The 142,795-nt window shown below is 45.5% G+C and overlaps 5 protein-coding genes and 1 pseudogene across 6 annotated transcripts; 2 read left to right on the top strand and 4 right to left on the bottom strand.

The window, feature by feature from the left end:
* Positions 1 to 991: 991 nt before the first annotated feature.
* Positions 992 to 5,593, bottom strand: Gimap6 (GTPase, IMAP family member 6). Its single transcript, XM_076859550.2, has 3 exons — positions 5,362 to 5,593; positions 3,331 to 3,412; positions 992 to 2,044 (listed from the first exon to the last, which is right to left on the bottom strand). The coding sequence occupies exons 1-3, from the start codon at positions 5,533 to 5,535 to the stop codon at positions 1,395 to 1,397; spliced, it is 906 nt and encodes a 301-aa protein (XP_076715665.2). The 5' UTR covers positions 5,536 to 5,593; the 3' UTR covers positions 992 to 1,394.
* A 26,792-nt stretch (positions 5,594 to 32,385) lies between these two features.
* LOC143391297 (poly(rC)-binding protein 2 pseudogene) lies at positions 32,386 to 33,012 on the bottom strand (annotated as a pseudogene).
* A 147-nt stretch (positions 33,013 to 33,159) lies between these two features.
* Positions 33,160 to 58,221, top strand: LOC143391125 (GTPase IMAP family member 8-like). The gene is made up of 8 exons (XM_077105110.1): positions 33,160 to 33,175; positions 44,112 to 44,251; positions 46,542 to 46,590; positions 46,792 to 47,631; positions 51,906 to 52,031; positions 52,234 to 52,241; positions 56,048 to 56,096; positions 57,341 to 58,221. The coding sequence occupies exons 1-8, from the start codon at positions 33,160 to 33,162 to the stop codon at positions 58,219 to 58,221; spliced, it is 2,109 nt and encodes a 702-aa protein (XP_076961225.1).
* An 11,838-nt stretch (positions 58,222 to 70,059) lies between these two features.
* LOC143390942 (GTPase IMAP family member 5-like) lies at positions 70,060 to 80,956 on the bottom strand. The gene is made up of 4 exons (XM_076843433.2): positions 80,897 to 80,956; positions 73,768 to 73,860; positions 71,451 to 71,499; positions 70,060 to 70,907 (listed from the first exon to the last, which is right to left on the bottom strand). The coding sequence occupies exons 1-4, from the start codon at positions 80,954 to 80,956 to the stop codon at positions 70,060 to 70,062; spliced, it is 1,050 nt and encodes a 349-aa protein (XP_076699548.2).
* Positions 80,957 to 99,593: 18,637 nt separating this feature from the next.
* Tmem176b (transmembrane protein 176B) lies at positions 99,594 to 106,745 on the bottom strand. Of its 2 annotated transcripts, XM_076859541.2 has the most exons (8): positions 106,617 to 106,745; positions 104,207 to 104,226; positions 103,841 to 104,049; positions 102,051 to 102,167; positions 101,677 to 101,733; positions 101,208 to 101,432; positions 100,263 to 100,382; positions 99,594 to 99,866 (listed from the first exon to the last, which is right to left on the bottom strand). In XM_076859541.2, exons 3-8 carry the CDS (start codon positions 104,045 to 104,047, stop codon positions 99,783 to 99,785), a joined length of 810 nt encoding a protein of 269 aa, XP_076715656.2. In that variant the 5' UTR covers positions 104,048 to 104,049; positions 104,207 to 104,226; positions 106,617 to 106,745; the 3' UTR covers positions 99,594 to 99,782. The 2 variants fall into 2 exon arrangements, with proteins under 2 accessions (XP_076715656.2, XP_076715659.2); XM_076859544.2 differs by lacking the exon at positions 104,207 to 104,226.
* Positions 106,746 to 107,121: 376 nt separating this feature from the next.
* Positions 107,122 to 111,177, top strand: Tmem176a (transmembrane protein 176A). The gene is made up of 7 exons (XM_076859533.1): positions 107,122 to 107,196; positions 107,777 to 107,984; positions 108,330 to 108,440; positions 109,470 to 109,526; positions 109,696 to 109,911; positions 110,407 to 110,517; positions 110,866 to 111,177. Exons 2-7 carry the CDS (start codon positions 107,793 to 107,795, stop codon positions 110,905 to 110,907), a joined length of 729 nt encoding a protein of 242 aa, XP_076715648.1. The 5' UTR covers positions 107,122 to 107,196; positions 107,777 to 107,792; the 3' UTR covers positions 110,908 to 111,177.
* The last annotated feature ends 31,618 nt before the right edge of the window (positions 111,178 to 142,795 follow it).

Raw genomic sequence — 142,795 nt, 5'->3', positions numbered from 1 at the left:
GAGGAAGGCAGCCAGAGCCCTCTGCCTCAAGGCTTGAAGAATGGAGAAGGGGCTGTATTGGGAGATCTTTTCCCTGTGGCTTCCCATCAGTTGGTTAATCACAATTCCCAGGAATATCTTGAGCCTCAAAGAATTTGAGGTGCCTCTGAGACACCTCTGCTTGCTTAGGTGGTTGAACGGCTTCCTATCAGAAGCCAGAGGCAGGCTAACATCCTCCTCCCTTCTCAGCATGCCTACTGTCACTCCTGACAGCGTAGTGCAGGAACAGCCTCAAGGGGGCTCACCCAGGAAGACACCCGTGCATTGGGAGTTCTCCTATCAACCAGACGGTGCCCCCAAGATGTTTAGGGCACCCATCACCTTCCGTTGCAGGTTCCCTTTCTTTCCTGCCTCCCTCCAGTCAACCCACCACAGATACCTTGCTGGGGAGCCCGTTCACCTGCAGACCCCCCCCCCCCCCACTGTCAAGGGAGAAGCTGGGCACAGGGCTGAAAACTGCCTTCACCCTCCAGTACACAGGGCAGAGCTAATGACGGGCATGGAACCCGAGGGAAGACGGAAGTAACCTGTAACCCCCAGGCTAAGTCCCCCTTGGGGGAGTCGGGCTGCCCACTCTGCCCACCTGGCACCTCGAGGGCCACCACACCCTGCAGCCAGGGCTAGGGCCCACACACTTGCCCAAGGCCAGCTTCTCGAATACTCTGACCCTGACTTCACTTGTTAGAGCTCAAGAGAAACTTTCTCCCTCTCTGCTCCTGCTCACTCTCCTCCCTGGACCCAGGCCCATCCCTCCCCATGTGTCAGAGCCCCTGTTCCTTCCTCCCTCCACACAGCAGGTGCCTTAACAGCCATCTACCCACCCCTGCTGGACACCAGAGCAAAGCCCAAGAGATGGGAAGTCACCAGGCCAACAGCTACACTGGGTTGTGGCTATGCTAACCCACTCCAATGGCCAGGAAGCCCTGGGAAGGCAAAGAGCAGCAAGCCTGCCCTCAAGATGCTTTGGCTGTATTAGGGTGCAGACAAGGGCCCCCAGGAAATGCTAATGGGATGGAAGGTTCCATATGAGGACAGTGGGCTTTGGGATGGAGAGGAGGGAGGCTCTGAGCAGACACCCTGGAACAAGGCTCCACCACCTTGAACCACCAGATGCTGTGACCTGGGGACCAGGCGGTGCTCCATGAATAGAGCAAGTAGCCCTGCTGGACACAGGGGCACGGAGCGCTGAGCAAATCTCCTGCTCACGTCCAGCATTGCTCAAATGGGCCTGCTCTTCAGGAGGCACCTGTCAGTCTTCTCAATGCTTTCTGCACTTGGGAAGCACTTCTAGCCAGGATCCCTCACTGATCGCCTCCTCAGAACCCTGCTCTGGGGTCATTTGTCCTTCTGTGCTTCTAGAGCAGCGCTCTGCTGGTGGTATTGGGGAGCCTGTTGCTGTAAGGACAGCCATCGTTTTCCCACTGGATGCCTTCCACTTGCTGCATGAGCTCCTGCAGCTGGGCCTCCTGCTCCGGCCCCTCTGCCCTGTTGTTGAAGCCGCAGTGGCGCTGCTCACACAGCACAGCCAGCGTGGCGAGGCTCTGGTTGTCGGTCTCTCGCACATATTCTTTCAAGGAGCCCCCTGCGAGGTCTTCCTTCCGGGTGAACACCAGGATGGTGTAAGCCAGGACCCCCGCTCCGAAGACCTCCTGGAGGCGCCTGACAGCCTGCTGATCCTCCCTGGTGAACCTGCCCAGCTGTGTCACCAGGAGCACCGCGTGAGGCCTCAGGGAGGAGAAGGTGCAGGCCTGACAGACCTCTGCAGCCGCCGCTCCTGGCGGGACCCCAGGAGACAAAATGTCAGGGGTGTCGATCACCTCCAGTTCCATCCCTGCCCACTCTCGGCAGCCTCTCTGGAAGGTTGTGGTCACTGGTCTGCTGCTGAGTTTAGACTCAAATTCTCTCCTGCCAAGGATGCTGTTCCCTGTTGCACTCTTCCCACTTCCCGATTTCCCCACCAGGATGAGCCCCAGTTTCCTTGGAGTAGGTTCTTTATCCCTCAGACCTAGAAGCATTCAACAAATTCATAAAAACACAGGAAACAGGGTTAGGGTCCATCCTCCCCACTTATCAGGAGCTACGCCCGTAGGTGCACTCCATCCCAGAGGGCAGGTGGTCCCAGGTTGGGGTGGGAGAGACGCAGGCTGAGATCTCTCTCTGCGACCTGTCCTGGACTCTCATGCTTAACCCGTGTCCTTGAAGGTGGGGCTGAACTTTCTCCTCCAGTAGAATGTCAGGTCCATCGGTCAAGAGAGGAGACTTGGAGATGTGCACCTAACCCTGGGAATTTGTTTAGCTATGACTGCGGCTGGAGGCCAGGTGGGAATTCTCCTCTCCTGACTGCAAGGCACCAAGGTCAAATGCACATAAAGAAGTGGCAAATATTGGTTGGTTTCCAAGTCTGGTCCCCATGAAAGACACTGATGGATGGCAGATCACAGAGCTATGTGATAGACTTTTTCTTGATGGCCCAGGCTCTTCAAGTTCATAAAGTAAAAAAATCATTTTGGTTACAATACATTAAAAAATCATGAGGGATTTCCTCTGGAGTGTCCAGCATTCCTAAGACTCCCCAAGGCAGCTGGACACTGTCTTCTCCTGAATCTCCTCAGCACCCATGGGCTTTGCTCCTGCCTCTGCACCCTGGGATGACCCACCCTGACCAATTCTGGCTCCCTCCAGCTTCTCAAGAGGGCAGGACAGGCATTTGAGCAAGTGAGCAGTTTCCAGGAAGTGGGTGTGGGGTACTCATTCTGGCCTCTGGCCAACACAGGGCAGGGGAAGTGAGGGATTCCCTGCTGAGCAGTGGAGCTGGCTCCCATCACGGGACTCAGAGCCAGATACATCACCTGGGATCTGGGAGGAGTTTTGAGGTAACGTCGAACCTGGCTGATGTAAGAAGAGGTAAAAAGGGCCGAATACGAAATTTCCTATGGGATAGACTTTTTCTTGATGGCCCAGGCTCTTCAAGTTCATAAAGTAAAAAAATCATTTTGGTACAGTACATTAAATCACCATGAGGGATTTCCTCTGGAGTGTTCAGCATTCCTAAGTTCCGCCCTCCCAGGTGAGATGACAAGCTAAGCTTTGAGAGGGTTGAACCCTGTTATGGGCAGCAGCCACAGAGTCCATTCTGCTTGTTCCCAGGGTCACCTGATGGCAGCAGTCACTCACAGCCAGATAAGCACTGACATGAGGACCGAGGGCTTGCTGGCCTTAGCCAAGGCTAGGAAGGTGAGCATGTCCCACCTGCACACCCCACGCCCCCCTCTGCTGGGAAAGTGGCTTTACCTCCTGACAGCTCTGGTGTAGGTTCCCGGCACAGCTCTTTTGGAGAAGTCTCTCGGGGAATCTGGACATAGTCTTCCTCCACCTAGAGAAAGCAATGATCCATTTGACTGATTTTTCAATTGCATTTTAAGGGACGCTGCCTTTTGCCTTCCTTTGCCAGACAGAAGATGTCTGCGTTGGTTTAAGGTTGGGGAGGACTGCATGAGAAGAGGGCCTAGCCCCCTGCCCTGCCTGACTCATGGTGGTCTCCATCATGAGTTGAAGAGATTTCCTAGAGAAAAGGGCTGCTGGCCTGGAGCCCGAAGTGGGTGGGTGGACAGGGTCCAGGAGCTGTTGTGCAGGGAGAGAGGAGGGGTGGAAGAGACACCGAGGCAGGCGTGACCCTAACCCTTGTGTCTTGGAGTGGCAGGTAGGTTCCTATGGCTGAGTGGGCCTGCAGGACCTGAGCAGGAAGTTGTGGGGAGGGGCTGACCCTTGGGGACAGACAGAGCCATCTGGGCTTGATCTTTGGAGAAGGCGCAACAGTGAAGGCTGGGAGGGCTGAGAGCTGGCCCAGAAGACAGCTATGGGACCTTCACAATGCCCTGCTGTGAGCCAGATACCTCAGTGTCAGTGATGTGCCTCAATGTCCCTTCACGGTGAAGGTTGAGCCTGACATGGAAGATACCATGAAGGCCCCTCCCCACATGGTCCCAACATATTTATAACCTTTTTAACTCCTAGACCTCTTTGAAAATCAGAGTCACATTATCTCAACCAGGACTTCCATGAGCCACACAAGGAGAGCGCTGAGCACTTCTGCAGGGCTTAATGTGGTCCTGTGTGACAAGAGCCCATGTGCTGTGTCTGGGTCATTTTCTCTGGATTGAGGAGATTACAAGGCTCTTGACTGCTTTTCCAGAACATGGGAGGATAGGCACAGCCCCGTTAATCTAGGGGAACCGTGGAAGCCCAGATACACAGACCTTGACCGACACGGTTTTCTCTCCACACAGCACTGCGGGCTGTCTCTCCTGCTCTGTTCACCTGGCAGATTATTTAGTCCTCCAGGAAATCCCAAGGGCTAGCCAGTGGAGAAGCACTGTGGACTTGGCTTTGTAGCAGTGACTTCATTTAATGAACGCCAGCTCTCACAGGATAGGCTGGAATGGAGGTGGCCCAGGAAGATTTGGTGACTTCAAGGAGAAAGGAAGCTGGACAGGTGGACAGCCACACTGGGTCATGGCCAGCCCCACGCTGGCAAGAACACAGTCCTCCCCCAGTCAGCAGGCCCCAGGGGACAAGCAGGCCACTGCGTCCACCCCTGAGAACGTGGCTGGCTAACTGTAGACCCTCCCAGGCGCTTTGTCCCCAGGTTCCCTACGTCCAGTGGAAACTGAAGTACCTCTGTGCCATTGCAACCTCATTCCACTGTAAGGACACAGGCGGCTTAGCAGAGGCCTGTGGCCAGCAGGACAGGGCGGAGGGGGTGAGGAGCACCTGAGGCACTGCGAGCAGGACTTGTGGTTTGCACCGTGTCCAGCACAGCCCAAGGACGGGTCTGCACCCTCTGAACCAGGCAGCCTCCCCAGGGCCCTGCTCTGAGCAGCACCAACCCTGCTGGTCCCCCTGTGTTTATTGTCTCCAGAAGATGGAGCAGATGTCACCAGCTTGTTGTGCTGCTCTGGAAGAAAGAGAAACACACAGAAGCAGCTTGACACACACCAAGCAGGGAGCCGGTCACAGGGCACACAGTGCTCCTAACTTCTGAGTCACAGTTCTTCCTATAATACCTCAAACACACACAGAGCACACACAGAAACACAAAGGCACACACACAACACAGGAACCACTCCCACACACCTGCACACATACACACAGAGAAGGGTACACACAACCACAAACACAAAGATTCCTAACACACATACACAAACAGCTCTCACACACAACATACACAAATATGGAAATGGATACACACACCCGCCCACAACACACACATACACGCAAACAAAATACAGGCAGACACAAGAATGTACACACAAGCAGACTCACCACCAGGCCGGCCAACAGACAAGAGGAATGGCCTCCTTTCTGGTCTTCTGTGGCCACACAGCCCTGTGCACTCCTCTCTATCTCTTCTGCTGGGGTCCACACATGCTCATCTCCTTGGGAGAGTAAATCAAGGAAGCGGGAAAGTGCAAAGATGAGGGAATTCATGGAGAACATCTGCTGTTCACTTTTCAGCAAATGCTAGCCAACTCCAGGACACCCTCGAAAGGACTGCTTCAGCTGTGAGGCCCAGAGCAGGAAGTGGGCAGGAGCCCAGGGCAGGAAACCAGGCGCTTGTACTTGTAACCTCAGAAATGGAACAAACCAGAATTCCCCTGCTGGAGCCATTGAACCCTGACCCGGGATAAGGAGCACAGAGGCTGGAGGAGCAGTGGGTCGCTCAGAAAAGTCTGTGCCAGAGACACAATGGCTGGCCTCTCCTTCTGGAGGCTTGTCCACATCCAGGGCTCCTGCATTCAGGCCTGGGCAAACGTTCCCTGTTTCTTTTCTTTCCCAGGTCGCTTCTTTCTTAGATACCTTCTTGCAGGAAAGACCCGGTTCTCATTCTTTCTAAGGCTTAAGTGTCTGGGAAGAATTTTGATGTTGCTCTGACAAGAGGAAAACTGCAGTAGGCTTGTGGAGAACAATGTTATGAGGAAGGACAGTACTTTAGAGACAAACTAAGGAAGAAAAAACCTAGGAACTTCAAAGATATGTTTTTGTATGATTTTTTTCATTTATTTTTTATTAGTTTTAATCAGTTATACATGACAGTAGAAAGCTCTTTGATTCATTGTAAAGATGGAGCCGAATTTTTCACTTCTCTGGTTGTTCAGGAAGTAGAGTCACACCATTTGTGCAATCATACATGTACCTAGGGCAATGTTATCCATCTCATTCCACCATCTTTCCTACCCCTCTCCCCTTGCCCCATCCAAAGTTTCTACACTCATTCTATGCCCCCCCCCCCATTATGGATTAGAGAAAACATTCGGTCCTTGGTTTTTGGATTGGCTTATTTCACTTAGCATGATATTCTCCAATTCCATCCATTCTCCTGCAAATACCATAATTCTACTCTCTTTTAGTGCTGAGCAATATTCCATTGTGTATAGATACACCACAGCTTCTTTATCCATTCTTCTATTGAAGGGCTGGTTCATCTATCTAGGTTAGTTCCACAGTTTAGCTATTGTGAATTGTGCTGCTATAAACATTGATGTGGCTGTGTCCCTGCAGTATGCTATGTTTAAGTCGTTGGGGAATAAACCTAGGAGTGGGATACCTGGGTCCAATGGCGGTCCCATTTGCAGTTTCCCAAGGATTCTCCATGTTGCTTTCCAGATTGGTTGCACCCATTTGCACTCCCACCAGCAATGTATAAGTGTGCCTTTTCTCCCACATCCACGCCAACACTTATTGTTGTTTGTATCCTTAGTAGTTGCCATTCTGACTGGATTGAGATGAAATCTTAGAGTAGTTTTGATTTGTATTTCTCTAATTACTAGAGAAGTTGATCATTTTTTCATACATTTATTGATTGACTGTATATCTTCTTCTGAGAAGTATCTGTTCAGCTTCTTAACCCATTTGTTGACTGGGTTGTTTGTGGGGTTTTTTGGTGTTATTTTTTTGAGTTCTTTATATATCCTGGAGATTAGTTCTCTATTTGATGTGCATGTGGCAAAAATGAGCTCCCAAATTGTAAGCTCTCTTCACTCAATCATTGCTTCTTTTGCTGAGAAGAATTAGTATTGTAAAAAATGGCCATACTAACAAAAGTGTTATACAGATTCAATGAGATTCCAATTTCATTCCTTATAGAAGTAGAAAAAGCAGTCCCAAAATTCATTTGAAAAAATAAGAGACCCAGAATAGCCAAAGCAATCCTTAGCAAGAATAGTGAAGCAGGAGGCATGATAGTACCAGACTTTAAACTATACTACAGAGAAACAGTAACAAAAACAGCATGATATCAGCACCAAAATAGGCATGTAGACCAACAGTACAGGATAGAGGACACAGAGACAAATATAGTTAACAAATAGTTATCTCATACTAGACAAAGGCGCCAAAGCCATACATTGGAGAAAAGATAGCCTCTTCAACAAATGGTGCTGGGAAAACTGGACTCAAAGTGGCTCAAGGACCTAGGAATTAGACCAGAGACCCTATGCCCAATTGAAGAAAAAGTGGGCCCAAATCTTCATCATGTTGGATTAGGCTCTGACTTCCTTAACAAGACTCCTAAAGCACAGGAAATAAAATCAAGAATCAATAAATGGGATGGATTCAAACTAAAAAGTTTCTTCTCAGCAAAAGAAATAATCAAAAATATGTTTTCTAAGACATTCCCCACAGATCTGACCACAGTAATTAAAAGGAGGCCATTGCAGGAAAGACCTGAGACCCTCTGAGCATAGGTAGTGATATAGTTACCATGTAATTTAGGTTGTGAAGATTCTCCCCAAAATGTTAGTCTAAGACAGTGGTTCTAATTTTCTTTTTCTCTTCTGATTGAACAAAGTGTTTGCCACAATCATTACACAGTATATAAATCTTCTAATCATCTAATTTAAATTATTCTGTAAATGACTTCACTTGGTCAATTCTTAAAGGTATTATGTAGCTATTTACCATGTCTTCTATTGCCTAAGTAATGAAAATGTTGTTGCTTAGCCCATAATTGAAACAGTCATCTAATTTTAATTCCAATATTTGGCATTTTCTGCAAGCTGAACTTGGAGTTACCCAGACCTGCAGCAGAGCAGTGCAAAGATCAGGCTAGCATTCAGACACTGAGAGTTTGGAAGTGTTTATTACTGCAGCATAATTGGACCTAACCTGACTGATACAGAATGTAAATCTAATGTTGAATGTTTTTCCAGCTTGTCACTTTTTTTTCTTTCTTTTCTTTGGCACCGGGGATTGAACCCAGGGGCACTCAACCACTAAGGCACATACCCAGATGTGTTTTGGGGTATTTTATTTAAAGACAGGGTCTCACTGAGTTGTTTAGCGCCTTTCTAAGTTGCTGAGGCTGGCTTTGAACTCACATCCTCCTGCCTCAATCTCCCAGGTACAGGAGTGAACCACCAGGCCCAGCTCAGACTCTCTCTTTTGATGATTTCTTTTCTGGAAGAACTTATTGTAAATTCAATATGGAAATTCCAGGGACTGAAATCAAATGACTTTACTCCGGGGAGGGTTTGCATAAGTAAGAGGCGGGTGCTGGTGCTATTGTAGGAGGCCACATTAGCCCCATCCTGGGATCTCTGGCTCCATCTGCAACTTAGGTCCCAGAGGGCATGGCAGACATCTTCATTTGCAACTAGCCTTCACTTCGAGTTTATAGCTCACAGGTCCCATTTCACTTTACGTTCTGTTGTGTTATTGATTACGTTTTGTATTTGGCCCTCATTTCCTGCCATCCAAGTCACGTTGTTTTGTTGAGGAAGCACCCCTGTGTGCTAAGCTCTTAAACAGAACACATCTACACAGAACCTGAGCTGTGGCCTTTCTCATTGCCTGTTTCTTAATCCACATCTCTTGACCAGAACCTGGATACCTGGCCCAACTAACTGCAAGAGCAGTGAGGACTGGAGGAACACATGGTTTTTGGTGAACACCCACAGCTTTGGATTCACCATCCAACCTGGGGTTTTTGCAAGAAAAGGTCAGTCCCAGTTACAGAGAAATAGCTACAGAAAAACAAAAATGTGGTTTACAGAAAGAATGACCAATAATGACTAATATGCAAAGAGCACTTTCTGTGTACCAGGCACTGCTTTAAGAACTTTACATAAGTTAACTCATTTAAACCACATAGGAGTCCTGGGATGGGAAGCGTACCCTATCCTTGGTTTTTGAAGTGGAGGACTGGAGGTAGTGGACTGTCACACTTCTTAGCCAAGGCAGAGCTGCAGGCCGTCCTCCTGGGATTTGAACCCACAGCCCAAATCTGAACAGTCTGAAGTGCTGAACACAGTGCACGGGTCCCACCAGGAGCACCCTGTGGTTCAGAAAGAATGACCCCAAGTTCACAGCACCCGATGTTACTACTCTCTGTCCAAAGCAATAGTAAGAGCTGAGCAGCAGCAAGGAGCAGTTTTTAATTTGCAATGCTATAAAAACCCTTCACCCAGACATTTCCTACAGGCCCTTGCTTACTGGACAAGATTCTCTGTTCTTTTTTCACATGCGTGTTACTTCTGTAGGAGTGGGAGCAGTCTGCTGGTTCAGGAAAAGGACAAATGAGACAGAGCAGAGGGACCCCAGACAGCCCACATGTGATGTGATGGTTGGCTTAGTGTGCCAACTTGTCTAGGCTGCTGTACTCAGGTATTGGGTCAAATATTCCCCAGATGCTTGTATGAAGGTACTGTTAGCTGCAATCGACAAGAAGCCAGGAGGCTTTGGGTAAAGCAGGTCACCCTCCATGATGTGGGTGAGCATCATCCAATCCGTTGAAAGTCTTAAGATCAGAGACTGAAGTTTCCCAAAGAACAAGGAATTCAGCCTCAAGACTGCAAAGTAGAAGCCTTGCCTGAGATTAAGACTGCTGGCTTGCCCTGTGGATTGTGGACTCAAGACCTTAACTCTGAGCTGCTTTCCAGCCTGACACTTGACAACTTGTGGGTTGGACCTTGTACTTGCCAGTCCCCACCATTGTGTGAGCTAATTCCTTTAAATAAGTGTCTCTCTTTCTCTCCCTTCTTTCTCTTCATCTTCCTGTCTCTCTCTCTTTCAATACAGATAAGAATAAAAATAAATAAATGAGAAAAAAATTGTTCCTTGGTATCTGCCGAAAATTTTCTGTAGGTGTTCAGTCCTTTATATAAAATGGCATTGCATTAAAAAATGACAAAATCATAGAATTTGGAGGGAAACAGATGGCATTAGAGTAGATTATGCTAAGTGAAGCCAGCCAATCCCTAAAAAACAAATGCCAAATGTCTTCTTTGACATAAGGAGAGTAACTAAGAACAGAGTAGGGACAAAGAGCATGAGAAGAAGATTAACATTAAACAGGGATGAGAGGTGGGAGGGAAAGGGAGAGAGAAGGGAAATTGCATGGAAATGGAAGGAGACCCTCGGGGTTATACAAAATTACATACAAGAGGAAGCGAGGGGAAAGGGAAAAATAATACAAGGGGGAGATATGAACTACAGTAGAGAGGGTAGAGAGAGAAGAGGGGAGGGGAGGGGAGGGGAGGGGAGGGGGGATAGTAAAGGATAGGAAAGGCAGCAGAATACAACAGACACTAGTATGGCAATATATAAATCAATGGAAGTGTAACTGATGTGATTCTGCAATCTGTATATGGGGTAAAAATGGGAGTTCATAACCCACTTGAATCAAAGTGTGAAATATGATATATCAAGAACTATGTAATGTTTTGAACAACCAACAATAAATAAATAAATAAATAAATAAATAAAATGGCATTGCATTTCAGTATAACCTGCACACATGATCCCTTCACTTTAAGAATTCTTTTCATTACTTATGATACCTAATACAATTGTAACTGTGTGTCCATTGCTGTTTTGTAGAGAAAAAGCACAAGGAAAAATCTCAGAGGCAACGATGTGTGCCTATTGCGTTTCTGATCTGAATCCGTGGCTGTGGAATCTGCGGACACAGAGGGAAGGCTCTATGTATCTAAATGTAGACACAGATTCAGAGAAAATATAGATGGATGCAATTGATTCTGTTTCTCTAACTCTGACTAATACCCCAGAGAGCCACAGAGAGGTCCAGAGCTGCTGAGCTGAGCCAGCTTCAGTCCACTGAAACCCAACCAAACACAAACATGCAAGTGACAGACAGGGAGCCAGTCATTGGTTAGGAAGCATTATTGTGGCTAAAGATAATAAATATACCACTAACCCCTATTTAATTATCTTCACATAAAACACTGTTTGAATTTTGTTTGATGTCTTTCATCAATGAAAGATAATCAAATGATTTTGTCCTTATATTTATTAATACAGTGAACTGTATAGGTTCCCCAATAGTAATCCATGTTTTCATTACAAGAAACTTTATTAGTCCTGATATATCACGTTTTATTACATTGTTGAATTTCATTTCTGATATTTGCTCATTTTCCGTTCACACTTAGAAGTGAAATCAGATGTATTTTCTTTTTCTTTCTTTTTTTTTTTTTGGTACCAGGGATTGAATTCAGGGGTGCCATACCACTGACTTACACACCCAGTCCTTTTTATATTTTATTAAAGACAGGGTCTCAGGAGTTGCTTAGGGTCTTGCTAAGTTGCTGAGGCTGGTTTTGAACTTGTGATCCTCCTGCCTCAGCCTCCCAAGCTGCTGGGATTACAGATGTACACCACCCTACCCAGCTGCATTTTCTTTTGTGTGTATGTGTGTGTGCAATAGTTATCTAGTTTATGTGTCAAAGTTATAAGCTATACAGAAGACAGTGACCTGCATCTTAAAAATTAGAAGTAGCATACCCATATTTGGGGGACTATCTGTGCAGTTAACCACTGCTATAGTCTATTGGCCACATACCAAATAGATTTAGAAATGTAATGAGGTTTTACTCTCTCACCTGCCTCTTCTCCCTGTAAAATCTCAGCAATATACTATCTTGAGGGATCACAGTGTCATGGACCCACTGCTGACACATCCATCTACATTGTATCAGACTGAGGGACTGTCAGGAACAGTGAAGGGTATGACTTATGCCACTTGTAAGCCCACAAGTTGGCCTGCTGACAGTTCCATGGATTCTGGTAGAAGACATCAGACTTCTGGATCAGAGACAAAAAATAGTTCATTATTCATACAACAGCAGTGGTCACGTGTGCCAAGGTGGGCTTTTACAGGCACAGACTCACTCAGTAGCTTCAAAACTCATCAGAAAGCCTGAATTATTCATGCCCATCAAACACACTCATGAAAGTTAATAAATATCCATGATGAAAATGGATTGTACTTAAATATTGTTATGATTTGGATCTGATATGGCCCCCAAAGTAGGACACTTACACCATGGTGGAGACCCATCCTCCTGACCTCAACTAATACTAACTGTCTCCCAAAAGCCTTCCTTCAGAACCCTTCCAAACATTCTGTGAATTTAGTATGACCCTGACACCAAAAGCAGACAAAGACACATCAAGGAATGAAAATTTCAGACCAATATCCCTGATGAACATAGATGCAAAAATTTTTAATAAAATGCTGGCAAATCATATCCAAATGCTGGCAAATCATATCCAAAAACATATTAAAAAGATAGTTCACCATGACCAAGTGGGGCTCATCCCAAGGATGCAAAATTGGTTCAACATATGGAAATAAATAAATATAATTCACCACTCAACAGACTTAAAATCAAGGATCACATGATTATCTCCACAGATGCAGGAAAAGCACTAGACAAAATACAGCATGCATTCATGTTGAAAACACTAGAAAAATTAGGGACAGTAGCAGTAAACCTCAACACTGCAAAAGTAATGTATGCTAAACTCAAGGCCAACATCATTCTAAATGGAGAAAAATGGAAAGCATTCCCTCTAAAAATTAGAACAATATAGGGATGCCCTCTTTCATTAGTCCTACTAAATATAGGCCTTGAAACTATATCCAGAGCATTAGGCAAAAGAACGAAATTAAAAGGATACGAATAGGAAAAGAAGAACTCAAGCTATACCTATTTGCCAATGCCATGATTCTATATTTAGAAGACCCAAAACACTCTACCAGAAAACTTCTGGAACTCAAAAATGAATTCAGCAAAGTAGCAGGATATAAAATTAACACACATAAATAATCATGTTCCTCTACACCAATGATAAATGAGCTGAAAGAGAAGTTAAGAAAGCTATCCCATTCACAACCACCTCAAAAAAAAATCTTGAGAATCAAGACCTCTACAATGAAAACTACAGAAGGCTAAAGAAAGAAACTGAAGAAGACATTAGAAGATTGGAACAGGGAATGGGGGGAATGAAGGAGGGATGGGAATGGGAAAGGCAGTAGAATGAATCAGACATCCCTTTCCTATGTTCATGTATGAATACACAACCAGTAACTCCATGCCATGTACAACCACAAGAATGGCAAGTTACACTCCATGTCTGTATGACATGTCAAAATACAGTCTACTGCCATGTCTATCATTTTTCATGAAGGTGGGACTCTGAGAACATGGGTCAGCAGAGGCTAGGGCAAACAAACCAATTTTTGAAGTGCTGTTAACTAGCAAAGGTGGGTTCACTTATGAATATTTATAAAAATGATAAACAAATATCAAAAAACAGTCATTTAAAAGACTAACCCTGCATTACTAAGTAAAATTGCAAAAAATAGTTGGATATTAGGACATTTATAAATACAATTCATGGTGATAATATATCCAAAAGGAGCACAGCTTGAACATCTGCTTGGAACTGCCATGGTTGAGTTTAAATGTGTCCCCCCAAGGTTCATGCAGTAGAATGAATCAGACATCTCTTTCCTATATGGAAATTGGTTCTCCGCATGGTGATGTTAAGAGATGTGGGACAGGTAAGAGGTGGGGTCTAGTGGGGGTTCCTCAGCTAAGGGGGGACATGTCCTAGAAGAGACTAAGGTGGGTCACCTGCAACCCTGAGATGGGTCTCCCAAATTGACTTGTTATAAGGAGTAGGACTGAATCCTCATGTAGTCTTATCTTGCCACCCAATCTCTCCCTCTCCTGCACTCCCATCACTGTGATGGCCTGCTCTCAGGCCCTCATTAAAACTCTGAAAGAAAGAAATGGAAGAAGACACAAGAAGATGAAAAGACCTCCTATGTTCACAGATGGGCAGAATTAATATTGTTACAGTGGCCATACCACCAAACGCAATATACAGATTCAATGCAGTCTCCATCAAAATACCAATGACATTCTTCACAGAACTAGGAAAAACAGTCCTAAAATTCATTTGAATACTAAAAACTAACTGGGCTCAGTGGTGCATGCCTGAATCCCAGCAGCTAAGGAGGCTGAGGCAGGAGGATCATGAGTTCAAAGCCATGACCTGCAACTTAGCAAGGCCCTAACAACTCAGAAAGACCCTGTCTCTAAAATAAAATATAAAAAAGGGCTAGGGCTATGGATGGTGGTTAAGCACCCCTGGGTTCAATCCTGGAATAATAATAATAATAATAATAACAAATAAAAAATGCAGAATAGCCAAAGCAATTGTAAGCCAAAAGAGCAATGCTAGAGGCATTCCAATACCTGATTTCAAATTATACCCCAGAGTTATTGTAACAAAAATTGCATGGTACTGGCATAAAAAGATACACAGATAAAAGGTATAGAAAAGAAGACAGACAAACTCACCACATCTACATTCATCTGATCCTTGACAAAGGTGCCAAAAACATACATTGGAGACCAATGGTGCTGGGACAACTTGTTATGCACATGTAGAATAATGAGACTCGACCTTTATTGCTCTTGCTACACAAAGATCAATTCAGAATGGTCCAAAGACCTCAGAATTAGAAAAGAACCTATGCAACTTGCAGAAGAAAACAGAACATCAACAATCCTTTATGTAGACACAGGCAACGTCGCTCTCAATAGGATGCTAAAGCTCAGGAAGTAATGCCAGGAGTTAATAAATGAGTGAAATAAAATTTAAATGCTTCTTGGTGGCTTGTTTGTGGAACGCCTGAAGCTTGGGGGTAAGTGAAATTGCTCGCCCCTGGGGGAAGGCGAGAGAATGGGTGACCATTTCAAAAAACAATGTGTTCTTCTTTTGATTTATTTTGTTTTTCTTTCAAGCTGCCTATCCCTAGAAATTTCTCAGGCAAACTGGAAAAAATGGTTGTCTAAAGGTTTGAAGTTTGTCAGCCCTGAGGAAGAGAAAATTGATACAATGATTTTTTATTCCGTTTTTGTTTCATTCAGTTTCGGTTTTGTTTTGTGTTATCTTATTGGGTTGCGTTATCTTTATAGTAGATTAAAACAAACTGAAAAGATGTTAAGTAAATTGTTAGAGGTTCAGAACATGGAGAAAGACATTTTAGATCAAGCAAAAGAGAAGGTCTCTCGAGCTAGTCAGACAGAGGAAGAAAATTTAAAGGAAAAGGGGTTATTAGGAAAAAGGCCACAACAGGAGGCTGTTACTAACTCCGTTTTATCACAAGAGGGTTTAGTTCAACCAACATCCCCACCGATAGAGACAGCTGAGTGGCCCTCAAACCCCGTAGTTGATAATTGGGATCCTGAGACAGGATCTCGAAGATTAGCATGCCCTGTACTTGAGCAGGCAGGAGGGCAGCGAATTCACCGTGCTTTAGATTTTAAAAAAGTGAAGCAGTTAAAGGAGGCTGTAACAACCTATGGTCCCCAAGCTCCCTTCATGGTAAGCATGGTCGAGTCCATTACTAACTTGGACATGACGCCAGCAGATTGGGCTAGCATGTGTAAATCTGTGCTAAATGGAGGACAATATTTATTATGGAAGGTTGCCAATGAGGAATTTTGCACAGAGACAGCTAGGCGAAATGCAACAGCTGGTTACCCTCAAAGAAATCTAGAAATATTGCTAGGGAAAGGACCTTATGAGGGTCAGCGGCAACAAATTGAATATGATCCTGCTATATATGCACAAATTGCTGCAGACGCAGTTAGGGCATGGAAGACTTTACAAGGACATGGAGATTTACAAGGTCAGCTATCTAAGGTAATACAGAGAGCTAATGAACCTTACGCTGACTTTGTAGATAGGCTAACTCAAATGGCTGCCAAAATATTTGGGGATACGGAACAAGCAATGCCATTAATAAAACAACTGGCTTATGACCAAGCAAATCGTTGCTGCAGAGAGGTTATTAGAACATGGAGACATGAAGATTTAAACACATATATTAAATTATGTAGAGATATTAATGAACAAGGGCAAGTCTTGGCAGCTGCAGTACAACAGGCTTTAGATGCCAGGTCAAAAACATGCTATGATTGTGAACAAACAGGACATTTTAAAAGGAGTTGCCCCATAGGAGGAGGATTTAACAAAACTAGGTATCAAAGAAATAGAATACTGGGTATTTGCCCACGATGCCGTAGAGGGAGACATTGGGCTAATGAATGCCGTTCTCAAACCACCATAGAGGGTACTCCCTTATCAAAAAACGGACAAGGACCAGGTATTTACCCACGATATCGTGGAGAAAGGCACAGGCTCCATTGCCAAAAAACGGACAAGGGGGCCCAATGCTCCGGGGCCCACAACCACAAATATACGGGGCAGTGGAGGAACCCAGCAACACCATCAGAATAGTGCCCAGGACACATTGTCCATTAAATCCCTCATCAGACAAACCCGAGGGAGCGCAGGGTTGGACATCTGTGTCTCTGCCAGAGCAGTACTAACTCCAGAGATGGGAGTTCAAATCATTCCCACAGGAATAAAAGGACCTCTTCCCCAAGGGGCAGTAGGCTTATTATTGGGACGTAGTTCATCTACATTAAAAGGACTTATGATAAGTCCTGGGGTAATTGATCCCGATTATGTAGGTGAAATAAAAATTATAGCTAGTTCTCCAAGAGGTATATCAGTAATTTCACCTGGAGATAGAATAGCACAGTTGTTAATAATACCCAGCCTACATAATAAATTTCCTAGTCATAGTGTAAAAAGAGGTTCCAGGGGATTAGGCTCCACAGGTGTAGATTGGGCTATGTTGTCTTTAAATTTAGATTCTCGCCCAATGTTAAAACTAAATATTCAAGGACACGACTTTAATGGGCTACTGGACACAGGTGCAGACCTTAGCATCATATCTAGTCAGGAATGGCCAAAACATTAGCCATTACAACAAGCCACTCAAATGCTTCGAGGCCTAGGAGTGGCTACTAATCCCCATAGAAGTGCAATGGTATTAGATTGGAAGGATCCTGAAGGATGTGAGGAAACTATACAGACATATGTATTGGATCATCTTCCTATAAATTTATGGGGACGAGATGTCCTAGATCAATTAGGTTTGACGTTAACAAATAACATCAATCCTAATGCGCCCACTACTAGGGCTAGACAAGGTTTTAGGAAAGAAAAAAGATTAGGAAAACAAGGACAAGGTATAGCAGCACCAATTCAAATAGATCAAGAAACAGACAGACATGGGTTGGATTTTCAGAAAGGGCCACTGAGATAATAAAAATTACTTGGAAATCAGAAAGACCAGTGTGGGTTCCTCAGTGGCCCCTGACTAAAGAAAAGATACAAGTAGCCCATGATCTGGTCAAACAACAATTAGCGGAAGGACATATACAACCTTCCATATCTCCCCATAATACTCCCATTTTTGTCATTAAAAAGAAATCTGGTAAATGGAGATTATTGCAAGATTTAAGAGCCATTAATAATGAAATGGTTATTATGGGACCTGCTCAATCAGGGATTCCTCAATTGTCTGCTTTGCCAAAAACCTGGCATGTTTTAGCCATAGATATTAAAGATTGTTTTTTTTTCAATTCCAATTCATCCCGAGGATAGTCCACGTTTTGCATTTACTATCCCTGCATTAAATCATGAAGGTCCTGATCAGAGATATGAATGGAAAGTACTCCCTCAAGGGATGGCTAACAGTCCAACTATGTGTCAAATATATGTTAATAAAGCAATCCAGCCACTTAGAAATCAAAATCCTGAAGTACAAATATTTCACTATATGGATGATGTATTATTGGCACATAAAGATAAAAACATATTGCTGGAATGTTATGCCACACTTAAAAACTTATTAAAAAATTATAATCTAGAGATAGCAATAGATAAAGTACAATTAAATTTTCCAATTAATTATTTAGGAGTTCTATTATCCTCAACCATGGTCCGTCCACCAAAAATTCAAATACGAGTAGATCAACTCAAATCACTTAACGACTTTCAAAAGTTATTGGGAGACATAAATTGGATAAGGCCTTATCTAGGCATACCAACAGGAGAGTTGGGACCTTTATTTGATATTCTAAAAGGTCCATCAGATCCAAACTCACCTCACATGTTAACTCCTAAAGCAAGAAAGGCATTGAAAATTATTGAAACATATATGGAAAATATACATTTGGATAGAATTGATAAGTTTGCCTTTATTATTTATTGTACTACCAACAAAAAATATTCCTACAGGAGTATTTTGGCAAGAAGGTCCATTATTATGGATACATTTATCTTATTCTCCTAACACTATTCTTACTAGGTATCCTGAGGCTGTAGGACAATTAATACTCAAAGGAATAAAAGCAGCAAAGGGAGTGTTTGGAATTTCTCCCAATAAAATTATTACTCCATATACTATGGATCAAATTGATGAGTTAGCTAATGAGTTAAATACTTGGGCAATAATCATGTGTAAATCTAATGTTTCATTTGATAATCACTTACCATCTAATCCTTTGTTGTCTTTTTGGTCTAAGCATCCTGTAGTTTTTCCAAAAATGACAAGAAAAACCCCTATCATGAATGCTCCAAATATATTCACTGATGGGTCAAATAATGGTACAGCAGCAGTAGTTACCCCTGATCAAACTTTTACATTTTTAGTACCCAAACAATCAGCTCAAAAGGTAGAGCTTAATGCAGTATTACAAGCCTTTTTAATGTTTAAAGATTCTGTATTTAATTTATTTTCTGATAGTCAGTATGTAGTTAATGCTATAGTATCTCTTGAAGATGCTGGTAGGATTTCCCCTTCTTCTACTGTTTTCTCTTTGTTTTCCACTATACAAAGTCTAATCTGGGACAGAAAAGATCCATTCTTTATAGGACATATTAGAGCACATACAGGATTGCCTGGAGCCCTTAGTTTGGGCAATGATTTAGCAGATAAAACTACACATGACATACATATTTTCTCTACACTAGAAGAAGCTACGAATTTTCATAAAAAATTCCATGTTAATGCTAATACTTTACAAAAGCATTTTAAAATAACTAAGGAACAAGCCAGACATATAATAAAACAATGTCAAAATTGTGTGACCTTTTTACCACAAGTTAATCTTGGAGTCAATCCTAGAGGACTGATACCTAACCATATTTGGCAGATGGACGTCACACACTTGCCAGAATTTGGAAAATTAAAATATTTACATGTTACAGTTGATACTTCTTCCAGATTTTTGATGGGCTCCCTTCATGCCGGAGAAAAAACTAAAGATGTTATAGCTCATTGCTTACAAAATTTTGCCACTGTGGATATTCCTAAACAGTTAAAAACTGATAACGGTCCTGGCTATACCTCTACCTCTTTTAAACAATTTTGCTCATCATTTGGTATTACTCATATAACAGGAATTCCATACAATCCACAGGGACAAGGCATAGTTGAAAGAGCTCATCAAACTATTAAAACGTACTTATTAAACAAAAAGAGGGAATTGGAAAGGGGTATGTATCCCCCAAAGATAAACTTAAAATAACGCTTTTTACTCTAAACTTTTAAAATTTGGATTCATCAGGACTTAGTGCTGCGGAAAGGCATATGTATCCAAAAAATGTACATAAGCCTAAAGTTCTTTGGAAAGATATTCTAACAGGACAATGGAAAGGTCCTGACCCAGTGATTGTCTGGAGTCGGGGCTCTGTCTGTGTGTTTCCACAGGGAGAACAGCAACCAATTTGGATTCCAGAAAGACTAACTAAAACGATTTCTACAGATCGAAAAGAAGATGATTTGACTCAAATCCATAACAGCTGATATCCAGAACTCCAGCTTGGCCATTCTTACATCTGCAGCAGTGATTAACCAGGATGCTTTTTTCAATATCTATTTTATTATTGCAATTGCATTTTTCCACATCATAAGGTTCTATTTTTATTTTTTGAGCTCATACAAACCTAGGTTAATGTTTTTTTTTGATCAGTTTTATTTTTTGACTGTGGAGTTTTTAAACATTGCAATGGAGATTTCACCTAGGTAAAGCTACAAGGCCTTTATTATTATCTTATGTGTTGTACGTTTGTTTGCACATTTGTGTTTTGTGTTGTATGTCTGTGTGTGCGTATGTCCATATTTCATATATGAGGAGCGCTCATTAGAAAATGGATTCGAATTATTATTTTTTTTTATTCACATGATTTAAATGGCTTAATTTAAATTAGGTAAACAGCTGCTAAGGATTGTTTTTAAAGGTGGTTAACAGATCTGCTTGTTTACTAATTTAAATTAGGTAAACAGCTGTTAAGGATTGTTTTTAAAGGTGGTTAACAGATCTGCTTGTTTACTAATTTAAATCAGGTAAACAGCTGTTAAGGATTGTTTTTTAAGGAGGTTAACAGATCTGTTTGTTTACTTTCACCTTTCCTTTTCATTATATTTAATAATTCTTTTCAGGATAATGTCTTTTTAGCATCATTGCCAGAATTCCTATCTTCATCCCAATGAATATAACTCAACAAGTATGCTCAATCAAGGAGTCAACTTACTTTGGGAGGAAAACGGACTTTGGGAGGAGACGAACATATTGATAGATTCCTCCACTTTGAACTGCTTACAGAACTTGCCTGGACTATGTAACTACGTTTAGTGCAGCAAATTGTGGTAATGCTGGCATATCTTTGCTGATGGTGTCACCAGTGATGCAATTTTTATTTCCTTGCCAGCGCACCACATGTTAATTGTGGTAATGCTGGCATATCTTTGCTGAAGGTGTTCACCAATGATGCAATTTTTCCAAAGAAACTGTCAATTGGCTTGGTGTCGTGGCATTTCTGTATCCTCCTCCCTTCTGCTAGTGATGGTCTAAATTTGGGGGCCAATGGCTATATGCTGGACCGGTAGTCAGTGACGGGTATGATCCAATTGCAGTGGTATCAACCTAAGACGGGAGGCTGACGCCTAAAGGTCAGTTGCCTAAAGGTCAGTTTTCCAATGACGGGTAAGAACCATATGTTGAATTGGACAACCTACCAGGCAAGGTCCTTAAGCCACATTAACCTCACTCCCCCAATGGCACCAAGGCCAAATTTGGGGGCCAACAGAGGTGAAGCAAAGAACCTCACCCCCCCACTGGTGCATAGACCTATCCACAAGTATGGCTGTATGCTGGACCGGTAGTCAGTGATGGGTATGATCCAGTTGCAGTGGTATCAACCTAAGACAGGAGGCTGACGCCTAAAGGTCAGTTTTCCAATGACGGGTAAGAACCATATGTTGAACTGGACAACCTACCAGGCACGGTCCTTAAGCCACATTACTTGTTGTTTAATTAATCAGAAGGGGGGAGATGCTGGGAGCCATCAGCCAAGTAGGTATGACAATTTCCTTGCCAGCGTACCCCCATGTTTCTTTAGTGGAAGGACTCATGGAAATAGGACATTTTGCAGGACATTGCATGTAAGGTGACCTTGCTCAAGGACCAGGGCGGATCCGTGTTTAGGGTGTTCCCCCTTTAGAATAGGGCGGTTTAGCATAATAGGAGATTAGGGTGTTCCCCCTTTAGAATAGGGCGGTTTAGCATAATAGGAGATTAGGGTGTTCCCCCTTTAGAATAGGGCGTATCCTGCTGCGTGGTTTCCTCTTGAGTTCTGAGGGTCAGACAATATATTTGGGCAGTAGTGGATTTGGGCAGAGTGTGGATTTGGGCAGAGAACGTAAATTTCCCCAGAACGTGTTTGTAGAAGGCCGGTGTGAGTTCGGGAATAAAGAATTGCTGTTTGCATCTACAAGCTGTGTGGAGACTCATGATTTGTGCCCAGCCAGAGACTGCGGCACTTCTTCACAACAAAGGAAAGAAGAATATAAAATGAGAACCTCCAGAATAGGAGAAGATCTTTGCTAGCTACTCTCCTGACAGAGAATTAATATCTAGTATATATATACATAGAATTCAAAACACTTAACACCTAAAAACCACATAACCTGATTAATAAGTGGGCAAATGAACGAAATAGATATTTCTCAAAAGAAGAAATACAAATGGCTAACAAATACATGAAAAAATGTTCAACATCATTAGCATTTAGGGAGATGCAAATCAAAACTATACTGAGATTTCATCTCATACCAGTGAGAATGGCAGTCATTAGAATACCAACAATAATAAATGCTGGAAAAGATGGGGAGGAAAAAGAACACTGTACACTGTGGGCGGGATTGTAATTAGTATAACCACTATGAATCAGTATAGAGTCTCCCCAAAAGACTATGCTTATGACCCAGCTCTATCACTCCTCGGCATTTGTCCTAAAGAATTAAAGTCATCTTACTACTGTGATACATGCATACCCATGTTTATAGCAGCATAATTTACAATAGCCAAACTATGAAACCAGCCCAAGTGTCTGTCAATGGATGAACAGAAAAAGAAAGTGTGCTATATGTACCTAATGGAATTGTATTCAGCCATAAAGAAGAATGAAATTATATCAATTGCAGCAAAATAAATGGAACTTGAGAACATTGTATTAAGTGAAATAAGCCAAACTCAGAAAGTCAAGGGGCATATGTTTTCCTCATATGTGGAAGCCAAAAGGAAAGGCAAGGAAAGGTGAGAATATCTCATGAAAATCGGTAGAGGAAAGATACCAATGGGAGGGAGGGCGGGTTGGAGGGGAGAGATACTGGGGAATGGTACTGGCTAAACTATATTGTTACATTGTGTGCATGTATTAATATGCAACCACAAATTCCATCATTATGTGCAACTGTATCTCCCCAACAAAAATTACAGAAAAAAAAAAATTCGAAGCAGTACACTATACCTAAAGGAAAACTCTATAGCATAAAAATGTCCATAAATTCTCATAAGTACATCTTTGAATTTAATTCAGAGTCTGCACTTTCAAAGCCTCTGGAATGTGTTTTAAACTGGAGAAGTTTGAATCCCCTGCCGGTGAAAGCAGCTCCTTATGAGGGAAATCACTGACCACACAACACAGCCACTGGAGAGCACCCCCAGGCTCTCTCCACCTCCTCAGCCCCAGAGATGCCCGTCTGAACCCCTCCTCCCCAGCTGACCCCACAGTTTCCCGCTAGCTCAGGGAGGACAATTAGGCACTTTCTGGGTGTCTCAGGCTGAGTGCAGCAGGGGGCAGATTCTGCAATGATATACAAGTATAAAATCATAAGGATCACCGAAGGAAGTGAAGGAAGCAGGGGGCACCAGGCTGTGATGATTCACAGGCCCCTGAACCAGCTCACTAAGACCCAGGAGCCAAGGTGGCCCTTGGAGAATCCCACACCAGGACCAGGGCAGGCCTCTGTACCTCTATACTGAGCAGACATGGGATTTGAGCTGTCCTGAGCATCGGCATGACCTTGGATGATGAGACCCTGTCCATCTGAAGGCAACCTTCAGGGATGGCCAAGGGAGGGGACAGGGTCAGCTGAAAGCTGTTGGCCATCAGCACTCCCGCCAGCCTAGAAACTGGGGCTTAGGTTCTGATAAATGGATCTCGGGATTATTCATGTTGTATTCAGTTTATTCTGTTTGAATCAGGATGCAGCGAAACTCCAATAAGATGGTCCCACGTCATGAGAGGCATTTTCCCCCAAAACTCTGAGTTGGTCATTACCCCAGGAATCCTTGACTTCTTTTGTAGGAAGCAGTTCTGATGACCACACTGAGCACAGGAGCTAGTTAGGCAACTGGGTGTGGCTTGCTTTGCCCTTGGCCTTTTCAGTGTGTGTGTGTGTGTGTGTGTGTGTGTGTGTGTGTGTATCCAACACAGACAATACATGATGCTTTGAGGATAGTGAGACCAATATCATTGCCAACATTATGACAATGAAGAATTTAAAGGCATTGTTTAGTTCTTTTTCATCTCTGGGTATTGTGCTAGGGATGGTCAGTGAAATGAGTGTGTTTTAAATACACATGGGTACACAGTTATGGCCACTTGCTCTTTTTATTTTGGAGAATTAATTTCAATATAGTTTTCCATGAAATCATATACAACACTTGTATCGTTCTAAAATCAAATCTATAAAAGTCAATTGGAAGAAGTTCGGCTTCTGTCCTTGTGATTGTCACCTTGTCCCCTTCCTCCAGACACAGTAAGAACTTTTCTTGTACCCCTTATTAGCTGGGTGGTGGCATCCGAGGCATGACTTTATTTGCCTCACAGGCTTTGCTCCACAATGTAACCTGGAGATGTTCCAGTCGTGTGCAGCATTGCTCCTGGTCACAGCCTGTGATCAGCTCGCGCGACTCATGAGCCTGTGATGAGCTTATTCTACCCATCTTTGAGGATGGTGATTAGGATCCTCCTCTCCTTTGGCTTTTATAAATAATAGCCTTGGAAATAGACTTTTATACTCTATTTTTAAATTTTTGTCAGTATCTTTAGGCCCCCTCCATTCCCATCAATCCCCTCTACCTTATCCAAAGTAAATCCATTCTTCCCTAGCACCCCCCCACACACCTTATTGTGAATTAGTAACTACATATTAGAGAAAACATTCAGCTTTTGGTTTTGGGGAATTGGCTGTTTCACTTAGCATGATATTCTCCAGCTCCATCCATTTACTGGCAAATGTCATAATTTCATTCATACCTCATTCCTTTTAAAGAAAAAAAATATTGAAATGTAAGACTGTGAAAGATTTATTTTGAAACTGTGCTTTGTCTTTTTTTTTTTTTTTTTTTTTTTTGTATAGTCAATGCGACATAACATGTCTTTTTAAACAGTCCAATCTTGGTAGCCACTAATCTGGACTGGTATAGCATGAAGGTCAAAACGGGCATGGAAGTTTAAAGCAGGCTCATATTGGGGCCTAGCACAAATTGGCTACATATGAAGTTTGTAGGTTTTCATCTTCAGTTGTCTCAGATGTAGCTTATATAAAATTATGTTACTAAATGAATCCAACTCTAATTGCAAAGAAACAAAAGCAAAACAGAAAATAAGCTACAATCATCTTATTGATATTCTGAGTGCTTCTAAGTAAATATGATTTTTAATTAAAAAATAGAAGGCAAAAAAAGAAGAAAACTACAGATGAATCTCATGTATGATACCAGTGCCAAGTTTAATATAAAATTATATAAAAAATGGATCCTACAACATTTTTTTAAATGATACATCATGACCAAATGGGATTTATTTTAGAAAACTAGAGTAGGAAGGGAGGAGGTTCACCAAGAGGAAAATTATTAATATAATCCACCAACAACTGCCCAAGTGAGGAATATTCAATAAAATATGAAATGAAACATGTTTTTCCATCTATTTCCTCCTCCTTCTCCCTCTCTCTGTCTCTTTGTCTCTCTCTTTCTTTCATCTATTAAGCACCAAAGCCAGCAACTTATGTAATGGGGAAAGAGTTTTCTACTAAAATCCTAATATCTCCACGTCACTTACTAAGGGCATTTGAGAAATTTGTCAATGCAGGTAACAACAACAAAAAGAAATTAGAAGCAAAGACATAATGTGTTTTCAAAAGCTGTAGAACAAACTGTACAAATATTGTGCTCTGTTTGGCAAATTTGTTTCTCATGTATATATGGATTAATAATATGTTTAAGAATTGAACAAATGTGTAAATATATCACAAATAACACTGGACAAACAAGTTACACATGAGGAAATAGGGAAGGTAGAATAAATCCTGAGTGTGGATTGGTGGAGATATCAAGGGAATTTAACATTTTTTATTTTTTGCTTATCGTGGAAGATTTTTATTTCATCTTCAATCCTGAAGCTTAATTTCGCTGGATACATGATTCTTGGTTGGAACCCTTTTTCTGTCAGCGTTTGAAATATGTTGTTCCAGGATCTTCTAGCTTTCAGAGTCTGTGTTGAAAGATCAGCAGTTATCCTGATTAGGTTACCCCTAAATGTAATCTGCTTCCTCTCTCTTGTGGCTTTTAAGATTCTCTCCTTATTCTGTATGTTGGGCATCTTCATTATTATGTGTCTTGGTGTGGATCTCTTATGATTTTGTATATTCGGTGTCCTGTAGGCTTCTAGTATTTGGATTTCTTTTTCATTCTTTAAGTCTGGGAAGTTTTCTAGTATTATTTCATTGAATAAATTGCTCATTCCCTTGGAAGACAGAACTTCAGACAACGAAGACAAAGTTTTTCAACTTGAAAAAAACATAGACAGCTCAGCGAGAATGTTAAGAAATCATGAGCAGAACATCCAAGAATTATGGGATAACATCAAGAAACCAAACCTAAGAGTTATTGGGATACAAGAGGGTACAGAGGTCCAAACCAAGGGAATGAGCAATCTATTCAATGAAATAATACTAGAAAACTTCCAATTTTTTATTTTTTAAAAAAAGGTAGGTAGGTAAATTCTTAGAGTGAGAGAGTGTGGGGAGCGGTGAATGAATCATTGCTTTGAACTCTCCTGGACAGTGGGTCACCTCCCTTGGAAATTTCTGATGTGAAGGTGCCAAGAAAACTGCCCATGATCTGAGGATCATTCTGGGGGGGAACACTGGAAGTGGGTGATGGGCCACAGCAAGCACTGTCCTTGGAGAAAATAAACTTGTTTCCAAAATTGCCGCACACTGTTACCAAGACCTGCCAGAAGCATCCAGGCAATGGAAGGGGAGATTGCTTTCAATGCTGACACCCCAAGGCGGGAGGCTGGACACCACCTGCAGGAGGTCAGTTGGCGTGTCCTCCACTCCTGCCCAGGGCCCCACCCCATGGTCCTGATTCTGCAACTGGGCCTGCAGAGCTGACCTGCTGCCACTCTCAACCCAAGGCCAGCCACAGGCATCAGTGGTCCTCAGATCGGAAGCATTAAGGGGATGTCTGTGTCAAAAATTTTTATTGTTTTCAAGGATCACACTTTGCTCTGACATCCAATTTTATTTCTCTGTAGAGCCCCAATTTGGTCGTTAGGTAAACTGATAAATTATAAGATTTTGCCATAAGATACAGAGACTGGTTTTCCTTTGGGGCTCACAAGTCCCAGAGCAATGCCATGGGAAGAGTTGCCCGGATATTGAGAAGGGACAAGAGTGTGAGAGTGAGCACCTCAGATTGAGGGGAGGCAAGGTGAGCGATAGTAAAAACACCCCCCACCTGTCGAGACCTCCCACCCCTCCACCTCCCTCCTCCACTGTAACAGGGCCCCCTACCTGGTTCCTCCCACAACCCCCTTGGCCCTGACTTCTGTCCCATTCATTGTGGGCCCTAAAAGCCGGTCCTGACTCATTCTATCCCTCATTTAGGTCACAAGGGTAAGTCTCGTCCTTCCAACCAGATTGAGATCATTTCTTGTCAACACTTGACAGAGCTGAACACAGGCCATGCATCCCGAAGAGTGAGAGAAAATGGGGTAAGACGTGAAGGGATGGAGGACAGGCCCAGCCCATCCCTGAGAACAAAGGCCAGGTTTCCTGCTGACGGTGGAGGGAGCAACGTGCCGATGGGGTTGTTTCTACGCTTGGCACAGGATCCTCAGCTTCCTTCAGGAGTCACGAGTCACAGACAGAGGGCAAGAGCAGTCTGGGAGGAGCACTGCTCCCAAGCAGGGACTCTCATTTTCTGGCTACCCCCACTGCATCCACCCCAGGCCTCGCAGGCCGTCTGCTCAGCACCCATCCCTGGAAAACGTCACCTGAGTCCCCTGTGCTCATGGCCATCCCCCGGGACGCTCACCTCCCTCGGGTCCTGGATGCCCAGGGTTCCTGACTGAGAGCTCCACCTCAGGCCAAGCTCCTCCCCCTTCCTGTGCCACCTGCCTGCTCACAGACAAGCTCAGGTAGCTGAGCTAACGGCTGCCTGGTTCCCCCTTCCCCTTGGGGAGCCAGGATGAGAAAAGGGCTCTTGTGAGTCTTAGTGGAAAGATAAGCCGGGCGCTCCACACAGCTCTCCCAGGGCTGTTCCTGCACTCGGGGAAAATGTGGGCTTCTCAGCACACAGAGCCAGGGGAGAGTCTACAGTGCTGGTCCCCAAAAAAGGACTGGTTCCTAAAAATATGCTTATTATGTTAATGTTTTCCAAACTGGATTGCTTCTCTGGGGTTCTCTGGGGTTCGGAATCCACAAAGAACCACTTTGCAGATGCCGGTTGTGGTGAATGTCAGCAAGGTCATTGGCTGGACCTCTTCAACTTTTCTGCTTGTACAATTTACATTTTTTGAGAATTTTATCTCTATTGTTAAATTGTTCTTCCAGCATCACCAGAGCCTGACCCCAGCCCAGTGAACTGTGTCTCCACAGTAAGCTCCCTGTCCAAGCCTGCCCCCGACCCATCCTGAGCACCATCCCAAGAACAGAGGAGGGGAGAGTGGCCCCACTTTAACTCTGTCCTGTGGGGTGCCATAATATTCTGTGACTAGCTAGACTACAGATGAAGGAGGCAAGGCAGGCAGTGATGATAGGAAGTGTGGCCTCGCACACAAGTAAGTTAACAAGAAACAAGTTCTGTTTTCATGGTTTGAGGCAGTTGTGGGAGACGGGCTGATATCACCTGTAGACCACAGACTTCCTGAGACATGTTGAGACGCCCATGAACAAAACCCATATAACGTGTAACAAACGGGTAAATAGAAGGTGTGAAAGTACAAGAGAAAAATGGCGGAAGCCTTCTACAGCCTCAGGAGGAAGCCTGTGGTGTGGGAGCTGCAGTTGCTGCACTGCTTCTTATCCTGTCCCACCTCTGCTCCCTCCATGGTATCCAGGGCTAAATATGAAGCCAGGGGCTGTGAGAAGACATGGTGTGGTCTGGGTGGGGTGCAAAGATACTTGGCCCACCAGGAGGAAGGGGCTGAGGACCCATGTCTTCCAGCTCAACCTGCCTCCTTGGGTATTTTATGCTAAGTGGGGGCTGGGGGGCTGGGAAGGGGGTAGGGACAAAGCCGACTTAATGACTACAGAGGACTACAGAGCTGTTTCTAACACTGCTCTCCCGACAGTATTCTTGTCTCTCCCTGGCCTGGTCACTACCCTGGTCTCCATTGTGATCACCAGTTCTTGAGAGAAGGCCCGAGGAGCTGGGTTACACCAGCTCTCTGAGCATTGGGTCAGGATGATGGGTTGGTGGGCCCACTGTGTCATGAGTGAGCAGGAGTTTCATGCTCATCTGGGATGGCCAAAAATATTGGAAGACTTCAGATGTTGAAAGAGGAAGAGACCTTAGCTCAAATAGCATAATCCTCACTTCAACCATAAAACAAGTGAAGATCAGAGGCTGTACATGCCTTGCCCAAGGACATAATGTGAGGGCAGAATCAAGCCCACAACCTGTGTCTTCTTCTCTGCACTAAAGGCAAACAAAGTGCTGAGGTGCTGATGGGGGAAGTCAGAGCTGATGGGCCCACAGTGGAAAAAGAATCAACAACAGGAACCCAGTCATAATCACCACACACCCAGAGTCTATAAGGACTAATGCATTAGTAAGAAGGAGAGGAAATGACAATGTTAGAGGAAAGTCCCCGCTTGTGTTAATGCAGTAGAATGAAGACTTTTGGAGTTGATTCCTTCAATTATCATCAGTATTATCCTCTTGGTAGAAGTTCAAATCTCCATCACAGTGTGGAAATGGCTCAAGGCCAGTGGGTCATGCTTGCAGGCGAGGGGGCCTTTCACCCACCTCCACCTGTACCTGTAATCTCCATCTCTCCAAAAATGAGAGAATCCTTGCTATTCTTCAGATTAAATGAACTCCTAAAGCAAAGTCCTTATAAAGGTGCTAAACTCAGTAAGAACAAGACTTGTAACTAGGAGAAGCTGGGAATAAGCTTGGTATCTAGCCACCATGCTGTGTTTGTGTGTGCGTGAGTATGTGTGTGCATATGTATATACCCAAGTGTGGGTGTGCATGTGTATGTTCCTTGAATGAGGGGTGATTGGTCTCTAAGGAGCAGCTGGGCAGGATCCCAAGTGGCCTTTCAAGAAAGCTAGGTCTCTGTTCTACTGTGTGACCTTCATGACCATCAGTTCTGGGTGGAGGGGTCAGATTGAGGGAAGGATGTTCTAGTGGGGTTGGTTATTTCAGATTCCCTAATGTATTTGGTAGGGTAAGGAGCTGGGATCAGGGCTGTTAACCAGACATCATAAAAGAAAGAGAGGAAAAGACAAAGAAATTGAAGCAGGAGAGAGATGAACAGATAATTGGTGGGAAAGTAAAATACAGGGTCTGGGGGGAAAGAAAGCGGTAGGAAAAGGGAAAGAAAAGGGAGAGTTTCTACAGATAGACAGTAACTTTCCTCTTGTCCAGTTTTACTCCGTTACTTTCATCCACTAAGATGATGTGGCTCCTACTTGTCTCACGGCTGCTCTGTGAAGTTTGCCTGTTAATTTTTCCTTCTAGGCAATGCTTACTTCTACCTCAAGTCATCCTTCATGCCTTTCCTTCTAGTTGCCAGTTCCTCCTAGTTAGACAACTCTCCAAGTCTTCACATATGTAAGTGCTGACATTCTTTAGTGAAAACAGTCCAGGGAAACCTCCCCAGCAACGTGAGATCAGTGGTTGATCCCCCTCTGTCTGTCAATCAGATGACGCTTCTTGGACTCAGGTCTCATATGTGTTGGTTTTGTCTTCACAGAAACACATGAAGACAACTGAGGATAAGAAACCAGAATGGTTTCCTCTTTTACCTCCTTACAGTGTCCTCTGCTACATGACAGTCACTTCAGAGAATTTCAACTCTACTTGAACTTCACAGAAATGGCCCTTCCATCTTAGTAATTCCCAGAGGCACAGGAAGCAGTAATATGAGCTCCATGGCAGAGTGGCTGTGCAGCAGAACAAGCTGTCCCAACACGTGGGCTGTGGGTCAGCAGCAGCAGCATGAGCTGAGAACTTGCTAAAAAGCTCAGGCTCTGCCCCAAACCTACTGACAGAAACTCTGAGAATAGAGTCTGCCAATGTGTCTTCCAATAAATCCTCCTGGTGAGTCTGATGCATGTTAAGGTGTGAAAAGCACTGAGGATAAAACTTGTTTGTTTTTGCCAAAAACAAGAGACTGAAGTTTTAGTTTAAATGACGAATGAACAAGGGGACAGATATTCCCAAGAAGGGGAATCCCAGTCAAACATGGTCCAGCTGCTTCCACACGTATGCATGGGTGCACCTCCCACCACTATCCCACAGTTAAGTCCTAGGAGAGTCTAATCCTCAATATGACCAGGTACAGGGTCTTAGGAATAAACGTCGAGGGCCAATAAGAAACATGGGAGTGGTGAAACAGAAGAAAATATTTTAATTGCAATAAAGACTTTCATTCAAAACCCAATCAGGATCCTATAAGGGATAAAAGGTACAAAATAACAAGAAGACCACAGGAATAAAACCCAAATGAATCACTGTGGCATCCGGTTTCTTTTCACAAAGAAAAAGCTCTAGTTAATTCTTTTAATTTTTTTGAAAAATTCCCGACATTCCAGAACTAAACTGAAATGAATGAATAGTGTACTTTTACATATTATATCACAAACAGAAAAATTCATGAGCCATAAAAAATGGGGAAAAGCTTATAAAACTAAATATGGAACTCAGCCTTAATAGTTGAACAAAGAAAGGAATTAAAACACTTTCATTGAAAAATCATGAGTGGATGAAAAAAGTGTGTAGAAACTGAAAATTTGCAAAATATTTAAAACCTGGAATCACTGACTACTCAGAAACTACACAGATGAATCATGTGTGGTGGTGAACAGCAGAGAGGGATTAGGATGAATCTGCCTTGTTCTAGTGCTCCCCATGCCACTGTCTCCAAGGAAAGCCTGGCATTGATTAGATACTGAGCCAGGCTAGGGCTGGCAGCAGATCCAGTAACCTGCCTATCAGTAGATCCTTCCACTGGGCTGGCACTTTTGATCTGCACCCCAGACATCGGACGGATTTCATTAATTTTTGGCTCCTTGATGCCTGATTACGCAGCCAATCAAGTTGGAATGATGAATTCATGAGAAATAGTCTGAGCAGATACATCCCAACCTGCCCAAAGTTCTTACCTCTGGAGAGCTGGATTCATTGCCACTGAACACGGTATTGACGTGTCATAGGACAATGAGACTGTGCATTGCCAATTGGTGCAGCTTGGTCCAGTCTGGCTATGGAGTGGCAGACTGTCTTTGAATGGTATAGGCCTCTAGAGGTGTCCCTCCAGGTCAGGATTGATGCACAGGGACAGGGTAGTGTGGAGAAAGCTCATAGTGTCCCTGCCTATGCTGTACCTGCCCTGACTGTCTGCAAAGATGACTGAAGAACCTGACAGCTTGGGCAGGTACGGGATGGTCACGCCCTTCGGGGGGACTCCAAGATGACCACACAGGCCTGACTAACACACTCAGTGATGGATTGCTGAAGGCCAGCAGTAGTGACGGCATGCTCAGTTCATGGGGAGCTCACCCCTGCCACCTGAACTTGAGCCCTGGACTCCCTCTCATTTCCTTGATCTTGCAACCACCTTTTCCAATGAGAGAGCCACAATGACTAGTAGAGACCACCAGCCTCAGAGTGACCCAAGTCTACTGTACTAATGGTCATAGAGCTGCTGATGTCCTCTACCAATTTGTCCATAATCGTCACAAAGGTTTTGAAGATGGCATTAGTGGGTTCGGACCAAGTGATCATTCTCACAACAATTCTCTTCTGAGATGTTGACACGTGCACCACTCCCCGTGCATCTTCTTAACTGATTCTCCTTCCTTTCCACACATAAGTAGTTAAATGGTGACAGTGACATTTATTCACCTTCAGTCACACCTGTGTCCATGTCAAGCAGGGTTATGGGGAGCAGGACTTTGAGTGGTCAAGTCTTTGGTCACTGTTGTGGGTGGAAATCAAAAACCGCAGGGGTGAGGCAACTGAGGGGAGAGGGGAGCAGGGGGCGAGGGGTAGGATGGGAGTCAGGAAAGGAACAATGGGGCACACGGAAGGTGAGAGGGGCCTTTGGGCAGGTGGGAGAAGAGGGGTTGGAGGAGAAGGAGGAGGAGGAAGGGGAAAGAGCCCCGGGGCTCACTGCAACTGCTTCAGCTGCTGGCTCTGCTGGTCTGGGCTGCAGCTCTTTTATTTTGGCTCCTGTTTCAGAGCTTTCGGTCCATTGTCACCCCATGGCCCTGTGGCTTTGGGCTGTGATGGCACAGTACATTGTGGCAGGAACACATGGCAGAGAAGGCCTATTCACCTCTGGTGGCCAGGAAGCAGAGAGAGAAACAAGAAAGGGAGGGGGTCCCAACATCTCCTCATGCTCCCCATGACCTAACTTCCTCCTTCCAGTAGGCCCACCACCTCCCAGCAGCACCATAGGCTGGGGACCAGACCTTCAACACGTAAGTCTCTGGGGGACACTTTTCCAAACTATAGTATTCTTCCTCTGACCCTGAAAAATCTCATGCCCATTACATAATGCAAAATGCATTTAATCCATCTCCAAGAATCCCCAAAGTCTTAATAATTTTACCATTGCTCACACCTCCAATTTTAAGGTCTCCTCTGATTCTCAAGGCAAACTAGTTACAAGTCCCTGTAAAAACCAAAAGAACAGATTAAATATTTCCAAGATATATTTGCACAGGAAAAACAGTCCCCTCCCAAAAGAGAGCAATGCGTAATGGATCAAAACAAGACCAAAACCCAGCAGGGCATGTATTAACTCCTATAGCTTCATGTCTGGCACCCGGGGAACACAGTGCTGTGACATCTACTTCCACAGGCTTGGGCAGCCCCACCAGCCTGACTGCCTGAAGCTCATAAGGCCATTCTCTTGGGCTGGCTCTGCTGGCTGCCTGCAGCTTCCCTTGGCAGATCTTCCACATTCCTAACATCTCTAACCTCCTGAGGCCTCCATTGTAGCTTCAGTTTTACACATCACCCTGACTACGGGATTCTGACCCTAACATATATTACTGCCCTCCCAGTCTTTCCTTTAATCTTGGAGGCAGTCTCTACGACCCCATAACTCTTGATTCTGTATGCCTGCAAAACCAGCATCACACAGACAATGCTAAGTTTTGTCACCTGTGTGAACTGTCCCTGGATCTGCTCTCACTATGACTGCAGTGGCTTTTCTGAGTGCCCTGATGGCTGAGCATGGAGAAATAAACCTGGGGAAACAATGACTAGGCAGCCCTGTGCGAGCAGGGTTCCCTGGCACTCTCTTCTCACATAGTCTTTGAAATAATGTACACTTTTACATCCTTGGCCCTGTGATGAGGGGGGTAGTCTTGCTGATTCCTGAGATGCCCTCAAGATATATTTCCGATTGTCCTGGTACAAATTCATTGGCTTTTTATTCTTTCTCCTGCCTCTGGTTTATTTGTACAAATATTACAGGATGAAATCAGCCCCTGCAGATAGGGGGCTGGGGGTCACATCAGTCCTTCTGCCCTCTCATTCACAGACAGATGCCTTTACTATGGAGACTTTATGGGGATCTGGGCACCTTTGGGAACCTAGGTACCTTTGGGAGCCTGAGCTGGAGCCTAGGCCTTGATCTTTGAGTGGCAGAGCTTGCAGTCCTTAGTACTGTGGGCACAAGCATGCTTCCTGAGCTTGGGGTGGGCAGTGCATGCCAGTTTCTTGAATTACTTATATATTATGGATATTAATCCTTTATCAGATGAACCATTTGCAAATATTTTTTTCCCATTCTGTGGGCTTTCTCTTCATTCTGTCATTTGCTGTCAAAAGCTTTTTGGTTGGATGTTATCTCATTTGTCAAGTTTTGCTTTTGTTTGCTTTGCTTAGGAGTCATATCCAAAAAATCATATACTGTGCCAATGTCTTCAAGTGTTTCCCATAAGCTTTCTTCTAAGAGTTGTGGAATTTCATGTCTTTGATCCATTAGGTCTAACCACTGACTACTTAGGTCTTTGATCCATTTTGATTGGATTTTTGTACAGGGTGAGAGAAAGGGGTCAAGTTCAAATCTTCTCCAGGTAGAGACCTAGTTGTCCAACCAGGAAAGCTGTACTTTCCTCAATGTATGCTTTTCGTGTCTTTGTTGGAAACCAGTTGACTATAGGTTCTTGGGTTTATTTCTGGGGTTTCTATACTGTTCCACTAAACTGTGTGCCTGTTTAATCAAATACCATGCTGTTTGGATTACTATGATTTTATAGTATGTCTTAAAATTAGGTTTTGTGATACCTTCAGCTTTCTTCTTTCTGTTCAAGATTATTTTGGTTATTCAGGGCCTTTTGTGCTTCCATATGAATTTTAGGATTTTTTGTTAGTACTGTGAAGCATGTAATTGATGCTTTGATGGGAACTTATTGAATCATTAAATGGATTTGGGTGGTATGGACACTTTCACAATATTAATTCTTCCAATCCATGAACATGTTAGGCATTTCCATTTTTTGAGGGACCTTCATTTCCTTTCACATTCTTTCACTTCTATAGTTAAACTTATTTCTAGGTATTTTGGGTAGCTACTTGAGACACAATTTCTTTCATTTTAATGGATGATATAGTCAATCCCTAGACCTTGAATAGAGGTTACTCTAGCCAGGATCTGTAGTGTTAGGACTTCAGAGCTTATATCTTTTACAAAATACTGATCATTCAAGAATAATGGGCTGCAGATTGCAGCAGAAAACCTTCCAGAGGACACCCAGTATTTAAGGATTTGAATCGGTAACTCTTCTGCCCAGATACTTTGGTCTTTTTCAGTTCCTTTGACCTCTTGTATGTGTGCCGTTTCCTCTGCCTGACTACTATCTTGGTGGAAAATGTTTACTCATAAGAGAGGACTGATATTTCAGGGTGAGTGGGCAGCAGGCACATGTTTTGTCAGAGAGGAATTTCAGCATCATCAGATCATACAGGGTAAGATGGTTCTCTGCTCTCCCCGAGGACAGATATTGCCTCAGTAGCAGCCCTGGATCTTGTGGTTTACCTTTACATACTAAATTCAAAACAGTTATTTTTCACACTTGGCAAAACACCCCAAACCAAGTTCTTCTCAAGACATGGTTGAACTCAGAGAGAATAAAAATAAAAATGAAAGAAACTTTCTTGTAGAGTGGTTGGAGGGGAAAAAGGTTTTTTTGTTTGTTTGTTTGTTTTGTTTTTAATTACAGATCCAGAATTTATTTTATACCTTGTTTTTGTTTTTTTTTTTTATTTTTATGTGGTGCCAGGGATTGAACCCAGTGCCTCATGCATGCTAGGCAAGCACTCTACCACTGAGCCACAACCCTGGCCGGAAAAAGATTTTGACAAGGTTCTGAGCAGAAGAAAGAGAGTGGTTGAGAACCCAGTGAGATCACCTCAAAGGGTCAAGCCAGGGTTCCTCTCCAGCTCAGTTTGACCACAATTGCTCTGTTTGCATGCACTAAAAGGATGAGGTGGATGGAGAGGCAGAGGAAGCAGAGGGCCCCAATAAAGCAAGCAGAATTCACCTCATGTAAAGCACATGAGGGAGAAAGCTTTTTAATCCATAATTCACATAACACACATAACCCATCTCTGACTGCCGAGAGCCATAACCAAGTAAGAATGATGCATGGCATTTTTAGTTGAAAGGTGATGCCAGCAAGCCATTGAGATGATATGATTATGTTAAGATCTGCATTCAAATGGATATTAGACCCCTGCTGTCCGCCCAGACCTGCTACTTTGGAGCTCTAGTGGGACTCCCAGAGAGTTCCCCATGGTTGGGGAAGTGCGGTAGGAGGGATTTCTGGAGGAGGGATTTGGCTGCTGGTATAGTGTGGCCCCGGAAAACGCCGCATGTGTGGTTCATCATATTTCCCGGGAGAGTGGCATTGGCGGGAGTTTCAGAAATAAAGTTTGTTCCTGCTTGAGTGGCTCATGATTTTGTGCCCAGCCAGACTGCGGCATCTGACCATGACATAGCTCAGTCCAAACCTGCAGCAATTTTCCATTTTCAATAAGAAAAATTTCAGGATCCAAACATAAAAATAAGTCCCTGTACAAATCATCTACCTACATCTGCAACATTACTTCTGTACAATCAGACTTGTACAGAAGTCCAATTTAGGAGCTAGCCATCCTTGACTTCCTTTAGGATCCAGCCATCCTGGACCTCCTTTGGTTACCTGTGAGCTCCCTGCCATCACATTGTATATTCTGTTTCTTCTTCCTGGAAACACTTGTAATTCCACACAGAAGCTGGAACTGAACAACTAGAAACTGGCTGCTGTGGTTTATTTAAGGGGGTACATCAAAGGCAGGAATAAGGTTTCAGGGTGGAATCTTGCTTCATGGTGACTTGCCGTCAGCAGGCTGACTGGCATCTTGGCAGGTCACCCCCTTCTCAGAGGGGCTGTGCGGGACCTGGGGCAGAGCCTGAATAGGGTTCACAATGTCTCTGGGCAGTCCACCAGAGGAAATGTCCCCTGGAACTTCCCAGACACCAGATTCTCCTATTCGTTAGGCTGTGACGCCGATGTGATCCACACACGGGTGGCTCTCGACAGGGGTATATATTTTGTATCTGGCAAGTGAAGTCTCTCTCTCTCTCTCTCTCTCTCTCTCTCTCTCTCTCTGCTTCCTTATTATCATGAGAGCCACTTCCCTCCACCACTGTCTTCCACATGATGTTCTGCCTCACCTTGAGCCCCTAGGAATGGAGCCTGCTGCCTACGGATTGAGACCTCTGAAACTGTGACCCCCACGTAAACTTTTCCTCCTCTACAGCAGTTCTGGTTGGGTCTTTTAGTCACAGCAGTGAATAGGCTGACTAAAACAGTACATTTGAAAAAAGTCATGAAATTTTTATACATAAATTATAATGAATAAAAATCTTTAAAATCATGGTGAGAAGTGAACTGATTATATAAACTTTCCTGTGGGAGAATTATAAAAACTTGAAAAAAAATATATCTATATAAAGATACTGAAAGCATGTAAAAGTAGACAAATGACGAGAGTTTTTCTCAAAAAAAAAAAAAAAAAAAAGCCTGCAGGTATTTCTTTTAATATTGGGCAAAAAGGAGCCTTGCTTCTATTTAGCATTTAGTGAGCTCCTAACTAGCAAGGTAAGGAAAAAAATACAGGTTTGAGCATTAATAAGAAAGAAAAATAATTTTCAGACATATTATCAGAAGTAAAAGTAGAGCAATGGGTCTTAATACAAAAATCAACATTTTAAAAAGCTATGGCCCTTCTATAGTCTGACAACAAACAGAAAATTAAAATTAAAAAATAAATGCCAGAAAGCTTCCTTGTGAAATCAAAATGGCAAAACAAGGAGCAGAATTACACCCTCCTTGCCCCATGTGAAACAACCCAGAAAACAGGCAAGATGTGTAACATAATGGTGCTCAGTACACTGAACATCAGGTAACAAAAGAATCATCACTGAGAGTCAAAAACAAGGCAAGACCACAGCTGCCCAGGTTCCCCCTTGAGTTTCCCCAGCCACAGCACAGAGACAGAGAGTCTCAGTCCATGTGCGGACTGCCAAGGCCTCCTGACTCCTGGTGTTCCTGCTTTTATAGACACTCCTCACTTGAATGTGGAAGGGACCCACAGCCCACTTCTGACCTGCAGGCCGTGGCGGACCTGAAGGAATGCCACTCCAGTCCAAGTCCACCTGGCTTCAAGACCTGCTCCCTCTCCTGCTGGCAGGGGAAGCATCTCCACACTGAAAACTTCCTGTGGACAGGGCCAGTTGGCTAGGAACTGTAGGTGGTCTCTAAAACTTAAGTGTCACCTCCAGCGAAACAGCAGAGTCCTGCGTCCTAGAGCCACACAGAAGTGAATTCTGCCACTAACCGGAGGGTACAGGTCCTTTCCCAGCCATGCCATGCATAAGGCTTCAGCCTGGCAGCAGCCTGGAAAAACATGGAAGCAGGAAATGCAGCTAAGCTAAGCTAAACTGCTGACCCACAGAGATTGTGAGATAAAGCATGCTTGTTTGCGGTTGCTCTGTTTGTGGTGGTTTGTTCTGCGGTATTAAAAAACTAACGTGTAAAGGGGAGAGTCCAGCAGAATCCATGATTTGAGATGATGCTGCTGGGATTCTGGAAAGACAGAAGTGGCCAGAGTTTACAGAACAGAGTATGAAGAGAGGAGAGCACTGTACAGAAAGAGAACTCCAGACACCTGTGGAGAGGGCCCTGAGTCTTCAGTGCAGTACTGATCAGCATATGCATGTGATAAAACTCCCTGTGGTCAAGGAAAGAACACCCCAGGATGCTAAACCAATGAGAACAGACAGTACACCCCATCTTAACCAAAAGGCAGAAAGGTAAACACTCAAGAGTGTTAGAGGAAACAGTGTCCTGAACTTATGTGGGAGCAGGAAAGACTTCTGTCTTACCAAACGTAAAGGCTTATGGTTTATGGGGCATTGAGTAGAGTGCACAGAAGACCCAGGCCTCAGTGACAGGGAATAGTTAGTCCAAAATTGAAAATTTCTCAGATCTGCCTAAAAATCTTGAAAGCAAGGCCTAAAACATCAAACTATTTCCACATAACTCAATACATTCCAGGAAAAAAGTCCAAGAATATTTATAAAAGTACAAAAATATTTAGTACATATCAAGGTTGAAACCAGATGCCTGACATTAAATAAAATTACCAAACATGAAAAATAACACCGATTAATCAATAGAACGTGATATCAACCAAGATCTAAAAGTTAGCAGTCAAAGATATTGAAAAAAGTAATACAGGCGTGAAACATATGGTCAAACCATTAGTTAGGGAAACTAAAGACATTAAGAGACTCAAATTTAACTTCTGGAAATGAAAACATGATATAGATGTGAAAAGTACACTGCATAGAACTACTAGACTACTAGAAAAATAAAAACTTAGTGAATTTGAAGACAGAGCACTGCAAACATTTCAACAGAGAAAACATAGAGGAAAAAAACAGCCTCAATGGGTCAACCCTAAGTAGACCAATGTTCAAAAAAATGGACTCACTAAAAAGAAAATGTATTAATAGAAAAAATGTCCATTAAAAACAATGGCCAAAAATTATATAAATTAGAAAAGAACTATAAACGACATTCCCAAAAGGGTCAAAAAAATCAAGCAAATAAAACACAAAGAAATCTATGTAGAGGTACATTGTAATAGCTTGCTCAAAACTAGTGATAAAGGGAAAATCTTTAAAAAGCCAGGGATAATATATATCTTGCATTCAGAAGAAAAAGATAAAGTTGGCAGCATTTTTTTTTTCAGAATTAAAGTGAGAGAGCAGACCTGAAAAAACATCTTTAAAATATTGGAAGAAAATCTGTCAAAATTAAATGATCTTTCAAAATGATTTTTCAAAAATGAAAGCAGATATCTTTGCAGATTTACTAGAGATAAAAGAATCCATCACTAGCAAAGATGAGCTATTTAAAAAAACATTCAAGAAGGAGAATGATATCAGAGAGAACTTTGGATCTATACAAAGGAATTAAGATAATCAGAAATGGTAACAATGTGGATAAATATTTAGGATAGTTTTCTTATTAGTTAAATTCCTTTAAATATAATTGACTTGAAGCTATAATAATAATATAAAGTGAGATTTACAATATATGTAAATATATTATATGCAAGGATAGGACATAAATCAGAAAAGGAGAAATTATATTATTTAAATATGTATACCTCCACCAACTGGATTGCCTTGGGTAAAAAAAATCTATCTTCTCTGAATCTGTTTTCTCACCTGGAAAAGATAGACAATGAAATTATTATTTCAGAATTAAATGAGGTCATCAATGTAAAAGAAAATTATGCTCTATGTTCAGCAGTATATCACTTAAAAGTAGACTGAGGCCAGTTGAAAGTATTTTCCCTAAGCCCTAAGCCTACAGCTTCTCCCTGAAAGGAGTTTGTCCACACATCAAGCACCCCAACTTCTACAGCTCCTGTGTTTAATGGAATTCACTGGTAAAGCTCTGGGATCTGGAGTTTTATTTGTGGAATGCTCTTTCATTACAAATTCAATTTTTAAACAACACATATTAAAGCTGTTCTGATTTTTAGTATTTTCTCTTATGCTCATTTCGATAAGTTGTTCCTGTAAAGGAATTTGCCTTCTATATTAAAGTTATTCAATTTTTTGCATGAATTAATAAAATCTAATTATACTCTTAATAGATCCAAGAACTATAATATCTTTCCTCTTTGAATTCTGATATTGGTGATTTGTGCTTATCTATTTTTGGCTTGATCAGCCTAACTGGAGCTTTATCAATTTTTTAAAAACTTTACCGAGATCTAATTTTGATATTCCTGTATTGTATTTTCTGTATCCTATTTTTACTGTGTGTTCCTTTTTTAAAATAATATTTTAGTTGTTGATGGACATAATACCTTTATTTTATTTATTTATTTTTATGTGGTGCTGAGGATTGAACCCATGCATGCAAAGAAAGCACTCTGCCACTGAGCCACAATCCCAGCCCTACTGTGTGTTTTTAACAGTGTTTTTGCAGAAGTTTCTATTTTTATGAAATCCAGATTATCAATTTTAATCTCATGAACTTGCTGTTGGTGTTGTATTTTAAAAGTTATTGCAAAATCCAAGGTTACCTAGATTTTCCCCAGTATTATCCTCTGAGAAATTTGTAGTTTTGCATTTTACATGTACATCTATGATCCATTTTGAGTTAATAGTCTGGAATCACTTATTGCAAAGACCATCCTTTCTCCATTAAATTACCTTTGCTCCTTTGTCAAAAATCAGTTGTATATAACATAATTATAGTTACAGGTGGATTTAAGTCTATCATCTTGCTCCTCATTTTCATTACCTAGTCTTTTTTCTGTTCCTCTTTATCTCATTCTTTGGTATTGAGTTCTAAAAAATTATTTCCTTTTATCTCTTTTGGCTCTTTTTTTTAAAAAGTGGTTGCTGTAGCATCTGAAGTATTTATCTTTAACTTATTACTCTCTCCCTAGAATATAAAGCACACCACTTCAAATGAAACAGAATCTGATATCAATGTGCTTCCGTTGAACCCCTACCTTCTCATTTCATACTGACATTTTCACTTCTTCGTGTGTTAAAAACCTCACAATAACAGATGTCCGTATGTAGAATAATAAACTTGACCCCTATCTCTCACCCTGCACAAAAGTCAACTCAAAGTGAATCAAAGACCTAGGAATTAGACCAGAAACTCTGCAACTTTGAGATAAAAATATGGCCCAACACTCCAACATATTGGTACAGGAACCAACTCCCTTAACAAGACACTTAAAGCACAAGAAATAAAACCAAAAATCAATTAGTGGGATGGTATCAAATTAAAAAGGTTCTGCAAAGAACCTTTATTTATTCATAAATAACTAGAGCCTTCCTTCTATTTACTCATAGTTTTTTAAATTAGTGATATATATGCAAAATTCAATATGGTAACTTCATATATGTATATAGGATAGTTTGATCAATTTCATTCCCACCTCCCTGCCTCTTCCTATCCCTATTCCCTCCCTGTCTCTTCCTTTCTTCTACTCCTCTGATCTCTCCTTTATTTTCATGGAGTTACCTACCCCCAACCCCCATCTTATTTTGGCCTAGCTTCCACAAATAAGAGAAAACACTTGGCTCCTGACTTTCTAAGCCTGGTTTTTTTCATGTAGCATGATATTCCCCAGTTCCATCCATTTATCAGCAAATGCCACAATTTTATTCTTCCTTTTGGCTGAGTAAAACTCCATTATATATACATACCACATTGTCTTAATGTTTTATCTATTGATAGGCATCTGGTTCCATAACTTGCGCTATTGTGAATTACATTGCTATAAACATTGATGTGGCTGCACCCCTATAGTATGCAGATCGTAAAATGTCTTTTTTAAAATATTTTTTTAGATGTAGAGATCTTTTTAAAAATTATTTTTCAAGGTTAATTTTGCTGAATATAGAAATATTTGTGGATCCATTATTTTTCTCATCCCTTTAAACATATTTTAATATTTTTCTCGCTTGCATTTTTATTTCTTACAAAAAAAAGCAGCCATTATTTTTATGTTGTTCCCTTTTGTATAATGCGTCTTTTTTTCTGGTTGATTTTAAATTTTTATTTCTTTCATTCTTTTTTTGGTTTTCGGAAGTTTGACTGTAAAATGCCTGTGTTTATTTTTATTTGTTTGTTTTTCTACTTTAGATTCATGAAATTTTTTGAATTCATAATTGAGGATATTCATCAAATTTAAATATTTTTGTTCCTTTGATGTTCAAAATTTCTATCCCATCCATTCTTTTCCAGTGACTGCTTGATATTATTCCAGTGATTTTTGGTGCCATGTTAATTTTTTCAATTGTTTTCCTTTTTGTACTTCAGTTTGAATAATTTCCCTTGATCTGTCTTCAAATTTATGCATCCTTTCTTTGATGTCCAATGTGCTAGTAGGTCCATCCACTTAAGTTTATTTCAGATAGTATATTTCCTAGTTCAGAATTAATTCTTTGGGGTTTATATTCTGTCCCGAAATTCTTCATTTCTTAGCCCATTATATTTATTTTTCTGTGAATTTTTTATCATATTTATTATGATTTTTAAGTCCTTAACTGGTAATCCCACTGAATGGATCATCTGTGAATCTCATTGTACTACTTAATATTCTGATTCTTTTTTCCTGATTCTTCAGATGTCATATAAACTGTTCTTGTATTTCAGACAATAACACTGACCTCTGAAGTATGTGCTGCTCTCTTCAGTTTATGTCCTGGGGAAAGCAAGTTCATTTCTCTGATGATCAGAGTAATCACCCATTTGCTCTAAAATTTGAGTTAAAAACACTCAAGGCCATGCCTAGGTTAGGGCAAGATATTTGATATCCTTACCGTAGTCACAGCTGGAGGTAGATTTTGTAGAAGAAACATTGCAGACTCACCAGTGGATGGGAAATGCTTCTGTCTCTTTAAGTTTTCATCATCAGGCCCTCCCTACCTTCCTGAGCTCTGGGGTCTGAGTGACTTCTTCTGTGAGCTGGGCCAAAGGAGCTTCCTGTGCTCACATCAGAAGGGAAAGCAGGAGGTCCTGCTTCTCAGAGCCACTCCAGAGCCTGCACCAGGAAAGGTGAGCCTAAGTCTAGAGCTGGAGGGAGGAAGGAAGGACTGATCCCTGGGGAGGGTTCCTGCTGTGCTCCTGACTCTACTAAGCACTGTGCAGCCCACAAGGGCCATGTTTTGTCACTGTGCAGAGCACCCAAGGTCGTGCTCCCAGGTTTTAATAGATGCTCCGAATTCCAAATGGAGCAAGTTCAGAGAAGGTTGGGAGCATCTTCCCCAAGCACACACATTATGGGAATTATGGGAACTAAAACCTGTCTCTTCCCACGGTGAGTGCTGGATCTGCTTCCAAGAACAAAGCACAATTTAAAAGACATGAAACATCCCCAGGTTGTATATTCAGCAAAGGCAAAGGATATCCCTGTGGCCCGTGAGCAATCTAACCTTGGGGCAGCGCGTTACTATGTGGAAACCTGGGTACACCTGAACTCTCCACCTCACTGCCCACAGCAGGGGCCTTCAGGAGACATCTGAATCAGGACCTTGGTCTCCTAGCCCTCACCCTCAATGTCCCTTAAACATCTGTTCCCTAATTCAAGCTCTTCCCACTCCAGCTGCCGAGACACCTCAATTTCCTCATCTATACAATGAAAGGATTTGAAAAATAACTGATTTCCAAACTCTGAGTTATGGACTGACTACACCAGAAGGATCCCATTCTTTGAATCAGAATCTCTAATGGTGGGTGGGAGAAATGTGAATTTGGACAGAACACTAAAGTCATTTGAAAAACAAGTTTGGGAGGAAAGAAAATAATGAATTTTGAGGTCTCCTCAAGTGTTAAGAATATAGATTTGCACGTTTTATATTTGTGAATAATTAAGAACCACTTTCACCTCAGATGTCAGTGGGGCTTATTTCGCTCTTAAAAACTGTTTAAAATAATATCAACCCCATTTGAAACTCTGTGGAAGTCCCACTGGCCTGGGTCCCCTCCAACATGCTCTACCACTTTCAGCTTTATCAGAGACTTCATCATCAGCTAAATTCTTCATCTTGTTCTATAATCTTGTGGCTGTTTCTTCATTTCCTGTTGATTATAGGAGTTTGTGGATTTCTATATGCAATATAATTAGCCACACAAATCCTGTGGGCTGAACTTCAGTGGAGACCTTGGGAAGGTGGCCAGGGAGCTCCTGCAGCCTAGAACACCTTAGGGTTTGAACGCAGCAAATCCATTCTCATAGACCCTCAGCCAGAGGCAAGCTGTTCAGCCCTCTCTCTCTGCTCTCCTTTGTGTTGGTGCCCAGGGGACAGAACACACACCCTGCAATACCCAGGTTGGCAGGCATAAGGAGGCAGAATTTGAAACCATGGGGAAATGTAGATAGGAACTCTGAAAGAAACATGGGAGAGGATGGCTGGTCATAGGAGTGAGGGCACAGAGGGGGTTGAAACTGCCCTAAAGTCAGCTCTTTGTGGAGTAATTGAATGAGCAGGGATTAGCTGGAAATGAAGCTGGAGATACAGACTGAGGGAAGACCATGCATCTGTGCTCAGGGATTTGTGCGATCATGGAAACGTGACCAGAGTGTCCACTGTATGAAATAATGCTAGACTTGGGCATATCCCTTTACTTAGAAAACCTCACACTTAGTGATTGAGGGCAGGTCCCAGGCCCCCCAGCCACAGAACACAGGTAGTTGTGTTTGGACAAGGCAGGGCTTTGCCTGGAAGACAGCAGAAACTAACTCTGCAGGTAGGCTTGGGAGGTGACCGTCTTCCAGTTTCCAAAAGAAGGCTTCCCATTTTCTTCTTGCTCCTTCTCCAGTCCAACCACCCTAAAGTAGGTCAAAAGTCCCTTGGTAAACTTCCCAGTCCTCAGGATTTAACTAGGTGTCTTCTGGCTGCTGAATCCTCTGAGAATTTTTTATATCAGGAGCTCAAGACATTGACCTTGAATTATTATCTGGGAAAATTAATACCTGAGGCTTAGTATAAATTACAGAGTAAATGTGAAAACTTGCCTTTGGCTGTTTGCATTTGAGTCCCTGAAAAGAAAAACCCACCGAATGTTCTCATGGGTCTAAGCCACCCAGGTGCTGGCCCTTCTGTTGTTATTCTCCAAAAAGCATTAGCACAATTTACTATAACTCACAAAATGTACCTGCCTCCTCTCTGGACACCTGCCCCTCCCCAAAGCACACACCTGCATGTTCCCACCCTCACGAGCAAGGGCCATGTCTTGTAACAGTGACATCCTCAGTTCTTTGGACTTTACCTGGCACAACGAAAAGGTGGTCATGCTATTCAGAGGGATGACACGTGAATGAGCAATTCGTGTTTGGGACTTTCAGGGACACCTGAGAGGGTGGAAGATGGCAAGAGATGAAGAAGACCCCTACGGTAAGAACAGATCCCAGCAATGCATCCTGTGGTTCAGCTCAGGGTAAGAGGGGAGTGGGCTCACTCGTGATCAAATACACGTAAGCCCCAGAGGGGTCTCCAGCCTGGGCTGAACTGGCAAGGCCCTTGGCTGGAAAGCAGAGGAGCTGCCCAGTGGAAGTTGGTTGAACTGATGCCGGATTCTAACCCTTGGTGCTCCAGGTTCAGAAGACGACACCGGGTCCCGGCAGGAGCCTGAGCTGAGGCTCATCCTGGTGGGCAGGACGGGAGCCGGGAAGAGCGCCACTGGGAACAGCGTCCTGGGCCACAGGCACTTCCTGTCCAGGCTGGGAGCCACGTCGGTGACCAGAGCCTGTGCTGCTGCCAGCGGGAGATGGGACAGGTGGCGCGTGCACGTCATCGACACCCCCGACCTCTTCGGCTCCGACGTGCACAACACCGACCCCGAGTGCTTGCAGAGAGCGCGCTGCTACCTGCTGTCGGCGCCCGGGCCGCACGCGCTGCTGCTGGTCACCCAGCTGGGCCGCTTCACCGCCCAGGACCAGCAGGCGCTGCGCAAGGTGAAGGAGCTGTTCGGCCAGGCCGTGGTGGCGCGAGTCGTCCTCGTCTTCACCCACAAGGAGGACCTGGCCGGCGACTCTGTGCAGGACTACGTGCGCTGCACGGAGAACCGGGCCCTGCGGAAGCTGGTGGCCGAGTGCGAGGGCCGAGTCTGCGCCCTCAACAACCGCGCCACGGGCAGCGAGCGCCAGGCGCAGGTGGAGCAGCTGCTGGGACTGGTCGAGGACCTGGTACGCATGCGCGGGGGCGCGCACTACACCAACCAGGTGTATCACTTGGCGCAGGCGCTGCATGGCGCTGACCCAGAGGAGAGGCTCCGCAGGGTGGCCGCGATGCTGGCGGCTGGCGTGCAGAGGCCCCTGGGGATGAGGCTGCTGGAGGGGCTGTGGCAATGGAGGAAGTCCCAGAGGACCTGCTGGAGACTGGGCCTGGCCCTCCTGCTGGGGAGCGCTGTCCTGGTCTATGCACTGCTCTTCCGGAGTTCATGAATGACCTGAGAGACAGAGATTGCAAGCCTTAAAATTTGTGGTAACTTAGCAATAAAGGAACCGAATGCTTAAGAGTTCAAGGGGAATATTAAAACTTCATTCCAAAGGAATCCAGAATTTTAGTGACATGAAAACTTTGATCACTATCAACTTTGCAAAGGCTCAAATCTCACTTTTAAGTCTCCTTTTTAACTATATGTATGAAAATTTTAAAAATAAAGTTTTCTAACTGAAAATCTTCCTTAAGACATTTTCTTCATCTTGCTGAATTTTTCTTGTCTTACAAAATAGTGAAATGACCCATAGCTTGCACAGGGGACAAATGCATGGCCCTGGGAAAACAACATTTTTATTTGGGGATTTTGGTTTGTTCTCCCCCCCTCCCCCCCGCCCCCAGTGCTTTCGCCTTAGAGTTGGTCCGTTTTGACTTCTTTTCTTCCCAAAGAAATAACTTGCCTAAAACTGTGCTTCTTACATATTTTTTACCATAATGCATTTTAAAAGCTTTACCAACACTTCCACATACTCATATTTAATGTGGTTAATGTTGACAGCCTCTATTTCATTTTTTAATGCCAATAGCAAGGCAAATGAAATACCCTGGTCTAAAGAATGCATTTGGGGGCACTTACTCATTGTCTTTCATTTGCATATGCCTTGTCCCTCTAATGAGATTGTGGATGCCTTAAAGGAAAGGTTTTTGGTCTGCTTCTGGCAAGTTCTATCTGGACTTCCACTCACCAGGCCTCTTATGGTGTATAGCCTCAGAAGAAAATGGTAAGTTTAGGACACATCAGATATTTAGCATAGGATTTATGGCATCTCTAAGTCTCCCTCCACCCTTGGGTCTGCTATGGGCTCAAACAGCTGCCCAGTGTCTTGATCTGGGCATTTCTGAACCCTCACCTCCACCTCTTGGATTTGCCCTCAGAGGACCTCTGCTCCTGCTATGGAGCATCTTGGGCACGTTGGCCTCTTTGCTCACCCTCATCTGTCTCCTCTTAAACCTAAAAAGAGTAGCCAATGACCTTGCCCAGACACAAAGGAAACAAAGATACTGATAAAACAGAAATGCCTGTGTTTTATACTGGGCCTGCTCTTTAATTTTTAGAAGAGCACGCTGAGCTGGTCAGGGCATGGATTTCCTTCCCTTCCCAGTGTCCAAACTAGAACACCAAAGTGCATCTATTGATAGCAAAACTGACAGAAGAATGACGGCCCACCTAATACAGGATGTCTTCACCTGACCTCTTTGGGTTTAACTTATTTACCTGTAAGCCCAGGCATTTGATTTGCAGGACATCTATTTCTTTAAAAGGATTATTTATACCCCACACACTGGGCCCACTCAAGAACTTCTGCAAGGAAAAAAAAAACATTTAGAGTGAATGTAGACAAGGAAAAGAAACCAGACTTCAATATTTTGCTTCAGCCCCTCCTAACTCTGATTGGAAGTTCCATGTCCACATTTCCTGCTAGTCTTGTTCAGGGGGACTTCCTATCCCAGGGCCAGAAGAGGCACGAAGGGGCAGAGGGACATGATGGGGGAGAACACGCATGAACAAAGTGTTCAGGGACCACAAGTAACTCATTTGACTGGTCTAAGGGTTTTCCCAGGATGTTGGACTTTTAGTGGTAAATTCAGTCGTGTTCTGGGTAAGTTGGAAGGGTTGGTCCTCCTAGGACCCCAGCACAATGGCTCAGGAGAAAACATTAAATGCTGCACTTCCTCTCTGCCTGGCTTCACCTCTTCCTCTATCGGAAGAAAACCATTATCAATCATTTTCATCTTAATTTCTGTCTTGAATAGGAGATTCGAGGCATAAACCGAGGGCCCCTTGGATCACTCTAAGTGGTTAGGGAAGATGGATGCTCAAAATGTCCCAGAGATGTGGCTGTGACTCCCTGAGCTCAGGAAAGCTGATTCTCACCTGGCAAGCATTCATCCACCCTGAATGCCTACTGCACTCAGGCCTTCGGAACCTCAAGTGCCCAGAGCATGCTGACAACTGAGCATGTTCGGTGCTTTCCACCCAGAGAGTCACATGAGGAGCACTGGTGGCCAGCATGGGGTAAAGACCTTCTGCCATGACTGAAGGAGGCTTGGATAGAGGAGAACTTGGAACACAAAGAAGCAGGTGGAGAGTGATTTCTCTCTGTTCAGGCTGAAAGGGGATTGACTTTAGTGTCACACAGAACAATTGTTGGGAAAACGGTCATTTCTAGGTGTCCATGGTTTCCCATAGTTTGTTGCAGATCTGAGCAGATGAATGTCAGGAAGGTGTGGAAAAGAGCACAATGTCTCCTCCTGGAACCTTCATGTCTGGATAGCTGCATGCACCTGTCTAAATCTCTATCCTAAGAGTAGCCTGCTAAGATTGCTGTTCTAGAATTAACTACAGAAGGAAGTGAAGGAACTGTTGGAGCATTTACTAGTAGGTTTTATTCATTTATTCAATAAGTGTTTTTGAGCACTTTTTAGGGCTAAGCACCTTGACTTAAAGATAGTCACTGACCTCAAAGAACCCGTGGTTCATCTGGGAGACTGCTAGCAGTCAGTTAGTACATTTCCTCATTGGCTCTCTGGGGCTCTCTGAGTTAGGAGCCCAGGAAATGCTAGAAATGAACACTGAAGACTTCTAGAGAATAGGAAAACTAAACCAAAAAAAAAAAAAAAAAGAAACAATGATAATTCCTCCTGATGGAAAAGACAGCAGAGAAGAATTACCTCCTCCCTTCTTAGAGCATTGTTTAAAAATAAAACTTGTAATTAACTGTTGATTCTTCCTCTTTCTCTGCCCCTTTGATATTAAAAAAAAAAAGGTTTTTTTCCCCCTGTAGTAGGGATTGAATGTGGGGGTCTGTATCACTGCACTACATTCCCAGGCCTTGGTAGCTTTATCTTTTTAAATTTTGAAACATCTTGCTAAATTGCCTAGTCTGGCCTCAAACTTGCCATCCTCCCACTCAGCCTTCCTAATCACTAGTATTTGGGGTGCCTGTCACCAATCCTGGCCTTTTAAAAGTTTTTGCCAATTTGAAGAACTAGCACCTGGGAGGCGTCTCTGTGAAGGCAAGCGTTGAGGAAGATGGCATACCCCATCTCCCTATCTCCCTGGGAAAGCAGGAGCCTAACTTAACTTAGGTGGGGGGCTAAGTTGCTCAGTTTCCTCTCTCCAGCTTGTCATACGGGTAGAAATTTATTTTCCTCTGGATAAAGGCAATTAGCCAACACACAAGCTCACCAGGTGACCTTTATTAGTGTTAAAGGATGCTGCCACACTCTCACTTGAGGATTAATTACAGCTTATCTGGAGAACACACGTCTCATGGGTGGTATCTGCTTGGCTATGTGACCAGGTAACATCTGTGACCAATCTCTCAGTGGATTACCTGCGATGTGCATCACATTCTGGCTTAATGCTTATGTGTAATAAAGCTATTCTCTTTCTCGCCCACTTTCTTGGGGATGTTTTCTGGGTTGACAGGAAACTTTTATTTTCCCCATGAAATCTTGGATAATGATCATGATGTGACTTTAAACCTAATTTCAAAAGCCAACAGAAAGGAAAGAAGGTGGGGATTCTCTGTCGTATGACAGCCTCCACCTAAATCCATTTTGTATTCTCAACCCCACTGTGTGAGGTCATTGCTTTATGATGGTTGCTTAAACTTTAAACATGCAATCATTTGGAAAATAGACACTCTAGAGCCCTGCTACCAGCCCCGCCCAAATAAATGCCCAGACACACTGGAGCCTGTGCCTAGGGTTGGCTCTGTCACGTGGCAGAGAAGAGGCAGCCAGCCCACGTGGTTTGCTGCCAGGGGCTCACCCAGGTTCTCCAGAACTAGTAGGGTCTTTCTGCTCCTGGGTAGCAGGAAGATTCCAGAAATTAGAGCCAGTGAGAAGGGGCCCAGGGGTGTGAGGAGGCAGAGGCACAGGTGCTCACCATGGATGCTGGGGTGCTGGAGGTAGGGCTGTAGCTCCAGCACTTCCCAGACATTGGGGCGGGGGTGCTTTTCTGAACCTGGGGGAGGGGAAAGGCTGTGTCATTCCCTCCAAGACCTCTTTGCTCCAAATACTGTTCACTTTAAGAGTCACAAAGAGGAAATGGGAGGGGGTGGGCGGCGGGTGGCCCTCGGGCAGGAAGTGCGGGGTCAAGTCACTCATTGGCTGGTCCCAGAGACCTGCTTTCACTGGGTCTCCAACAACCCCAGCGAGTTCGCTGGGAGCCCGAGCGCGCCATCCTCCCGGTGTTCCTGCAGCTGGGCGGAGGGTTCCGCTCGCCCGGGCTGCTCCCTACCGCGTCTGGCTCAGCGCAGCAGGTGCCCTGGCTCTGCTGTCCTTCGCCTTCTGGAGAGGAACCTCGCGCTCGCTGACCGCCGCCCGCGGTAAGGAGGCAGGTTGACGCTCAGGGATGCTCTAGGGGCTGAAGGACCATGGATTAAGTTCTAACTTAGAACAAGAATTTGCAAAAGCTCTCGTCCTTCTGGGTCCCCTGGCCAACGAAGCAGTGCAATGGAGTGAGCATCGTGGACAACGGCAGCCGGAGAGCTGTGGGACACCAGCCTAAACCTTCCCCCTTGTCCACAGGCCGCCTTGTTCCGTGGCGTTTGCTCAGGCTTGCTGCCGGTTCCCTAGCCCACTCCTCCTGAAACCCGGGGAACAAAGCTGAGCCGTCCCCTCATCCTGCCTGACAAGTGACATAATGGAAGCTCCCAGAGGGCCCAGGGCTTCCCCAGGCTTCCTTAAGGGTGGAGGTTTAGTTCTGCAGTTCAGCCTCCCACTTCTCAGCCCACCCCGACCTGGCAGGCACCTCCTTCCAGGAGTCAGATGGCTTCTTAGGGCTCCGCGGAGCACACAAGACTCTTCAGTGGACTTGACCTTGCTCTTCTCAAAACCTTGACCTTGATCTTCTCAATACCACCTCATTGCCCTCCCCCATCCCAAGTCCCTACACCTTTGCTATGATACTGTAGTGTGTGAATCTAAGACAACGGTCCCAGATTCAGGGCACATGTGAAGAGTCCCTTGGTCAGCTAACCTGTGCGAGAAACGCCTCTTGGAATCACAGTGACAGACCTGTCAACCAGTGATTCTCATAGTGGAAACGTAAGGATCAGGCAAGTTCATACGAATGAAGCAGGCAGAAAATAACAATTGTTTTGAATCTTTCACAAAATAGCATTATTTGATAAATTATTTGCATTATTTGATAAATGGGTATCAAGGTGATAAAATCAGGACCATGCAATTTTCAATTCAGAATGACTTTATGATCATTTGCTTCAACCTCCTCCCTAAGCTGGACCCTCCTGCTGCCCCTTATCAGTTGCTGCTACTATTTTGCCCACATACTACCTGCCAATCTCCATGAGTCCTTGTCCATTGTTAGGGAAAAGTTGTGGGATTTTTATTGGGGGGAAGAAGTCTCTCTATTCTCAAACCCCCACACACATCCCACACACACACTCACTTTTGTCTGCTCTGCTGGCCAATAGGCTTCACATTCCTTCAGGTCTACCATGTGTCCACAGACTTCTCCTAAACTTGACTCGGTTCCTTTCCTTCTTCTCTATGTCTCCTTTAACATCTCCATCAGTATCCCTCCTGACTCACCTCTGGACACTTCGTCATTTGTTACTCTGTGCCAAAGACTATTCCCCCATGGGACATACATCTCCCCTAGCAACCTGAACCACTCAAAAGCAGGTACAGGAGAACCACTCAAAAGCAGGTACAGGAGAACCACTTTTGCTGCACTTTGAATGATGTAACATTTTATTGGATTTTGTGACAGCCTCAGGACACCATTTGGGTCACACTGAGAAATACATCTAGAAAAAATACCAGATTGTTTCAAACTAAAAAGTTTCAACGCAGAACAACTCCTGTCCCTGAATTTTTTTCTTTGAATTATTTTAATTCAAATTACTTTAATTATTAGTTTTGATTATTTTAATTATTTTTATTTAGTTAGCTTTGTAAAAACATACAATGAACATTCTGCAATACAATTCTGTGTTGGTTTTAGAACAGGCTGGAAGCCTGTCGATATCAATTTGTGTCCTGACCTTGCATGTTGGTATTACATCCAGGAGGCTGCTGACTCTTCTGGAATTTGTTCATCCTCTCCCTCTCCCTCCCCACCTCTGCTCCTGTCTCTCCACTAAGAAATCATAAAGAATACACAGGCAAAGGAGTCACTTTGAGGATTTAGTTTCATGACAAATATGCGGTCATTTGATGCTTTTTCCTAAGATTTTAATAGAAATTTTAATACGAACCTTAGTCACATCACAGGGAACATAGGAGAAGAGTTTTTACAGTGGACATGAAAGGAGTCTGAACATTATAAATGGCCACACAGAGATGAATCAGGATGATGAAGTTCATCATCAACATCACCTCCACAGTCAGTGTCCTCATTACATAGATAGGTAAAAATAGTGTCAGAGAATTGGGGCATTTTTAGCAAAAGCCAGGATATAACTTACCAGAGACGAGAACAGTATGTGTAGGAGAGGGTGATGAGGAAAAGGCTCTTCTCTGGGTGCAAGGAAAGAAAGGAAGGGAGGAGAGGGGAAGGGAGAATGTGGGGAAGGGATCAGAGTACGTTCAATGGCTCTAATGTATTTGATAACAGAAAAATGGGTGGTTTCCTCTAATGAGGGACAAGAAAATCCATTGAGTGAATAGTACAATATGTAAAAGATAAAATAATAGGAGTAACTTAAATATAAAATCAACTATGAAAACTGTTTTGAATTCAACAGTAATCAGTAAAAGACAAATTTCAACCAATTGAGACATCCTTATTTCTGCTCAGAAGGGTGATAAAAATTAAGTGTAACATCACTAATTGGGGAAAAATTGGGGAATTTTTCATGTGACTGATATAAACATGAATTAGCACAACCCACCCAGAGTCATATTTGGCAATATCTACCCAGTTGAAAAGGTATACCCCATATAAATTGTTAACACCCGTGTGCAAAGAGTGTCTATGCAAATTCTTTTGCAGCATCATTTGTGGTAGCAAGCAAATATTTCAGAACAGCCTAAGTGTTTGTTAACAAAGAATTGGATAAAATGTTACCAAAAATCTGTAAAAGTATAAAATACAAAACCAGTATTGTGAGTTCTGACAGATGCACATGTATACAGAAGTGTATATATACAAATAAGAAAGACTTATAAAGACCTTGGAGAGGTCTGATGGTATGACTCAGTGGTACAGCATTTGCCTAGCATGCCTGAGGCCCTGGGTTTGATTGCCAGCATTGAAAAAAAAATCCCAGAATATTGATTGCCTCTTAAAGACAGAAGGAGGAGGAAAGAATGATTAGAGATTAAAAAAAGAAAAAGAAATGGGAAATATATCTATGATGTTTTAATTTCTCAACCAAACAGAATAGCTGCGGTAAAAATTATTCATTGCAAATGGTGAATATTTGTTTTATTATTCTGTGTATTTCCCCACTCAAAAAGTTTGTTTCACAACTCAGCCATCTTTAAAACTGAGCAAATAAAACATAAGATAAGAGTTGATCCTCCTAGTAGCATCTCATCATCCATCCTTCTAATGTGTGCTCACTTTTCCCTAACATGAAAAATGTCAGTGTTATGCCTCATCTGAATGAAGAATTTATACCTGTGCTTATGCCAATTTCTGGTTAAGCCTATTGGGTTCCAAAATGGTAATTATTAGGAGACCAATCAGGAAAGACATTTGACTAAAAATTAAGTGGGAAATATTTTGAATTGGTCTCTAATGTTGATTCTTCCCCTTCAGCCACAGCCCCATCATCTTTCCACCTGTCGCTGGCGGGGAGCCCTCATGCTCCCTACCTTCGAATCCCTCATCTCTCATGGGTCCTTGGAGAAGTGCCCAGTCCCCAGGGCCACCCTCCCACTGGAAAGTGCCTTTCATGTGCCCCTTTCTCACGGGGATATTCATCTAATGGAGTTTCCAGGTTTGAAAATTCCCAGTATTCAAACACATCAGTGTTAGTTGCATTGTTTTGTCTAGTCTGCAAGTTTGCCTACATTGGTACCAGTAAAAAAAAAAAAAATGCCCCACTCCTCATTCACTGAAGAATGCTTTCTTCATTTTGTGGCTTTCGGTTTTGAGAGCGATAATCAACTGATTAGGTTTTAAAAACATTTCCTGTTTTGCTGCAAGCTAAGGAGAAAAGCAACAGAGCACCGTGTTAGAATAACCCAGCATTGTCTCCTGTGTGCAAAGCACTTATAGATGCTTTCGAATAAATATAAGTTAGAAAATTAGCAATGGAAAGCACTATCTAAGGATAATAACTCTTAAGTTAATAATTGTTCAGAATCGAGGTGCATACCAGCTCATATATGGACACCACCTTTTATTCCTTTCCTGTTTTTGTTCCAGAAAAGAATGGAAGAGTTTCAGAAAAGCAGATATGGGACTATGAATAAAGGTAAGAAAGTCTGGAAGCTCTAAAGAGCGTCAGTCTTTGGGAGAGTTGCTCTTGCCTCCCTACCTGTAGCCCATCCCCCAAACAGGGATGGAAACCCCGTTATTCTAGACTGAAGAAGAAAAGGGCAACTATCCTTTGTTCCCTACCTCTGTAGTCCTCTTGTGCCTGGCCCACCATTGTCACCAATCACACACTACATGGTGTGACACTGTCCCTGCACAGCCTGTGGAAGAAATGAAACTCAGGCCAGAGGTTAAAGGGTTGGGAATTGAAGAACATGGTTTCTCTTGCCCTGGTTCCTCTCACTGGAAAAAAGTTCCCCATAGAGACATAGTGATTGATTGATTGAAACACCCCCAGAATACATAACAAAAGGAAGACTCAACATGGCATAGAAAGAACGGAATAATCAATTTTAGGTGCCTAAAAAGGAGGTTGAGTTGATTTGGGTCTAAAGAACTCTAGACATCTCCAGATTCTCACCCCCTCCAATATTGAAGATTTAGCTCTTGGCTCAGAGCCATCATCTCCTACACCACTTTTGTTATAATTTCCTGCATTTCAATGAACCAAATAGATGGTCTTTCTAGCACTTGTGCTTCTGATGGTCTTATCTTCTTTAGCCACCCATTCAAGTGTCATCTCCTAGATTTTGAACTAACATTAACTGTGACCCAGGAGGTGGCAATTTGAGATGATGAATCATATCAAATTCAAGAACCTCACTTCCCCCAACAAATAGACACAGGGATGTTCATCTGGCAGTGGTGGTGGTCACTACAGCTCAGCCATCTTAAGGTCCAGGTGAGGGCACTGAGCTCATCTATGCTATATACCTGGGAACTTGTGCATGAGAGAAGTATACTTGGGCTTCTCATCTCTGCATCCTTCTAAACTCACATTTATTTAATAGCCAATGCCCTCTGGCCTGCCCTAAGCACCATTCAGATAAAAGCATAGGGACCACTCCCCCCTCCCCCCCCCCAAGAAAAATCATCCAGATGAAGTGCGTGGAGCAGCTCCTTAGTGTGGCACTTCTGGCCCCTGGCTATGGGTCAAGCCAGAGTCCCAGCTGGGCATCTTACAATTCAAGAACCGGTTAACATTGTAGGCACACATTTGGATGCATTTAAATATGCCTATGTGTCTGCGAAGGATGTCCTTAGCTTGTGAGAGACTCCCATGAGGGTCCATGGTCTGAAAATCACAACTTGGTAGAGCACAGCTCCCTATTTTTTTCACAGGTGAAATAGAAGAGATCTGCTTTGCAACGGCGGCCTCATTGAGGATCCTCCTGGTGGGCAGAACAGGCAGCGGGAAGAGCGCCACAGGAAACAGCATCCTCTGCCGGCCAGCCTTTGAGTCCAGGCTGGCCGCCCAGTCGGTGACCAAGGCCTGCCAGGGGGAGAGGGGCACGTGGAATGGGAGGGACATCCTGGTGGTCGACACGCCCTCCATCTTTGAGGCAAAGGCCCACAAGCAGGAGATGTACAAGGACATCGCAGACTGCTACCTGCTGTCTGCCCCAGGGCCCCACGTGCTGCTCCTGGTCACCCAGCTGGGGCGCTTCACGGCCCAGGATGCGGTGGCAGTGAGGAGGGTGAAGGAGGTGTTTGGGACCCAGGCCATGAGGCACACGATCGTGCTCTTCACCCACCGGGAAGACTTGGGCGACGAGTCTCTGGACCATTACGTGGTCAACACGGACAACCTCGGCCTGCGCCGGCTGCTGGCGGAGTGCGGCCGCAGGTACTGCGCCTTCAACAACCGCGCGGCGGGCGAGCAGCAGCGCGCGCAGCTGGCCGAGCTCATGGCGGTGGTGGAGCAGCTGGAGCGCGAGCGCTCCTACCAGGGCGACCACCTCTTCCTCCCCGGGCCGCGGCTGCAGCCAGGCGGGGGCGCCGGCGGCCCGGAAGCCTATACGCACTACCTGGCCGAGGTGAGGGCGCAGATGGACAGGCAGAAGCAGGCGCTGCGGAAGGAGGAGAGGAACTGCAAGGTCAAGGCGATCCGCAGAGCCGAAAACTGCATGATTCCTCGCTATGTAATATCTGCCCTTTTGATTTTATGCGGTGTGCTTATTCTTGTCATTTTAATGACCTTTTATATTAATCGCGAGAACTGAACATTTTCAAGTGATTTCCCCCAGAGCCACCATCATGGTGTGGCATTTTCTTGCATATGGTAATTAATGTTGGAGAACAGACAGCTGCAAATGGTGGGAACAGGAAATTAACAGAATAATTCTGTTAAATGGGCCCACTGTGCTGCCCCCGGCCCCCACCGCATGCTTTTCCAAGAAGCAATTTACCTGAAGCTCTGCCTGGCCTAAGTAGACAGGCTATGTCACATTTCTCAGCAAACTACCTGCCATCTGCGGAGAAATGCAGGTGATAAACCTAGCCTAATTCCCTCTTAAGATCAGGAGCCATCTTGTCCCAATTTATAAAGGATTCATTTCTGTTTTCTGTAAAACAGAATTTCTGCAAATAGGATTTCTGTATAGCCTGGCCATAATTTGATGTTGTAAAGCTGCTTGGAATGCCTGCCTGTGCCTTGAACTCACCCATTTAGGAGGCACCACTAAAGTTAACTAGCCTTTGTGTTATGCTTGTCAAAATTTTGTAATCTGTAAGTTCTCAAACCCCCTTTGTGTAACTTTCTGTGCTATAAAGCTGTACTCTTGGAGAGCTGGGGGGTTGTCTGTGGTTCCACGGTTTGGGGGAGAGACAGCCTGGCTGGTCAAAATAATAAGCTTGCTTTCATTTTATTTTAATTGGAGTTGGTGGTCTTTTCTTTGTGTCATGGTCTAACACAGGCCTGAAATAATGTCTATAACAGGAACACAAGTTAACCTGAAGGGGGAGACTTTTGTGATCTTTTTCACAGACCAGATCCCACAACTTAGGGAGATAGGATAATTTCTCCTAACCATAAAATCTGTGAGAATTTGTGGTTAAGAATCCAATTAGAACCCTAAGTATATGTATGAAAACACACATGGTGTAACTGTACTTTGTGTTCAACCAGAGACATGAAAAATTGTGCTGTATTTGTGAAATATCAATACAATTGCATTCTGCTGCCATATCTAGCAAATTAGAATAAATAAAATAAAATTTTTTTTAAAAAAAAGAATCTAATTAGAACCAGTCAGCAGGGCTCTAGCCATGACCTAGAGCTGTCATGGATGTGGGGACTTGAAAGTTTGATGTCATCCTGCTGTCTGTCAAAAGTGAAGAGGTGGGACTCTCTGAAAATGTCGCTGGGATCCTTAATAAAACTAGGGTGCAGGAGAGGCATGCTGTCCCTCTCCTCTCTAAGAGGATCCACTCTCTCCCTTGAGAGTGTTCCCTTCCCCTTTTCCTGTCCCTTCTATAAACCCATGCCTGTTTCTTTGAGCAATATGTCTGAAATCTTTCCAACTTGATCGCAAGAATCAGGGTTTCAAAGGTGGGGGTCTTTGCACTGCCTCAGTTTCCCAGAAGGTCCAGCAGTTTTAGGTAATTGAAACCCAAAGGAGTGTTGTTTTGTTTTGTTTGTTTGTTTGTTTGAGAGAGGAGTTGGTTAAAAATCATGAGGGTAAATGATGAACTATCCGGAAGCCACCATGAAATACCTGCAGGCTTGAAGGAAGAAAGGTGCCTGGAGTGTGAGCCTGTGGGAATGCCTTGTTCCTGGGCTCCAGTTTCTATATTGTGATGTCAGGAGGAGAAGCATGTTATTTCTTATTTTATTCACAATCATATCCCTACCACATTACCAGCTGCAAAAGTTGATGACTTGTCACCTCTCTGCACCCCTGAGTGAGGAGACGATGAGGGCAGTCTGCAGAACAAACCAGGGGGTTCTGGAGATGTGGAAGGGGCTGGAGAAAGGGGGCAGGAGCAGGGAGTAGAGTGAAGGATCACAGCAGCAGGATGGAGCTCACCAGGGAAAGTAGTTCACAGCAGGAAATACAGGCACTGGAATATCCCAGAGCAGGGGCTGTGATGGACCAGAGAGAAAGTATCTTGGGCTCAGTGGGCTATATGGTAGATATTACAACTACTCAACTGTCCTTGTATGAAAAATCCACTGTGAACAAGAGGCTGCATCCCATAAAACCAATGAACACTGAATTTTGAACTTCATGTAATTTTCATGTATGAAGAACAAGCAGTATTCTTCTGACTTCTTCAACCGTTTAAAAATGTAGTTGGATGTGATGTCACACACCTGTAATCCCAGCTACTCGGGAGACTGAGGCAGGAGAATTGTAAGTTCAAGGCCATCCTGGGCAATAGTGATACCTTGTCTCAAAAAAAGGGGGAAGGGGAGGGTTCTGGGGATGTAGCTGAGTGGTAGAGCACTTGCCTAGTATGCTCAAGGGCCTGCGTTAGATCCCCAGCAGATTAAAATGCCAAAGCACTTCTTATATTACAACTGCACAAAGAGGCAGTGGCCCTCATTTGGCCCAGGGCCTGCCTTGTCAAAGAGTATATTTCCCATTATTGCCTGGGATGCATGAGTGCATGGCATCTTTAACTTCAGATCAGTAAAATCCTGGACAACTGTGTGACGCCTGTGGGGATCTGGGGAAAGGGTGGGTCCACATTTCAGTGGTAGTAAGGAGCAGGCAGACACTGGGGTGCAATACAAGCAGAAGGTGGAATTCAGTGGAAACAGGGAAACCGATGAAACCATGTGGTCGGATATATAAGATGAGGACAGGGATTATATTTAGAGGAAAGGTTTCCCTAGAGGCAGTCAGGACCTGGGCTGTACCACTAGCAACAGGGATAGAGAGCAGGAGGTATGGGAGACACTGAGGCTGGGGTCAATGCAAGATGGTCACTGACAGTATTAGGGTGTAAGGGTCCGGCGAAGCGTCGGAGAAAGAGACCACAAGAGACCAGCCTCATGCAACACGCAGGGGGAAGTTTATTAGGATCCGGTTCAGCGCGCTGAGGCTCCAGGCAGGCTCGCACAAAAAGGGAGAGCAGCCCAGAGCCCAGAGCAGGGGTCAGGCAGAGCTTAAGTACACTTTTTGGAGAGGGCGGGGGGCTTTGCATACATCAGAACAAATCATCATGAGGCGCGGGAAAACTGAACAACAACTCTGAGACCTGATTAGTACATTCATTGGCGGGAACAGATTGGACAGGGGTGATTGGTCACTTCCAAGCGGGGTGCACGTTTAAACTGATTGGTTTTAGGTCCTGCGATGTCTACGTGCCATTCTACACAGAGTCCCAAGTTATTAGACAACCAGAGGAGCCAGTGAGAATGTTTACTGGGCAGTTCGGGTATTGTTCTAACAGCTACAGAGATTACAGGTTCCGGGGGTAGCAGAGGAATTTAACAATACTTGGTCTTTTACTCTTTAACCCAAGCCTTGCGGCTTAGAATCAGCTTAAAAATTTTACCTTTACATTCCCCACTCCTTTTTCTGACTACTTTTAATCTTAAAAATAATGAATCATAATTATTGAAGGGTCTCATTTTACATGAGTTGTTTCGCATTCCCTGGAATCATTTTCAGCATGGCCTCCATTTTAGATCCCACTCGATATTAGACCGAATCTAACTACACTGACTACCTTACTTTAAATCTGGCTTTGTTTTCCCCCTCTAATTTGGGAACTCCTTACTGCTGTAAGGAAGGGGGGCGAAGATGATCTTTCTGGCTTCTTCAGGCTGAAAAGGGACGGTGTGGGGCAAGCAGTTTGGAGTCCCCCTCTAAAAATCGGGTCTATCGAGTGGTCCATGATAAAAGTCCAATTGAGAAGTAACAGACTGGAGGGCCATTTGAGTGATGGGTGGTCTATAAGAGAAACAAGAATTCATTAGTACTGGAACCAGACTGATGCAGCAATAAATGCCATAGCACAGAATTATTGAGTATAATGACAAAGACAAAGACTAACAATGTTTTCTACCAGGAAGTACCAAGAACCAGGAGCTAAGATATGGTTTCCATGACAAAATTGCTGAGTACATGGCTTCTGTCTGAGCATGTAAATCTTTAAGGATATTTGTCACACAACATTTAACTTTTAGGGTTACAGATGTCCTTTCCCTTAAGATATAGTCTGTCTAATAATTTAATGCCATCTGATCTTGCAAAATCCTTTTACTTGTATGATCTCTGTGCGTAATAGAGAAACCTTTAATTCTGTTACTAGGGCTGGATAACCATACTAGCAAACATTAAGCCTACCTGCATTGGTTAGAAATCTTAACCTTAAGCTAAAACTACTCTGGCAGTTCCTTTTGATGGTTATCAGGCATTTCTACCTAAGAATCTCTTTTGTAGCCTCTAGTTTATGTATTTATGGAAGTTACATTTAACTATTACTATCATTTAAAATGTCCAGGAACAGCTATGCTTTGGCTTTGACTGTCTTTGCTAAGTGTTTAAGATGAAGCAAGTCAAACTGACCTTTGTTTCTATCTATTGTTAACAGTCAGCTGAGTTTCCTGGGAGTCCTCGGGGAACTTACAGCAGCTTTTCAGTTCTGCTAGTGCCATTTGCGCTGCTAGTGCTATTTGCGCTAGGATGGGTCCAGGCCTTGCTTGACCATATGGCTTCCCTCGGAAGCATCAAATATGTTTCCCTTCTCTGAAGACCCTCCTCTTCACAGCAAATGCACTGATTGGCTTTCTGTCCTCCACTGGTCTCATTAATCTCCCTGTTCAGGAGGTTATGTGGCCTAGAAATGCAGAGCCCTTTGGAGAAGTCCCCTATCCCCTGACTCAGACTGACTCAGAGGGCAAGAGCCAAATTTTTAATTTTAAAACTTAATCTTAAACATCCAGCAAATAAGTTCTAACAGCCTTATATTAAAAGTACTGGGCTTTAATGTCTATCTCTCTATCCTGTAGGTGGTAACTCCTTATCTTAAGTTGACCCAGGTTGTAAGTTCTTAAAGCAGTACCTCTTTAAAACATTAACAGGCAATCCTCAGACCATCTATAAGCAAACTATAAAACAAAACTAACTAGGGTAAAAACATATTTAGTTCATATATTAGCTACCTAGAATTTTGGCAGAGTACATCCCCTGTTTGAGATCCTGGCAGTCGTGACAAAAACCAACTTCTGGACACAACTTTACCTGTACTGAAATCTGGCCTACTTTTTCCATACTCACTTTCACATGCATCCAGATGGGACATAGAGCCTTATCTCAAGTAGGGCAGGGCTCTTTATAAATCTTAAATACTATAGTTCTAAAGCTGACCTTTGCTTTTTTTAGATATCATTTTATAAAGTTTACATAAACTGTTGTTCAAGTTTACATGAACATTAGCTATCACAACATAATATCACACCTAAAACATGAATTAAAGAAAGGCTTAAAGTTTCTAACCTTTTGTAGAAAAGTAGCAAAGTATTTTTGTGTTTTGCAATAAAACCTTTACACAGATTAGGCCCTCATTAACTTAAAAATATACTTAAATTGTATCTCAGTGTAAAAAGGTAACATAGAACTGTACATATCTTATTGATACCAAGTCCAGTTTCAGAACACAAATGATATAATTGAATCTCTAACATGTTTTTTTTAAGCCTAAAATTACCATACAACTTTAGGACACCAGTTTGATATAATGTTCTTTTGAAGCTTCTACCTTACAGACTTGTGTACCTGGAAGACATGAACACATTAAAATTAGATGGCAGGCAACCCGTCTATTGGCAAGTTTTTCCAGATATCGTCACCAGCACCTGAAGAAGATCAGGGGGAAAGGAACAGAATGAAGATAAAAATCAAGGCAAAGGTCAATTTTTGGCAGAAGTTCCATGTTGGGGGACTGACAGAGAAGAGACCAAGGGCCATGATGAGGTTTAGAAAGACATAAAGACTCATAAACCCAGGATGGTGGATTAAGAGGTTCTCCGAACTTGTTGTCTCCTACTGTCTGATGTCCGTTGTATTCCATCGTACCTTGTAGTGAGCTTCAGCACTGAGTGAACTGTTCTCTTGAAGATGTTGGGGGTCCATTGGTCATCAGAGGCTGGTAGTGCCTAAGCTTTCTGCAATTAGGTTTGAAGGAACTTCATTATGCAAAGCAAGAGAGTACAAAGGAGTATTGAAAGATAACGGTTGTTGTTTAACCATAGTTGTATAATTTTTTTAAGATTACTTGTTCAAAAACTTACACATATACCTAACTTATACAAACCTTCTTTATCACTTACTTAAACCCTCTTAATTACCTAATCACATAGACTTTTTTATCTAGAAACACATTTTTTTTATTAAATCCATATCTAGAACCTTTTAGTTTCTCTCTTTCCATCTGTTAACCTCCTTCTGTTCACATTTTGAAACAATACTTGTAAATTTTTTAATTTAAGCAGATTGTTTTATAGACATTAACATTTTATCTGTTTACCCAATTTAAATTGAACCGTTTGAATCACGTGAATCAAAGATATTTGGATCCATTTTTAAAAATTTTTTTATGAGCGCTCCTCATCTGTCAATTATCATATCACTGCAGGATATATGGACATACACACATACAGACATACCGACATACAACACATAACACAAGTTGTCTAAAAACTCCACAGCTGACCAAAAACAGAACTGATCAGAAAACATTAACTTGCCTGTACGATTAAAATCATGAGCTTAAAAAGATGACTGGCCAGTAATTAGTAAACACCATACAATTTACTTTTTGGTTTAGTCTAGTTTGAGTTCAGGTAAAAAGACACTTTTACACCCCCCCCTTTTTTTTTTTCCTTGGGCCTGAGCTTTAAGCTTCTTCTGTTTGCATATCAGCTTAAGCCCTGACTGAGGTCTGGAAGGAATTGGGAAAACCAGAACTCTGGGCAGAAACCTTATGTCTGAGGCATTTTAACCATAAGTTATAATTTCCAGGTTTGGATGTTGAAAATTATGATACAAGTTTAAGATGCAATTTTTAAAACTATTTTTATATCTTTTTACACTAGAAAAACTTGTTCACATAAAACTGAAAATAGGATCTTATTTAATAATATAAAGTTACTATCAGAAGAGATCCCTTCAGGATCATTAAGCCAATTTTTTTTTGTTCTGAAGTTTTTAAAGTAGTAGTAAGTTATATTAAATTACCTGAAAATTTTTAAAAAGAACCACACCCTGCCATGTATGTCTAAAATTAAGCTTTTAAAAATTTCCAAAACTGTTGCTATTTAATGTCATTTTAATAAACCAGACCAACGTTTTAATCTAACACTTATTTTTTTCAGAATCTTACATGTTGAGGGGAACAGATACCATATCATAATTTATTATTTTTGTCCAAGTCAATGTACTGGAATGCCTAGTGAAATTTTGTCAGGCTACCCAGTTTAAAATTGAAACAAGTTTTTTTTAGCATGAACTATCTGAAATCAAACTAAACAACTGTTTAAGCCCAATTATACTTATTTAGCCAAGATCATCTCTAAGAAACAATTTATAATATCAACACATTCCTGCATCTATTGTCCCCTTTTATGAAGTAAACAGAGGTGGAGTAATCCTTAAAGTGCAGGTAAGGAATAAGGAGTTTCCCAAAGCAAAATGGCTTTGGCAGCTGCTGGAAATTCCTTAGTTCCACCTTTTACTCATAGGATTAGTTCCTCTGGCTCGGTTTGACCCCAGGCACCAGGCATTTGTCTCATTTTTTTAACTTTTTAGCAGTCGGCTCCCAAAAAGTTTATCCTCTGCTTGCAGTTGTTTCGAGTGCTAGGCTTCCCCAAGAAAGCAGAGTGGAGACTCCTTAAAAGTCCCCTCGGGAGTGTCAAAATTTGTGACTGAAAATTTGGTTCTCATCTCCAAAGCCAATTAACGCCTAATTTGATAATGAGGACAGGGTTTCGAGCAGGCATTTCCAGCTCAAGCCGACTACGGGAAGAAAAGAAGACACTGCTTCCCTAGTCTCAGTATTCAGCCTTAGATGGAATTTACCACCCGCTTTGGGCTGCATTCCCAAGCAACCTAACTCCGGGAAGACCCGTTCGTTTCTTCGGCCCGGGATTTGGTGATCGCTGCAGCCGGGGAGGGCTGCCACACTTGGGGGTTCTGGGACCCGGTCCCTTTTACCCCCAGGAGGGAAGGAGAGGGCCCGGGTGCCCCCGAGCTGCTTTCCCTGCTCGCTGGCTGACGGAGGGGGGGGGCAGTCTCCTGCTGACTCCTCCTCCGACCCGCCCGCCCCGCTGTGGTGGAAACCTACCCAGTGGCAGCCGGTTGCCGGCAGAGGAGGGGGAGTGGGGAGAGGCGGTCCCCCGCCGACCTTACCCCCACCCTGCCCGCTCGTCCCTTGCGCCCGCAGGAGCACCCCCCTCTCCAGAGAGGGGAGACGGGAAGGGGCGCAGAGGACAGATGGGTGGAGGGGCCGGGAGGAACGGGAGGGGACAGATCCGCCATACTGCAGGTTGAATCCTCCTGGTGGACTGCGCGGACCCCACCCAAGCAGGAGGAGATTTGCAGAGGTCCTGAGAGGTTAAAAGTCATGATCTGGAGGGCCATGCGGCCCTGGCTGAAAGACAATATCTCTGACTTTGCGGATTAGAGAGAGATGGAGGGACCCTCCTGGGAGCCATTCAACTCCGAGGGTGGGCCATTCTAAAGCTCAGAGAGACAATACACACGTGACACAATGAGAAGCAATCACAGACGCACAGTAAAACTTTTAACACAAGTTCAGAAGCAAAAATTAAAGACAGACAGTGAATTTAACCTGAGAACAACAAAAAGAATTGCCGGCAAAAACCAGACGGGTTGGCAGCAGAATACATCTGACGGGGGCTCCTCCCTCTACCTGATGGGGGGCTCTTCCGTGCCCCCCCCAGTCCCCCAAGGCATCCCTCTGGGGAACGTGGCCCGTGGCTCCAAAGACACGTCTGTCCACCACAGCCAGGGAAAACTTACATTTTCCACTGGCAGCCACACGCTGCCAAACCCAAACCAAGGCTCTGAGAACTTACGCCCTCTGGGAGCTTATGCCCGCCATTGAACCACCAGAAACCAAACCCGAGCGATCGCGAAAGAAAAACAAGAAGGAGAAAAGGAGAAGAAGGAGGGGAAAGAGAGAGAGAGAGAGAGAGAGAGAGAAAAGGCGCCTTACTTACCCCTGAAGCAGTCCGTTGGGTCTCCCTGTCCGGAGATGCACAGTTCCCGGCCAACGCACCAAATGTAAGGGTCAGGCGAAGCGTCGGAGAAAGAGACCACAAGAGACCAGCCTCATGCAACACGCAGTGGGAAGTTTATTTGGATCCGGTTCAGCGGGCTGAGGCTCCAGGCAGGCTCGCACAAAAAGGGAGAGCAGCCCAGAGCCCAGAGCAGGGGTCAGGCAGAGCTTAAGTACACTTTTTGGAAAGGGTGGGGGGCTTTGCATACATCAGAACAAATCATCATGAGGCGCGGGAAAACTGAACAACAACTCTGAGACCTGATTAGTACATTCATTGGCGGGAACAGATTGGACAGGGGTGATTGGTCACTTCCAAGCGGGGTGCACGTTTAAACTGATTGGTTTTAGGTCCTGCGATGTCTACGTGCCATTCTACACAGAGTCCCAAGTTATTAGACAACCAGAGGAGCCAGTGAGAATGTTTACTGGGCAGTTCGGGTATTGTTCTAACAGCTACAGAGATTACAGGTTCCGGGGGTAGCAGAGGAATTTAACAATACTTGGTCTTTTACTCTTTAACCCAAGCCTTGTGGCTTAGAATCAGCTTAAAAATTTTACCTTTACGAGGGGATGAACCAGGATCTGTCTTGGCAACACCTGAAATGCAGCTCCATCTGCAGCAGTGCCCTTTGGAGTAACAATGGGTTGAGGAGAAGAAGGTGAAGACTTTGGATCTGGATATGCTGACCTTGAAGCCCTCTGAGGGCTTTGGTCCAATAGACAATGGATGGTCTCATCCTCCCTCCAGGGAAGGCAGTCTGGTTCCAAGAAAGTATCAGAGAGTGGGGCTTCAGGAGGTTGGCCCCCCTCCATGTGTGTGGATGGCTCATTCCCAGGCTTCCCAGTCAAAACTCAGCTCACCACTTTCCCCTGAGCAGTGTTGCCTGGTCCCCAGCTGACATGCCCCTTGTGAACTTCCAGGGGACCAGACTGAGCATTAACCCAGGGCATCTACAGGAGGAGTGAGGCTTTCCCTCGCCCTTCCTCCCACAGGAATGTTTGCTACACAGATTCCTTGGAGCAGACAGATGTGAGCTCTGTTCTCTCAGATTTCCCTCTAACTGGTGAAGAAGCACAGAGGAGCACTGCCTAGAAATAGTATTTCCTCTGCTCCCATTTGTCAAAATAATCCAACTAGAAGTGTTTTGCTAATTTCCTAATTCTAAGAACAAGAAAAAACAAACCTTTTCATTTACTCTGGATGCCACTTCCTCAAAGGAAGCAAGAGAACAGGGAAATTCTGACAGATTTCAAGGATAAAAAAGGAATGTGGAGAACTCTTCATCAGTCCAAATGCTTTTAAGTGCAGGTGAAAAAAGACCTGAAACCCAAATAGCTTGCCCTATTAGGAAATGTATCGGTTAACATATCTGGAAAAGCAGAGATAGAGTAGGCTTCCAGGGTGGAGGACCCAGGGTCTGGGTTTTATTCCATCTCTCTGTTCTACTTGGAAGCACTGTCTTCAAGTCTGAGTTAGCAGCAAGATGGCTATTGCAGTTCCAGGACCACAACCAGGTCAAAAGGAAGAAGAGAGGCTGGTTCTTTATGTGGTGCTGAGGATCGAACCTGGGCCGCACGCATGCCAGGCGAGCGCGCCACCGCTTGAGCCACATCCCCAGCAGAGAGGCTGGTTCTTGCTATGGTTCTCCCCTGGGAAGGAAAAACCTCTTGCTCCACCTACCAAGACTTTTATTCACTTTTCATTGATTGGCCTGGTGTCTCAAGAGCATTTCTGAACCAATCGTTTTCAAAGAGAATGGCATTGTATGTACCTATGTGTATATATCTATGTATTTAGTTGATGATAGTTTTTTTAAAACATTTTCCACATTTTATTGTTATATTATAGTTGTACATATTGAGGGGATTTGTTGTTACATATTCATATTGCACACAATATATCAACACTCAAAAAATAAATATTTGCCTAAATTTTTAAAAAACAGGACTCACGATGAAAACTACAAAACACTGGTGAAAGAAAGAAAGGAGATATTTCATAGACTGAAAGAATCTACTGGTTAAAGGTGTTGACTCTTGTCAAATTGATATAAAAATTTGGTAAACAATTCTTATCAAAATCCTAGCAAAATTTTTATAAATAAGATTACTTGGGAATTTATATGGAAACACACACACAAAAATTATTCCTTAAAATCCCCAGCATTTTCCCCCTTCTTCCCTTCCTCCTATCTCTAGGTCCCTTTTCTCTACTGATCTCCCCTTGATTTTTAGGACATCCATCCCTAACCTTTTTTTTTTCTCTTTCCTCTCTAATTTCCACATATGAGAGAAAATAAATGACCCTTGACCTTCTGAGTTTGACCTGTTATAGATGGTTTCTAGTTACATCTATTTTCCTACAAGTGCCATCATTTCGTTTTTCTTTATGGTGGAATAAAACTCTTTTATGTGCATATACCATATTTTATCTGCCCACTCATCCATTGATGGATACCTACCTAGGCAGTTTCCATAGTTTTGCTATTGTGACTTGTGCTGCAATAAACATAGGTATGCATGTGTCATTGTAATAAGATGACTTTAATTCTTCAGGATAAATACCAACCACCTGCAGGATAAACACCATACGACCACCTGGGTTGTATTTAGACAAAACATCCCTGGAACTGAGGACCCGGTTCTGAACCAAACCGGAAGTCTGTTAAGAAAGAAGGAGAAACGGAGCTGCCTAGACCTGCAGCCCTCCACAGACCAGGGGAGCGAGCCTCTTTCTGATGGAGGATACTTAGAGCAGTGGATGCAGTAATTGATATATTTTGAAATCCCTAAAACACAAAGCATCAGACCTGATAATATATGATCAGCGCAATAACAGTAAGAATTAAGCTGCACCAGATAATAATGGCACAAATTTCAAAAACAGTGCAGTTTTCGGCTCTGCGGGTCGCCTTGACCTGGCAGTTCCTCTCCTCCTTCCTCAGCGCCTGCTTCTGCCTGTCCACCTGCGCAATCACCTCGGCCAGGTAGTGCGCATAGGCTTCCGGGCCGCCGGCGCCCCCGCCTGGCTGCAGCTGCAGCCGCGGCCCGGGGAGGAAGAGGTGGTCGCCCTGGTAGGAGCGCTCGCGCTCCAGCTGCTCCACCACCGCCATGAGCTCGGCCAGCTGCGCGCGCTGCTGCTCGCCCGCCGCGCGGTTGTTGAAGGCGCAGTACCTGTGGCCGCACTCCGCCAGCAGCCGGCGCAGGCCGAGGTTGTCCGTGTTGACCACGTAATGGTCCAGGGACTCGTCGCCCAAGTCTTCCCGGTGGGTGAAGAGCACGATCGTGTGCCTCATGGCCTGGGTCCCAAACACCTCCTTCACCCTCCTCACTGCCACCGCGTCCTGGGCCGTGAAGCGCCCCAGCTGGGTGACCAGGAGCAGCACGTGGGGCCCTGGGGCAGACAGCAGGTAGCAGTCTGCGATGTCCTTGTACATCTCCTGCTTGTGGGCCTTTGCCTCAAAGATGGAGGGCGTGTCGACCACCAGGATGCCCCTCCCATTCCACGTGCCCCTCTCCCCCTGGCAGGCCTTGGTCACCGACTGGGCGGCCAGCCTGGACTCAAAGGCTGGCCGGCAGAGGATGCTGTTTCCTGTGGCGCTCTTCCCGCTGCCTGTTCTGCCCACCAGGAGGATCCTCAGCAGCAGTGCTTCTGGGAGGAAGCCATCACGAAAAGTTAATATGTAAGAAATACTTTGTCCAGAGGAGGAGGAAAACCAGAAGGGAAAGACCCAGAGGAACGCTCACCCTAGGCCAATTAGGAGGCCATCTGCTCCCATCACCTCACACCCACGTGTCGTGAAAAAAGGAGACTGGCACAAAAATCGTGGAATCAGTTAACCGAGCTGGTCGGAGGCCCAGACATTATCTCTTTGGGAACTGCTACATTTTGCCACCCTTTCCAGGGCCTTCCCTGTGCTCAGGCCTGAGGCCCCCCCAGACTCTCTCCGGAGGCCCTGAGCTATTCATCCTTCACTTCTGCTCCTCCCCTCCTGCCTGGGCTCTGTTTTACAAGACGCAGGGAAGCTTGCCCTTGCTAAGGAGAGTATGCAAGCTAATAGCCTAAGAGTTCAATTCCCTGGGGAATTGAACTCTTTGCTCCTGTTGGGGTGAACACAGTCTTGTGCCTGGGGAGGCTCGCCCCCAGCTCTGTTGAGAAAACCTCCACCCCGAGCTCCACCTGCTGCCTCCTTACCTGTGGGGGAGGCACCTTCTCGGTCCTTCCAGAGCCCTTCTGCTTTTTCCTAGAGAGGAAAACAGACAGGGATGGCTCATGCTGGAGTTGGATGTCACATCTGACAGAAAACATCACATTTTATTGATGAGGACGTGGAGGCAAAAAACAAAATCAAAACTTGCTGAGGTCACACACTATTTAACAGATGCTCTGACACTAAAACCTGCTGGCCCCAACAGGCAAGCACAGGCATGTCCTCTTCCTGTGGCCCATCTTTAGTGAGAGTGGCCAAAAAAAAAAAAAAAAAGACCAAACAAGTCAGTCAGTCGTTTTCTACTGAGCATGCAGCTGTCTGGGGTCCTGGTCTGCCTTTAGGGTCTCAGTGCTGCCACCCAAACTGAAGTTTTCTGGCTGTTGTCCCCACTCAAGAAACTCATAAAAACAATTCTTTTCTGTTTCCATGGTGATGTAGCACAGAGGGTGACTGCTTCCCTGATTTGCCCAGGACTGAGCAGAGTCCTCACCAAAGGTCTCCTTGTGCTGAAACTGGGGAAATTCCAGGCAAACCGGGAGGAGTTGTCCATCCAAGAAGTGGAGACTGCGGGGGTCCAAGTTGGGGGGGAGGAATAGGGGGCATGTTTAGCATCGGAGGGAAAAGCTGGTGTATCAGCTCAGATCAGTGCTCCTGCCCTCAGCACAGTCTTGGACCAGCAGCTGCCTCAGAGGTGTCTCTCCTCAAGCCCCCTGGCCTTCTTCACGGTCCCTCAGACCCTTTCTCTTGATGCTTCCTCTCCCACCCCCATCTCCTACTCCTGCACTCAGGAGGTCCATCCAGGCTGCATGGAAGAATGAGTTTTCGGGTTCACTGCACAACCTACCAAAGTGCTCTCAGGACCTTGTTGATGCAAAACTTTCAGGTGTTTCCTTGTAACAGGTTTAAGAAGTTATTGCTCAAAATGAGCACCTAATTGCAGAATCTCAGGCTCTGTCATGGGTCAATTGGGGGTGGGGGGGAAGACTTTTTGGAATAAATGAGTTTTCCTGGAGCTCTATGGGATCACACCATAGAAGATTCCATCGAGCCCCTCTACATAAGAAATTATTCAGCCATCACCTTGACAGGAAACAAAAATTAGTAAATCAATTTGGAATCATTTTAACTTAAATACTAAATGTCAAAATTTAGCTTCTATTAGACAATTCCCTCGCAACTTCTTTGTAACTCCTCTGAGGATAGAGAGTAGAGAAATGATAGCAACTTTCTGCCTCTTGGCCTCTCTGTTCTTCACTTAGTCCCATGGAAACTTCCAGTTGGGATACACAATTCAGGTCTGAGTTACCCAAGCTGAGGAGCCACAGTCTGATCACATGACTCAGGCCTGCTCTGACATCCAAGCATGTGCCAGGCTTTTGCGTGGAGTGTTTTCTGACCCCTGCGGTCCAGGAGACTTTGAAACTGAGCGTGAAGGTCATTCTGTGTTAGTTTGGCCCAGGCTGTTGCACAGGTGATCTAGTCATTCATGAATGTAGGTGTTGCTGTGAGGGTGTTGTACAGATGAGACATTCAGCCTCCAGGACAGGGTAGAAAACTTAGTTGGGAAACTGAGGTTTCCCAGGGAAGGAACTCTGTATCCAGACTGCAGTGCCAGTTCCTGCCTGGGTCCAGCCTGCCAGCCTACCTACAGCCTTAGACTTTGCCAACCCCCACAGTCACAGGAGCCAGTTCCTGGAACTAAATCTCTGAATACATGTATCTTGTTGGTTCTGTTTCCCTGGAGAAGCTGAAGGATAACCACAGCTAAATCTCTCTGGAAGCCCAGAGACAGAGCAAACCTGAACACAATTCTCAGCTTCCGCTGGTTCTTTTTGAGGACAGGAAAGGGTAATGTATTGTGAAGATGCAACTTCAGTGGGGGAGGGCAAGCAAAGAAAACAGTACTTTATAGGTGACAGCTCATCTGCAATGCTGATGGTAGGAAATCAAGACACTGCCCCACCACCACGCTGCCCCTGGATCCCCTTGAAGATGGTCTCCAGGGGAGCAGTCAGGCAGGCTCCAGAGCATCAGAGGAAAGAGAAGACCATGTGGAATGAGCTGCAGAAAGGGGGTGGAGGAAGGTTGGGGCTGAGAGTCCTAAACTCAGGAAGTTCTAAGGGACCTTGGTCTTGGGCTCTTCTCCACCCCTAACTGGGGAAACCAAGACTTCCCAGACTGCAGACAGCAGGACTCCAAAGAGTGTCAGTAGATTCTTCACTGTGGTTCCCAGGCTCAAGGAGGGGTAGCCCTGTGCCCACTGCTCCTGGGTCCCTCTGGGTGTCAAGCAGAGCTACTTACATAATTCACATGACATGTTTGGTCAAGTGACCGGTAGCAGGCCATTTCCTCCAAAGGTGAGAAACTTCTGTCACTGCTCTCCCAGAATCCAGCCTGTGCAGAAAGAGAAGTAAAAACAGGTGTGAAGACTTCCAAGTTTTTCTCCTTTCCTCATTTGTTTGTTTGTTTTTAAGGCTTCTCCGCCCCCCTCCGGTCACAGTGTTGCTTCTGGGATCGGAACTGCCACACCTCCAGCCAATGTGACTGTCACCATTTCCTCACTGGACCCTTCCCCAACTGTGTCCCCTACAGAGAATCATGCCCAGGACACTGCCAGCCTGGATATCCCTATCACCCACAGCAGCATTCTTGGCCAGTCATCAGCCTGTTCACTCATCTGCTCCTCAGTCCTTTGATTCATTCATTTGAAACTGTTGTTCTTAAACTCCGCTCCTGAGCAGACACTTCTTGCCCTGGGAGGATGGTCGGATCAGTTTGAAGGACAGCTCCCACCCCAGTCTGGGATAGAATCCCCTGAGCTAGCTGGGAGGAGGAATATCCCTGGGCCCCTCAGGAATCCGCTCCTCCTGCAGCTTCTCCAGTGCCCAGGCCTGGAAGAACCTTGGTGGGGATGGACATGGTGGGGATCGCCTTTAGGGGGAAAGGTAACATGGTCTTAAACTGGTGGATTGGATCTTTCTCTCATTTTTCAAAAGTAATAATAATAATACTCTCCCCCACTTCCCTCACTGGAGTCTCCTGAAGACAAACAGCACCCTGGTTAGGGAAACACAATGTGCAGACATGTGCAGGGCTGAGTCAGGGCAACTCTCAGGAACAAAGCCCTTGCTGCTTGCAACTTCATCCTGAAGAGTTGTTTTAACTAATTACCAATTTTATTTATTTATTTTTGGTACCTAGGATTGCACTCAGGGTCACTCAACCACTGAGTTACAACTCTAGCCCAGTCCTATTTTGTATTTTATCTAAAGACAGGGTCTCACTGAGTTACTTAGCACCTCACTTTTGCTGGGGCTGGCAGGGAATTCACAATCCTCCTGCCTCAGCCTCCAGAAGTGCTGGGATTACAGGCATGCACCATGGTGCCTGGCAAATTGTATTTTTTTATCAGAAAATAAAGCAAATGCTTCATGTGAGCAGGTCACTTGAATCATACTCTTTTAAAATGTTTCTCCCTCTTTAGAATGGAAATTATTTCTATGTATTTATCATTAACAAGAAAAATAATTAGAAAGAAGTAAGATTACAATCAAAAGATAAATTTCCAGCCTGTTCTTCAAAGACTGAAAAAGATATGTGTGGGCAGGTCGGATGAGGGGTCAATTCTTCCCTCACCCACATGTGCACCTAGATAGGGCCTCAGCAGCCACCGTGTGCACACATGAAAATGCTTTTGCACAAGAAGTAAGTTCATTAGTATTAAAATAGCACCACTGTATGAGATCACTCCCTTCAAAATTTTAGGTTCTGAAAAACATAACCTCAGTAATATTTGCAGCTTTCACCTATTTGGGATACTGGGCTATATAATTCTTTTTTTTTTAAACCGTGTATAATTCTTGATCCTTATTTGGAATAAAGAAAAGATTTAGAAAGATCAAGTGCCTTGTCCAGGTTGGCACGTATTGTTACTGGTAGGATGAAGGGAGAGAAAGAGAGGGGACACAACAAGTGAGATGGGCACTCAAGGAGATCAAAGCAAGCTCCTTACCTGGCCGATGTGACAAGTGCAGGTAGGGTCTTGCAAGGCCGGCAGAGTTCTTGGAGCAATCCCCTTCCTCTCCTAGGCAGCCTCTCTCATTGTTTTCTTGTCAATTCATAAAAACATAAGAGCAGTAAGAGATGAAATCTGGCTCACAAAGTCTTACTACCAGAGAGAGAAGGATCGTGTTAAAAAAAAAAAAAAAAAAAAAGTGATATATGGGTGTGACCACTGGAAGACAGCACTTTTTTTTTTTTTAAATAATAGTTTCATTTCCTTTCTCCACCACATCTCTGCAATGCTTTTCTCCAAACAGGTTCTCTGCAGAATTAAGCCAGGAGACAATGTGCCTCTCCCAGGATTACCTTTTTTTTTTTTTTTTTAAGTACTGAACTCAAGGCTTTGTGCATGCTAGGCAAGTGCTGTCCCACTGAGCTACATCCCCAGTCCTCAGTATTTTATTTTGAGACAGAGTGTCTCTGAGTTGTCCTGGCTGGCCCCAAACTTGCAATGCTTCCACCTTGGCCTGCTGAGTTTGTTTCTTACATGAAATTCTGGTTGGCAGAAAAGTTTCGACCCCAGGCAGCTCTTCAAGTAGCCTACATGAGGGTTAGACATTTAGCTTGAGACATTCTACGGCTCCCTCTTATTTCTCTGCCAAATGTCCTGCTCTCAGTTTACCCCCACTACAAGGCTCAACGGAGTTCCCTGCCCAGGCAGACTTCATTTCCACAAGCACCAGGGAGATAAACAGTCCCATCCATGATGTGCTAAGCAAAGTGACAGGCACCCAACCAGAGTGGCTGATACCACTGTCTTTGTACACTGTCTGCTGGGAGCTCTGTGTGTGGGCTGAGCTGAGGGACCTCTGGAGACTTTCTCAGGGGATTAGGGCAGAGCTTGACCAGTTAGATACCTGCATGTTTGAGTTCAGATTAATTTTTTCACAAACACACAAAAAAACTATAAGCAGGAAAATGGGATACACTTAACTCTTGGATCCCAGCTCAGTTCAGAGAGGAGGGCAGTTATAATGCAGATAACACACAAAACACATTTTGCAAAGAAAGCCAGGCTGGACTTCCTGGCCTTCCGTATCAGGTGGTTATTTAAACTTCTCAGATAATAACTATTTCACAGAATGAGCTGGATGCACACCCATCTGAGAGCAGAAAGAAAGTCAGGCATTTAACCTGCAGAAGATGTTATCTTCTTGCTATTTAAAATGCTCTTATATCTCATTTTTGCCAGGGTGGTGGGGTGAGGGGAACAGAAGGCCAAAGATGATCTCTGCTAAAACAAAAACAATGATTTTGGTAGACATTTATTAGCTCTAGACAGGCTTCACATAAATGATTTTATTCCTAAGGCCAACTCATTAGGCCTTCTTAGCATGTATTTTATGAATATTGATATACAAGAAGGGGACGTCGCTCAAAGGTGTCAAAACCACAGTGATTAAGTAATTAAGCCTCCATGGTGGAGGGAAATGTGGAGTTTTACCCACCTTTTGAAATGTAGGCTAATAATCCCAAGTCCAGAAAACAGGGATCTGGATGCGCCACTTCCCATGCAGTGGAGAAAATGCAAATTGACCGTGGAACAAAGAATCTGGATTCCACCTTCAGTCCTTGCCTTCAATGCTCTCTGGGCTGAGATGGGATGGCCATCCATTTAGGTCAATTGAGTGCCTTTCTTCTAATCTGCTTTTCATAAGCTTAGTTGATTTTTTATATTTAGTTATTTATATTTTTCTTGTTGATTCGAGAAAGCCCTGTGCATTAAAGATACAAATTATCTATACCATTACACACATGTATACCCCTTCTCTGCATCCTTTCCTTTTCCTATTCAGAGTTCCATGGCTATTTGGAGTTCTTCTTTTTCATTCGGTGTTAATTGGTGGAATTCTAATTCTGGCCATCAACTGGTTTTACAACAAAGGATTGTGGGATTGCTGGTGAAAGAACTGTCAGCAAAATAACCAAAGGAGTAAATTATCCTTTTCTCCTACAGCTACAGAGAAAAACAGCAAATATTATTCCTACAAGATCTGTGAAATATCTAGCATTCAAAAGTCAAAGCTCTGTCCTGTGAAAATAACTCTGCCTATCTAAAAGTCTATAGATTACGATTGTTTTGCACTTCATGATATGGTTTCTAATAATGAGTCACAAATCTAACTCTGGTCATCCTTAGCAGGTCTAAATACTTATAAGATTTCTTGGACTTTTGAGATTTTAATATTATGATCTTATAATACTTATAAGATTTGCAGAGAGATTTGCTGCTGTGTCCCTCTTCTACCACAGACATACCTGTAAAAAATAATACAAAATAGTCAAAGGACTTGTAAATCTATTTAAGTTCATAATATACTAAGTAAAATAGAACGGTCAACTATTGTAAAATGTCTTTGCAAATACCGCCCCCTGCTGTTTTGCTCATAAATGTTATGTTTTTTGTTTTTTCCCCCTCAGTCTGGAAATTTTAATACATGTTTTCTTTAGTGTTTCTGTTGTTCTTAGAAATCCCTCCTTTTCCATACCTTATTTAAAAAATATATTACTATGTCCAGACAAAAATCTATACATGAATGCTTATAGAAGCTTTATTCATTGTTGCAAAACCAATTGAAAGACCAAGGTGTCTTTGAATAGGTAAACAGAAAAGCTGTGGTCCATCCACACAACGGAACCATGTTCAATGCTACAAAGAAATGAGCTAATGAATCATGACAAACAGAGAGGAATTGAAATACATATTGCTAAGTGAAAGACACTAATCCAAAAGGGCTCTGTTCTGTGTGATTCCAGTTTATGACGTTCTAGAGAAGGTGATGCTATGGAAATAGTAAAATAGTCAGTGATTGCCAAGGGTTCTGGGAAGGGAAGGAGAAATGAACAGATAGAGCAAAAGTCATTTTTAGGGCAGTGAAATTATTGGGGATGATATTGTAATGGTGGGTACTGTCACTATACATATGTCAGAACCCATAGAATGTACATTACCAACAGTGACTCCTAATGTCAACTATGGGCTCTGATTAGTGATAGGTCAATATTAGTTCATCAATTGCAACAATCTACCCCACGAATGCGAGACATTACTAATAGCAGATACTGAGGGGGCAGAAGTAAGGTGTGTATGGAAACTCTCTGAACTTTCCAAAGTTTTCTGTAAGCCTAAAACTTAATAAAAACAGGCCTATTGATGTTTTTAAGAGGTGGGTGAAAGGAGGTATGGAGGGTGAAAAGAGGTGGCTAAGGAAAGAGGAGGTGAGAAGAGAAGAGAGGATGAGAGAACTGGGAAAAGGAGAAGAGAAAAATAGGAAAGGGAGGGGAAGAACAAGGGTAATTTGCATATGGTAAACTCCCTCCCCTTTAAGAACTCACAATTGGTTAGAGAGACAGCCAGTCATCAAATAAAAATGGTATGAGTGCTGTGAAGATATGAAGTAAGTCTTAGATCATTACAAGAGTCTTATTCTGATACAAGGTGCAGATGGCCCTTCCCCGGCTACCCTGAAAGACTTTTCTGGATCACAGTGAAGGCTTCTGCTCCCCCAGGATTCACCTAGCACTGTTCTCCTTATCTGATTGCTTGGGGTTTTGCTTTGTTTTAAACCTGCGTCTGACTTCTCTTCATCTTTCTGTTGATTCATTAATACATACACATATACATAGATATGAATACAAAGAGTAGAAGGAATACTGATATAATATATGGTAAAATGTAAAGATATTTTACATACAAATATATTATGATTAATAGATATATAATAGCAGAGAAGTAGAACTATGATATTTAAAAGTCAAACTACTTGTGAGTAGGTAAAATATTATATAATGATACACTAATCAAAAATTTAGATTCCTATACCAATGGTTAAAAATTGTTTAAAGAGGTACAAATGATAACTCAATAGAGGAGAGAAAAATATAATCATAAAAAAAATGTTCAACTAGAGGGCTGGGGTTGCAGCTCAGTGGTAGAGAGCCTGCCTAGCATGTGTGAGACACTGGGTTCAATTCTAAGTACCATATATAAATAAATGAATAAAATAAAGGTCCATCAATATCTAAAAAAATTGTTTTAAAAACAGTTCAATTAATGAAAAAGAAGGCAAAAAAATGAAAAAATAACAGAGTAGATAAAAAACAGCTACAAGTTGGAGATTTTAATTTAACCATATCAATAACTATGTTAAATCTGAATGACCAAATACATCAGTAAAAAGCCAGAAATAGTCAAGACCCATTTATATAAAGACTTTTAAAACCCATTTTGAAAATAAAGTCATAAATAGGTTAAAAATATGAGAATGCTAAAAATTATATACCATTGAACAATATCCAAAAGAAAACTGGGGTACTTATAATAATATTAGAAAAAGAAACTTCAGAACAAGGACTATTTCGAGGATAGAAGGGAATATTACTTAATGATAAAGATGCCAGTCCACCAAGGTGATTAACAATCCAGAATGTTCAGGCCCTTAACAAAACAGCACATCAAGAAACACTGGAGGTCAGACAGATGGATATCTACAATTACAGAGGGAGGTTTCAACCTTTCCCTGTCAGTCATGAATAGACAAGTAGGCAGAAAATCCTAAGCGCAAGGATGACTGGAACAGCACTATTAACTATTAGCCGACGGGAGTTTTAGGACAGGCCAACCAACAGCAGTGGGACACATGTTCTCAAGTGCGCGTGGGACATCTGCCAACCCAGACCCTATTCTGGGCCATAAATCAAACCTTAACAAATCTAAAAGAACATGTTTTCAGATCACAAGGCTAAGGGGTGGAATCTTACAGAGCGGGCAAACTTCAGGGAGAAACTCAGGTCAGTAGGGGTGTGCTCGTGAAGGGGTTGTAAGGTTCAACAGGTTTCCCGTGCACATGCTCCCACCATGATTATTTTTAAGTGGATTATTTCTAGTATTATGTTTCCGTCATGGAAACACAAATGAGAAAGTAAGTGGAATTCTCATTTACTGCCAGCGGGAATACAAAATAGTATAGGCACTTTGGAAGTAGTTTTGCAGTTTCCTTTAAAGTTAAACATACACTTTCCCTGTGAACCAACAATCCACTCCCGTTTGTTGATCCAAATAATTGAAAACTTATCCTGACAGAAAAACCTGTTGTGAATGTTTATAGAAAATTCATTCATAACCAAAAACTAAAAATGACTCAGATGTCTTTCAGCCAGGTGGTATAATGAATAAGTTGGTGTATAGTCACAAAATGGAACGCTACTCAGTAATGAAAGTTATCTTGATTCACACAATATGGATGAAACCGCTCAGTGAAAGAAATAAGACTCCCAATGTTATTGAATAATCCCATTTACACAACATCCTGGAAAAGGCAAACACTATGGAAACAAACCAGTGGTTTTCAGGAGTTGGGGGTCAGGCCTCAGAAATGATGTCCCACTGCAGGGCATCCTTGGGAAACTCTATGTCGTACTGCATCATGATTGCGTGCCCTGTCTGACCCACAGGCCTGAGCATCACAAAGTTCAAATTTCAGACTATGTGAATTTCTGAAAGATCAACCAGGGTATTGATTTTTTTCCACCCAAGATGGAAAGCAGACTGAGACAGACTGATTTAACTGTATTATAAACAAATAACAACCACACTGCAGTGGGCAGGGGAGGTTACTTAGCTGATCTCAGTAACTTTGCAAGGCCATGTTTTGACTGGAGATAGTAAGGCTAAAAACAAAAAGGGTGTGCGAATCGAACTCTATTCTCCAGTTGCTAAGGTGGTTCCTCACAAACCCTTATGAAACCATCACACACTGCAGTTCAACAAACAGGAAAGCCTGTGGTAGTTAATGGGATCCAGGTTTCTCACCGTCGGGGAAAGAGGTTAAAATAAACAAAGGGATCATGCTAGAATAAATCCTGGGGCTGGACAAGGGTCAGAAATATCAACATGAACCGATGGCTGGTTCCTTTTAGAGAGGGAAAGAAATATAAATAAGTGTGTGATGGTTAATTTTGGTTGTCAACTTAACTGGATTAAGACACGCCAAGAAAATCGCTAAAGCATGCTTCTGGATGTGTCTGGAGGTGTTTCCAGAGAGGACTAGAGTGTGGCCTGAGAACTGAGTGAACAAGACCTGCCCTGAGAGTGGGCAGCACCATCCGGGGGCCTGGATGGAGCACAGCGCACCAGTGGCAGGGGCTTGTGCACCCACGCTGGGTCTTCTTGCAGAATGGGGGTCACTTTCACTGCTGTTGTCACCTGTGGACATCAGATTCCAGGCTCCTCAGCCTTTAAACATGGACTTGGGCCAGCAGCTCTCCAGGGCCTTCCAGGCTGTCACTGTGGCCCAGGGCTGCGTCATTGGTCCGTCTTGTTCTGAGCCTCTGGCTTCTTAGAGTAGCTCGTGGTTCCCTCAGCTCTCCAGCCTGAAGACCACCGTCTGGCACTTTCCAGCCTCTCATCATATGAGGCAAACCAATAGATCCCCTCTTGTGGTGATACTGGTTCTGTGGTTCTGTTGCTCTCGAGAACTCTGACTAGCCACGTGGGTCAGCCGCACACACGGGGATTTCCTCGCTTCGTCCAACGAGAGAGACTACAAGGAGTGGCAGCTCGGGAGCAGCCAGCACAGCCAGCACTCCGATCCTGGGTTCCAAATTCCATTCTCCAGTGAAAGGAACCGGGACTCCTCGGGGGAGTATGGAAGTGGGGACTCCAGGGCTGAACAGGGAAAGTGAGCACAAGATGATCCCAGAGTATCTTATGGTGCCAGGAAATAAGAAAGTCAAAGCAAATCAGTGAAATCTTTGAAAAGGATGGGGCCTGTCAAACGGGCAGATGGTAGAGGCAGAACCTTACTTCTGTGCTCTTAAGGTTTCTTTCCCAGCTCCCTCTGAGAGTCAAGTTGACATGACGTAGGTCAATGGGAGAAAAAGATACCCCGTTCCTTAATCCACACTTCACAGGGTAGGAAAGCCTTCATGGGAAAGGACACCCACAGACGCAGAGTCCAAAGACACAGGACTGACTTGACCAAGAGCGGTAGGTTGTGCAAACGTGGTGAGGGAGGGCAAGGGGCTTGGGGGAGGGCTAAGAGGGTGGAGAAGTGACTGGAAGAGAAGGGCTGTGTGTTCGGATTTCCCCCAGCCCCAACCTTCTGAATAAGATGTTGCCTCCTTTTAGTAAGGAGAACATGTGCTACATGGGGAGTTCATCTCTGGCTTTTAGGAAACAGAGCAAAAGTCAGAGTGATCTTCTTCCACCTCCTGTTAAGTGCCTTCAGCTCAAAATAATTCTTAGCCCCATTGGCCTACCTTGGGGCAGAGTGTTCTGAACTCCAGGCAGCAGAGGGAACCTTAAAGCACTCCCAAGGGCCAAAGCTTCCTTTTTGTAGAAATGTTCCAGCTAGTGACCACAGGAGGGTTGATATGCAGCCCCTGATAAATTGGAGGCCCTAGATGATAGCTCTCAGTGATTACTAAACATAACTCTCCAAGGAAGTGCCTGCCCCACCTGCCGGGTGCAGTGTATGAACCTTATGAGGATCTGCATTCAAATAAACAAGATGTGAAGAAATTCATAAAGACAATTGGGGACCTGTGAACCTCACCTGGATGTTTCATGATATTAAAATCTTTACTGGATTTTTTATGTGGTAATAATAAAGGGCGAGTCCTACTATATTAGAGCTATGTGGTAAAATGCTTATGGAGGAAATTATATGGTATCTAGGACAGGCTTTCAAGTTATGTGTCCATCCGCCAAAACTCATGTGTGAGACAATACTAAAACATTCAGAGGCGAAATGATTGGGTTATGAGAGTCTTAACCTAACCATTGATAGGGATTAACTTGTTGGGAACCATAGGCAGATAGGGTGTGGCTGGAGGAGATGGGTGTGCCTTTAGGGTTTAACTGTCCCTGGTGAGTGGAAGTGGAGCTCTCTCTCTGCTTCCTGGTAGCCAGGTCCTGAGCCGCTTCTTCCTCCACACCCTTCTGCTGTGCCTGGGTCCAGAGCAAGAGAGTCGGCCATCTATGGACTGAGGCCTCTGAAACCAGGAATGCCAAATAAACTTTTCCTTCTCTAAGATTATTCTTGTCAGGTCTTCTGGCCCCAGAAGGAGCAGGAGTTCAGATGGAACAAGGTCGCCCATGCGGGATCACTGTTGACACTAGTGCTGGACACACTGAGTTCAGTACACTATTTCCAAAAGTTTTTAGGTATAGTGAGTTAAGTGGGGATCTGGGCACCTCACTTCTCAAGCTCTCTGAAAAGTAAGACACACCACTTAGGGTCATTTGCTAGGTCTTGATAAAGCCTTTTTGGTACACTTCCCAGGTATTGAGAAATCGAACGACTCTAATGACTGACTAATAAATATTTTTGCAAGTCAAGCGGTTTCCACTATTTGGCTTTCAACAAAAATGAAGGAAGACATATCCATTAGTGGATAATTAAAAATTAATGATAGATCACTATGTGGCTTTTAGCATTTCTCTTGTAAGGAGTATAAAGAATTGAGTAGCAATGCTATAACAAAATTGTTCCCATTTCTATTGATTTATTTATGTGAACAAGATTTCTTAGTGCTTGCACTGATCAGAACAAAATATTAGAATAGAGTTGACACTGTTTCATTCCAGATGAGAATGACATCATCTATGCACATATGAAATAAATGAAAAAAATCCTTCCATCCATTAGGAGATGCATTTCCAAAATTAAAGTTACAGATAAACTATTTTACAGAGGTGATGTATTCATGTTGCTTCAATCAGTTATGTACTAATATTACTTTAATAATAGGTAATCACAGAAAAAAATTTCACACTTAAAGCCTTGTGGTCATAAACATTTTTTGTTCAATTTTCATATATATCTTTGTGGTAGAAATGGATGTGAAGGTAATGAAGATTTTTCATGCATAAAAATCCATTACAAGAAGATGAAATTCTGTAGGGAGGTAAATGAACAGCCAAAGAGGCAAAGGAACAGAGTAAAATGTCTTAACTATTTAGAAAAAAAAACTTGCTCATGTCTTTCTAGAATAGCTGATGGTTGATATCAAATTACCATGTCATCTGTATTATATCAGAAATATTTTTTAAAAGAAGGATCAATCTTTCATTAAAAAATGTTTATATATACAATGTGCTATAAAGTACATTCTTTGCAAATAGTTATGATGAAGGGGCTGGGGATGTGGCTCAAGCGGTAGCGCGCTCGCCTGGCATGCGTGCGGCCCGGGTTCGATCCTCAGCACCACATACAAACAAAGATGTTGTGTCCGCTGATAACTAAAAAATAAATATTAAAAAAATGCTCTCTCTCTCTCTCTTTCTCCCTCCCCCACTCTCTCTCTCTCCCACTCTCTCTTTAAAAAAAAATAAAAAATAAAAATAAATAAATAAATAAATATTAAAATTCTCTCCCCCTCTCTCACTCTCTCTTTAAAAAAAAAATAGTTATGATGAAGAAATTTTAGATGTTCAGATTAAAATGCTCACAAGAGGATTTATATTTTTAAAAGTTGCTTTAGTGAAAAAAATAAGCAAAAGTTTGAAGAACATCAGAGAAACCTTTTTAGAACTGCATGAGGTTTTGTTTTGTTTTGTTTTGGGTACTGGGGATTGAAATCAGGTGCACTCAACCATCCCCAGCCCTATTTTGTATTAGATTGAGAAACAGGGTCTCACTGAAGTGTTTAGGGCCTCACTAAATTCCTGAGGCTGGCTTTGAACTCACAATCCTCCTGTCTCAGCCTCCTAAGTCGCTGAGATTACAGGCCTGTGCCACTGTGCCTCACTAGGATATTTTTATAAGAAGACTCAGACAGCAAAAAGCCAAACATGACCCAAATATTCACAAACAGTGGAATGGTTAAACAAATGGTAGGATACCCAGACAATAGAGTGATGTGCAGAAGTAAAATGAACAAATTGTAACTCTCTGCACTGACATGGATGAATCTGACCAAATAACCACTCTCTTCCCCAAAGAGAATAGTCTCATCTTGTTTTTTTCAAAGTTAACCATGAAAAATACTAAAAATAAATATTGTTCAGAGCAATCAATATAGGTGATGAAACTATAAAGAAACGAGGGCATAATCACCACAAGAGCAAGACAGTAAATCCCCCAGGTTAGAGGCAGGGAGACTGGGGAGCCATGGAGGTGAGGTGGAGGCGTCCAGGGCAATGCTCTGTGTTTACTCCTTTGACCGTCTTGATGGACCATCTTGACAGTGTACAGATAGTCTCAAGCAGGTATGATACACTAGCTATAAAATTGCAACTGTATTGGAAAACACAAAACAAGATCTGCACTAATGGAAAAGCACACAAGGTTCGTGTATGAAATACTACAATAAAACTATACTTCATCCAAAATCGATCTGTCCATGTACAATTCCAGTTGTAATCTCCACTTTCTGTGTGTGGAATTGGCTCACGCTTTCCTAAGGCTCCTCTGGGACCAAACAATGTCTAAACGCAGCCAGGTCAGCCTGACCCCGGGGCCTCAGAGCCGAAGAGCCAGGCAGCCCCAGCACAGGACAGAAGGAAGCCAGGTGATGAGCTGACCTCACACCTGGCAAAGGCAGCAAGTGTGGCTCAGGACTACGTGTTGTGAAGACCAAGCTGGGCTGCTTCCTCACACCGTGGAGATTCACGGATTCAGTTCACATCTGCGCAAACTGAGACGATGAGAGCCTTGGATGAACCGTAGGAAACTCTATGTACAGTTGGGTCAATTGTCTTCACCAAGATGCAGCCAGGCCAGGTGCAGGGGCTGCAAGCCTGCAATCCCAGAAATTTGTGAGGCTGAGGCAGGAGGATGAAGGTTCCAGACCTTCCTGGGCCACCTAGTGGTGAGACCCTGTCACCAAAAAAAAAAAGGATCTGGGAATGTAGCTCATGAGTAGAGCACTCCTGCATTACATACCAAGTATTGGGGGGGGGGGGATTATGAAGCCAGAAATCATAAAAGACAGCGTTAAAATTTTTCATATAGCACAGATGCTGTCAACAAAACAATAGATTTTTTAAAGAGAAAACTTTAAATCTGTTATAAATAGAGCTCACAAAAATAAACATATGCATCATCAGTGTAGACTGTTCATAGATGAACGATAAGTGTCCAAAACCCTACGAAAAAACCTCAACTTCCTAAATAGGTGAGGAAGTAAAAACTAAAATAACAATTTGAAAAAATATTTTAAAGTTATAACATTGGCTACTGGGGCAAATTAGTGGTGAGGTTGGGAAGAAAGAGCAACGGATACTCTCTGCACTCATTGCTACTGAAATGCAAGTTATTATAGCCTTTTTGGAAAGCTCTCAGATGAAATTTATTTTATTTTAAAATATTTATATCCTTCAATGCAGCAATCCTATTCCAAGAGCCCATCTCCTAGCAATTAAAGGTCCTGTTAGTACAGACCAGCACTGCAGCTTTGTTTCTAGAGACCAAAGTACAGGAAGGGAGGCTCATCAGTGGGGACGGCGCTGAGTAAATTCCAATACGCACGGAAACATTATGCATCCATTAAAAAGGACTATGAGATGGACGAAAATGAAGTAGGCTGAGCTCACCGAGTGTAGGTGGGGATGGCAGGGAAAGGTTGAGGTATAAAATGGTGCCCTCTGTGGAAACCAGGTAATCAGTTCCTAAAAAAGTAATTTCATGCCCACGATAGGATCCAGCGATTCCCCTCCTAGGTGCATTCCCAAGAGAGAAGAAAGTATGTGTCCATAAAAACCTGCTCTTGACCTTCATAGAAGCTGTAGTTGTAGCAGTCCAAGATTGGAAACAACCCAAATGTTCATCAGCAGAAGAATGGACACCTAAGAGTTGTGTATCCGCACAACAGAACATCATGCTTGGATAAAAGGGAAACAGCTACTGACAGCATGGATGACCTCAAAATTAGTATGCCGGGCGAAAAAAACGACACCCACCGGCAAAAGGAGTCTGCATTTAGGATCACACTTGTGTAACACTCCAGCAGATGCACCCCAGACTGAAAAGCAAGCTGGTGGCTGAGTGAGGGAGACGGTGGCCAAGGGCATGAGGGCACTTTGGGGGACAATGGATATGTGCCAGAGTATATCAAGTTGTATACTTTCTATGTCGTGCAGTTCACAGTCCACCAACCATACTTCAAAATGTACAACTGGGTTAATTATACACAAACACACACGTGTGTAATTAAATACAAAGAAAACTACCACAGGCTTCAGTTGCCATGAATATGGGTGTGAACATGAGTAAACGTCTTCCCTGCTTATCGTCCTTGCCACCGCAGCCTCCTTCCCTTCTGCACACTAAAGTCTTCCTTGACTTTATGGGAATTTCTTTTCATTCTTTCCTCCCTTTCTCTCTGTTCTCTCAGAGACTCCTTCTACCTCTGGGATTGTCCTCTGTGCTTCCTTTTGTCTCATATTTTATGCCTATTTCTCTTTTTCATTCTTTTATTTTCTAGCTTTCGTTTGGAATTGTTTTAACCTTCAACAATTATGGTTTTAATTCTTGGTGGAATCAAATTAAATGTCAATTACTGAACTGTTCTCTCTAACAGTCCCCCTATACAGCATATTCTTGCATTCACAGATCTGATACTGCAGCACAGTCCTATCCTAACATCACTGAATATGCTGTTTCCTCTGCTCCTCTTAGGGTCTGCCTTTCCATTGGCTCATCTACCTTCTGGGGCCCTCATGAATCTGGTGCCCCGGGGCTTTGTGTTCATGCTTTCAAATGAAGGAGTTCGAGACACAGGACCAGCACCCCCTCTGCCCTTGTGTGTCTCTGCAGTGGGCTTCTCCCTTCTGGGTGGACTGGCTCAGGCCTGAGACTGTCAGACAGGGAATTACAACCAAAAAACATCCAGAAAGGGTTCTCTTTTCTACAGGGTCCAGCCCCACCTGAACCCTGACCCCTCCCTGGATAGATCATCACTCACCTTAGAGAAGGCTCTTGCCTTAGCCTGGAGGTGCTCCACTGGGTGGATGCTGTATTGTTAAAGAATCAAAATGACCAAAGCAAGAGGTTTAATGACAAGGCCAGATTAGAGACAAGGGAAGGAAGGGAGAAGAGTCTTTCTTCAATTTAAAACATGTCTTGAATGATTTAGATCACCATCTTCATTAGGGAATATTCCAAACATACAAATAAGTATGCAGTGAGAAGTCCTGTCTATGGGCAGTCAAGGACACTAGCTTGGGAGTTTCCTTCTAAAATTATCTCATGCATATATAAACCCACAAATATACACAGTATTTAAATGTATGTGAATTTGCAGGCATTGCAAAGATTAGGCAATATACTATGCTACACGTATGTTTTTGTAACCCAAAGTCTCTCACAGGGGAGTGGCGACTTGGGGGAATGATGGTAGAGTATTGTGGAAGTCGCCTTGGAGCCCCTGTGGATCACTACACCGGTTTATGCCGCCTTGAAACTGCAAGCGAAAACGAAGCTCACTCTTCAGTCCTTACCAGCAGGTGGCGCACTCGGACAAAGTGTGCCGCCCTCTGCCTTGGAAGGGTTTTTCCACGGATCGTCGGGATCGTCCTGATTTTTGTGCGTTTTACCCTTGACGCCACAGCTCAGTAGACTTCGCTCTTCCTTACAGCACCTTCCATGAAGCTAACTTCAATTTATTTTTAAAAGTAAAGAGGTTTTTTTTTAACGATGTCTTTTCTGTTTATAAGGAATTGACTTGTCTTTTTTTTGTGCTAATATTTTTTAGCACAATTAAAAATTTTATTCTGTCCGTGTACAATTCCAATTGAAATCTCCACTTTCCGTGTGTGAAATTGGCTCACGCTTTCCTAAGGCTCCTGTGGAACCAAACAACATCTAAACGCAGCCAGGTCAGCCTGACCCCGGGGCCTCAGAGCCGAAGAGCCAGGCAGCCCCAGCACAGGACAGAAGGAAGCCAGGTGATGAGCTGACCTCACACCTGGCAAAGGCAGCAAGGGTGGCTCAGGACTACGTGTTGTGAAGACCAAGCTGGGCTGCTTCCTCACACCGTGGAGATTCAGGGATTCAATTCACATCTGCGCAAACTGAGACAATGAGAGCCTTGGATGAACCCTAGGAAACTCTATGTACTGTTGGGTCAACTGTCTTCAGCAGGATGCAGCCAGGCCAGGTGCAGGGGCTGCCAGCCTGCAATCCCAGGGACTTGTGAGGCTGAGGCAGGTTAGAGGCCAACCTAGTCCACATAGCAGTGATACCCTGTCCAAAATAAGTAAATAAATAAAATTAAATAAAGGGAGCTGGGTATGTGGTCCACTTAAAGGAGAGCAAATATCAAGAAGCTTTAAATAGCCAAAACAATATTAAAAAGGAAAAAAGTTGAAGGAAGCACATTTCCACATTTAAAACTTAATACAAAGTTATAGTAGTTGAACACGGTGATACTGACATAAAGACACACATATAGACCAGTTTTACCAACACATTTGATGAAGATTGTTGTTTTCCACTAGGTAGTTTGGGCACCCTGTTAAGGTCTGTAAACAAGTCAGATTGGCACCTGTTATTTTGCCAGAGAAATGTTAGAGTCTGTAAACAAGTCTGGATGGCGCCTGGCCAAATGCCAGAGGGAGTGGTTTGTGAAGTAACAAAAGCGAGCTATTAAGTGTGGAGATTCCTTATTGGTTGACTGCTGTCTCTAGTTTATGCTAATTAAGATAAGCTGTGTGGAATGTATAAATACCACTCCTGTCCTACAATAAACGGCTCCCATTCCTGCTGCATCAACGAACACAAGTCATTCGTCACCCCCCCGGTTATTTTGCTGCAGCCGGACTGCGGCAACCCTTGACTAGGCATTAAAGGACAGTGTTAATGTAGTGAAAATTTAACCCACAGAATAAAATGTTCACAAGTCATACATCTGATGAGGGATTGATAGCCAGATTATTTAAAGAACTAGTATAATTCAACAACAACAAAAAAATCAATTAAAAATGGTGATGGATTTGGATAAACATTCCCCAAAGAAGTTATATGAATTGCAAATAAGCATCATTAAGCACCAGGGAAATGTGAATCAAAGCTACAGTAGACACCTCTTCACATATATGAGTTTGACTCTTATGGTTTGGAGTTGTGGTGTCCCCCAAAATTCCATGTGCTAATGCAGAAGAGTTCAGAGGTGAAATGATTATATTATGAGATGTGTAACCTAATCGGTTCATCCTACTTTAGAGTGGATTATAACTGTGGGCAGGTGTGGCTTGGCTGAAGGAGGTGAGTACTGGGACCGCCTACAACCTCATCAGTGGATTGATCCATTGGATTAATTAAGAATTTGAATGGACTCCTGGGTGGTAACCGTAGGCAGGTGGAGCATGGCTGGAGGAGGTAGATCACTGGGGTTGTGTCCTTATAAATTGCATATCTTGTCCCTGGCTCCTTGCTCTGTTTCCTGCTGACATGAGCCGAGCAGCTTTCTTTGCCATGCTCATCTGCCGTGTTGCTCTGCCTCACCCTGGCCCAGAGCAATGGAGTCGGCTGACCGTGGACTGAATCACTGAAACCATGAACCAAAATAAACTTCTCCTCCTCTAAGCTATTCTTATCAGGTACTTTGGTCATAGGGGAAAAAAAACTGACCAACACAACTATTAACAACAACAACATGCACAGAGACACACAGAAGATAGCAAGTAACAGCAAGGACATAGAGAAATCGGAGCCCTCATCATGGCTAGGTAGAGTGAAACTGGTGGAGAGGAGCCTGGGATTCCCGTACCATCAGCAATTCCACTACAATGACACACCCAAAAGAAAGGTCTCCAACAGATTCCCGGGGTTTCACAGTAACCTTATTCACAATAGCCAGGAGGTAGAAACAATCCAAAAAAAGAATGGATGAACAAATGTGGGGCAGACATACAACGGAATGTTATTCAGACTCAAAACTAGATTCTGATCTATGCTACCTTTAAGACACTGTGCTAAGAAAACAGCCAATCACCAGAGGATGAATGTTCTGTGATTCCACTTGCATGAGTTACCTAGAATAGTAAAATCTAGAAAGCAGGATATAGCCGTTATCCAAGGGCTGGAGGGAAGGGGGAACAAGAATTTATTGCTTAATGTGGACAGAGTTCAGCAGGAGATAATGAAAAGGCTCTGGTGATGGACAGTGGTCAGGGCTGCCCCACAAAGTGAACGTACTTGATGCTACTGTGCAACCATTTTTGTACTTAGAAATCATTAAAATGGTGAATAACAAGATTAAAATAAAAACAAAGAAGTATAATATCATTAGTGAGAGTTGGTATAAAAATGCAAAGATGTCAAAATTGGAAGTTATTTCCTGCAGAAAATAGTTAAGTTTAAAGAAATGAGATAGATTTTCAGTGGAATCAGAGAACTATTTGCAAACCAGATATCTGACAAGGGATTTATATTCAGAGTGTAAAAAGAACCTCTACAATCCAACAGCAACAAGAAATAAGAAGGAATAAGATAATATAAAAACAGAAAGCTTTGAGAAAGAAGGAAATTCAATATTTAGAAAAATTTAATGGGATTTAAAGTACAATAGAATGTTTAAAAACAGGTTACACATAACTGAGGCAGAAATAAGATAATCTGCAAAATAATTATGGAGAATAAAACAAGAACATAGCAGGAAGAAATAAAGAGGTGGAAAAAAAATAAAGGTTTTTAGAAAGAAGGAAGCCAGAGTGAGAAAGTCTAACTTAGGACCAATCAGAATTTCCAGTGAGATAATAAAGTGAATGTAGAAAAGGAACTAGCAAGAAGATAACAGAGTTGTACAGAATGGAAAAAGAAAACTGTAAATTCTGAGACTAAGAGTTCTTTAATTCCTCCTAAATAATTTTCAGGGGAAAAGAATCCACAAATACCTACACATTTTGAAGTAAACCTTCAAAACCCAGAGACAAGGAAAAACTCTTAAAACCAGCCAGAGAGGGCTGGTGTTACAATGTTTGCCTGGCATATGCAAAGGCCCTGGGCTCAATTCTCAGCATCACAAAAATAAACAAATAAACAAATGTGACCTGAGAGATTAATTTCTTACCAAAGGAGTTGAATCACAGTAAAGTAACATCCTTACAATGTGCATGGAAAATACTGTGGAGCTAGAATTTTACATCAAATGCTACTATTATGAGCCAGACATAATAAGGAATAGTATACTAAATAAAACTGAGAAGGCTTCCCACCTAGCCCTCTATTTAAAAAAAAAAAAATTAACAAAGTTTGTACTTTAGGGAAGAAGAAAACCAACCTGAATGACAGGAGATAAAGTATTTTTTCTTAACATAATCATGGGTAATTCTTATTAAGCCTAAGGCCATGGTATCACTGAGCTACACCCTAAACTCTTTTTTTTATTATTATTTTGGAGCATGTTCTCACTAAAGGTTGGCCTCAAACTTGCCATCATCCTGCCTTAGCCTCCCAAGTAGCTGAAATTACAGGCATGTGCCACCGCACCCAGTTCAATCGTGGGTAAATCTAAATAAATGCTGAGTATATTAAAATATTTAATTTGTGGGATTAAAATAAATCAAGGTAGAATCAAAATTCAAAACAAGAATATCGTATTTTCTAATTGTATTGCATTTTCCAGACAGAGGAAAACCATATGAATTACCTGAAGAATTTATTTAACTAATGCACATATTTTTCAAATAAACATTTCAAAGAAAAACACTAAAAAATAGAAATCCTCCTGAATGGGGGGAGAGCGGACAGGAAGGGGAGAGGGAGACTGCTCCGTGGTGGGAAGGGGGAATGGAGAGGGATCACGTGGGGCAAGGCTGAGAAGCTCCCCGCAGCCCCTGGTGAAGACAGACAACTGCGATGTGTTCTTCCTACTCCCGAAGGGGCTGTTACAAAGCTGACAGTTTTCCTGAAACTTAGCTGCAATTTTTTTCTGCAAGCCCCTCTATGGGTCTGAGACTCGGCAGCCTTCTGTGCAGAACTGGAGGCAGCAGAGTTCCACACGTCACCTAGGGACACCTGCAAAGCCAGGAGAGCCCTCCCTGCCACTCCACCGTTCTCTCCTTTGGGAACACTATTCCAGCAGGTTTCCAGGCAGCTCGTGTACTAGAGGGCAGGGAAATTTCCAAGCACCTCCCAGACGAGGAGAGACCCGACCCACGGCCCCCAGGTCACATGAGCAGAAGCCGCAAACATCAGCTGGATGTAGGTTGAGGCAAGAAAGCTCACCCTGTCCCCGCAGCCTGCAGCCAGCTTAGGAAACCCTGCCCTTCTGTCTTCTCCCTGTTCTAGCTGGGAACGGAGAGGGAAGGTCTTGGGAAAGAAGTCTCGCCCCATGCCAGCATTCCTTCCCTGGCCCTCCCTGGCCAAGGGGCCTGGTCTACTTGTGGGGGTGCCAAGCGCTGATGGTTGCAGCTTTTGAAATGAGTGTGAGTGGGCCTGGAACACCGAGTGGGGTCCATTCTAATGACCAAGTTGTGGAATCTGGAATCTAGTCCTAATATTGAAGAACCCAAAGAGCAATGGGGAAATGTCAGGCTGCCAACACAGAGTTAAAAGCGGTGATTAAAAAAAAAAAAAAAAAAAATCCTGCTTATGCTCTGGGTGGTTTAAATTTGTCAACAAATGCATCATGCATAAACAGGCTGGAGAATACTTGCTCAACCCACATCAGGCCCTCCAAGTTATCCCCATTTGTATATATACAGTTTCATCACCAAGACTGAGTTGTGCAAACGGACAAATGGCTGTCGGCTTTTCCAAGTAAATAAAAGATGGGGGGTGACCTCTGATGTTCTACAGAAAAGAAAAACAAAACTTTAGGAGGAGCTTCTAGGCAATTCTGGAGGCGTGTGGGTGGACAAAGGAGACCATCTTCCCTCCGAGGTCTCCCCTTAGGAAACTTCGTGTCAGGGGAGACGTTGCCAAAGGACACACAGACCATTTCCTGCAACAATGACAATTAAAAAGCAAAACAAGAGAGGAGCTGACTTTCGTTTGCCAGAATGAAAAAGGAGATTTTCCCATCCCGTCCGACCATGAAAGGACTGGTGTCGACACGCTGAGCCGAGGAGGGAAGCACAGAGCCCTTTCTGACGTGTGTCCTCAGCTCAGCTCCGCCTGTATCTTATCAATCACTGAGATTCCTTTTTCAAACTCTGAGGTTAATGAATTTGTAAAATCATAAAATAAAATAAAACAAGAAGATTAGACTCAAGGAGCCTTGTTTCATATCTGGAATCTCCGCAGCAGGCCATCAAAAGTGATTCCTATGAACCAGACTTTCTTAAAATTTTCTGAGCACCCAAAGCACCTGAGCTCTTGGGGCAAATCAGATTCTGACCCCACCTGTCCGGGGCAGTGTGGACATTTTACCTTTTAGCAAGCCCCCCTTGTTGCCCAGGTTACGGGACAATGAATCACATTTTGAACAGCAAGAATTGGGACCACCAAAATGTTTATTCCACTAAATATAAAAGGTGAAAAAAAGAATTAGCTATTCCCTTGTCACCTCTCCCCCCAAATTCATATGTTCATTAAGTGAATATGTATTAATACCCACCCCCAGGATCCCCCCAACCTGCAGAAAAGCAGAGAATTGTGCGTCAAAAATCTTCCCTCCTCATGGTCCCTCTCCCAGGCATGCTCCCCGACCACCTGCTTCTGTGCTAAGGGTCAGGATCATGCCATCCCTTGGGTTGGTGTGACCCACCCAGAGAATCCTGTCCCCACAAGCAAAGGCGTCATGATTACAGAGGAAGGGTGGGGTTTTTATCTCCCCTTCGTCCTGCGCGGCCACAGTTCCCCCCTCCACCACCTCATCCTCTCCAGAGACACCCCAAGGATTGAAATTGCCCAATTTGAGACTGGGTAGCTCCCAAAGAGCTGCTACCCCTCAGGGGTCTCAGAGTTTTCTATTCTGAGTGGAATCAGAAAGGGTAGCGTCTTAGCGGGGAGAGGCAGGGCCCTGCTCAGGGGAGGGAGGATACTCCGGAGGAATGGGGACCCCAGCAACCCGACATCAGCGAGATAGAAAAACTGACCAAGACATTATGGAGTCCTGCTTCCCAAGTCCCCGCGGCCTTTCTGACCACACAGGACCCTTAATGGAAAGGCGTTTCAGAAGCCTGCCTTGGCTTCTGAGTGTGGCTGAAACTACTGAAGGCTGCTCTTCCTGCCCTGTTAGCATCTGTGTTCCCTGAAGAGATGATACAGAAATGTCGGAGATTTACTGGAAATCATATTAAAGGAGATTCACTGGAAATCCCAGTGGCTGTGGAGATTACGATGAAAGAGCTTATCCTGGAAAAGCCGGTGAGGGTGGGGGGGCCCCTAAGGCAGCACGGGGGGGATGGTGAAGGTCAGACGCAGAGAGAGAGCAAAGGGCAGCCGCATGAAACTGTGTGACAGTGGCCTAGGACCTGAGGAGACCTGACGGGGGGTGCTCTGTGGTGCCCCCAGGATCAGCAGCCCCAGCAGCTGTGGCTGGGAGACCAAGACAGGTGTGCGCACAGCCCTGCTGCATCAGAGGCTGTCCTTGGGAGGCCTGTGGAAGGATCCCCGAGAAGGGAGTGTTGGGTGCCCCTTGGCCCACTCCCCAACTGTCCCACGTGTCCCCCATCTCCAAGGGTCCTAGTCTGCTCAGACCCCTGAAACAAAATACCACATCCTGCGTGGCTTAAGCAATCGGAGTTCATTTTCTCACAGTTCTGGAGGCAGACGTCTAAGGTTTAGGTGTTGGCAGGTTTCTTCGGAGGCCTGCTGGGGCCTGTCTCTGTGCCCTCCCGTCTTCCCTCTGTATCCTAATCTCCTCTCCTTATAAGGAGGCCAGACATGTTGGATTAGGCCCATCCACTGACCTCATTTTAACCTGATTACCTCTGTAAAGGTCCTCTCTCCAAACACAGTCACATTCTGAGCCACTGGGGATTGAGAATTCAACATACAGATTTTGAGGGGGACATATCCAACCCACAGCATCCACTGCATTCCACTCTATTCCAGAAAGGGCTGGAATGGTGCCCTTTCTCCCCCCAAGGACTCTGGGTGCTTGTCAAGCCCCGAGGACACCCCTGCTGCAGTGCAGATTAGGATCGTTGTAGATGGAGTCCTGCGTGCCAACATCTGTGACGACTAATAGGCAGCACCTCATCCCCCCTCGGTCACTGTGTCTTGAGATCAAGCTGGTGAATGAGCAAATAATTCAGCCCCATCAGATACGCTCGTGAACACTGGGGTGTGAGAACCCTGACCATTCTGCACTGTCACGCCCGTTTACGCACCAACCTCGGAACCCCCTCCCCCTGAGTGCCTTCTCCTTTATATCCTCCCTTCTTCTGTTCCTCATCTCCCTTCACTGACTGCCTTCCTGCCTAATATGTCATTCATTTGACAGTAAAGTAATATTCATTCCTCGCAGCCTGGGATTCGCATCTTGTCTCCTAACAAAATTGCCAACTCCTTGATATCCACAAACCAAGTCTGTGTGTTATGGACCTTGCAGTCAGCAGCACACAAGAACAATGAAGTTCAACATGTGAACCCGCCACGGTGTCATGGATGCTGGTAGAAGCACAAAACCCCTGAGTCAAAAGATAAAGAACCACTTATTACTCACAGCAACGGCAGTAGCCATTGCTACCGGCATCCAGCCCTTCTGCACTGGACCCACAGCCCAATTCCCACAGCTAAGCCAAGAGGCATTGCAAGTGCCAGCTGCACATGTCATCAGCTGGGTTCCAGGAGAAGACCCCTGAGCTTAAGGAACCTGATTCTTTTATAACAGGCAATAAGCTTGCCTGTCCTTTGCTCCAGAAGGAGACACTACTTTCCAGGGCTACTCATGAAGAGGCACAGATATCTTTGGAAAGACAGACTGGAGCACAGCGGGTCAGGGCCACTGCTCCCAAGACATGCAGAAACACCACAGACTCACAGACAGGCAACAATAAACGTCTCTTTATGAATCTGCTTTTCTTGAAGGCTACCTATGTGAGTCTCTACTATGGTTTGGGCCATAAGTATCTCCCGAAGGTCCACATGGTAAAGGCCTGCTCCCCAGAGTGGTGCTATTGGAAGGTGCTGGAACCTTTGAGATGGGTCTGATGAGAGATCCTCCGGTCATTGGGGGTGTGCTCTTAAAAGAGTGCAACCCCAGCCCCCTCCTTTCCTTGTTTTTGTTTGTTGTTTGGTGGAGGGGACTTGTTTTTATTTTTCGCTCCCTGATCACGAGGTGAGTGGATCTGCTCCACCACCTGCTCCTGCCTTGATGAGCTGTCTTGCCACAGGCCCACAACCAATGGGGACAGTGTATCATGGCCTAAACTTCTAAAGCCATGAGCGGAAATGATCTTTTCTTTTGGTAAATTGATTATCTCTGGGATTTGTTATGGTGATGGGAAGCTGACCAATACTGTCTCTTTGCACAATATGCACCTCAACCCAGCTTGGCTTCTGGACCCCACTACGTCTGCATTTACTTATTTGGCAAAGAATGGGGGCTTCCCTTGCTCCGTAGCTGACATAAAGTAAATGCTGAGGTTCAGGCTCTAATTTCTTTCCTTGGGTTGGGGTTGCCAGTGATCCTGGGCTCAGGTTTTCCTGAGGGATGGTTTGTGGATTTCTGACCTTGGGAGAGGAGTAAACCAGTTAAGCTCTGTGAGTCCTGATTGCCTAAGCGTTCTAGCCTGTTAGGGCACTGGCGTGGCCTGTGGAGGGAATGACTATCTACCCACACTCAGAGTTCAGCTTCATGTGTCCTGTTCAGGTTTCCAGGCTGATGGATGTGGTTTGTAATCAGTAAGAGATGGAAATAAAAATCAGAGTATGTTTTCTGCCTAAATCGTTCAGTGGCTCAACACCGACTCTAGGACAGCGCCCGAGTCCTGTGGTGCAGCGTCTCAGGCCCCCGGCACTTGATCTCAGCCTCTTCCCTGGCATTCCTGCTCAGCTTCAATGGTCGCCCCTAAAACCCACCATCAGGGTTCACGGCTCCCTTTGACTCTAATGTCCTCTCACTAAGCCCCACCCATTGCCTTACACTTGCCGTCCATCTTCAGTTGGCTCCTGGCCGGAAGGATTCTGGAACACTCCACGCCCCTCAATCACTATGGAAAACCAACCCTTCCCTCCTACCCTAGGTCAGTAAAATGTAAAATGTTCTTGTCAAAAGCCTGATAGTGAATATTTTAGGTTTGGGGTCTTCAGTGTCAATTCGGCCACCCTAACCCAAAACAGCCAGAGACGAGGTGTAAGCAAGGGGCTGGCTATGTCTCAGCCTTTATTTATGAAATAGGTGGCCGCTGAATTACCCCTCAGGCTCTGACTGGCTGACCCCCCACCCAATGCTCGAACACACTCTAGTCTCACAGGCTTCTTTAACAAATCTCTTTCTGAGGAATAGCAGGAGAAGGGCCCTGGGGAGAGTAAGACCACCCTCTTCACAGGCCCCGCTCCTGGCTTTCATGCGTGAGAGCCACATCCCCTCACTTCAGCATTTCTGCACATCAGCAGAACAGCTCCTCCCCATGGGGCAGCAAAGGATCAGGACCCGCCTCGCGGAGACTGGAGCACCGTACCTTCAGAAATGATCACCTCTTTGTGGTTATTTTCATATATGTGTAAAGAAAATGAGAAACTTCAGAACAAACAACTTAATTCTATCATTTACAAAGAAAGTGAAGAACAGCAGGGGTGTGTGTGTGTGTGTGTGTGTGTGTGTGTGTGTAGCGAGGGAGAGAGGACCAACACTACCGCAAAGAGAGCAAGAAAAGGGAAGTGGGGAGTGAAGCAGGAGGGGAGGTCCTGCCCGTGCTCCCAGAGTTCTGTGAAGTCTGCAGGTCAAAGTTCTGAGGCTCACAGCCAATCCCAGAGGGTGAGAAGGTTCTGTGCCCATGACAGTCACCTCACCTTACACTGAATGGAAGCAGATGGCAAGGGGCCATTCAGCTCTGGGATCACGGAGCAGAGCCTAACTAAACGCAGCCTTGCTGGGCCTCGCCTCCGTGGGCTGAAAGCTCTCATAACACACGCAAAGTGTAAACACCGAGGAAGACCCAACTTTCTGTGCCAGTTCTTTTTCTGGTTGTTTTTTATTTCAATCAGCTTTCTCCAATGTGGCGAGACCTCTTCGTGGGACCAAGACACTGGAAGAGCATGGTGGAGGAAAGGCGGGGAGAGAGGGCTGGAGAAGGGCAGCACAGCAGCTGCAGCAGAGGCAAGAGGGACGCCTGTGGCCCAGGGTCAGTCACCATCTCCCTGTGGGCCCCGGGTGCTCCGGACAGGGACATGCAGAGCCCCAGGCCAGGCTGCTCAAAAGATGACCACAGTTGGGGTCTTCTCCTTGGAGACGGAGGGGACCTCCCCCAGGAGCTTCTTATGTGACCCTTGGTCCTCCTGGGGAAAAGACACGGAAAAAAATCAACCAAAGGGAGAAAAAAACACTGAGGGCAAAGTCAGCTCCAGTTGACCCCAGGAAAGAGGGGACAGAAAGGCTGACAGGAAGTGGCAAACAGGGCCAGGTGGCAGAGGAAGGGGAGATGGGCAGTGCCCAGGGCGGAGTGGAGGAGAGAGTGGGGAGCTGGAGTAGAGGAAGGGGCTGACAGGCACCGGGAGGCAGGAGTTAGCCCCCCGACACACAACAGGCCCCATTCCCAGACAGAGCAGTGGGGAGCCCGGCCTCTGAGATGGGGCCTGCCTTGGACAAGGGCTTCAGGCCCCGATGCTCCTCCCTCTCCCGCTCTTTTACTGCTCAGACCCACACCCCTCAGCAGCACCTCCCGGACACCTCACCAGGGGCCGGGAGCTCTGGACACACACACTCCGGAGACACAGTCCCAGGGAAGCCAAAGCCAAGAGGGTCTTCAGGATACAGACAGCTGCAAGCAGGGAACAGAACGCTAAGAACATTTTCTGGAGATAAAGGAAGAAAGAGATACGGTCAGGAGTCAGCCCCTTGGATCCCGTTCAGACCACCACCTTATCAACCCAAGCACGCACAGGACCTGCGCGAGCCACTTCCCACCAAGGTAGACTGCGTTTCCCGGCAGCAGGGACCACCATCCCTCCATCCCCCTGGCTTCTGCAGTGGCTCCTCGCCACCCTCTGGAGAAGTGGGGTCTCTTTCTCCACTCCCTTGAATCTGGAAGGACCTGGGTCTGCCTTGGCCGTGAAACCCAATGGGCATGGCCCACACAGTGACAAGCAGCCTCCAACCAGCCTGGCAGCTTCCATTTCCCCCTCTTGAGTCGCTCACAGCTCTACGCCCGGGACCTTGTTGCGTGCTAAGAGCTTCCTGGAGAAGTCATTGCAAACTCTGGCTGAAGCCCCAGCTGAGCTCGCAGCCAAGAGCTGTCCTCACGCCCTCAAATGACCACCCCCAAAAGGCATCTGCCTGCAACCACATGGGAAAACCCAAGTCTGAGCCCAGGGAACCTGCAAAACTCTCAGAAAGAACCAACTAGAGCTTTATGCCACTATGTTGTGGGATGGTTTGTAGATAGCAAGAGATAACCAGCAACACCCACAAAAAGCCAGGAGGGTGGCCCACAGCTCCTCTCTGCTCCTCATCCCCCAGATTCAGGGAATCTCCAGGTTGTGGGGGGTTGGGAAACATCTTTGGCTTAGTGAGACCCGGGTGAGGTCCAGGTGTAAAGCCTGCGCCTCAGCCCTCCATTGTCCCGGTTCCTCGGAGCCCAGGATCAGGGTGGGTCCCTGGAAGGCTGCACCCTTCCTCACCATCATCTTCTCCATGTAATTCCTGCACCTCTCCTCCTTCCACTTGTCGTTGTAGCTCCTCCACCTGTATCTGTAACTAGTGGTTGTGTTGAGACCATCACACAGAGAGTTGATCTCCGTGACGGAGGAGCCATTGGTTTGCCAGACTAAGCTAGTCACACAGAGGACAGTCGCAGCCACCGCTGTGGCAATACACGCAAGGATGAGCAGGCCTGATACACAGCCCTGGAAGGAGAAGGTCAAGATGCACATCCTATCCAGCAATGGCAGAGCCACGAGGCCCCCACCCTCCAACTTGTCTCTCCTACCCCAGCTCCTGTCACAGAAAACCCCGTCAACACCCCCAGGAGTACCCTCAGGACGTTGAGAACCAAAGGGTAGAAGACAGAAAACTGAGCAGGAAAACTAGACCCAGGAGGGAAGAGATGGAAAAGAGTAAGAGAGAAAGACGCGGATGACCACGACTCACGGAGAGTTTGCCTGGGTACTTCTCATGGGCAATGGCCCCAGCTCCGGCTATGATGGCCTGGAAGAGAAGACACCAGGAGAAGGCCTCCAGCCTACTCCCCTGAACTGACCCCACCCCTCCTCCAATGGTTCCCAGACATCCAGAGCGAAGCAGGGTTCAAGAGACAAGTGAGGAAACCTGGCCTGAACAGAACTTCAATTCCACTCTCCCCGCCTTCCCAACCTTGCCTTGAAGACAAAAAGGGCAAGACAGCTTCCTGGAAGCAAAGGCATTGGGACTCTGGTGGCTTCCGCAAGTCCCCCACCCAGAGCCAAAGGAACTTTCTCCGCCAACCCCTTGCCTCCCTCTGAGCTCCTGGCCACCTCCTTCCTCACCACACAGCCTGCCCAGAAGGCACTGCCAGAGGCCCGCAGCTCCGACCCGGTCCCAGGTCCAAAGTAGAGACACACTCCGAGAGTACAGCTCACAACCCCCAGCAATATCTGGGTCACCTGCAAGACGGGATAAAAAGTCAGGCTCTCCCCGTGGCCTGCACACCCCAGGGCAGCCTCCCCTCTCCTGCCCATGGGCTTCCTGCCTTTCCTCTGTCTGAGCTCTCCGCAGCTCCGACTCCAGAAGGTTCTGTTCCCTCAGCTTTCAAGGAGCTGCACTCCTCCCTCTCGTAGGTTTGACTGGTTTTCCTTCCTTGCTTCTTCTGAATATAAACACTTCCTCATCCACCTGGTGCGCCCCACTCTTTTCTCCTCCTTCTCCCTTGGGAGTCTCATTCTCTGGTCCAGATACTCTGTCTCACCTCAGCTTCTGGCCCCACGGGGCTCTGTGGTAGGCACAAAATTCTGTGACCCCATCCAGAAAGGAGTGTGGTTGCTGAGAGCCCACCCAGCTCAGCTCCTTTGGGGTCCCCCTCCTCTTTCAAGCTGAGGGCACATTCTTTGGGGACGGCGTCCCAGCCAGTGATTGAGCAAGATAATGGTTCCAGGCCATCACGCCCAATGTGGAATCTTGTGATGTGCCGTCTTGGCTAGGGAGCCCCCCAACAGAGACCTCGTCAGCACTGCACTGCAGGCCGAGAGCCCCCTGCCCGACCCTTCTCATCTCTTTTCATTTCATAGGTGTTACCCCTCAATAAACCATGCAACCCTCACTCCAACTTCCCAGGAAACCCAACAATCACAGGCTCCTGGGTACCACCAGCTGCATGTCCTGGGAACATCTCAACTCGGTCGCAGCTAAAATCCACTGTGCTCCTGCGCTCCAGGGTCCCTTGCTTGCCCTCCAGGACTCCTGTCTCCCAGTCAGCCACGCTCCAGACCTCAGGATCTTGAACCCACGTCTTCCCTCATATCCCAAAGCCAGTGACTCCCAAGTCACAGAGATCCAAACACAAGGGGTGGGGATGCCTTTATTTCCTCCCCACTTCTGCTACGACCAGTGAGAGCAGACGTTCCATACGTCTGACCTGGACCCCTCCTGCTCGGAGGCAGCCAGGGCCCAGGTTCCTGCTTGGAGCCCACCCACAGCCCTCCTGCCTCCGAGGCCGACTCACCAGGCCTCCCTGTCATTCAAGGCCCTCAGCTGGCCACGAGGCTCTCAGCCGAAAGTCCGATTCTCTCTGCTCTTTACGATTGCATAGGCTTTCTGGCCTCTTAACCTTTGTTCCTGCCATTTCCTTAACCTGGAATTCCTTTGCTTCTGCTGCTGCCACCACCTTTTCTAAACCCAGTCCTTCTGCGCTCAGGGTCTGGTGCAGACTCCACTCCTGCCTGCCCAGGACACAAGGTGTGATTCTTGTTTCTCACATCACCTGATCCACCTGGTCATCTGTGTTATGAACTCTCTGCAGGATGTGGAGCACGTTTAGATGACAGCCCAGGTGAAGGGCCCAGCAAATGGCCATGTACCTGCAGACCTCAGTCCCAATTGCACTAGCAGCTCCAGAGAGTCTTCTGCCTGCTGCCCCGCCCTAGGCTGGCACTGCCCGCTCTGCGCCCATTTCTTTCCATCCCATCCCTCAGTGGGGAACCCTCCAAGCCTTCTCCCAAACATGACGGCAAATGCACAGAGTTCATGTCCCTCCTGGTGGGACTCAACCCACTTTCCTTTTCACTTCCTATTCTCCATCCTCTGTGTCACCTTGGTGTCCCACCTAGCCCCCCACACTCACCCCCAGAGCCAGCTGAGCATTGTTTATCCTGGCCCCAGAAGGCCCAGTATCCCGAGGGCGTGAAATGAACTGCTTCAGGGAAGCCCCAGCTTTCAGCAGCTGTGTCAAGGCCGATTCCTGGTGGATGTGGATATCAATGTGGGTGGGCTGGGACAGCGTAGAGACCACATCAACTCCGTTCACGGTCACCTTGTTTTGGGTCATCATGCCTGGTAGGGAAAAGCCAGACAAGAGTGAATGGAGTCTGAGAATCAGGTGAGGTGAAAAGCCATACCTGACCTGGTTGAGTCCAGAGGTCCTCCTGGACCAATACCAATGTCCCAACAACCTTACCCTGGGATGCAAATCCAAAATTTCACCACATACCTTATTGGACCCAAAATGACCTGTGGGGTGTAGGATAGGACAAAGAAAAAAATCAGAATCATTTTAGTGACTCGGTATGTATGTTTGCACACAACACTTTCACGAGTTAAAAAGTTCAAGAGATAAGGGTGGGGATATGGCTCGGGGTACAGCATTGCCTGGCATGTGCGAGGCCCTGGGTTCTATCTCCATTATACCTTTAAAACCTCTCTTCTGTCTTTTTCTCCCTGACGTCTAGTTGACTCCCAAATGGAAACTAACATGATCCGTTTCCTACATATCCTCCAATGACAGTTTTTAAACACACACAAATGGTCTAAAAATAATCTTTCTCGCCCCTTTTCCTAGAAATGGCAGTATCCTGTACACACTGGTCAGCACAATGCTGCTTTCCTATTAGTATATGTTTGTAGAACAATCCTACATGTATCCATGAAAATCTTCTTTATTCATTTGCTTAGCTGCATAGCATCAGGTGTATGAATCTATCATGATTTATATAAGTGTTCCCTGATTGACAGCTTTTAGGTCATTTCCAACGCTTTTCTATTACAGCCAATCCTCTACAATTTCAGAGGATACGAACAGTCGCTCTCCACAGAGAGAGCAGCAGCCGACAGGAGTGGAGCTTCCCTCCCCACAGCACAAGAGGGTACAGCAAACTCTTCTATTTCAATATTAGATGGGAAATAACATTCCATTGCAAATGTTAGTAATTTTGCACAATGAAATGCTCCATTTTAAATGCAATAAGCATTTAAAGCATTGAGATCATCAATGAATTTTGACAAATTTATACCTTTGTGCAACCAGTATTACGATCAAGATATAGATATCTATGTTGAAAAAAAGATGATTCACTGATTCTCCCCAGTAAGCACCCCAACCACCAGCTGCAGGCAACTGCCTTTTGGAGCTATTCCACTATATTTTAAATTTTCATTCAAATATATTCCAGAATCTATTATATTTTAATTTGCATTCTTATCATAAATGAGGTCCATCATCTTTTCATGTGTTAAGAGCCATTGTCATTTATTTTGTGAGCTCTTCCTCTATATCCTATGTGCTTCCTGTTTTATTTTGTTTTGGTCTTTATTGAATTTCTTTGTATATTCAAAAAAGCTTACAATCTCTGCCACGAGTTGCAGTTATTTCTTTCCAAGTTGTTATTTATATTTTGACTTTGCTTGTATTTTCATAGTTTTCATTTTTAAACTCTAGTTTAAATTTATAAATGCTCTTCCTCCTTTTTATGCTTCCTAAGTCATATCACATACTTTAAAAGGTCATCCCAGTTCCAGATGTTAAAATAATTCTCCCATGATTTCTTCTAAGTGATTTTAGGCTTTTGGTTTTACTTTTCAATATTGATCCCTCTGGAATTTGTGTCCTAATTTGGAAGGCGTGGATCTGAGTTTTTGTAGTTGTTCCGATGCTTAACTTCTGAAGGATAGTGTCTGTTTGTGAAATATGTCATCTTTCAGCAACTCAAGATGCTCTCCTGAGCAAAAACAAAGTTCCCATAGGAAGGGAGGTCTACTCCAGTCTTCCTACTCTGCCCATTGGTGTGTCTGATGAGCTCTGCACCATTACTCCAATTTAATTAGTATAGAGTTTAATGTCTGATTATGCTGTTTTGTGATTCCCTATGCTATTTTCTCAAAATCATCATGCCCATTTTTGTGAAATTATTTCTCCATATATAATTTAAAATTGACTTCCCTAGCTCCAAGAGAAATCCTACACAGGTGACTCTAACAAGGCATGCAAGTGAAGTGTCACAGATTAAATCAAATAGTAATATCGACTCCGATACCACCTCCCACTGTATGCTGCCACTCTTGGAACATCTCACACCCCACCACCACCACCAGCAGCCTTCTTTGAAAAAGAACGGGTGTTTGATAGCTTGAAGGAGGCAAAAAAGAGATCCAGGCTCACTCATGGGCACACAGAAGGAAGACCAGCCCTGGATTTCAGATCTTCTGTTGGGGACCCAGAGTTGGCAACAGGTTGCAGTACTGAATGTGTCCTGTGCCCAGATACTTTACCAGCTCCCTGGGTACTCCTCCCACCCCACTCCAACCCTCTGAAGAGCAAGATCTGGACCCTCCAGCACCCGGAAGACTCCATCCCCACCTTCCACTGATTCCACGCAGTGGGCTCTGCCCTGCTGCCCTGGACACTTCCCGGTCCTTCCTCCCAGTGCTGGAGGGGTTGGGGACAGAGCACCCTGCTCCCTCCACCCACAGCCCTCAGGGCTCAGTCTTGAAGGAGCTCCAACCACCCAAGCCCAGGACAGAGACGAGGTGCTGGGGAAGGTGGGGCAGAGCAGGTGCCGGCCTCTCCTCCCCTCAGGCCGCTTCAGTCTTGAAGGGACCCTGGGCAGTGGAGGGCCCTGCCTCACCTGCTGTCCTCTGGGAGCTGGCAGAGCCGAGCAAGCAGGGAGGAGAAGACTTGGAGCTGAGGACCCTGCAGGATGGTTGGGAGGGAGGGGAGCAGGAGGCAGGGGTGGAGGGAGAGGGCCTGAGGCAGCCTGGAAACTTCCCAGCAAGTGGCTGAAACCAAGGGGCCCATCTTGGGGGGTTCCATCATACACACACACACACACACACACACACACACACACCTACTCAGACAGCATGCAGCAGAGGCACACACTTGCTCAGAAAGCCCTGGCCTGACAGGGCTGGAAGAGGGGACACCTTCATAGGATCCCCCAGGGCATGTCAGGTGTGTGCCTACCCTTCATGGCTCCAGCTCCCCAGTGCCCAGTGACACCGTAGTCTGGAAAGCCCCTGAGGACCCCCAGCCCCAGCTGTCTGCTGGGAAGTGCTAAAGTTTGGTCACTGCCCTCAGTCTCCATCCCTCTGGCTCCCCACCAACTTCCTCCTTCAGCCAGGGCAGGGTCCTCGGCCAACCGGCTCCTTCGCGGTCCTCACAGCTCTCCCTGCCACACACTCGCTCAGGGGCCCTGAGGAGAGCAGGTGAGGAGGCCAGCCCTGGCCCCCCAGCACCACCTCGCCCCCCACAGGCCTGGCTCCTTCAGAGCTGGCTGGGGAGGGAGGGACCACCCCACCGGGATGGCTCCAGCAGATGGGAAGGGAAGAGGCAAGGAGGGTTCTGGCCTTCGACCTCCACCCCACCACTAGTGGGGCAAGTGGCATGGTCAGTGCTGAGTGAGCTTCAGTGGAGAGGGAGGACCCCCACTGGGGACTGAGGGGTCCAGGGCCCACTGGGGAAGAGCCGCCAAAATGGAAGCTCAACAGAGGGACAGAGCTTGGGGGCCTCAGGATTTGAACAGTCAGAGGGCTCTGGAGAGGAGGGGCCAAAGGAGAGCCCAGCTAGGGGCAGGTGGTGGACAGGTGAGGCCCATGGAGAGCTTGACCCTGACGCCAGGATCTGACCGTGAGTGGCAGGAGCCCTGGCAGGGTCAGGCTGCCCTGAAGATAGCCTTCAAGAAGGGCCACATGTGTGGCTCTGTGACCAGGGCAGCCACCCAGAACTCCAGGGAACCTGCGAACATCTGCCAGCTGCTCTTCCTCGCTCTCCTGTCCTCCCTCACAGCCTGTTATCCAAGGACATGGGGACTGCAGACGATGGTGAGGTGGCTCCCGAGGCCCTGCAACCCACCCACATCAGTGTGCACGTCCACCAGGAGTCGGCTCTGGCCAAGCTCCTGTTGGCAGGATGCTCTCTGCTGCGGCTCCCAGCCCTCCCCGGAGGCACAGCCCCTCAGACCCTCGGCAACAGCCGGCTGCTGGTGGCCTCCTGGGTGAGTGTGGCTGCCCATCTCATGGGGCCCTGGTGGGACATCCCAGTCCCTCACATTAGGCCAAGGGAAGGCCCCTCTTCTTGCGGGTCACACACTCTCTGCCAGTCTCTCTCCAAATAGGTGCTGGGCCAGTTTTCTCTTCTTCCTAGAAATCAGTTTCTCCATCTTCTCATTACAAGCAGGGCATGGGGCAGGAGGCAGGGGAATGAGTTGAAAGAGTCCCCTCTCTGGGTTTTAACCACCAGTACCTGAAGTACGGGTCCACAAAGCCACCATAAGGCCTGGGGGCAGGGCTGCCTCTGTGCAGGCACCTAGGAGCTTGTCTTTAGGTCCTCTGTCTTCCAGGTGGTGCAGCTGGTGCTAGGTGTCCTGAGTGGCATCCTGGGGGGATTCCTCTATATCTACAGGCCCACCAAATTCTGCTACTTGGGAGCTGCCATCTGGACCGGGGCTGTGGTAAGTGAGGCAGCAGGTGACCAACCTCCCAACAGAAGGATTGGACTTCCCAGGACCACCCCAACATGGTGCAACAGAATGTTAGCCATCAAAAAGACCCTAATTATCTAGGTCAGTTTGTCATTGGTGCAGATAAGAAAATAACCAAAGGAAGTGGGGCGATGTCTGAAGTCACAGGGTCATCTCTCTGGTCCCCTGCCCAGTATCCTTCCCACCAGTCTAGGATCTCGTTCTCATTGTCCCAGTTATTGGCTAAGGCTCTAAGGACCTACTCACCTCCAGATGTCTGCCCTGAGATAGGGGAGGCAGATAGAGAGTCTGCAATCCCCAGAGGAAGCGTAGCCTCCTAGTTCCCTGTTGTGCTCTGCACATCAGTGGGAATCCAGGCACGAAGGTCAAGAGATGTGTGTGTGCAGTCTTCAAGGGGAGCTCAGTGGGCTGCTCATGGTGGACCTGGGGACTCTCCGACAGACTTGCACTCTTGGGATAGTAAAACACACTTAGAGAGAGAGAAAACAAAAGACATCATCCTGATCCATCCAGTGATAGAAACGCTTGGATTAGTTACAGAATAGCCAAACAGGATTTGGATCCATCTGTCCTCGGGGCTACACCAGACTTTCTGATTCTTTGAGCCTAACCAAATGAACTGTAGAGCTCTTGGGACAGGCCCTGGGACCTGGGGCTGACCAAAGACTCATCCTGCCTTGAGAGCTTCTCCAACAACCTGGACTTCCACCCCTAAGATTGTCCCAACCCTGGAACTCTCGTGAGGCACCTGGTGTGGCTCAAAAAGGAGGGTTTTGGAGAAGGGAGGAAAGGCTCACACCTGTCTTGACCACAAGCACTTCTAGATGTCACTAGAACAGAGCATTCTGTAGCCTCAGGGGTTTGACCCAACTCAGCATCCTCACCAGTTACATAACTACTGCTTAGCGCAAAACCTAGGAACATACATGGTGTGCTCATGGGGACACAGAGGCACTCACGTTTCCTATGCACATCACTGCTGGTTTAATCTCTCCCCAGGCCGTGCTGGCTGGAGTTGCTGGATTTCTTTACGAGAAACGGGGTGGAATCTGCTGGGTGAGTTCAGGTCAGGGCAGGGGAAGGAAGGAGGCTCAGGCCAGAGGCCAGTCCAAGCCTCCTACCCCATCATACTTGAATGTCACCAAGCATGGCCCTTTTGTCCCCAGTGCAGGCTCTGGGAGAGACTGCATTGCTGAAGTCTGCCCCTGCCTCCTCCCCTCCCCAGGCCCTGCTGAGGACCCTTCTCATACTGGCATCTTTCTGCACCGCCATTGCAGCCATCGTAATTGGGGCTAGTTACTTCCATGAATACCAGTACTTTGTAGATGAAGATGACTGTAAAATCTACTCAGAAAACTGGCCCACTAAATCCCCCATCACCCCAAGTCCCAAAGAAGTCAGAAGGCTAAACCTGTGCATCTCCCAGGTGAACATGCTGAAGGTAGGTGGCCAATGTGAAGGAGTGGGCAGGGAGGGCCAGGAAGGGGCGAGAATAAGGCCGTCCACAGAAACAGGTGCCCCTGCTCTTCACCTAATGATCGTCACCAAGCACCACAGGAAGAGCTCCTGCGACCGTGAGTGCTGCAGACGAGTGGCACAGACAAGCCCTAAAATACTGACCATGAGAAAACCGGGGCCGCAGGACTTCAAAGTGTTGCAAAGGCGTTAAAGGAACCTGCTCCCTTGGTTCTCTCAAGTCTTGGAGGTTGTCAGGGAATCAAGTCCTAGACCCAAGTCCATCTCCGTAGAGATGAGGACACTGAAACCCAGAGGGAAGGATTCTAGCTGCATCCTACACACAGGATGCACTGACTCACCTCCAGAAGCCACAAAATTGGGGATGAGGGGTGCAGAGTGACCCACGTTGGCAAAAAGCATGGGAAGGGAAGGAGAGCCACTAAATCTGGTGACCGTGGCTTTGGCCCTCTGTCCCCAGGCCCTGGTTATAAGCCTCCAGGCCATGCTCATGGGTGTCTGGGTTCTGTTGCTTCTGGCATCTCTGGCCCCCCTGAGCCTGTACTGCTGGAGAAGATTCCCCCCGAAGAAGGTGAGTCCCTGAATGTGTGTCTGTGTGTTGGGGGTAGTAGAGCTGTTCACAGGAGACAGCAGTGGAGAATGGGTGATTTAGGAAGGAAAAGGGCCCTCTATATAAGTTCCAAGTAGCATCGTGCCTTTCTACCCCAACTCAGAAATCCTGTTTTCAATCAAGTGTCTCCAGCCCAAGAGCCCAGGAAGCCAGGGAAGTTCATAGCTATGTTAGCCCTTTGGTGCTTTTTGAATCAGGTACCTTTCAGCCAAGGTTAGATCTGGCTGAGTCCAGAATCAAGCTGTCCTGGAAGAGAGAATTTGCCCTTTCTCTCCTGATTAGGGTTGTCTTGCTCTCTTCCTCCCTTAGAAAAGACCAGAGAAGAAACTACTGGGAGCAAATGGGATCTAGCCCTGAGCACTCATTCCTTCAGAAGCAGAAGGTGCTCCTTCTGCTCTACCTGTCCCAGTATCTGACTCTTGGAAGAAGCAGCAAACTGGAGGGAAGAGACTCCAATAACCTCACAACCATGGGGTTATGCTCGTCCCACAACCACGGCCGTGCCCTGCTCCACCGACCTTCAAACAGCTCTCCACTCTCCACTGCTCACTTCGTCATCCTGCACCCATCCCTGTCCCCTCCTTTGCAGTAATTTGAAAATAAATTGCTCCTGGATTCTTACTTTGCTCTTCCAGGGAAGTTCTCTTGGCTGGGAGGGCAGTGGAGTGTGAGCCAATCACAAACCCAAGACTCTCTTCCCACAGATCCAACCTTGTACCTGGGTCTAGAGTTGCTGGCCTTGAACCTAGACTCCCTTTGAGTCTGGTTCTATGGCTGCGAATTCTAATGCCTGGGTATGAAGGATGAAGGGTGCGGAGACTCTGAGTCCTGCTCCCTGTCATTCAGATTTAAAAAGGTAAGTGCTCGGCCATTTGATGATTGGATTTTTATTTTGACCATTTGACAATATTAAGAAGTAGACACATAACACCAAGATAAAATTATTTTAGAAATCATCTTTTTCAAGATAGGATGTCCAACAGTATGATGGAAAAAAAAAAAACCAGAATAATTGTCCCATGGAGGGGAAAGAACTAAAATGCAGGACACGAATCATTTACTTTTAAATTTATGGGTGAACTACCAGAAAAATGAGGGAAACTCTCAAATGTCATAAAAGAAGTAGGGGCACATTCAGAGAGATGAGTCTTGAAACCCGCATCTTCCTGTGTCAGGTTCCACATGCCCAGGGCTCCAACTGAAGGACCTTCCAAGTCCAGCAGCCTCTGCCTGTACTCAAGGCTGCTCTGCGACAGGAAAAGGACACACACCGTATTGATAGTGAAGACTCAGTTCTTTTCTCCATTGCCCATCCAATAACAAAGACAAGCTTTTGAGAAAAAGGAAAAAGAAGTTTTATTAATTTGTCAGCAAATAAGAAACTCAGCAGATTCAAGACTCAGAGACTGCAATTGTAACTTCCAGGGGGAAGAGGGAGCTTTTTAAAAGGAGAATACATGGGCTGGGTTCCAGGTGTGCCCATCAGGAGGTACAACTCATAACCAGATGTAGCCTTCAGAGATGGCTGTTTCTTAGATCTACTAGTACAAATTCCTAAAAATTCTTCATTTCTTGGTCAGTGAGTCAAAGGATACAATAAACCCAGCGTAGGACAGGAAGAATATTGATCTTGCTTCTCCCACCGTTAGGGAGGGGAGAGGAAGGAGAGAAAGAAAGAAAGAAAAAAGAAACACGTTCATTTTTAAATAAGCCTCCAGTGGTTGAGCAGCAAGATTTATATTTAAAGCCTGAAGTGTGACCTGTTACGTGAAAGGGACCCCTGTGACAACATCAACAGTAGATGGGTTCTGGAGGAATCCAAGCCCAGGCTTCCTGCATCCTCCCAAAGTGAGAGACCACACAGGAACATGTCTGTGTTGCTGCCTAGGGAAGTCCACTTAAAAGTCAAAAATGTTTACTGGGGGCTGCCACAGAGGCACTCTCTGCTTGCACAGCTACTACAGTTCAAGACTCCAAAGGGAAAATCAGGCACCTAAATCACATCTCTACAGTCCAGGCGAGCCGAGGTGGTGGAGTTGTGTCCAGGGACATAAAACCACCTTATCAGCACAGGAACATTGCAAAAGCCAAAAATCCAAGAAGACAGCCCAAGGCCAGCCCTTCAAACAGAACCTTGATGAGAGCAGTCCACTGTGTCCACTCCCTCCTGTGCACTGCCCTCTGGGCTTCTGCCAGCCTCCTGCAACTTCAAACTGCTCTGAACGGTCATCAGCACACTTAGAGCCCCCCAGGCTGAGCAGTCGAGTGAAGAGCTCTAGGAATCTTCCACCTCAGGGGAAAACTGCAGGGAGACCACTCCATCAGCGAGATGACCAGGAGAATCTTGGTGAAAGGAGTGAGATGGAGAGTCACAGACACAAGCTGGTTGCAACAAGAAGCCACAGTTTGTTCAGAGGATCAAAAACCCTGGAAGGAGACTTTAAAGGCCCTCAAGACGCAGTGACTCAGACGCCGCCTGAAGGAAACAAATGCAAACTGTTTGGAGAAATTCACCTTCACCTGGGGCTCCAACAAATTCCTGAAAGCATGGTTTCATGGAGGGGGAAAAAAACACCTGAGATGTAGCACCAATTCCAAACATCAATCAAGGACACAAATCTTTCAAAACTGTTATATTTAGATATAGAATACAAAGTTATAAAGTTAGCATGTTTCATATGTTCAAAGAAATAAAAAATGGTAATTCAACTATGGGCAAAAATAAGAAAATTTAAAAAGTAATCAAATATGATTTTAAAATCCCAATGAGAGCATCTAGAAATGAAAATTATAGTAATTCAAATAAAGGTCCCAGTAAGCAAACAGCTGCGGAAAGAAGTGGTGAACTAGAAGACAGGTCTGGAGGAACTGCCTGGAATGCAGCTGACACACCAGGCCTCACCTATGTCCAGGCAGAAGCCCAAGAGGAAAAAACAGAGTGAGAGAAATGTTTAGACACAGTGGCTGAGAAATTTCCTGAATTAACAACAGAATAATAATTCTCAGAGAGAGCAAACAAGCAAACATAAAATGGAAAGAGATTCTCATCTAAACACATCAAAGAAAAATTTCAGGAAACAAAAAGAACATCGGGTTTTGTTTTGTTTTTTGTTTTGTTTTGTTTTAGTTGTAAGTGGACACAAGACCTTTATTTTATTTATTTATATGTGGTGCTGGGGATCGAACCCAGTGCCTCACACGTGCTAGGTGAGCATTCTACCGCTGAGCCACAATCTCAGGCCCCAAAAATGATATCTTAAAAGCACTCAAGTGACACTGACCAAAAAAAAAAAAAAAAATGGCAAAATTAGCCAGGCGCAGTGCACACACTTGTAATCCCAGCAACTCAGGAGGCTAAGGCAGGAGGATTGCAAGTTCAAAGCCAGCCTCAGCAACTTAGCAAGTCCCTAAGCAACTCAGAGACCCTGTCTCAAAATAAAATGTAAAAAGGCCTGGGCATGTGGCTCAGTAGGTTAAGTGCCCCTGGGTTCAATCCCTAGTACAAAAACAAAACAAAACAAAGAAATGGCAAAATTCTTTCTTTCCCTCCTGGTAAAAAACAATAAAGTTAAAGGGTTATACAGACTTTGTTTGGAAAAAAAGTTAATTCAATTTAGCCTTTTCTAGCTTATTTATTCATGTGTTCAGGCAACTAATACCTGATTGGAATAGTTAAATGCAAGTCCTTTATTAAGAGTTCAAAGACAATTAATAAAAGAATAGAAATAATCATAAAACTTTAAATTTGGAGAAAAAATGTAAAATGAGAAAAAAACGACTGCAAAGTAAGAAAACAGGAGATAAAAACAAATGTTTTTTAAAAAGAGACAAATAGCAGAAAAACAAGGGTCATGGGTCGAAATTAAATTATGTAAATAACTGCAATAAACACAAATGGATAATTTTTTCCTTAAAAATATAAAGATAGACTGTATTTTATAAAATTCAGCCACATGCCATTTACATAAAACACATCTAAAACAAGAACACAAAGATTGAGAGTAAAAGGATGGGGGGAAAAAATAATAACCATATTGGCACAGTCCCACTAAAATAAGACTTTAACTAGCCTGCACAAGGCCCTGGGTCTGACCATCAGCACCACTAAATAAATAAATAAATAAGACTTTAAGGTAAATAGTATTCCTAGAGATCGCCAGTCTCGTAGCCGTTCTTCCTTACTAAGAGAAATCCAGGTTTGTTCAAGGCAGCTGTGTACCCTATTTAAAAAAAAAAAAAAAGTCACCACCCCCAATCTTTTTTGCAACCAGGTGTGTTAGTCCCTTTTCTCTTGCTATAACAAAGTACCTGATGCTGGGTACTTATAAAGAAGAGGTTGGCCAGGAGTGGTGGCACACACCTGTAATTCCAGCTACTTGAGAAGCTGAGGCAGGAGGATTGCAAGTTCAAGGTCAGCCTGGGCAACTTAGTGAAATCCTGTCTTAAAATAAACCTCAAAAGGGCTGATCTAACTCCTGAATTCCTTCACCAGTACTACCAAAAAGAGAGTGAGAGAGAGATTTATTTACTCATAGTTTGGGAAGCTAAAAAGACAAGACCTGGAAGCCGCTCAGGTGAGGGCACCCTTAGCTGCACATCACAAGATGGCTGGTAGCATCACGGTGGGAGCATGTGCAAGAGGGAGGGACCATGTAGTAAGACAGGAAGCCAGAGAGAGATCCAGGGCCCAGCGTGCTTTTTTTTACAACCCGTAACTCACTTGCCAGAGAACTACTTTGGTCCCTTCCAAAGGCGTGCCTCCAGTGACCCCAACCACCTCGAATTAGGCCCCACAACGAGGCTCCACCAGGAGGACCAAGCTTCCAACCCGTGAGCCTTTGGGGGACAAGCCACAGCCAAACCATGGCACAAGGGTTGCTGTGACTCCTGCTCCCAGCCAAGGACAAGTCGAGAAAAGTCACCAGAAACAGAATGATTGATTGGCTCTCCCCACCTTCTGCCCTTTGCCCCTCCCTTCTCCGACCCACTTATTCCCTCCAGGACCTGGGGCCCGTTTCCTGGAGCTGCAGGACTCCTCTCATGGCCAGGAGAAAACCAGCTGCAGGCTCCAGGAGTGTGGGCCCTCGACAGCATAACCAGCTGCCCAACCGTCCTGGACACTCACCTCTTCATATAAGAAAAATAAACTCCTTGCCGGCTTTAAAAAGAAAAGGGAGGCAGGAAGGGAGGAAAAAAGGCATTTACAGTAACAACAGAACTCTAAGTTTCCTAGGATTGAAAATGTTTTGAAGGTGCATACCATGCTCACAGAGGGGTCTGGATATGGGATGTCCCCCAAGCCTCGTGCGCTCAGAGGTGGGGCTTTGGGGGAAAGATTGGATCAAGAGGGCTCTGCTCTCAGCAGTGGATTAATCCATCGATGGCTGGGTGGACTACTGAGAGGGGCCTAGCTGGAGGAACGAGGTCACTGGGGTCATGCACTATGGGGCTCATCTTCTCTTGTGCCCCTTTCCTTTGTTCCAGGCCCCTGAGCAGCTTTCCTCCACCACCCCCTCCCACCACGATGCTTCTTCTGGAAGCTGGCTGACCGTGAACTGAACCTCTGAGACCACAACATAAACCTCTCCTCCTCTAAGTTGCTCTTGTCAGGTATTTTGGTCAAAAAGTCGACTAACACAAATGTCACCTCCCTCTAAATTGCTGCGTAGATTCGATGCAATCCCAATTGAAATCTCAACAGAGTTTTCTTCGTGTTTGATACACCTCTTCTCAAATGGAGATAGAAGATTTTTTTTTAAAAAGCAACACAGACGATTTCAATGCTCCCTGAAATTCAGCCACAGAGCTGGACAAGCAAAGTCTGACCGCAGCCCCAGTTGGCAGAAGTGTACCAGGGACAACCCGGGGACCGCAGAGGGAAAGAGGACGCAGAGGAAACGGTGTTCTGAGGGGTTCTGAACTTGCGGACACCTGAGCACACGCATCAGCCTGCCACTGCTGGCCCGTGACCTCGGGTCAGTTTCCAAACCTCCTTTGCATCTGTAAACTGTGGACAATTGTTTAAAGCCCAGCCAACAGGAGGGGGACATGACAGGCACAGAGGCAGCCGAGTCTAAGCCTTGGACGCCCTGCGGCAGGAATCAGGCAAAGGGAAGTGGACCAGCAACAACAAAAATGTGGGAGAACAGAAAGTCCTCGACAACCCCAAAGGTCCTCACCTCTGTTCAGAGGAAGGAGAACCAAGTCCCCACAAGAGAATATCCTCCTCCTCCTCCTCCTCCAAACTTTTAGAATGGGCTTCGGAAAGCCTGAGCCACATAAATCATCACTGGGCCTGACCTGCACAGACACTGTGGAAGGTATGGGTCACCAGCACACGGGGACAGGGAGGAAGGGCTCCCTGTGGAGACTGATATTATTCCTCCATCTTACTTTTTTTCTTACTTTATTCCTTGTGATTTTTTGTCGGACTGTGACCCCAGTTGGTCGCCTGGAAATCAACTGAGCACATCTCAGAATGAAAACCAGATTTCCCAGCCTCATTTAGGCAAAGAGATTCAAGGGAAGTACTGCGTGTACCTCGTGGGAAGCACCCATAGGAGAGAGGTTGTGCCCGCTGCCCACTGCTGCCCACTCTGCTTCTCTTCTCTGATGCTTGGAAGGCAGGTGTGATGGCAGGCCTTTGAGTAAGCCATCTTGGGTCATGAGGTGATTTGAAAATAGAACGTGTTCAACAGAGAACAACAGGACGTAAAAAGTGTGACCTGTGCACAACACGCTAATCCTGCGCTGCCTGCTCAGATGTTAACGTGGGGAAGTTACCTTATTCTGTCCATCACAGCCAGACATGGTTCTAATTTTCACATCACCAAGAATGACAGCTAAATTTGTCTAGATTTGTCCAGTGAGCACACAGAGGATAAAACCCATCATTAAAGAATGAATATCCTCCAGAGGATTTACTGGCAGGACCTGGCAACCTCCTGTGTTTATTGCCTCTGGAGGATCTGAGTCTCAGGAAACAGCTCCCCTCTGCCTGCCCCACTTCCGCCTGCGCCACGACTCCTCCTCTGATTCCCGATCCCTCCTTCCTTCCCTGCAGTCTCAGAAAGTTCCAGATATTTACAGAAAGCATGATGACATGACATATCACCTTTAAAAAGTGTCAGTGACAGAAGCAGTGTTGGGGCAGCATGGATAAAATGAAGGTCAGAGGAGAAGAGACAAGGTGCCACCCATAGCATCTGTGAGAGAGAGAGACGGCCAAGCTCTCATTTCACCTAACTGCCTCCACCCCACACGGGTGCCTCTTGAGCCTACTGCCTGGATTCGCCGAAGACGCACATCAACCCAAAGATGTGTCCTTCTTCTTTTGCTCGTCCAACAAGCAGGAGGTCAGCCATGGCAACCCACTGAACACAGTCCTGGCCCACGATACAGTTCACCGTCCCCTCAAAGATGACGTGCTGGGGCTTTCCAGCATGGTGGCCTCACTCAACAACTGTAGGCACTCGTTGCCTCCAGTGCTGTGGACATCCACCAGGACAGACCACATCCTGAGTCATAAAACCAACCTCAACAAATTTCAAAGAACCGAAATTGTACAGAGTGTATTCTCTGACCCAGAAAATCAACCAACAGGAAGGTAATGGGGAGATTTTCAAACACTTGGAAATCAAATCAAATACTTCGGAATAATTCCTGGGTCAAAGAAGAAGTCTCAAGAGAACTAGAAAATACTTTGAATAGAACAAAAATGAAAGTTCTATCTATCGAAACTTGTGGGATACCTCTAAAGAAGTATTTAGAAGGAGACTTATTGTAGTAAATGCTTGTATGAGAAAAGAAGAAGGGTCTCCAATCAATAACCTACTATGTCATCTCAGAAAGTAGAAAAAGAAAAGCAAAATGTACCCAAAACAAGCAGAAGAAAGGAAATAATAAAGAAGAGAAATTGATTAAATATGAAATGGGAAAAAAAATCAGGGAAAAAAATCAAAGAAGTCCAAAGTTGTGTTGAAAAGCTCGATAAAATGATCAATTTTCAGCAAGAGTGACAAAGCAAATAAGAGAAACTACACAAATCACCAAAATCCAGAGTGAAAGGGGGATGTCACAATTCCTGCAGACATTAAAAGTATATTAAAAGGACAGAAGGATAAAAGGATAGAAAATACAGGGATATAGAATAAAATAAGGGTGGCTGAAGTTAGGCCAAAAGTTCTTAGATATTGTTATGAGTTAGATAATAGGTGTCCCCAAAAGCTCAGGTGTGAGACAACGCAAGGAAGTTTAGAAGTGGAATGATCAGCTTATAAGAGTCTTAACCTATTAAGCACATTAATCCCCTGAAAGGGATTAACTGGGTGGTAACTATTAGCAGGTAGGGTGTGGCCAGGGGAGATGGGTCTTTGCACATGTACTTTGTGAGCTGAGTTTAGTCTCTCTCTGCTTCCGGGTGACACCTTCCCAGCTACTTTCCTCTACCACACCCTTCTACCATGATGTCTGCCTCATCTCAGGCAAAGAGAAATGGAGTCAGCCATCTATGAACTGAGACCTCTGAAACTGTGAGCCCCCAAATAAACTTTTCCTCTAATTGTTCTTGTCAGATCCTTTGGTCACAGCAATGAAAAAGTTGACTAACACAGACATGAAATTAATAAATTTGATTCCCTAAAAAGGAATAACTTTTGGTTTACAAAATATTTCGTTAAAGACAAGCTACATGTTAGAAAAAATACTTATAAGCCATATTTCTGGAAAAGGACTTGTATCCAGAATATATAAAGAACTCTCAAAACTCAATAGGAAGGGGCTGGGGAGATAGCTCAGTTGGTACAGTGCTTACCTTGAATGCACAAAGCCTTGGGTTCAATCCCCAAGCACCATAAATTTAAAAAATTTTAAAAACTCAATAGGAAGAAAACAAACAATTTAGATTTTTAAAATGGGCAGAAGTCCTAAATAGACACTTATCAAAAAAGATATATAGATGGCAAATAAGTACATTAAAAGATGTTCAAAGTCAGCCTGTGGTCAATGCAAATTAAAACCATGATCAAACACCACTACATGCAAAGCAGAATAGGTAAAACAGGAAACACAGGCCACATGTCGACAGGAATGCAACTGGTGCAGCCACTCTAAAAATAATTAATTTAAACTTAAATAATATGATTCTGTGATCCCACTCCTGGGTTTATAACCTAGAAAATTAAAACTCACCTTTACACAAAAGCCTGTGTGTGAATGTTCATGGAAGTTCTCTTTATAATTACCCCAAACTGGAAATGACCCAAATATCCTTCCATGGGTGAATGGATAAGCAAACTGTAGGAATAGCCATATACTGGAATACCACTTACAAGAAAAAGAACTATTGACACAATAACGTGAATGAATCTCAAAGTCATGCTGAAGAAAGTCTCAAAAGGTTAAAATTTTCCTAATTCCATTCATATGATACGCTCAGAAAGTAAAAACTATAGTGACAGAGAACACATAGATGGTTTCCTGGGGCAGGGAGTAGGAGGAGGCTTTGATTAAAAAGGGATCATACAGGAGAGATTCGGGGTGATGGGATCATTCTTGACCCTAACCAGGATGCTGGCTACGCACATCCAAACATGCATTAAAACTCATTTAACTGTGCACAGAAAAAAAGAAAAGATCGCTTTTACTAGAATAATGAGAAAATAATGAAAAAGAGGAAAGTTTGGAGTTGTTGACCCATGTCTATCTCCACATCCCAGATTCATGAGGATGCATTTCCCCATCAAGCCCGGAACCTCAGCCTGTGGCTTTAGCTGTTTTCAGATACACAGACACATTATCCTTGTTCTTATTGTTGTTGTGTCGTTTTTAATGGAAAGGGGGGGATGGCATGACATCCGATTTACTACAAAAGAAAAAAAACAAATATCTGGAACTTTCTGCGACTGCAGGGAAGGAAGGAGGGAACGGGAATCAGAGGGGGAGTCATGGTGCAAGCAGAAGTGGGGCAGGCAGAGGGGAGCTATTTCCGAAGACTCAGATCCTCCAGAGGCAATAAACACAGGAGGTTGCCAGATCCTGCCAATAAAAGTCCATTCCAAGCAAAAGGACAAACTGAGTTGACATGAGTTTATCTGAATGAAGAATGGAAAGAATTTACATCCAGTGTGGCCATAAAAGGACTGATTTAGAAACACTGTAGAAGAAAAATACCTGCCATCTTCAGCTTGGAAGAGAAAGTAATTTATCAGGGTTTTTGTTCCTGTTTCACCCTGCAAATGTTTCTTATGACAATATATATTTTAAACTTCATGATTAACCAGTTCAGAAGCAGAACTAGAAGGAAGCTGAATTTAAATTCAAATGCCTGGTTCCCTTTTTCTCTCTTGTAGCCTTTGCGAGGTGATTAATGCCGCCACCTAGTGGCTATAAAAAGTTTTCTTCAGGAGGAAAAAAAAAGAAATGAAATAATGACCTTTTTTATGCAGCTCTTTGAAAAGCATTCATTCATTTTGAACAAATATCTGCTAATGCCTCCTATGTGGGAGGCACTGCCCGTAATGGCAGTTCCTGGCCTCCTCAGTGCCCGCTGACATTGAGAAACCATGATGCCTTCCACGCCCCCTCCTCCAGGCTTGCCCATACCACCTGCTCTGCCTGAGCCTGCTGGTCAGGTTGTGCCATTATACCCCCTAAGCCCCAGATTTAGAGGGAGATGGAGTTTTTTCCTACTGCCCCATGGCCTCCAGCCAATGTTCTCCCTGTCCTCCTTCACCTGCTTCAGGGCACACTACTCAGGAAGCAGATTTTCCAGTTCTGAGCTGGAGCCCACCCTTCATCCATGGTCAGTCAGCTCAGTCCTGCCCTGACCCTTTCACTAAACCTGGCCCAGTGAGACACAGGCACCATGGAAGAAGGACCCCAGGGACAGCTTCTCCTCTCCAGCCCACAATGGTGAACACAGAGATCCTGGAAATTCCCCCATCTCAGAAAGCAGTGTGACCCACAGCCCACAGCAGAAAACCCTCAGAACACAGTTAGGAGCCCCCAGCAATCTGGTCACTTTCAGCTCAAAAGACAGGGAATTCCTAAACAAGACACAAAAGGCACCAATCATGAAAGGGCTACCGCTGAAATTTTCTATCAAATTGGAAATAAAGTATCAGCAAAAAATACTCTTAAAGATGACCCTTGCATAATATTTTGTCCCTTTTTCACAAAATGGAATTCTGTGTCTCTGGCACAGCTGGCAGGTACATACATACACCACAGTACAGCCAGCCATAATACTCTGTGCCACTAGGAGCCCCTCCTTCAGCCAGAGACTGGCCAGGACATCCCTTGTGGATTTATCATAAGGACAAATGATGAAAATTCGCCTGAGGTGAGTAGTGACCTTGGTAAGAGTCCACATCTTATAATTCGACTTAATCCAAAAATGACATGACTCAAATCCAAAAGAGACAGATAAATGAACACCTCCTTTAAGGAATAAGTCCCTGCTTTAGACTAGAAATAAGGTCAGGATGTCCCATCAGTGAGACACATCCCAACTATGGAGTTAAAAAGTTCAAGAAACACGTTCCCCAAAATTAGGGGAAATGGGTACATGGTAAATTAGAGAGAGGGTAGATGGAAAGGAGACAACTGGACAATACAAGTGTGGCCATGATTTAAAGTCTAGATTTAAATATCACTTTCACATACCTTAATCACAATTGGCACTGTTAAATCAATGTTTAGACCTTACCCACAGGTAAGTAATAGTAACAGTACTACCAATGTAATACTATTTAAATTCACAAAGCAGAATGAATCAAAAAACAAAGAAGAAAGGAAAAAAATCCAATGGTCAACACATCAGAAAATGACCCCCATAACGGTCAACATATCCAGTTCCCAGCACAAAGGAGAACTAAAATCACCCTCTTAAATCATGTCCCTGAACTATGGCTCTTACATGTATTAGTATGCCTAGTGAGTGAGGGGCACTCTACCCGCATCTCAGAGTGTGCACTTCTTTCTTCCTTTCAAAAAATTCAACTTGTGCCTCACTTTGAACCATCCTTAAATTCCTTTCTGCGACAATACCAAGGGCCCTCAAGCCCTGAATTAAGGTCTGTCCTCCCTTTGGGGGCCAGCCCTGTGATAGAACCACAAGTAAAGAGGAGTCATATGAAGAGCAGCACTTTCAATGAGAAGGAAATAAAACCAACAGCAGAGATACCACTCCAGAAGCTTTGGAAGTCAAAATGATCAGGAAGTGTAGCAAAAGAAATAGAGGCCAGTCATAAGGACTGATGAAATCAAGAACTGTCACGGTAGCTGAAATCTGACGCCCCGTCCATGGCTGAATTCATAAAGACTTAAGTGGTTTAGTGGAGGGACAGGATGAAAGGAATTTAGAAACGTAGAGCTATTCCCAGTGAATTTAAGGGACACATGTCAGTCTCAGCCATGGATGGAAGTCAGGACCTGGCATTGAGCCTGCCCAGAGTAGGCTTGCATTAAGTATTTGCAAAGTGAATCCCAAAACCAGAACAGGGTCTCCAAAGCCAACGAAAATGCATGGTATAGACACTAGGTGGCGCTGTTCGTGGTGGTGGGAAGAAAGGCGGGGCTTAGAGAGCCTAGAATACAGATTGGCTGTTAAGAGAGTGAGCGGCAGGCAGGTTATCCATTGGCTACGAAGATATGGTCATTTTCCCCACACACACAGACACAAACTAAGAGGACACGCCCTAACACCCTGCAGGGGCTCCCAGCCGTGAGCTGGCGACCCGCAACTGAGCGGCGCCCACCCCCTGGGCGCGGCCCTTGGTTCCCTCTGCTGCAGGTCAGGCGGGAGGGGGACCAGCCCCCCCGCGCCGCGCCAGGTGCAGTGCAGTTGGAGAAGGCGGGGTGTCGCCGCCGTGGTAAACGGTGCGTGGCCCAGCTTGCTTGTGCAATGACCGACCCATCTCCGTGGACAGCTTGCCCCCATCTGTTTCTGCAACTGTTGCCCAGATGGGCCGCGCGTACTACCTAAGGAAGCGCCCATCTGGCACGTACGTGCTGGGGACTTGGGCTTTCCTGCGGCACCTGCCTTCCTAAACGCCCTGGGGTCACTACTGCCAGGTGGGCACGCTCCGCTGCGCAGCCTCGCCTGCAAGGGCTTCTGTTCCCTGAGACGCGCTAGCTACTGGGCATCGCGGCCAGCGCAGCCTCACTCCCGGGTCGGGCAGGTTCCCTTCCTGATCAGAATGAGCTTCCTCGCCACGCGGTTACTTGCTGTTCGGCGGCTTGGGTTCCTTTGGGACTCCAACTTCAAGTTATTCCTGCCCGTGATTCTCTGCGAGGTTTTCTGCCTTCAGCAGAGCCTGTGGGCTGCCTTTGGGGGCTCAGAATAGAGGACTTGGAAACCAATTAGGTCCGACCCTAGAGACTTGGTGTTTTAAGCCTTCTTCCTAACCGAGCAGTGGCCAGACCCGAGGACAATAATAATAAGATAAATGTGTGAGAAAGTCCGTTTCTGGGTCGGCAGCAGACGAGGTCCTCCGTTATGATCACCATGAGCGATGGAGCCCAGCTCCGGGTTTCTTACGGTATCTTATTCAGGCTCACCCTGAGCAGTTAGTTCTCCATGGAGTAAGCGGAGACCATCAGGAAAACCGGAAAGTCTCTCAGGGCGCTGGTGACTGCTGCTCCAGACAGAAGTGTCAGGAGTGTGCTTGGACCATTGCCTGCCAGCATGGCTTTTCTGGTTGAAGAGGGAGGCCAGGAGAAGGGGGGTGCTGTGTTCTTGCTCTCCTTCCCCTGCTCAGACTAGAGAACATGGGTGTGCAGGATGTTTTCTCACCCCTCTGGACCCTCTTTCCACCCCTCTCACCCTGCCCTGTGCCCTACAGGCTGGCCTTTAGGGACTCCATTCACAGGCATGGAGCTCAGCCTGTAGGTGTCCTGGCAGGTGAAGAGACCAAAGTGGCCTCCTCTATACCAGACCACTTTCTAGCATGGCACTGTTCTGCCAAAGGCCACAAATCTTGCCAATATCCCTTTCCTGAAGGTCTCACCTGTTCTAGTAACCACCCCTCCCCATCCCCTTGCCTCTTCCCATCTGGGGGTGAAAATCGACTTTAACTGCTGCTGGCTCCACCAGCCCTTGTTGATTTCTTTAACTTGCCTCATCTTTGTACTTTAATTCTGTTCCACCTTCTGAGAATGCCATCTGTTTCCTAACAGGACCCTAATGGACATGCTGAGTTTTCTTTCTCTTCAGCTTTACTGTCAGTAAGCCTGGAATCAACTCCATTCTCTAGAAAACATACAGACACAATGTTCCAGCCATTGAACTCAGCATTGGGGCTGCAGAGTTAAAAGACAAAGGTTACAGTTGATCAATAGACCAGGTGGTAAAGGCTAGGATGAAGGTCAACACCAGGTGGACGTGCAACCCCAAAGGGAAATGATCAAGGGAAGCATCAGAGTCCAGGCAAGGAGGTGGGGTTCAGGGTTCCAGGTGACAGAGTGTGTGTGGAGGCTAGGGGGAGCATTGCAGGGACTGATGCAAGGCCAGTCTGTCATGTCCACGTGAGCCAGTGTACCCCCATAGACCCAGGCAGCTGGAGGAGGGGCAGCAAATGGTTGGAATTCCACTGTGGAAAAGTCATCCTAGCAGGGACAGAAATGGAAGTTGCAAATTTAGGTGCCAGGAGCCTACTGCAAGAAATTAGATAAAACATAAGGAAACAGTGAACCAAAACAATAGCAGGGACAGTGACATAGAGGAGATAAATGAAGGAAATTCCCAGGAAATAGAACCTGGTGGTACATCAGGTGTGTCAAAGTGTGAGCCTTAGATTCCCTGATGAAGCATCTGGGTGGCACTTAGTCTGATAAGGGAGGCATGGAAAACCGTGGGCACAACACGTTCTGTCAAGAGTTTGTGGGGTAGGTAAGCAAAGTTGCCCCCGAGGAAGCTGGGGACATAGGCCTCAGGCGCAGAACAGTCTAAACTAAAGTTACGCATTCAATCATCCCTTTCAAGACCTTAGAGGAATGGCAAATGGGCTTCCCACACGTCCCTGCTATTTGATAATAAGTCAATGAACAATAATGATAGTTCTGATCATTTCTTGAGCACTGCCAGCCACTATATCAAGTACTTTATGATGAATGATTTGACCTTGTTTATTATAATCCTCCCAGCAACCCTCTGAAGCCCTAATTTGGAAACTCAAAGAAGTTCAGTAACTTGATAGGCTGCACAGCTAGAAGATGTAATAACTGAAATTTTAATCTAGAAATCCTGATCTTGGCTTCTTAATCATTTCACTGAATAATCACTTCAGTTGTTCAATGTATTCAAGAAGGGTTTTTTTTTAATAACAGTCAGTCCTTTAAAATAAGGCTTGCCTTAACTGTCCTTCTTCTACCACCTGTCGTCTCTCAGGTCTGTATTTGTTGCTGTAAGAGCCCCAAGCTTTGCTGCTTTGCCCCTGTCTCCCAATGATGAGGCAGACAGGGGGAGGAGCCCCTTCAGCCAATTCTGAAGAACTCTCCACTCCATTCCAACTGATCTACACTCCAAATTGAGTAAACAGCTGTGAAAAACATTCAGTCTGGGGAGTGACTTTTGCAGTGAGAGGAGAAAATACAAGTCCTGTTGTTACTCTGGCTTAAGGGTCCATGGGCTCTGCCTGGACTCCAGGAGGTAGTTCCAGTCCCCCCACATCTCCTTCCATGCCTCCTGGCACTCTTCCTGGCTGCAAAACTACCCCTCCCCAGTGCAAGCACCCTGACCCAAGAACCACTCACAGTTCCTAAATGCACCCTGAGGGTCCCACCTTTCTCCCCCAACATTTTACCACAAAAAAAAATTTTTTAAACATACAGGAAAGAGGAAAAACCAATTTCCAGTAAATAGCCATATATCTAGACTCTACAGTTATCATTTCATTGTATTGGCTTTATACATCCATTTATTTATGCATCCATTTATCTATTTTTATGCATTTAGAGTAAATTGTTGATCTCTGTGCAGTGGCCCCTAAATACTTCAGGGTACATATCATTAACTAGAGTTCCATGTTTGTTTCAGTTCCTTTGAAGTAAAATTAACACACAACGAAATGCACAAGTCTGGGGTCTAGTGTATTTATTCTAGCACATACTTTGTCTAAAATTGACACAAACTTATTTTCTTAGAGGTCCAAAATCAGTCCCACTGGACCAAAGTCAAGGTGTCAACCATGCTGATTACTACTGGAGGCTCCCAGGGACAGTTCATTCCCTTGACTTTTCATTTTCTAGAACATTCCTTGCCCATGACCTTTCCTTGCATCACACCAGCATCTTGCTTCCATAGTTACATCTCTGCCACACAGTCCAACTCCTGCCTTATTCTCACAAAGATTTAGTGATCACAGAGGGCCCACATGGACAACCTGGGGTACTCCCCCATCTCAACACCCTCAGCTTAATCACACCTGCAGAGGTCTTTTGCCCTGTGAAGAAACCTATTTTCAGGGAATCAGGATGTGATCATCTTGGGAGCCATTGTTCAGCCCACCACACACACCCTTTCATTTCTCCAAATGCTCAAGCTTGTGTGACCCACAAGCATGTATCAACACCCATCAAGATATGGAGCATCCCATCGCCCCCTAGAAAGTCCTCTCATGCCCCTTCCCAGTCCGTCCCCATTCCCCATCTCCACCCCCTAGAGGCAACTACAGTTCCTTTTGCCTTTGGAGCTTCTATAAACGTCCTGTGAATGTTCCTGTGCATGTCATTGCTACATGAATTGGCATCAGTTTGTTCCTTTCTCTTGCTGAGTAAAGCTCCGACTGGATAGATCACCATTGGCTTATGCAGCATCCTCCTGCTAATGGCTTCCTGCTGCGTCCAGCTCTACTCTCAAACCTGTTGTGCATTGTTCCCTTGACCACTAATAAATTTCTTGCCACTAAGTATCCTTCCCCTCACGTACAACCAGTCACACTCACCTGCCTCGCAAGACCAGGGCAAAGGCCACCCCTCTGAGAAGCCTTATGTAAACCTCAGCCCCAGCTAAGCCAGGGGACACTCCCTCCTTCCAGCCCTGGACATACTTTGGTCCCTACTCCTGACCATTTATGACCTTCACATGTTTACAGGCCTGACTCTTCTCTCAAGCCAGTTCTGTGTCGACGCTTAAGGCTGTCTGGGTTGGCATCAAGATGTGTGGTTCCAAAACCAGCGCCTGCTGGACTGATATTATGGTTCTGCTGTCTTCATCTGTAATGTGATGACCTTCATGGGGTCAGTATGAGGACTGAATAAAATACACACATGAAGCAACTGGCACAATGCCTAACTCAGCAAGCATCTGAGATATCGGCCTTAATACACGTTTGTGGAGTGAGTGAGGAGGGAGCTTGCTAAATAATGATGCGATTGGCCCTTGGCCAGAAAAACCTTGGTTTCTTAAGATTCTGATTGGAGGGAGCAATCTGCTTTGTTGTGAAAACTGAGCATGGGGGACAGACAGGCAGTGGCTCTCAGCTGCCCACTTTCCAAGAAGAGCTGACAGCTTTTATTTGTAATTCATTCTGGTTACTGTTTGAGGACTTGGATCCACTTCTCTTGAGATGGAGGGCAGAATTTAGACCAGTGTCTGTGACCCTTTCACCAGATTCACAGGAAGAGCATCATGAGCAGCTGGTTTCCCTGAGATACAGGCGCCAGGTTTCCATCTCAGCTTGAAGACCTTGCTGTGTGGGCCCTGGGGTGGGGCTGCCGACTTTCACTTTCTAACTGGTGGTTCCAAGGCAGATTTTGAGTTCCTAAATTTTCTCATTCTAAGACAACCTAAAGCCTACAGGTTAATAATCCAGCCAGGACTATGAAGAATATCCTCATGTAATCTCTGACTTTTCTACATAATTGATATCTTTTTTCTGAGTAGTTTGTTCACCAAGAACTTGGATTTTGTTAGTTCAAACCTAGGAACTGAAGTCGGTTAGTAGCTGCCAATCAAACTGTCTTTTACTGCTCTACCTTTTGCGCTAAGCATGTATCAACCATGCGCCTACTGTGTAACTGAAGTGTGCCTCTCTGATATTTAGAAACACATGATGGTTTCCAGCTTGTTTCCCTAATAAGAATTGTGTGGTTAAAACATTCATCATCAGTATTATGTGAAGATGTGATACTACTAGAATGTCCTCTTTTTATAAAAGTTTTCTTCTATGTGCTTTAATACATGTAAGAACATTCAACCTTTGAAGATCGAGTCATACACAATGAGACTGGGTGAAATCACGTGTACCTTGGTATGTTTTCTCAATTCAGATAAGATTAGGTCATTTATTTCAGTCACATAAATGTTACTTAGTGGTTTAAGTGGAACAACTGTTCTTTCATTCTTATGTTATTTTCAATTCCAAATATTATTTTATTTCTATTTTGGTTTTTGATGATTTGCATAGTACTGAATTTAATAAAATCACTATCATTTTGCTTACTAAAAAAGACCTTGAGCTCCATGACCACAGTGTTTTTGTTGTAGATTTCTGTTGCATTTTTCTGATTATAAGAATAAATCACACATCCCATTGAAGAAAATTGAAAAACATGGAGAAATAGAATAAGACAAAAATTTCTATCATTTCACAGTTCAGAGATAAGCATTGTTAATATTTGTTTATGATTCCTTCTACAAGTGATTGATAGATAGATAGTGGACTGCAACACAAATACATATGCACATTTTTCCCAGAAATAGAAAAATATCAATAACTGGGCTTCTTGGTCCAGCTAACAGACTTAGCCTAGCTTTCTACAGATGCACAATAATGACCAGATGGAGTGGCAGGAAAGCCAGGTGGAAGAAAGCTCCTGGACCTGCCAATTGAGAAGGTCCTGGGTGGGTTACGCTGATCGTTCTGCAAATTCCCAAATCCCAGCTGGCTCGTTCTTCCCAGGTGCAATGGTTAATTTTGACAGGATTAAGGAATACTTAGACAACTGACAAAGGGTTGTTTCTGGCTAACTCTGAGAGTTTTTCTAAAGGAACTGGGCTGTCAGTGGACTAAGTGGGAATATGTACCCTTCATGTGGGCAAGCACCATTTAATCAGGCAATTTCCTATTGCTCCTGAGCAAGGACATGCTCTTCTCCTGTCCTCGTGCCCTTAGATATCAAAACTCCAGGCTCCCTGACCTTTGGATTCCAGAATATATGCCCAGGCTTTTCAATCCTGAGCTTCCTACTGAGAGTTACACCATCTGTTTCACTGGCTGAGGCCTTAGGAACTAGACTTAGCCATACTCCTAGCATGTCAGTTTACAGATGAGCTATCATAAGACATCTCAACCTCTATAACTGCTTGAGCCAGTTCCACTAATAAATCCCCTCTCACATAGGGAAATATGAAGACATGCCTTTCACTAATAGTTTGAGAAATCAGTTTGGGAGGGGAGACCAGCGTCCCTGAAAAGCTTTATATTTGTCTTCTCCTCTGTAGGCAGACCTTATATGGGAACTGCTCTTTCTCTCTCTCTCTCTCTCTCTCTCTCTCTCTCTCTCTCTCTCTCAGTTTAAAAGCAATAGGAATATTTGATTCCAGGGTGCTAGGGGTCAAGTTAAGACACTCAGCTTGAGACACAAGGTGAGCGTGATTTCCACAATGGACAGCAGAGACAGAGCAACGACTGGCCCAGTCTGACTCACTGGTGAGTAGATGGTGGTGTTCCTACCAGTGAAAGAGATAAGATGCTGCTGAATTCTTTCTTGATCTGTATAAACAAAAGACTTTTGGGTCAAGTCAACGAAAGCCTAACACAAATCACAAAAACAGAGGATGGCTGCCCCTCGATCAATTCCCAGGCCTGATCATTTATAGACCGAGAACACTTTGAGTGGAAACAAGACTGAGTCGCTCGCCTCCAGGAAGTACCCTAGTACACTATCAAATGTTCATCCTGTCAATCTTTCTCCCAGCCTTCCTCCAAAAGGAAGCCTTTCACCATGGTGAATGTGTACTGGGGGAAAGGTCATAATCAGACACTGAGGACACTGGCTCTGAAATGACCCTAATGCCAAGAGCCCCAAAATATCACTGCAGCCCTCCAGTCAGAGTAGGGCCTTATAGAAGTCAGGCAATCCATGGAGGTTAGCTTATGGAATTAGCTCAGATACAATTCAGTGGGTCCAGTGTACCCCAGAACCCATCCTGGGGTCATTTCTTGAGTTCCAGTTGCATAACTGGAATAGACATGCTTAGCAGCTAGAAGAACCTCACATTGGTTCCCTGATCCATGGAGTGAGGGGTCTTATGATGGGAAAGGACAGATGGTCATCACTAGAGCTGTCTCTACCTAGGAAAATGGCAAATCAAAAACAATACCTCATTCCGGAAGGGATCGAAGAGATTGGCACCGTCATCAAGGATTTTAAAATGGATGGGTGAGGATTCCCACCACATCCCCACCCAGTTCTCCAGCTGGGCTTGTGCAGAAAACAGATGGGTCCTGGAGAATGACAGTGGATTATCAGAAGCTTAACCGAGTGATGATTCCAGTTACAGCTGCTGTGCCAGATGGGGTTTCACTGCTTGAGATGAACACAGCCCCTGATACCCAGTGTGTAGCTATTGATCTCAAAAATATCTTTTCCTCCATCTCTTTCCATAAGGCCCACCAGAAGCAATTCCCTCTCAGCTGGCAAATGCTGAGACATGTATGCCTCCACTGGAGACATAAATAGGACAAAAAGTCCATTTCCTCTGTCCCGGAGTGGGGAGACACACACCTTCACTGCCCACCCTCATAAGTATATCAACTCTCCAATCCTATGTCATTATTTAGTTCATAGGGATTTGATCACCTTTCCCTGCCCATTAAACTGATGACAGTATGCTGATGGACCTACTGAGCATGAAAGGCAACCACCCTTTACTTAGTGGTAAGACATCTATGTCAGAGAAATAAATCCAACTACAAATTTCTAGGGGTCAAGTCCAAGAGGCATAGAGGTAGCCCTTCAAAGATGAAGGATACGTTGTCCCATCTATCCTCTTCTTCAATCAAGAAAGAAGTACAATGCCTATTGGGCCCACCTTGATTTGGGAAGAACACATCCCTTGTTTGGGTGTACTACTTTGGCTCATCTATAAAGTGACTCAAAAATCTGCTAGCTTTTTGAGGGTCCCAGAACAGAAGGCTCTGCAACAAGTCTAGCCTGCTGTACAAGCTGCTGTGCCACTGGTCCATATGATCCAGCAGATCCCATGGTGCTTGGCACCACAGTGGCAGATAGGGATATTGTTTAGAGCCTTGGGCAGGCCCCTATAGGTGAATTGCAACCAAGGCCCTTAGAATTCTGGAGCAAGGCCCCGCCATCATCCACAGATAACTGCAGTCTTTTTGAGAGACAGCTCTTGGCCTGCTATTGGGATCTAGTAGAACCTGAAGGCTTGGCAAATGGCCCACCAAGTTCCCATGTGACCTGAGCTGCTGGTTGTGAACTGGGGTTCTGACTATCAAAGGATAAAATCAAGCACTCAGCATCAAATGGAAGTGTGGTACATGTACCTGAGCTGAGCAGGTCCTGAAGGCACAGCAAGTGGCCCGGCTGTCCGTGGTTCCTATTTCTGCTATGTATACTGTCTTCTCTCTCAGAGTGTCAGGAAGGGAGATCTACTTCCACTTACCAAGGCTGACCTGGCTACAACCAGTGCCCAATCTGCCGGCAGCAGAAATCAACACTGAGAGCCATTAATGTACCATTCCCTGACACAACCAGCCGGCTATCCGACACAGGATGATTACATTGGACCTCCTCCATCATGGGAGGGGAAGAGTTTTGTCTTTATTGAAGTAGATACCTAGTCTGGATATAGATTTGACTTCCCTGCACACAGTGCTTCTGCCAGTGCTGCCATGGATTCACAGAATGCCTTGTCCACCTCCGTGGCACTCCCAGGGCATTGCTTCTGAGCAGGAACTCACTTCAGAGCCAAAGAAACGTGGCAATGAGCTCAGGCTGAAAGAATTTACGGGTCTTGCCATGTCCCCCATCACCCTGAAGCAGCTGGCTTGATTGAAGGTGGACTGGACTTGTGAAGACTCGTTGTAGCACCAGGTAGGCGACAATACCTTGCAGGGCAGAGGCAAGCGTCTTCTGAATATACGTGCTCTGAATCAGCGCCCAGTGCCTAGTACTGTTTCTCCCATGGCCCAGGAATCCAGAGGTGGGGATGGGAGTGGCACACTCACCATTACCCCTACTGACCCACCGGAAAATTTTGCTTCCTGTTCCAACTTTATGCACCTGAGCTGAGCCTAGAGGTCTTCACTTCAGAGGGAGGAACCCTGCCACCTGGAGACACGACAGTGATCCCACTTCCATTGGAAGGTAGGAACCGAGGACTGCAAACACCACGAGGACTCCCTCCCCGTCGTCTTAAGACTTTGCTCGTGTGTGCATGTACATCTAATAACATCTGTGTTTTCATTCCCGTCTCACCCATTCATCACACAACATGAGATCCATTGACTTTGTATCACTACTCAAGGATTGTTAATGGCACATTTAAGCTCTAGGATGTCAGGAGAATAAACATCACTCAAGGACGTGACCTCCTCTTCTGGGAAAGGCTTTGGTTTGTCCCCAGCTGTACTCAGGACAGTCCAATCCTGTTGGCGGAACTGGTACCTTGTTCTTGTCTTTATTCAGAGATTTAACAGTGGCTTAAGGGGATGCATGTGGGTGCCAAGCTGTTGAGGGGAGTACTGGTGATGATTGGTTTTATGTATCAACTTGACTGGCAAGGAATACCTCGAGATTTGGCAAAGGATTATTTCTGGGTGTGTCTGTGGGGTGTTTCCAGAGGAGGTTGACTGTGAGCCAGTGGACCCAGTGGGGAGGACCCGCCTTCAGGGTGAGTGGGCTCCCTCCAATCAGCTGGGGACATAAGTAGAATAAAAAGGCCAATTCTCTGTCCTAGAGTGGGGATACACTCTCTCCTGCTCTTGACATTAGAATTCCAGGCTCTCCATTGTTTGGACCCCAGGACTTCCATCAGTGGTACCGAGTTCTCAGGCCTTCAGCCTCAGAGTCGCACCATCCTCTACCCTCGCTCTGAGGCCTTGGACTTGGACTGCAGCACTCAGCCAGCTCCTGTTTTCAGACGGCCTGTGGTGGGACTTCCCAGCCTCGGTAATCGCGTGAGCCAATTCCCCTAATGAATCCCCCTCGTGTATCTCTATATATCTTGTTGGTTCCTTCCCCAGCACCCTGATGGAAACACCAGGGAAGCTGGGAATTTCTCAGTGTATGCTCGGCTTGGCCCCCGGGGACAGCAGAGGCAGCAAGCACATGCCCCTCTTTCCATGGATGGTGACTTGTGACCCCAGGCGCAGGCAGTCCTGGCCAACGTGGTAAGGAGCGGGGCAGATTAGAGGTCAGCCCACCTGCTCCTCTCCCCCTCCTCCTGGCTCTCTGTCAAGCCTTCCATCTGATTCCATGGGATGGTGACAGCTGGCTGGCTGTGGTGCCTGGATTATCTTGGTCAGGCTGCCATAACAACACAGCACAGACCCGGGGATTACAGGCATTTAATTCTCAGGGCTCTGGAGACTGCAAGTCCAAGATCAAGGCATTGGCAGGGCCCTCTGTCCTGAGGCCTCTCTCCTTGTTTCTGTGTCCTCCCACTCTGCACACACACCACCAGTGTCATTATTTGTGTCATACTCTCCTCCTCTTAGAAGGACAGATTAGGATTGGATTAGGGCCTACCCTCTGGACCTTGTTCTAGCTCAATTGCCTCCATAGATTCCATCTCCAAAGACAGTCCTCTTCTGAGGACCAGGGGTTAGGAGGCCAACGTACGAATTTCGGGGGCCACAATTCAGCCCATGACAGAGGCTGGCTGCAGACTCATCCTTGAGTCTTCCTTCACCACAGTCAGCAAGTGGGAATTTCACTTCCTTAAAAATCAAATATTTTAAAGATTAGAGACTTGAACTTAATGAGAACCTGATGTTTGACTTTCAAAAACAAACCAGATTTCTCCAGGCCCGGGGGGGGCGGGGGGGCCTGTGTGCGAGCACCCTCCCCTGTGGGTGGGTGGTTCCCTGGATGGTTCTTTCTCTGCTGCACCTGAGAACCACCCTGGGAGCTTTTGTGCATCTGGAACCCAGGCCCTCCCCACCACTAGGTCAGAATCCAGGGTTGGAGCCCAGGACACCCGTAGTTAGGAATCTTCCCGCCCTCGGGTTGTTCCAATGTGCAGCCAGGAGAGGACAGCCTGGGGGGTCTGGTCCAGACTGCAGACTTTGGGGCCCTAGAAGGTCTCGTTGGATTTCACAGCTCCCTGCAGTCCCTGAAATCCAGAGGGACTTCCAGGCTCTAGCCTACTCCCTTGGTGACCAAAACCCTAAAGGACAAGGAACACAGAGAAAGGTCTCGGGACCCAGCAGTCAGTGAGCGGTCTCTGTGAGGCCTGGGAGCGTCGTGGAGCTCCGCTGCTGGGACAGGAAGACACACTGAGCATCCTGCCTGTCAGTTACAAATGACTGAGAGGAAACGCCAGGAAACGCCAGGAAAAGCAGAACCACGGCTCATTCCTCAACCATATACCAGAGGATTCCCAGTGGCCAGAGAAGCTGGGAAGCACTCCTAAGTGGGACAGGCAACCTCTTGACCAGGAGGCCCAAACTAGTCAAGACTTTGCTTCTTTGAAAAGGGTCAGAGCCCCACCTCCAAGAGGCCTTTTCTGCCCTGAGAACCCACAGACCTTCAAAGCCCTGTGAAAAACACCAGCTCATCTTCCATCATTCTAGAGAAGCTTCTAATCATGTCCACAGCACGGGCACCAACTGGGGCCCCTGAGCACCCGCCCTGGGCAGAGGCCCTTCTCCTCATGCATTGGGAAGGCAGCGTCTCCCTCAGGGGACCTGCTGAGAACCCGGCTGATCAGCTTGAGAGGACCCTTCCCAGCCCCTGAAGCCACAGGGCATTCCTCCCTGACACCACTGAACCCCGGTGGTGAGGGGCCCCCCACTGAAGTCCAGAAAGAGGATGAGGGTGTGGTGCCAGGGACACACCTCCACGCTGCTCCACCCACGAGGGAAAATCACAACCTCTGCCTTCTCAAGTGGGTGCAAGGCCCCTCTCCTCCGCTCAGGCCTTTCACGACAGGGACATCTCCTGAGAGTCCCTGGCCATGGCCTAGAGCGAGGGCTTAGTCCAGGTGCTGACACCAGCAGTTATTAGAGAATGGGCCTCTTCTCCCAGGACTCGGGGTGAGGTTGTCCCAGGACCCAGCCCAGAAGAGGAGAGGTTAGATGCTTCAGGAACACGTTTCCTCATCTGGGAAAAGGAATTACAACAAGGACTTTCTCTGCTGGGAATGTGGCTCAGAGGCAGAGCACTCGTCTCTCACGCGTGAAGCCTTGGGTTCAACCCCCAGCTCTGGGAAAAAAAAAAAAAAACAACAAACAAACAGAACAAGGCCTTTCTCAGAGGATTGCTGTGAGGATGCTCGGATTGGGCCTGGGCTGCCCCTTTCTCCAAGATAAGCTTCTGAGGCTTCTCCTGGGAAGCATATTTCCATTGCAGCCACTGGGCAGGAAAAGTCTAAGCTTGGAGACCACCAGTCAGCATCTGAATTATACCAGCCGGATTCCGCACAGCTTAAACAAGAGGCAAGCAACTATTTGAGTGCCAAGACATTCTAATCCCTATCAAAATTTAACTTTTCGGACTTGAACCCCACCTTCTAGGATAAGTTATAATGCCACTGAATTGGTAAAAGTCACACTTGAGGTCTAATATCTGCTTGAAGGTGGTTTTTTTAAGTATGGAAAAATACCTACATGGGTAAGCGTGCCAAACATGCCAATATGTTGGGTCGTCTCTTCTCAAACACCAATCTATCCTAGGCACAAAAGGAAGCCAGTTTGGGAGGCCCTGGCATGGATGATGCCTACTGCAGGATTATCTCTAGGAAGAAACAAATCCCCCGCCCAGTGTCCCCAGGGCTCTGTGAGGGGTAGACGTGGCTGCTGGTGTTCATTCATTCTTCAGCCAACTTGGCATTTCCCTCGTGCACGTCATAGGACCCTCTAACTGTAGAGAAGAGCTGAGCAGCGGCCTGCGTGTCAGTCACTCCTTCACGCTCCCTGCTGTGACACCCACCTCCCTTTAGCAGGAACCCAAGGCCTCAATCCTCCCCTCTCCTCCCCTTACACAGCGCACACAGGCTAAAGCTTGCAAAACAAAACAGCCAAATCCTAGTAGGCACAAATGAAAAGGAGAGCGAGGACGAACGTGCTGCTGAGCCTGGGCACAGAGCTCAAAGCCCAGTGTCGGCTGCTCCCAGGCCGGCCCCACCCAGCGCTGAGCTCTGGATTCCGGGGCTGGCCCATCCCTCCCCTCAGGTGGATAATATGTGACCATACAGTTTTCCTCGCCATTTACGAAATCCCGCAGCTTTTAGCAAGAAAAGAAGGAGGAGGAAGAGGACAACAAAGAGGAGGAACAGGAACAGGAGAAGGCAAGGAGGACCCCAAGCTGGAGAAGGAGCCCCGAGGGGCCCTTGCGTGGTGAGGAGCCCGACTGGACCACGGTGGCTCAGACAACCTGAGGATTCTTGCCGGCCGCTGCTTCTGAGGCTGCCAGGACGCACTTGTCGGCTTGTCCCTTGGGTCCTCGGCCACCTTCCAGACCCAGTGCTGCAAGGGGCCAGTTGCTCTGAGGCGAAGAGCCCCTGGCCCGGCACTCACTGCTGTAGCACACGGGAAGCTGAAGAGCAGATCGCAAGAGGAAGGGGTCGGAGCCAGTGAGGGTCAAGCCCAGACCCAGTGACCTGAGACTTTGGCCTCGGTGAAGCTTTTACTGCTGTCACCAATCTGCCTGGAGCCTCCCTTCCTGGTACCTGCTGACTAGGGGCCTGCAGGGCCCTCTGCAATTCAACCCCGCTCCCTCATCTTATCCGCCTTGTTAACACGACTTCGGTCCCACAAGAGCTGGCCTCCCTGCTCCACCCTGTCCCCCTCCCCGACCTTCTAAATCCAAGCCAAGGCTGCCTCATAAATTGCGGAGCTCAGAAGAAAATGAAAACCCAAGGCCTCCCTGAAAAGCCCAGGGTGGTGAGGCCCCAACCTCAGAGCACCACACTTAGCTCAGCCCTCCGAGGGCGGGGCCTGGGGAGACCGGGGGCCTCACCCACTGAGATGCGCCCAGTGGTCCCTGCACTAAGGGCCTGTGAGGTTGCATGCAGACTCTTCCCCAAGGTCCTCCCGTGCCCCATCCTTGAGGCCATCCTAAGTGCGTTATCAGAGTCTTAGGTCAGACCGTAGGAGTCCCCACAGAGCAGGCTCGGCCGCCCCTGCCCCAGTTGACCAGACAGGGGACCAGCAACAGTAAAGCAGAAAAGGGTTTATTCTCAGCACCGCCCCATGGGGAAGACAGGTCTGAGTGCTGTCTTTGGGGTGTCGGCAACAGCTTTGGGGTAAGGCAAGATCCGAGGGGATTTGCAGAGCTGGCCATCTTGGTCAGGTCGGGTCTGGTTGATCATTACCCTGGCACTGGTCCTGCAACGTCTCGTCACCAGGGGAATCGCTGCTGCCTGAGAGGTAGTTTCAATTTCCAGGTTTCCATCCCAGCCTAGATAGTTGTCTATCCTCTGATCCTGGAATCAAGGTAAACCAAAGGTGAGAATTGTTCAGAAAGGAACAGGTCAGGGAGAGACAAAATGGCCAATGAGGAGGAGGAACAGGAACAGGAGAAGGAGAGGATAAGCCTGGGACAGGGAGGAATCCAGAGCTACCTAGGAGTCAGAACAGATAGAGCTTCATAGTCGATTAGGTACCTGCAGGAGGCCAGCCTCCATTCCTCTAAGGAACTTCAGTCTTTGTCATTCTGTAGCGTTAGTTTACTGCCGGTGGTGTCTGTGGTCAACTACAGATGGACAGGGCCCTGCTGGCCAGCAAGACCACGGCTTCCCCCAGCAGGCCCCAGCGCAGGCTGCCTGTGGTTTTGGAAGCCTTGATTCCTGACATGGCCAACAGCTCACTCTGGTGGAAAAGGGAGACACTTGGACAGAAAACAAAGATCTTTAAAAAGAGAGAAGGAAGCATGAGACACTTTCTTAAGCAAGTTAATTTGTTCCTAAAACAGATGTGAACTAAAAAGTCTCCAATCTTATGGAGCAGAACAAGGAGAAAAATCTAGAATTGCTAATTGGTACTCACTGCAACTCCCTGCCCCTCCAGGACTCCAGGAGGCCCCTGGGTTACATGTTTGTATCCTCCCACCCAGACCAGTGGCCAGGGTGACTGTGGTCATAGGGTCGTAAGAGTGAACGTTGAGTGAGGGGCTTCTATGGCCACAACACCAGTTAAGTGCCTTATAGTCATCTGATCTCCTTTGATCCACTCAATAACTTTATCATACCCTTGTCATCTGTACATGCTCCTCATTTTATATTTTTATTAGTGATATGGATTTTTATTGGTGCCTGATAATTACACATAATAGTGGGATTCCTCGTGTCAAGCTCGTACATGCACAGAACAGAATTTTACCTCCCTTTCCCTTCCTCCTCCCTCCCGTGATGCACTTGCTCCGCTCCTCTCTAATATCTCCCTTCTAATATTATCATTATTATTTTAATTAGTGCATTATCACTATATAAATACATATGATTCATCGTGCTGTGTTCCTACATGCACACAGCATAACGTGGTAGACTCCATTCCCCGTTCTCTCTCTCTCTCTCTCTCTCTCTCTCTCTCTCTCTCTCTCTCCTGTCCACATATGAGAAAACTCATTTGAACTTTGACTTCCATCCCAGCATTTCTGCCCAAGGGCTCCACCAGCCTGAGTGTTCTCGGGGCCTCTCTCAAGGCTTCTTCCTCCTAGGTCTCCTTGGGTTCCCTCAGGTCTCGCTTCACTCCACATTTCAGGGGCCCAGGCCACCCGCGTGCTCATAGCCTCTCAAGGCCAAGCCGACAGTCCTACCCAAAGCCTTGACACAGCAGGGACCAGGCAGGGAGGTGGGAAAGGGACACCCCTACAGGATCGGAGGGGTGTTGCTCTTGCGCTTGTCTCCCTCCTGGGAATCAGGTTCAGAAGCTCATCCCACAGGAACGCCAAAGTCCAGGGACAGTGTCCAGATGAAGTGTCCCAACGGACAAGCACAGCAGGCTGGGAGGAGGCTTAGCACATGCCGTAGGTCAGGGAGGGCTGCAGAGGCAGGACAGGAATAGTGAGGGAGGGCACAGGCTGGCTCACCAAGGAGGGGAGTTCCTGCCTCTCTGGGAATAGGCAGAGACCTTTCAGGAACGCCAATGCCACCTCTTATCATTCCTTTCGTGTCCTGGTATTTCTGGCCATGGCCACGGGTAGCTGTCTTCAGCCTTTGAAGAGGGAGGAGAGAGGCTAGGCAAGAGGTCAAGTTCGCCCTGAACTCTGGACAAAACGTCCCTCAGATGACCAACATGTCTACGTACAGAGCTGAGTAGAATCTAACCCAGAGGTTAAGGCAGCAAAGGACACAGCACAACATGAAGACAGAGAGGCCACACCTTTCCAGCCACTCCCGTCACCCACGGACATCTGCAGGCCCAAGTGAGAGCCCCCATTAATAGCAAAGTGGCCTTCAGGTCCCTAAAGAGTTAACCATCCACACCGTAGCCCACACATCAGAGATGGGACCTACAGCAAAGCCCGTGGGAGACCAATACTGTGCTGCCCACCGTGTGATCTCCAAAGTTGGCGCTTTTTAGGACAATTAAGCAGGTGAACCTAGAGGATCTGCTTAGGTTTCTCCGACAACAACCCCAGCACAGCCTGGGAAGTGCCTCTGCCCAGGAAGTAGGAACCTGGAGCTGGGGGGAAGGCTGCGACTGGTCACGGGGTTCCACACTCACTGTCTGCCCAACCCAACAACCAGGATTTCAGACTCCAGAAGGGAAGTTAGCACAAACATGAGCAGGCTGGGCCGAGGGAGACCGTTGAAAGGGGGCCTGCCCTGCTTCTGGCCTGGGCCTGCACCACTCTGTCCCCTTATATCTCTGTGTACTGCCCATGGCTCCTCATTGAAATGTGAGCCCGAGCATTGTTTTACCATGTTTGTTCATGGAAGAACGCCTGCAGAGTGTGTCAACATTGTTGAGTGAACAAATACTACCAAGAAGAAAGCCACAGCTGACTGCCCAAACCCTCTGTCCTTGTCAGGGCCCCTGCTTTTGTGAAATGGGAGGATTTTCTCTTTGCTCATCAGTCTTCCCTCATCAGGGCCCAAGCCTGTGATGTGGGTTTGGCCGAGGTAAAGGTATAATCTAGCAGAAGCAGCTGCGGCCCTTTCTTTCAAGTGGTTCTGTGAGAATGATCCTGCTGTCTAGGTTGTCTCATCTGATCTGATGAGCAGTATCCTTCCGAAACCAAATATCAAGATTTAGCCATGGGACATCCATAAGCTGAGCTCTGTGGCCAACTAATTCCAAGATTCTGAATTTATCTTCTCATTGCAAGACCCGCTCCCAGGACTAGACTTCCTGTCTTCTTCCAGGCATGTGGGTTCTTCCCCTTTAAGGCAGGCAGGCTGCCCAGAACATAAAGGGTACAATCTTTGCCCAAGTGTTATCTGTAACTGTCACCAATCATTAACCCCAGGAAGGGAGGGACTGTATCTCAGAAATCAGGATCACCTAACCACAGGGAGGGACTGGCAGCCCGACGTGCAGCCAGGGAACCCGGGCAAGAGAGGAGTCAGGCAGCAGAGCTGCAATCTCATCAAAGTTCCCCAGCACCATGGACCTGCGTCAAAAGCAACGGCTGTGCCTCAGTTCTGTTGTGGCCCTTCTTAAAGGTTTCTTTCTCCTGGGTCTCCCAGGCCCCACTTTACCCCACATTTCTATAAGCAACACAAGAGGTCCCTCACACTGACCTCCTCCCCTCCCCTTCCCCAGTTCAGCAACCCAAACCCATCACATTCCCCCAGAACCGGCCATTCTGTGTCCCAGGAACAGCTGTTCATCTCAGCTCTGTCACTTACTCCCGCATGCCCCCTACCCACACAGTGCTCCTCCTCCAAGGTCCTTGACCACTGCAAGCCCCATGCAGACTCCTCTGTGGAACCCCAGGGCCAAGGGGGGTTCTGTGTCCCCACTGAAGACACAGAATTCACTCACCTGCTCTGGGCTGGCCAGGCACCTGTAACATCAGTGGCATAGGAGGCAGAGGCAGGAAGATCCCAAGTTCAAGGCCAGCCTTAGCAACTTAGTGAGACCCTAAGCAATTTAGTGAGACCCTGCCTCAAACTAAAAAAAAATTTAAAAAGGACTTGGGATGTAGCTCAGTGCTAACAGGCCCTGGGCTCAATCTCCAGTGCCAAAAAAAAAAAAAAAAAAGGCTTCTGGGCCCAGCTCTCCACAATGCAGCATGTAAATAGGGTGTGCCGGATTGTATAGTGTTGTCCCCAAATTCATGTCCTTCCCAGGCTGCAAAGTGTGACCTGATTTGGAAATAGGGTCATTGCAGATGGGTCAGCTAAGATGGAATAAGGTGGGTGATGACTTAATCCAGTGGCAAGTGTCCTTATAAAAACCGAAGAGGCACAGGGGGGACACCACATGAGGGCAGAGGCGGAGGTTGGAGTGAGGCAGCGAAAATCAAGGAGCCAGGGAGATGCCAAGGTTGGCCAGAGCACCAGAAGCTGGAAGAAGCAAGAAAGACGCCCGCCAGTGAGCCTTCGGAGGGAGCCAGCCCTGTGGCACCGATTCCAGACTTCCCAACTGTGAGCGAGTCATTTCTGTTACCTTAAACCCTCTGCTGTGGTGCCTGGTTAGCAGCCCGACGAGGCTGATGCAGAGGGAACCCCAGGGCCTGGGGGGTTGCCGTCGTGCCTTCTCCTTCCAACCCCACAGGCCGGTTCTCAAGTGTCCCTCCAGTTGTATCTGTTCATGCTACTAACTCTCTGTAGGTCCTCCGTCTCCCCGTGTGCATGCAGAGGTACTCCTTGCCTCCAATTCCTAGACCCAGGTGTGAGACCTGCGGTGCCTGATCCCACAGCCGCCTGCACCCTGGGCTGATGACCTGCAGGCGCTCAGCCTGTCTCCTCGGGTCCTTCTTTCATTTAATTGTGGACATTCACTGCGGAATTGAGCCAAGTGTGACATCAGGCCTGGTGTTACCTCAGAAGCCCAGCAAGGCCCCTCTCCTCCCTCTTGTGCGTGTGTGTGTGTCTGTCTGCCTGTGTGTGCACATTCATTCTCACCCACATCCCTGGCCAGGAGGCAGTTCTAACGCG

Source organism: Callospermophilus lateralis, chromosome 1 (genome assembly GCF_048772815.1).
Source record: "Callospermophilus lateralis isolate mCalLat2 chromosome 1, mCalLat2.hap1, whole genome shotgun sequence".
Lineage (NCBI taxonomy): Eukaryota > Metazoa > Chordata > Mammalia > Rodentia > Sciuridae > Callospermophilus > Callospermophilus lateralis.
The sequence above is the reverse complement of the archived record's forward strand: the minus strand, read 5'-3'. Positions and strand labels throughout refer to the sequence as shown.

Bases quoted from the DNA above. Each gene is read 5' to 3' on its own strand.
- Gimap6 (XM_076859550.2), bottom strand. From the start codon at position 5,535: ATGTTCTCCATGAATTCCCTCATCTTTGCACTTTCCCGCTTCCTTGAT. The intron at 3,413-5,361 runs GTGAGTCTGCTT...TGCTTTCTCTAG, and splicing joins GTCTGTTGGCCGGCCTGGTG to GTGGAGGAAGACTATGTCCA. The intron at 2,045-3,330 runs GTAAAGCCACTT...GAATGCTTCTAG, and splicing joins TACACCAGAGCTGTCAGGAG to GTCTGAGGGATAAAGAACCT.
- LOC143390942 (XM_076843433.2), bottom strand. From the start codon at position 80,956: ATGATGCAGTACGACATAGAGTTTCCCAAGGATGCCCTGCAGTGGGAC. The intron at 73,861-80,896 runs GCCTGACCCCCA...CTTTCTGCACAG, and splicing joins AGTGGGACATCATTTCTGAG to GCTGGATTCTGGGAGAGCAG. The intron at 70,908-71,450 runs GTAAGGAGGCAG...GCTTCCTCCCAG, and splicing joins AGAAGGTGCCTCCCCCACAG to AAGCACTGCTGCTGAGGATC.
- Tmem176b (XM_076859541.2), bottom strand. From the start codon at position 104,047: ATGATGACCCAAAACAAGGTGACCGTGAACGGAGTTGATGTGGTCTCT. The intron at 101,734-102,050 runs GTGAGGAAGGAG...CTTCTCTTCCAG, and splicing joins CCTTCTGGGCAGGCTGTGTG to GCCATCATAGCCGGAGCTGG. The intron at 100,383-101,207 runs GTGAGGAAGGGT...CTTTATCTCCAG, and splicing joins ATTACATGGAGAAGATGATG to AAAATGTTCTTAGCGTTCTG.
- LOC143391125 (XM_077105110.1), top strand. The intron at 44,252-46,541 runs GTGAGCCTAAGT...TGGGACTTTCAG, and splicing joins CAGAGCCTGCACCAGGAAAG to GGACACCTGAGAGGGTGGAA. The intron at 46,591-46,791 runs GTAAGAACAGAT...TTGGTGCTCCAG, and splicing joins AGATGAAGAAGACCCCTACG to GTTCAGAAGACGACACCGGG.
- Tmem176a (XM_076859533.1), top strand. From the start codon at position 107,793: ATGGGGACTGCAGACGATGGTGAGGTGGCTCCCGAGGCCCTGCAACCC. The intron at 108,441-109,469 runs GTAAGTGAGGCA...ATCTCTCCCCAG, and splicing joins CCATCTGGACCGGGGCTGTG to GCCGTGCTGGCTGGAGTTGC. The intron at 110,518-110,865 runs GTGAGTCCCTGA...TTCCTCCCTTAG, and splicing joins GAAGATTCCCCCCGAAGAAG to AAAAGACCAGAGAAGAAACT.